Source organism: Episyrphus balteatus, chromosome 4 (assembly GCF_945859705.1).
Source record: "Episyrphus balteatus chromosome 4, idEpiBalt1.1, whole genome shotgun sequence".
Lineage (NCBI taxonomy): Eukaryota > Metazoa > Arthropoda > Insecta > Diptera > Syrphidae > Episyrphus > Episyrphus balteatus.
The window spans coordinates 25,908,945-26,053,123 of NC_079137.1; the positions used below are offsets into that span (position 1 = coordinate 25,908,945).

At 34.7% G+C, this 144,179-nt stretch overlaps 2 protein-coding genes across 5 annotated transcripts; one reads left to right on the top strand and one right to left on the bottom strand.

Annotated features, from left to right (window-relative positions):
• Window positions 1-28,157: 28,157 nt before the first annotated feature.
• LOC129918882 (microtubule-associated protein futsch) lies at window positions 28,158-110,791 on the top strand. 4 transcript variants are annotated; one of them, XM_055999628.1, is made up of 8 exons: window positions 28,158-28,871; window positions 32,599-33,507; window positions 72,652-72,750; window positions 85,713-85,885; window positions 85,945-86,167; window positions 86,233-86,391; window positions 86,470-107,298; window positions 108,378-110,791. In XM_055999628.1, exons 2-8 carry the CDS (start codon window positions 32,982-32,984, stop codon window positions 108,545-108,547), a joined length of 22,179 nt encoding a protein of 7,392 aa, XP_055855603.1. In that variant the 5' UTR covers window positions 28,158-28,871; window positions 32,599-32,981; the 3' UTR covers window positions 108,548-110,791. The 4 variants fall into 4 exon arrangements, with proteins under 4 accessions (XP_055855603.1, XP_055855606.1, XP_055855604.1 ...); XM_055999631.1 differs by lacking the exon at window positions 28,158-28,871 and adding an exon at window positions 30,865-30,961; XM_055999629.1 differs by lacking the exon at window positions 28,158-28,871 and adding an exon at window positions 30,879-31,296.
• On the bottom strand, window positions 63,922-65,688 carry LOC129918883 (uncharacterized). The gene is made up of 2 exons (XM_055999632.1): window positions 64,288-65,688; window positions 63,922-64,213 (listed from the first exon to the last, which is right to left on the bottom strand). Exons 1-2 carry the CDS (start codon window positions 65,584-65,586, stop codon window positions 64,211-64,213), a joined length of 1,302 nt encoding a protein of 433 aa, XP_055855607.1. The 5' UTR covers window positions 65,587-65,688; the 3' UTR covers window positions 63,922-64,210.
• Window positions 110,792-144,179: the final 33,388 nt, after the last annotated feature.

Consider the following 144,179-nt stretch of genomic DNA (forward strand, 5'->3'; position numbering starts at 1 on the left):
GATGATCACCGTATATATATTATTTACCTATTTAAAATTTTACATTATTGGAATGATTCTTATAACAACTAATATGTCGGGTATTTTATTTGTTTTTACATTGCTGGACTTGTTGGTAAATTAATTTAACAAACATTAATCTTTCCGCTATTATTTTTTAAACATTCAGTGTTTTATGAGGATACAATACAGTGACACAGTATTGCAACTAATACTTTTTTTTATTGATTACGCATGAAAACTGACCTGTGAATTTTTCTTACTATGTCTGGGACCACCGCCGCGGATGAATTCTAGCTGCAAGACCCTTTAACGCAATAAAGTCGCATTTTTTTAATGAAAACTATTAAAAACAAATATTAAGTAAGCCTAGAGAGAAGAAAAGGGCCTATAGAATTTTTGGAAATATAAGTAGAATAAATAGGACTTAATGCGTTTTCGTAGAATATTTAGGTTTTAAACAGGCTTTAATGAAATTTTTTTTGGTCCTAAATAACTACCCAAAATGGGATTTTTTCCGATAACCGACTATTTGGGGTCTTAAGTAGAGGCTATTTCCTTTAGAAATCTAGTGATATTTATGACCTATTAAATCTAAACAAAGAATGTTTAGTTAATATTTAGGTTTTAAATAGTGCCAAATGTTCGACTCGGGCCAGTAGGTTATGTCCCGTTAAAACACCTATAAGGGATCTTAAGGAAGGTTTACTGAGTAGTAAGATCTTATTAGATTTTTTCTCGTCGTAATTCGGCCAAAGTTTCCTGGTGTGACCGCAGGTATCTAGGAGGTTCCATCTTTCATTGGTTTTTTGAAAAATATGTTTGCTGATATTTCGTTTCATTTCACATTGTGGGATTCTGATGTTATGGTCTATGAGAGAAGGATCAAGTACTGAGCCTTCCCTTGCAAGCTCGTCCGCTTTTTCGTTGCCGAACACATCACTGTGGCCGGAAACCCAACAGAGTCTTACATTATGATGCATACCAAGAACCCTTAGCTCTTCGCGACAGCACGAAACAAGCTTTGACTTGATTAAGGTGGCAGAATTCGCTTTTATTGCCGCTTGGCTATCAATGAAAAAGGTGATGTCAGCATGGATATTTGTTTAGCAGCATTTTTCACTGCCAATATCTCGGCTTGGAAGGCACTGCTGTAATCGGGGAGCCTGAAAGAACTGGCAAGGTTGACGTTTTCTGAGTAGAAACCTGCACCAACACCAGTGTTCATTTTCGAGCCATCAGTAAAGATGGCGATAGTCGACTCAATTGAGAAAGGTATACTGTTTTCCCAATCTTGTCTGTTAGGGAAACTGGCATTAAAAGACTTGTTGAAGTCTAAGTAAGGGGTCATGTAATCTGTACTTACGTTGTTTCCAACGTTGTAAGAAAGGATCGTAGTACGGCCGTTTTGACTATAGTACTCCAAATGTTGGTTTGACTGAGTCGTAGGGCACTGTTTGCTGCTAATTCTTGTACCTACAAATAGATCTAAGGGAGTGAGATTAAGTATTGCTTCCAAACCTGCGGTTGGAGTGGACCTCATCATCCCCGTAGTGCCAATGCATGCTGTTCTTTGTACTTTGTTAAGGGTCTTCAAGTTCGTGGATTTCTCCAGAACTTGCCACCAGACTAAGCTGCTATAAGTCAGAATGGGTCTGACAATGGTGGTATACATCCACATGATTATTTTAGGATTTGGTCCCCAGTTTCTACTAAGAATCCTATTCCATGAGTAAAGTGCAAACGTGGCTTTCTTATATCTTTCTTGAATGTTTGGACCCCAGTTAAGTTTCTTATCCAAGATCACTCCGAGATATTTTGCTTTATCCGAAATCTTAAGTGGGGTGCCATCAATTTTTGGCACTACAGAACATTATTTAATGCTCCTTCTATGTCTAGAAATGCTGCGAGGGTATATTCATTAACCACAAGTGACTTTTCTATTGTTCTGACTGCACAGTGTAAAGCTGTCTCTACACTTCTACCTTTTGTGTATGCATGCTGAAAGGGTGATATAGCCTCCGGTCTTAAGTAACTGCGGATATGTATATCGATTAACCTTTCAAGTGTTTTGAGTGTAAAAGAAGTTAGACTGATAGGTTCTGTGTAACTGGATTTACCACCTTTTGGTATAAAGACAACTTTGACTTCACGCCATGTTTTAGGGACATATCCCAAATGAAGGCTATTTTGGAATATTGTGATCAGGTGTGGAATAATGAATTCACTACTTTTTTGTAGCATTAAGGGGAAGAAGCCGTCTAGGCCCGGAGATTTATGCATAAGGAGAGAAGGAGTTGATGGCCCAGATCAACTTTTCTTTCGTAATAATTTCTCTAGGAATTTCACAAAATGAGTGCAAAGAGTTTGTAGAATCATTTTCCAATTCAGAGTAACAACCTGGGAAGTGAGCTTGAACCAGGAGTTTTAAGCTGTCTTGACAAGATTCTGTCCATTGATTATCAGGCCCTTTTAGGGAGCCTATAGGAGTAATCGTTTTGGAGAGGATTTTCCTTAGTCTTGCCAAATGATTTGTACATTCGATAGTACTGCAAAAGTTTCTCCAAGAGCATCGTTTGGCTCGTTGAGTTTCTGTCTTAAATTTTCTTTGACTGGTTTTATAGGATTCCCAGTCACTTTCGGCTCTAGTGCGTTTAGCACGATTGAAAAGTTTTCTAGTTTCTTTTCTTATGTTACTGAGCTCAACAGTCCACCAGGGTGGTTTGTTGTTTTTCTTTGTCGCGGTAATGAGAGGACAGCTTTTGTCCAGTGCATCGCGTAGAATTCCTGTGAATTCCTCTGTCAATTTATCCAGGGCTAGGCTATTTGGGTCTAGATTATTATTTGTCAGTCCTCAGGTGACTGATGTTCTTAACTATTTCCCTATTGAATACATGCCAATCGGTACGTCTATTATTCCTAAAGTGCTTATTCTATTAGCCTATGGTCGGAAAAAAAAAATTTCATCTAAGACCTTCCATTTTTCTAATAGGCAAGTATCTGAATTATTCGTCAAGGTGATATCAAGAACCTCTTCAAGTGTTTTTGTAAGAAAGGTGGGGGTGTTGCCTCTGTTAGCTACCACCAAGTTGTTCTCGATAATATATTCGAAGAGGGACTTGCCCCTAGTATTTATGTCAGTGCTTCCCCATTGCACATGATGTGAATTAGAATCACAACCTAAAATAATATCAAATTTGTTCTTACTTGCAAAAGATACCAACGTTTTAGTCATATCTGCTGGTGGTCCTTCTGTACTGTCATACGGCATGTAAGTGGACGAGACGATGAGCATTGGGAGCCCAGATTGATTTGTAAGATTTTCAATTCCATTTATATAATAAAGTTTAAGTTCATCGCTTTACTAACCTGTTTTCTATCGTTGCGAATCAACCTAAGTTTGCACCTGGTGATACCAACGCGTACCTTGAAGTCAGCCTTCCTCAGGAGTGGCAAAGATTTGTGAATCAATCTCACCACCACTTCGGTGCCATCCTCTGTTCTTTCGCTCTTGACCACTTCCCATTCTTTGCTCAAGAGATCACTATTCAGAGATAGGATATATCTTTCAAGCAGTGGCGTATCCAGAAAAAAATTTGGAGGGGGCTAGAAAATTTTTCAAACATTTTTTAGAGGGGTACGAAAAATTTTTCTCTCTAATATATTCACCTTTGATCGAGAGTGAAGCTCTGTGCTGCGGTACAGAAAGTGGTATAGTAGCATTTAACTGCTCTCGACGTCGACAGCTTCCTACTACTGTCTCCTGTTTTCAAAGTTCTTGAGTGACAAACACCATTTTCGATATAAACGCCCATGTTCCGCAATTCGACCGAAATTTAATTGAAATCACGTGAAATAAAATATCATATTCTTCATTTGGATCAATTTCTAAAACTTCGAAATTGCTTCGAACTGTCATAGCTGAAGGATCATCCTTTTTAATTTTGTTTCTGACGTTAAATTATTACTGCTGGATGCCATTTTATCGGCAATTTTAATGGAAAAAAAGAAGAATTCAAAAGAAAAAATAAGGAGATACAAATAAGTTATGATAATATTTTGTCCAAAAATTATAGATTCATTGAAAAAGGCACCAAATTTACAAACCGAAATAATGTGAATTTAATTCGATCAGAAAATTTAAATGAGTGAAAAATGCAGAAAGTGAAAGTCTAGAAACTAATTTTCCATTAAATTATTTTAGATGTTTAATTCGAAATATATATTTTTTCGTAATATGTTGCTTTTTTAATAAGAATTCGAAGTCCAAACTGGCATTTGCTGAAAGAAACCATTAGTTACACATGGTGACCACTAAGATTTTGAGATATCAAATATTTCTATTTCCAATAGCTTTGAGAAGTATATAATTTTTGAAAAAAGTGTTTATTGAGATTGCATAAGAACTTTTGCAAAACTAAACGGTGATGTTATTCGACGAACGTATTATACTAAAAAGTGATCTGAAGAATTTCGAATTGGACTTAAACCCTAAAAAAACCACCCAGCCCCCAGCTACAGCTGAGGCTCTTACTCAAACAAACACAAATAGCCGTTTCAGAATTTGGAGGGGGCTCGAGCATCTGAGCTGCCTCTAAATCTATAAGATTTACGAACAAGTTTCAGTCAAGCATATATATTACAATGAAATTAGGTAAAAAATAACATGATCTGGAAGGCTTGGGGGGGGCTTGAGCCCCCCCCCTCAATACGCCACTGCTCTCAAGGCGTTCGCTGGGAAAGGTCGGGCCTTTTACCAACAGCCTACCTAGAGGTCTGTTGAGGTCTTTAACCTCCTTTACGTCGATGAGACGTAATTCGGCGCCTTGCCATGGAGCTGACGTTTTCTGTATGAACTCCCGAAGCCATTCGAGAGTCACGTCGTTCTCACAGTACATCACCTTGAAACCATGGACAGTTTTAAGGTTACCGAAGAGTGGAACCGTCCAGCTCTTGACGATAGCCTCATTGACTTCCTCCAGGATTCTTAGTTCAAGGAGCTGCCATTCATCCTCAGTCAGCTTGCGTGTGGGCTTACCATAGTCAGCTATAGCGAATTGGTGGCCTTTTACGCTAGCCCGGGAGGTCTTAAATTTCTTCTTCGTCTTGTTGGGTGAAGAGTTGGTTGGTGAATCAGCGTCACTCCTATCTCTTTTGGAGGTGCAAGGTGTGTCCGTGATTCCCTGTTCTGCCGCTGTACGCAAGCGCTCTTGGGATTTGTCCAGTGCTATTCGCTCTTTTGCCGTAAGGGATTCGGGAGTCCTTTTGGCAAAGCGACGGACAATCCTTTCAGACCCTAATACAACTTCTGACCACTATTACATTGCAAAAATGACACAGATCTCCACAGGTGTTTTGAGGTATTTCTGAAGTGTTTTAATCTAATATTGTGTGCCTTGCAATAAATGTACCGTTATGTGTGATAGAAAGTGTTGAAAAATAGAACCTATTATTTATATACAATATAAATTTCAATCATTTATCTGTTGAAAAAGAAAAAAAGATAAAAATAATAAACGGTTAAAAGCGGTCAAAAAACTTGGGACAACTTGTTTTTCCCGTTATTCGGTCCAAAATCATTTTAGAATACCAATTTTTTGCACATACATACATGCGCATGGCCATAACTTATACCTACTCTAAGCATGTCATATAAGCTTGATTTATTGAACGCTCCAAAAAATTACTAAAAATAAAAAAAACATCAAAAAATACCCCTTAAATTGTAGAATTATTTAATCAAAACCGTACACGTTTTACGGCTTCTACTGTAATAACGTACTCTATTTACTTTATATACTAATGAAAGAAATATAACTACATCAGTATTGGTCAACCAAAATCGAATGATCTTCCCCACTCTTCTAGTGGTAAATAGCGAATCCCGCTATTCTAAATTCTGAAGTACAAGAAATGTTAGTTTTAAGAATATTTATTTGACACTCAATAAAGAACCATCGAGAAAAGAAGTTGTTTGCGATTAATTTCATTTGTTAAAAGAAAATCCCCCACAAAATATAGGTGTTTATCAAAAATTCATATTTCGAAACGCAGAGACTAAAAAAAAAAATCCGTATCAGAACCATATTTTTTTTGTCATTGTATTTTGAATGTCATTACTTGATATATGATTTTTGATATAAGTATCTTAATTTGCGAGAGCAAATTATTTTTATAGATTGCGTGAAATGAAAAAAAAAAAAACAATTTTTGCATCACACAATATTAAGACACTTTTACACAACTAACGGAACAAATAAACTTTACAATCGTTATTCTCCTGTTCAGAAGTACATATATTATTTATACAGGATATCACTATATGGGACAACAATATACTTATACTTACTGCAGTCAGAGTCATCGAAAACTTCTGGCCCCACGTTTTACCCTCAAAAATACACAACAATTTATATTATATGAAGAGAAGAAAAAGGATACAGAAATCGATAATGTTAATTTCGTGGATTCTATTACGTATTCCGCAACAGAAAAAAATTGAAAAAAGGACAATTTAAACGTCACTCTATATGTCGTCGTTGGTTAGTCGTGAAAGAGAGCCCACCAGACAACAAGGCGGTAGCGGTAGCCGTTTCGTGCCATCTATAGAATAGTTGTGTACTCTAGCAACTTGTATTTTGTGTTGGGACTTTTGAGTTGCTGTGGTAAAGGAAAACTTGTGTTCTTGGTTTCTTTTTTTTTCAGTATTAGTAGGAATACTTTTGCCATTTTTATTAAGAAAATAAAATATGTAGCTGGAAACACAAATTCAGTTTATTAGTGCGAGTTGAAGAAAATAAAAAAATGCATGTGGGTAAGATCAGATTACATCACCTGTGCCTCGGTGTCACATCCGGTTTGGCTTTTAAGGATGGGAATGAGGTAGTAAAGTCCTGTTAAAATGTATTTTGACAAGGGTAATATCAAATACATATCTATATGTTCATATTTAACTTTAAAAAGAAGTCACGAATGAGACCTAGTTACAATTTTAACACAGTGCGCAGACAAATTTAGAAATTACGTAGGTAGGTAGGTAGCTAAGAGAGCAAAATACATACCTAGTGGCGAAGAAAAGGGAAAGACCTCTGTGCAAAAAAAAAAATTAAAGAGTTTATTGTAATTTAATAGTGCTTGTATTCGTAGAGTGCATTCTGAGGCATTGATGCTTATTTTAAACCGAAAAGGCATAATTTTTAAAGTGAAAACTTCTTTAGCATCATTGTGATTTGAAAAGGTGACAGTAAAATTGATGATTTATTAATAATAGATATAATAATAGATATCAAAATTGTTGATATCTTATTTGATATTAATTATTCCTAGACCTTTGACAAAGTGGTTATTATAGGTAAGGACAATTTTGTTTGACAATTTTATAGATGCCATTGGAAAGCTTATAAAAAAAACTAGGCTTATTATACGGATTTTTCTAAGGCGTTGCGTTTTGAAGTATGAATTTTTGAAAAACACCTGTAGGTGTATTTTTGAGTGTTTTTTTTTTGTACACTGAACCAAATCCTTACGTAAATACAACGAAAAAATTCGTTGAGCCAACGAAAATTTTATTAATTTTCAGCCGATGAAAAATTTAATTGGCTCAACGAAATGGCTTTCATACGTTAATGAAGAACTTCATCAATCAACGAAAACTGTAGTATTTTAATGAAATTTTTCATAAAAATTTTTGATCGAGAGTTAATGAATTTTTACATCACTTTACGAAATTTTTCATCGATTAACGTAAAATTTAATTAACCACGGTGATATTTTTCGTTAGTCAATGTATTTTTTGATTAATTTATGAAAGAACTTTCGTTAGCTAACGAATTTTTTCGTAAATTTAATGAACATTTTTATTAAATTACGAAAAAATATTTGTTAGCTAACGAAACTTTTCGTTGTATCAATTGTATTTTTTTATTGGACTTGTTAAATTATTATATTAATATAGTCCAAACCAAAAATTGGCGTTTCGACCCGGTGGAGCTCACTTAAGTCAACTGATGAGTCCGACTTATCGTGAGACACCTTGTCAATACGCAAATATTTTTTATATTCAGCTCAGCTTACATAGATTTTTAAACAAAAACCTAATGTGAACTATATAAAGCAAGATTCAATTTTTAATCATTAAAACAGAAATGCACCCAAGTCTAGGTTTTTTTTTTGTAAGGCAACGATTTTTTTCGTTAACTGATGTATTTTTTCATAAGCCAATGTAATATTTAATTAGTATATGAAGAATTTTCATAAGCTTATGAAGATTTTCGTTAGTTAATGTTGAATTTCATAAGTTAATGAATTTTTTCGTTACTTAATTAAAACTTTAATAAAGTAAGGAAAAAATTCTTATTTTTATTCTTTAAAATGAGTATGAAATTTTTCGTTAATTGATGAATCTTTTCATTGAATTGGATTTTTTGGCACTAAAAAGGGAGAAAAAGTGTATGAAACGTTTTCATTAATTGATGAAGGTTTTCATATTACGAAAAATTACAAAATAAATTTCGTTGGGCCAACGAAAATGTAGTGTATGAAACGATTTTCGTAATTTTACGAAATTTATTATTTTCAGTGTATTTTTAAGGATTTTTCTGAAAGTTTGAAAAATTTCAAACTTATACAGCATAAATTGGTTATGCGCATGCATGTACAAAAAAAATTTCTAAATTTATTTTTGACCAAATAACAGGTAAAACAAGTTTGTTCAAAATTCTTTGACGTTTTTAAGCGTTCTTATTTTAATCTCTTTTATCTTAATAGATTTAAACGAGTAAAATTTATACCGCTGATAGATAAAAAGCAGGATTATATGTGTACAAAATGTCATATTCACAATCCTGAGATATAGGTAAAAAGATTTTTTTTTTTAACACGTTCTATTTTTTGATCTAAGGCACATAAAATGTATTATAATAAATAATTATTTATTTCGCATAAAGATAATATAACCTTTCATTTAATGTATCACTTATCACACATGTACGTACATACATGTACTAAACAATCAATGTAATAAACAATCTTAAATTGAAAAACTTCAAACTTTGAAATTTCTATATGGTTGGATTCAAAAAAATTGTAACTTTTTTTGTAGACGTTGTACATTATGATTGAGGTAAATGATAAAAGCTGAATGCTGAAATGATGAGCTCTTCCAATGATAAAAATTTTATTCTAAGTTGTCATATAAAAAAATGGAGTTTAAGGTGATGAAAGAAATAAAAGTTATTTTATTGTTTTTTTTTTCAAGAAAAATAATTATTTTCATTTTTATTCTTTTATGCAACGTAAAAACTTATATTTAATTTATTTTTTAGAAGAAATCTAAAGCTTTTTAATGGTATAATTTGTTTACAAAGTTTTGAAATACAAAATTTAAATGAGAAAAAAAGCCCTTTAATCGATTTTTTGTAAAATACTTGCTTGATTTTAATGTTTTAGGTATCAATCAAAATTTTTGAAGGTTCCATTGATAAAAATTAATGAAAATTTAAGAAAACAATTACTTTGGTATACTATATACTCGTTGCTGATAAGCAAAAACAGAGTGAGTTTCAATCAGGGTTTAGATCTGGGTTACTCGACAACAGACCAAGTATTCTTACTTACTACCCAAATAACATTTTGTGGTTAGAAAGCGGAAAATAAACCGGATATTTACTCTGGTTATTTACCGGATAAGTTGCTAAACTCGTTAAAAAAACGTCTTAAAGACGTTCCAGAAACGTCTCCACAACCGAAAATGGTCAGTTACTTTTTAACTTCGTCTAAATCGGGTTTTAAAAAAACCCTCTTTTTTCTACAAATACTGGGTTTTTAAAAACCTAATTTTTATTGGAATTAAATAACTGTTTATTTTTAGTTAAAGAAGAACTTGAAATAAACCATTTACGGCTATTTTATAACCGTTTACAAACCGTTATTATACAGTTAAAAAAAAAAAACCTGTACTGAGTTATTTGACGGTTTTTTATAACCGTTTTACTACGGTTATTATAAAACCTGTAATTTACGCTATTACAGGTTTTTATGAAACCTGTAATATAACAAGTTCTTATAAAACCTATATTAAATGTATACTTATGTATACTTATACTAAAAACAACTTTTTGTGAGAAAAAAAGTTATTAAAATACTTACTTCAAACTTGGAGTCAAAATTTGGTTATTTTTTAACCCTTAAAACACAAATCTAGAAGTTATTTAAAAACTTATTTATGACTTTGTGTCAAAAACGAGTTATTAAAATACTTTTTTGAAACTTTTGAAGAAATTTGGTTATTTTAAAACCAACTTCAAACTGAGGTTATAATTTAACCAAAAAAATTGGGTTGAAAAAATTACAAGAATGTAACCTGGGTTTAATAAAAGTAAATAAATAGCCAAAATATTTCCTTAGTTTAAAAATGGAATTTTTGAAACTAATTTATGACTGTATTTATGACAAAATTAACCACAGACTTTTAACAACCCGTTTATAGCCGCTTTATGACCGTGGTTATTTGCAGTTATTTTATAACTTTGGTTATTTTGTAACCGAGGTTTGAAATTGTTACGTGGGTAATATTGCGGAATTGCATCTGCATCAAGTGAAAAAACTATACGCTTTCTTTATCGATTTTAAGGCTGCATTTGATAGTATAGATAGAGAGGCGCTTTTTTATAAACTTTCAAACATTGGTTTATCTACCAAAGTAAGGAAAATACTACGAGCTCTCTACGCCAAGGTTTGCATACACATATGTCTTGGACGGCGACAGTCTGTCAGATAACTTCAATTCCTCAATGGGGCTTAAACAAGGGTGCACTTTGAGTACTCTCCTATTCACTCTATTTATTGATGATTTGGTGGAGCATGTTGGAGAGGGGGTGAAGATTTCTGATGAAAGTATACCTGGTCTACTATACGCAAATGACATTGTGCTTTATGCAGAATCGCCTACAAGACTTCAAGAAATGTTACTGAATCTAGAAGAATATTGTGACGCATGGAACTTATCCGTTAACCTCGAGCAATCAAATATACTGATTTTTAGAAGGGGGCAAGGAAGATACTCTAGGGAGAAGAAAAGGAACTTTCAGAGACAGGAGATTAAAATAGTCAAAGAATTTAAATACTTAGGAGTGACCCTAGCTAGTAATTTTTCCATGAATAAACACCTCAAAGCTAAACTTCAAGAAGCCAAAGCTGCACTTTGTATTTCATGGAAAAACTGCGCTGCAAACAAATCTATCCATCAATTTACTAAGTAAAGACTCTTTCAAGCAGTAGCCAAATCGATTATGCTTTACTCAGCTCAGGTGTGGGGCTATAAAGAATACGAGGATATTGAAAAATCTCTTCGGTTCTTCTTGAAGCGAGTTTTCTCTCTTCCTTCAACTACCCCAAACTACATGCTTCATTAGTTTGGGATTTTGTTTTGCCGGAAAATGAGTTAAATTTATTGTTGCAATTTTATATTGCCTCCAGAGTTTTCCGAAATAAAACTCAATTGTTTTTTGTTGCGATCAATATTATTTCGGTAACAAGTGCCACCTTCAGGATCTATTAAAACAATAAAGTTATACATAATAATTACAATAAATATTAAAAATATACAATTATAATTAGTATACCTTAAAAAGAATATCACAAATTCACTTTTTTACAATTTATTTTGATTTGATCTGTCAAAGAATACTTCAAATTTAAAAACAAAAACAAATATAGCTGTCACGGAGTGCAGTGTTTACACGGTCAACAAAAACAGAAAATTCATAACACAGCAACAATCATCTTCATTGCGCACATACACAGCACTTCCACGTTCCACCACGCATTTTTGGTCAATATAAATTTCACAAGGAAGGCTTACCTCTTCGACCGATTGTTTCTACAATTAACTCAGCTTGCTACAAACTTGCAAGGTACTTAGCAACTATATTGAGAAGATCGTTTGAATCAAAATATTCTATCAAAAATTCAAAGCAATTTGTAAAATTCATCACTAAAAAAAAAAACACATTTTACCTGGATATAAATTGTTGTCATTTGATGTTTCCAATTGTTTTACCAACATTTCCACTGATTTAGCACTGGATATTGTCAATAAAAAATTTGACGATCAAAAAAAGGAAATACATCAATACCCAAAAAAGATTTCACGAATTTGCTTAAATTTTGCCTTGTTGACTGCAACAAGGGAAAATTCATACGTATGAAAAACGGACTTTTCATGGGATCTTCATTAGCTCCGGTACTAGTTGAATGGGTGCTTGAAGAAGTCATTGACAACACTTTTCTAACATAGATTTCGTACCACAATTTTGGAAGGCTTATGTAGACGACCACATCACAGCCATTCCTTCTGAGAAAATTTATATGCTTAAAAATGCACTCGAAATGTATAACAACAACATCAAATTTACATTTGAAACCGAAGATGAACAGACAAATGAGACGGCAACATCACAACAAATTGGTATGATAAACCAATTGCGTCAAATAGACTGTTGAATTTTTGTTCAGCACATCCGAAACATATGAAACATAATACGGCTAAGAATTTTATTCGGAAAGTTTTCTCATTTAGTCATAAATCACACTGGAAAACCAACATTGATCGCATAAAAAATATTTTGAAGAAAAATAACACCTGCACACAAAAAAAAAAAAGTGTCATGAACCAGAAACCAGACCTATCTTCCTATATGTTTTTGGACCCGCTGAATCCGAATTTCAAGTCCGTTTGGCCCTGTCACCCTCCAGTTTTGAGTAATATGCAAAAAACTCAAAAAAAGGTAGTTTTACAGTCAAGGTAGTCTTTTTTACACTTTTCTCAAAACTGGAGGGTGACCGGGCAAAACGGACTTCAAATTCGGATTCAGCGATCCCAAAAACATATAGAAAGATAGGTCTGGTTTCTGGTTCATACAACTTTTTTTTTGTGTGCTAGCACTGTCGCGACATGTCGCTGTCATACCCGGCACACAAAAAAAAAAATTTCATGTACCAGGAAGCAGACCTATCTTTCTATATGTTTTTGGGACCGCTGAATCCGATTTTCAAGTCCGTTTTGCCCGGTCACCCTTCAGTTTTGAGAAAAAGCAAAAAACTTCAAAAAAGTCATAAAAATTCAAACAAAATGCATTCAGAGCTCAAAACTGGAGGGTGATGGGGCCAAACGGACTTCAAATTCGGATTCAGCGTGCCCAAAAACATATAGAAAGATAGGTCTGGTTTCTGGTTCATGACACTTTTTTTTTTGTGTGCCGGTGTAATTTTCCAATTGATGTCATCAACAAACTTATTGCATCGGTACGTTACAACAACTCCAATAGAGGTTCGGAAGCGAGAAGATTTGACAGGAGTAGCTATCCTTATTTATCAATAGAGGAAACTTCAACCCAAAGAACTGCTGAACCAGCTAAAATCTATTCATCAATATCTTATGTTCCAGGTCTTACAGAATCTTTGGCTATATCCTGTGAATATTTCGTTCCAAATATTAATGTAGCTATGAAACTAGTAAAAAAAGTTTCAAATTTATTTGCCAACATGAAACAAAAACTGCCTCTGACACAAAACTCAGGTGTTGTTTACTGTGTTCCATGTGAAGACTGCCCTAAAAAATACTGTAACGATGAATTACTGAACTACTTTTAAGATAAAAGTCTGAACACACTACCTACTACTGCAAAGGTAGAAATGTGAACGGACCTTTAATAATCAAGAAACTACCTACCCTCTGAACACATCCCAAAATATCCAACTAGACTGGAAGTATGAAGCGCCCCCTCTTGGAAAGGAAGTTTCGAGAAGCAAAGACGAGAACCTTCGAAGACATTCTCGAATCTCGAAATTCCGGTATAAAAGGGCAGCGTAAACACCGACCGGATACAGTTTAATCTTGAAAGTGAAGGAGTACAGTACAAAGTGAAATAAAGTGTTGCGAATTGTTAGTAGTAAATAAAGTGATTTAAAAGTGTGTTTGTTTGAGCGAATAATAAAAGTAAATTGAGTTGAAATAAAGTGTGTTCTTATTTGAACGGAAATATAAGTGGAAATTAAATAAGTTTTATTGTGAACCCGGAATAAAACGTTACATTGGTGTCAGAAAAGTGGAATAAAACTTATTTATTTGTGCGAATCAGATAATTTCGCGAATAAAATAAAAAGTGCGCGTGTGTTTTAACAATAAACAAAGTGTAAAACATTTTGAAATAAGTAAAAGTGCTCGCGTTTTGAAAAGTTAAAATGGGTAAGACATTAAATCAGTTAAGTTTGACTGAGCTGAAGGCGGAATTAACTAAACGAGGTCTTCCTACTGCTGGATCGAAAAATGACCTCATTATTCGCCTGCAGGATTATTTAACCCAGAAAAGCGAAGATTTGGATACATTTCAATTCGAAGTTGAAATGGTAGAAGAACGAGTAAGTACTAGTTCCGATATGTCATCCATGATGGCTGTTCTCCTTGCAAAATTTGAAGAACAGAAAGATCAAATGGAACAGCAACGTAAAGAACAAAAGGATGAACAGAAGAATCTTCTCGAAAAATTAGATGAACAGAAAAACATCATCCAAGGTAAGCTTGACGCGATCGAGAACAAGTTCGTTGCTATTGATGCTTCCATCAAATGCGTTGAAAAGCAATCTCAAGAAAAGTTCGAGAAAGTTGAAGAAAAACTCGAGAAAGTAGAAGGAAAGTTCGAGAAAGTGGATGACAAATTTGAAAAAATGGAAGTTAAAATGCAAAGTATTACTGAGGAACTTGACAAGGTTCGGAAAATTAAGATCCGAGAAAGTTCTGGTGAGTACCCAAAGAAGAAGGAAATGCATCCACCAACATTTGATGGACAAAGTTCTTGGTCGATCTACAAGAAACAGTTTGAGGCAGCTGCAACAACAAATGGCTGGGATGACGAAGACAAATGTATAGCGCTGACTCTTGCTCTTAGAGGTCCTGCTGCTGAGTTGTTACAAACTTTACCACCAGAAAAGAATGGTAACTTTGACGCTCTTGTCCAGGTCATTGAAAAACGCTTTGGAGATGGCCATATGCAGGAAGTCTTCCGCGTCCAACTCAATACAAGAGTCCAGAAAAGAGGAGAAACTCTGCAACAACTCCAAGCAGATATTGAAAGGTTAGCTCATCTGGCATATCCGACAGCAGGAGACGACATTATCAATCAGTTTGCGACAGAAGCCTTTGTACGTGCTGTATCTGATATAAATCTTCAGCGAGCAATTCGAACAGCTGGAAAACGTTCCCTTCCTGAAGCATTAGCGTTTGCACTGACTATGGAAGCAGCAGAACAGGCTTCTCAAGGCGTTCATCGGGTAAGAGAAGTTGCAGTGGAAGAATGCTCTTGTCAAAAACTCGCATTCCAAAGAAACCAGAGGGACGGAGCTGCTCGATGCTGGAACTGTAACAAGACCGGACATCTCCAGCGGCAGTGCAGATTGCCACCAAGAAGAACTGCTTGCCAACACTGTGGAAACAGGAATATTGCCCAACAACAGGTAAGCGATACAACCAACGCTCATCCTCAACTTGATTCCCATTCGGGAAACGAGTAAGAACCAACTTCGAGGGGCAGAAGCTGGTTTCTGGTATCGATGGCCCCAGAACCACAATTCAAGTCTCACAGACTAAACGAGACAACAAAAGTCTGACAGTGGAGGCGACCATAAACAACAAACAACACGTGGCTACAATTGACACCGGTGCCACCGCCTCCATTGTACGAAGAGACTTGGTGAAGATGACATGGCTACATAACACCAACAGCTACCGTCTGAAGACCGCCACAGGAGAAGCAGCAAGGGTGTACGGTGAAGTTCGTCTTACGATCCGTATGGCAGAACTAGAGTTTTCGCATGTGTTTTTGGTGGCAGATATATGTGACGAGTGCATCATTGGAATCGACTTCATGAAGGAGCATGGAATCATTTTGGATATCGGTAATCAAGTCCTGAAATACAGAAATGTAGAGATTCCAATGGTCTATGGCACTGAAAACTCGACAACAATTAGAACTGTCATCAAAGAAGACATGTGCCTGCCTCCTTCTTCAGAAGTTTTTGTGTGGACCAAGTTAAAGGGGAACTTTGGAAGCCATCGATACCTCATGGTTGAACCAGAAGTTGAGCAAAGTTCCGAAAGCATCATCATCGGGAAGACTCTTGTGGCACCAAAGAACAACATGGTACCTGTACGGATACTTAACATCAAACCGTACCCAATCAAGCTTAAGAAAGGAGAAGTTGTTGGGCAATGTGAATCTGTGGCCGCAATAACTAAGATCAACGAGGTGGATACACAGATGACTATGAACTCGGAGAAACTAAAGAAACAAATTCTCAATTCAGTCAACTTGAGTCAACATCAGCTTAATGTTGCGGGAAGGCTTCTTCACGAATATGCGGATATCTTCTCTTCCCCCAGCGGGCAGTACGGCCGAACACAACTGGTGCAGCATCGAATCGATACAGGAGACGCTAGGCCGATTCGTCAACCAGCAAGACGTCTCCCCTTGGCCAAACAAGGTGAAGTTGAAGAAATGATATCGACAATGAAGAAAGACGGGCTGATCGAAAATTCCAAAAGCCCTTGGGCATCACCGGTAGTTCTCGTCAAAAAGAAGGATGGAAGCACTCGATTTTGTGTCGACTACCGCAGGCTGAATGATGTGACGAAGAAAGACAGCTACCCACTGCCAAGAATCAGCGATACTCTAGATGCAATGGAAGGAGCACAATGGTTTTCGACTTTGGATTTGAAGAGTGGCTACTGGCAGGTAGAAATCCATCCAGAAGATCGGGAAAAGACGGCTTTCTCCACAGGAAATGGTCTGTGGCAGTTCAATGTCATGCCGTTTGGGCTATGTAATGCCCCAGCTACTTTTGAGCGTTTAATGGAGTGCGTTTTAAATGGATTAACCTGGAAATCTTGCCTAGTCTATTTGGATGATGTCATCGTTTACGGGAAAACATTTGATGACCATTGTGAAAACCTAAAGGCTGTATTCCAAAGGCTACGAGAAGCACATCTTAAGTTGAATCCAAAGAAATGTGCACTTTTCAAGACCGAGGTTAAATATTTGGGGCATATCATCTCATCCCAAGGAGTGAAGACTGATCCTGAAAAAGTTGACACTGTGAAGAACTGGCCAACCCCTCAGGACAAGCATCAACTTCGGAGTTTCCTCGGTCTGGCAACGTACTATCGACGATTTGTAAAGGATTTTGCGAGAATCGCCAAAAGCTTGCACCAACTTACGGAGAAGGGTAAACCCTTTAAATGGTCAGGTGAGTGTGAGAAAAGCTTTCAGGAACTAAAGCTGCGGTTATGTGAAGCTCCTGTGCTGGCCTATCCGACTCCAGGCAAACAATTCATCATTGACGCAGATGCAAGTAATGTTGGAGTTGGTGCTGTTTTATCGCAAGTTCATGACGGAGAAGAAAAGGTCGTTGCCTATTTCAGCAAGGTACTCTCGAAACAAGAAAGAAACTATTGCGTGACCAGGAGGGAACTTCTTGCTCTGGTATTGGCAACAAAGCACTTCCATAAGTACATCTATGGACAGAAGTTCCTTCTTCGTACAGATCATGGTGCACTAAATTGGCTTTTGAACTTCAAAAATCCAGAGGGTCAAGTAGCAAGATGGATCGAGATACTTCAGACGTATCAATGTCAAATTCAACATCGAAGAGGAAAGCTGCATTCAAATGCAGACGCATTATCTCGGCGCCCGTGCAAGCAAGACTGCAAGCATTGCACACGACTAGAAGAAAAGGAAGTTGTCGCTGTTAGACGAACGAGAGCTGATCCCATTTGCGGCTGGAGTAACGAAGAACTCAGAATGGCCCAACAGGAAGATTCGGACATCGAACCCATCCTTGCATGGAAGGAACATCAAGAGAAACCAGAATGGGCCGACATCTCCGACCGAAGCCCCACTCTCAAAGCATATTGGGCGCAATGGGACTCACTTCATGTGCAAGAAGGGCTACTCAGGCGTAAGTGGGAATCCGCAGACGGTAAATCCTATGTAATGCAGCTAGTCGTACCTCAGTCAAAGGTTAATGATGTTCTCCGAGAGATGCACGAAGGAACTTCTGGAGGCCATTTAGGTATCAACAAGACGCTGGAAAAGGTACGACAGCAATTCTACTGGTTACGTATGAGAGAAGACGTTGAAAAGTGGTGCCGAAAATGTGATACTTGTGCCGCTAGCAAAGGACCAGCTAGAAAAATCCAAAGCAAGATGCAGCAGTACAATGTGGGCGCACCTTTTGAGAGAATTGCAATAGACGTAGCAGGTCCTTTTCCCGAAACCAACAACGGAAACCGGTACATCCTTGTAGTGATGGACTACTTCAGCAAGTGGCCTGAGGCATTTGCCATCCCAAACCAGGAAACCAAAACAATTGTGGATAAGATTGTCTTTCATTGGGTGAGCAGGTTCGGAGTACCCTTGGAACTTCATTCCGACCAAGGAAGGAACTTCGAATCCAAGATCTTTCAAGAGGTTTGCTCACTCCTTGGCATCAAGAAGACGAGAACAACACCGCTTCATCCACAATCTGATGGGATGGTTGAGCGATTTAACAGGACACTTAAGGAACATCTGTCAAAAGTAGTCAATGATAATCAACGAGACTGGGACCGACATATTCCATTATTCTTGATGGCTTATAGAAGTGCAACACATAGTTCTACTGGACATACACCATCGGAAGTCCTATTTGGCTCAACAATACGCCTGCCAAGTGAAATAAAATTTGGAAGTGTTCCAAACGAGCCACATGAAATGGATGAGTACGTAGATAACCTGAAAGGAACACTGGCTGACATTCACCAACGGACAAGGACAAATATAAAAGCGTCTAGTGACAGGATGAAAACAAGATATGACGCACGAGCGACAGCAACAGGGTTTCAAGAAGGAGAACTTGTGTGGTTTTACAATCCCCACCGACAAAAGGGACTATCACCGAAGCTACAACAAAACTGGGAAGGCCCTTACACAGTAATGACCAGAATTAACGATGTGGTTTACCGTATACAAAGAGGGGTAAGAGGCAAACTAAAGGTAGTTCATTGTGACCGTTTACATCGTTATAATGGTGAAAGAAGCAATGGAGTTGTTCGGGACGAACAATCCTAAGAGGGGGGCAATGTAACGATGAATTACTGAACTACTTTTAAGATAAAAGTCTGAACACACTACCTACTACTGCAAAGGTAGAAATGTGAACGGACCTTTAATAATCAAGAAACTACCTACCCTCTGAACACATCCCAAAATATCCAACTAGACTGGAAGTATGAAGCGCCCCCTCTTGGAAAGGAAGTTTCGAGAAGCAAAGACGAGAACCTTCGAAGACATTCTCGAATCTCGAAATTCCGGTATAAAAGGGCAGCGTAAACACCGACCGGATACAGTTTAATCTTGAAAGTGAAGGAGTACAGTACAAAGTGAAATAAAGTGTTGCGAATTGTTAGTAGTAAATAAAGTGATTTAAAAGTGTGTTTGTTTGAGCGAATAATAAAAGTAAATTGAGTTGAAATAAAGTGTGTTCTTATTTGAACGGAAATATAAGTGGAAATTAAATAAGTTTTATTGTGAACCCGGAATAAAACGTTACAATACATTGGTGAAACGATTCAAAAATTGTGCAAGACTCGAACAACACTCAAATGAATGTGATAAGGTTGACCGCTAATTTGAAAAGTATTGCAGCATTGGCTACCGCAAACAACAAACTGGCCTCTCTTTTAATTTCGATAAAACCAAAATATTGAGATATGAGGGCAATAAATTTAAGTTACAGGTTCATGAAGTAAACCAAACTAGCCGACCCCGCACTCAAAATTCGATTGCCAATTGTAACTTTTATTTATGCTCAAATAAGCACACTATATACATAAATCACTTTATTTACTACTAAGAATATGCAACACTTAATTTTATTCGAAATTCGAGAATGTCTTCGAAGGTTCTCGTCTTTGCTTTTAGAAGTTTCCACTTCCAGAAGGGAGAGGGCGTGGTTCAGCACATTTGTTTTTGTTTTTTTCCTCAATTTTAATTTATTGTTTTTATCTATTTCGGCAAAAAAAAAATAAATAAAGTATACATTCTGCACATCTAGATAAAATTTCCTATCGTTCGGTATAAATTCCCTTGGGTTTTTGTGGGCCACGTATTTTGTACCACAAAATAAGTGTTTGCCGTTTTATTATATGATTGTTCAAATTGGAGAAGATGCGTGTAATTACAAAACGAACAAAAAAGAGATCAATCTCATCTCATATGGAAATACTGGAAATTTACAACGAGTGACAAATGATCGTGTTAACACTACATACAGTCTAAAAATTACAGACCGTGTAAGCACTGCACACCGTGATGGGGGCTGACAGCTATATTTGTTTTTTTTTTAAATTTGAAGTATTCTTTGACAGGTCAAATCAAAATAAATTGTAAAAAAGTTAATTTGTGATATTCTTTTTATTGTAATTATTATGTAAAACTTTATTGTTTTAATAGATCCTGAAGATGGCACTTGTTGCCGAAATATATTGATTGCAACAAAAAACAATTGAGTTTTATTTCGGAAAATTTTGGAGGCAATACAAAATTGCAACAATTACATGCTTCATATTGAAACGGGCTTACCTCCGCTGTTTATTGACACCCTTAAAGCCCATTTCGATCATGTGCTCAAAAGACTAAAAATGAGCTTCTCAAGACTGATTAAGAGAGTCTTAGAATATCTGATTTCAAACCAACTCAACTTTTTCGGGGTTTGGTTTGATATTTCTAGCTCCTTGGATGAAACGCTTAAACTAAATTTGGAGGATCATTTAGTTTTAAAACAAACTTTTTATCAGTTGTTGGCCAAATTAGATGAAAAAATGCATCAAAGTTTCATCAACAAAACCAAAGCATCACAATTAGGGTTGCCAAACGTACTCTAAAAAAAGATTATTGTACTCTATTTCACGTATGTGTATGTGTACTCTATAAAACTATAACTCTGATAGAGTACGTCAAAATACTCTTTTTTTACTTAAGGCTGAGTGTACCACCACATAAACATCTTAACGTTTACAAATTGGTGGATATCATTCATATTTTTAAAGATAGAATTGAATAAAAAAAAAACGAGGCCTAAAAATATTCGACCTTATAATTTCTAAATTTGAACAATTGTAATTTAGAGAGTACAAAACACTATAATTTTGGTCGTTGTTTTAGGACGACCTATTTGTTTTGTGTTTGTTTCTTAGTCAGATTTAAAATTTTATTTTTTTTAAATTCTATTTTGGAATGAAATTGAATCAAAGAAAGGAGTAAAGCTATTTTTAAAAACTTACACTTTGTTTTTTATAAAAAAAAAATAATAATTTAATTTTTTTTAATTAAAATTTTGTTCTCTATTTTACTTTGTTTTGTTTAAGACCTCAAAATATTAGATTTTTTCTTGTAAAATATCAAGGTATTTAAACTTGAGTTAACGTTCTTATTTATTTTTATTTCGATGAATTATATTGATAACTGGAAAAATTGTAAGCCATATATGTACAATCCATTCTTGCCACTTCAGCATTCACTGAGAGAATATTTTCGGTCTTGAATATGAAGTGGCGAGAGGAGAGGAATAGGGCTTCGTTAAATTGATCAAAAATGAGCTCTTAATATATATAAATTTTGAATTTGAACGTTTAGTCATACACATATTTTAAAAGCAACACAAAATTGTTATGTACTGTGAAATCTGCAACATGCGCGCTATAAAAAAACGTGGCTCACTTTTTAGGATCTTTTCCGATTCTAAATGATACAAATTCTAAATGGAGCAAAAAGTTAGGAAAATTTGTTAAGCTATAGAAAGAGAATCGTAACAGAAAGCTTTTGATCAATCTTTTCATTTAATAAAATCTATCTTTTCGTTTATTAATTAATTCAAACATTGTAATTTAAAATTTCTTTATTATCAATAAAGTCTAATCTAATCTACTATATACTATACTATACTACTTTTACCTATGTATGTTAATAATAATTTTTCTGTTTATGCTTATGGTAGAATTCCTATTTTTAGAAGAAAATTCTACAGTAGTACATATCGCTCATTAACTTGAGGACTGTCATCTCATAACTGTTATGGGTAGAATCTTATCTTAACCAAAGATCCTATCAGGTCAAATTTAGAAACTGTCTTTCAGATATTTTCATAGCCAACTCTGGAGTCCCTCAGGGAAGTCACCTAGGCCCATTTTTATTCATTTTAGCTATAAACGACGTAATCTCTTGCATAACTTCAAGTGATGTTCTCATATTTGCTGATGATATGAAGATTTTCAAAGAAATTAAGTCTGACAATGACCGTATCCTTCTACAAAGCGATATTAACAGTTTTAATGTTTGGTGTGGTAAAAATGGCCTTTCACTTAACCCAGCTAAATGCCAAACAATCACATTCTCGAGAAAACGAGTCATTAATATTTTTGATTACTACATCTTGCAACATAAGCTATGCGAGTATTTAGATTCAAAGACTTGGATGTCCAATTTAGTTCAAATTTAGGATTTACTGAACACATCAATTTTATAGTAAATAAAGCGAGCTCATTGCTTGGTTTTATTAAACGTTGGGCAAAGGAATTTGATGATTCATTTGTTACTCTATCTTTGTACAACTGCTACGTTCGAGTCTATGCTATGCTATGGAGTCCTTTTTATGAAGTTCATAAAAACCGAATCGAATCTATTCAACACAGTTTTGTACGCTTGGCTCTAAAAGGTCTTCCTTGGACCGATCCTTTCAACTTGCCACCTTATGAACATCGCATTCAACTTCTTCAGATGCTAAGTTTAGCACAAAGACGTGTAAATAATGATTTAATCTTTCTTCATCAACTTATTAATTCCCAAATTGACGCCCCTGATCTATTAACTTGTATTGGTATAAATTATCCGGGTGGATCTCACCTCCTACGAAGATTTGAACCTTTGCATATCGACTTTCATAGAACAAACTATGGTATTAATGAGCCTCTTAGTCGCATGAGTAAACTTTTTAACTTGAACCATTCATCCTTAGACTAGACTTTAATTTGACGAAAATGGGTTAAAAAACAGTGTTTCGAACCAGTGCTCCACAATCGTAACTGTTAATCAATGTTTTAAATAAATTATTTATGTTGGATTTTTTATACTTATAATTTTATAACTTGTAAATTTGTTCGTAATTATTTTGTTTTATATTGTGCATGTGGGATTGTGGGAGTTTGTATTTTTTGTTTACTAATCACTAACATGCACTTATGATGAGCCTCTGATCAAAGAATCTGAAGTGAAAAAAAAAGAGATGACAGTCTTCAAGTTAATGAACGATAAACTTTTTTTTAGGTAATTTTTCCATATTATTTAAGTTTTTGTATTCTGAAAGGTTCTGAAAGGGTACAAAACTTGAATAATATGGAAAATTTACCTCATAAAAAAGTCGGATTTCTTAAGAAAAAAAAATTTATCTCGGTTATTTATGAAATATTCCCAACAATGTTATACCATTTTGAAAAGAGAATTGAACACACCAACTTTTAAGGCAACTTGCCGAAACATCGTAGTGCATTTTTTTTACACTACGGCTCATTGAATTAGAGTCATGTAAAATTTTTAAGTACTAAGTTGGGTAAAAAAGTAATATTTTCTTTAAAACTGATGCAGCTGAGTTAAAATTTTTAAATGCATTTGATAGCAGGGTTATTCAAGGTTCCGTAACAAAAGAAAATAAAATGCACGACTGGGGTCGCACGTACTTGCTCTTATGCTTAAACTTACTCTAATGTTAAAGCTTTTTATTCAAGAAAATTAAGAAAATTCAAAATTTGATATTTTTAAGAAATTAAAAAAAATTAATTCTGTTTTTATAATTAAATAAATACCATTTTAAATGATCTTTCACAAAAAAACAAGTATGCCGGTTTACTGCTTGTATAAAAAGGAATTTTTAGAAAAAAAATTTCGAAAATCTTTAGAGCCGTTTTTTAAAAAAATAATTTTTTATATATAAAAATTTTCTAACATTTTTCAAAAAAAAAAAAAAAAAGTTGGTACGCCATTTTGAAGAAATTATTTATTTACGCATAAGAACGAAATTTCAACATTTTTTATGATCCCGTTTTCAAAAAATTGATTTTTCAAAAAAAAAAATTTGAAATATTTTTTAAAAATCCAAAAATGAGTTTTTTGTAAATTTTCTAAAATTTTAAAATTATCTTTATCTAAACGCTTCTGTATAAAAATTTTCGTTGAAATAAGGGTGGTTTTGAACGAGATATTCATAAATCAAAAAAACCGTTCTATGACAGGTACCGTTAATAACGGTAAGAAAAATATTTTTTTTATTTCGAAAGTTGGCGCTTATGTGAAATACTACACTCAAAAATTTTAATCAAAATCGTTAGAGCCGTTTTTGAAAAAAATTAACTTTTCTATTTCCGTTATATGACAGGTACCGTTAGTTTTGGTCCTAAAAAAAAAATTTCAATTTGTCCTCTAGGGAATCACCCAAAACTGTTAACTACCAATTTTGAACAAAATCACTCTAATAGTTTAGGCTGTAGCTCGAGGTACATACAGACAGACAGACAGACAGACAGACAGACAGACAGACGGACAGACAGACAGAATTGCCGGACCCACTTTTTTGGCATTCTCCATCATCGTAATGTCATGTAAAATTGTTATCTCGAGTTCGATTTTTTTTACGAATCCTAAACTTGCCCTATAGTTACCGTGACCATATTTCTGGAAGCGAAACCCGGGACAGATAAAAAATTCGTTGGATCGTTTTGAAAATATTGATTTTTCAAAAAAAAAAAAAATTAAATTTTTTTAAATGAGTTTTCATAATTTGTCCTTATTTTTATATCAAGATTTCCTAAACCATGTTATAGGAGCGTTTTTGTTGAAATCATTTGAGTTGTTTACGAAATCGGAAATCAAGAAAATGGTTTTATAATAATGTCTGTTGAAAACTTCTAAGAAAATATTTTTTTAATCAAAATCGGGAGAGCTGTTTTTTAACATTTTAATTTTATTTTAAATGATTTGGAAATTGTATGATTTTTAACACAGCTTTCAATATGTCCTTAAAAGTTTTGAAACTAATCTGGGTTCTTTACTCTTCCATATAAGTTGTTCTTTATTCGAAAACATTTTACCTGGTGTAGCAACCTGACAAACAGAAGCTGGAACTTAATAATTGACGAAAATTTAAAAAAAACTAAAGCCTACTCTAGATGCGAAACGAAAATTCTCATACAAATCCAGCACAAAATTTTGCTTTTCGTTGCACAGTACGCAGCGAAATTCTTATCTATGCTAGAATATATGGAGATTTTTCAATTGTTTGTCACTCCCATTTATTTGTCCAGGCAATTTTTCTTGCAGCTAAAGTTTGTTCCCTTTGGAGACTTAGAAAAATGTTCGTTTTACTTTAGCAGCGTACTAGGTTTGATGCTTTATCCGAAAAATTAGAAAAATTTTAATTTCCAGCCACTCTTTTCTTGTTTTCCGTAAAAAGTATTTAAAATATTAAATACAAAAATCAGAGATTGTCCAAATACGGGACAGTCACGGGACAAATTACAAAATACGGGACACTTATACGTCCCGGGTTTCTTAAATAAAAACCCGGGACAAGCTGTAGAAATACGGGACAGTCCCTGGTAAACCGGGACGGATGGTCACCGTACCTATAGTACCTATATCGCAAGTAAAAATGAGAAAAATTAAGATTTGTAGTCACGGCACATGAAAAACCGTCACAGGCTGACCATTTTTTCGACTTTTTTTCAAATGCCTATAACTCCCAAAATATATGGCTGCGATTTTTTTATTATTTTTCTGATAACTGTCACCACCTACTCTATCTACCGTTTTCGTTTCGACGTTAACTTTTGGGACACCCTGTATAGGTACTACTATATTTTCAAGCATTTTTTTTATAAAAATATCCTTCCCTAAAACAAGTTATATGGCGAAACTGCCAAGCTTTCGGACAAAACTCTGAATTTGGAATGAAAAAACCTTTAATTTGACACCAATATCATTTTTTTATATTGATGAGATGCATAATCTATAATTCAATCATACCAAGATGCGGACGGAAAGACCTGTGATTTTCTTAACTACTATAGATACACTTCCTAACTTAACTCAATTATATTAAGAATTTATGGGTTTTCAACTCCTCAGAAACCATATATTGCTGCAAAGGTAAGCTGTCATACTTTGGATTGGAAATCGAAAACATGATGCATAATAACACTGGCCGGCAAAAAACAAAAAAAAATCGGGAGCAAGAACTTTGTTGGTTGATTTTCATTGACTTTATTGTGCAGAATTCAAAACTGTCTACAGATTTTTTCTATCTCGAAAACTAATTTTCAACTTAGTTGATGTTTTTAGTCAAAAACATATATTTTTCCGTAAATTGTTGCGTTTTAAAGTCCAAATCAGAAGCCAAAAACTGGAATTTGGTCCAAAAAACGATTCATTGCTTAGACAAAAAAAAAACAGTAAAGATTTTGAAATATGTATCATAAATTTATTTTCTCAATAGGTCTGTTTAATCAAGAAAAACTGGACAGAACAGATCAGAACTGCACAAATACGTGAAAACTGTCAGAACAAAAAACATCAGAAAAGTACAGCTTCATGTTTTACAGGTTGACAGTTTTGAAATTTCAAATAAAAAAAATTACTTGTAATGATTTCTCATTCTAACCATCATATTAAGAAGATTCTAAGGAAATTCCCATTTTTTTTATTATTTTCATATTTTTGTCTAAAAACAAATCAGCTGCTGCTTGACACTTTTCACTCATTTGCTCTACCTAAACAGTAGGAGCAGGTAAACTTAAACTAAACTGTGCTGAAAAACTTCATGGAACTCAAAGTGACAGATTGTAGAACAGCGTAGGGCAAGGTTTTTCTTCATGAAACATACAATCCTGTACTTTTCGGATATTTTCTGTTCTTTTCTGTGTGGATCAGATTCATTTAACAGACCTTATATCTTTGAGAAAAAAAAAATAATTTTGAAAAAAAAAATAAATACCTTTAGGACGCTTTAATATGGCGTTTTTAAATTGCACAAGCAAAAAACGCGTTTTTGACCTGTGAATGTTCAAATATTTCAAAAACGTGATGTGCTAATGAAATTTTGAACTCGCATTGGGATTCAGCACTCAAAAGGTAGGGTATGGTTTAAGCTCTATTTTCGTTACCGACTAGAGTAATTAATGAATTTATTTCATATATGTATACCTATATACATTTCAGGTTTCGCTTTTATATTTTCATCTTTGCTCTTGGTCTAGTATAACAATGTATTTAAACATAATTCACTCTTTCTTGAGAAGAAACTGTGCCCGGTACATCAAATGTCATTTAATTTTAATCGGATTCATCATTGATTTTTTTAGAATAAATTTTTATTTCATCATAGATTTATCATAAAATTTCAAAACTTCAACCTTCTACAAAATTATAACAACCCCAAGCGCTCTGTCTTTATGGGATTTTCAAAATAAAACAAAGTTCGCAGCATACTTACATATAGGTACGTAGATATCTACAAACTTTTTGATAAAATTTGTTGCATTAAATTAAGTCTAAGAAAAGTTGTATTCAAATACTTAGATATTCATTACACCTCCCCAAAAACACCTCTCTTACACAAGAAGTATTCCCTCTTCATTGCTTTTGTTATGATAGCAAGGCAGTGTTCATTTTATTATTAGAGTTTGATAAAATTTCATAGTCATCAGTCTAAGATTGCTGGTCTCCTGGTTCAAACAATTCTCTAGACCTTTTTTTAAAAACATTTTCTACATTATTATTGGAATGAAATCCCTCGAACCATGTGTTGGGCCAGATAAAAGCTCCATTGCTATGGCCAGAAAGCGCAGACTCAGAAGAAGCAAAAAATAAATCCAACAACTACTAATATCCCTTAATTCTAACCTATAACTTGCGTGTTCTTCCTTAACTGTCATTTTTCACATTTAGCTAGGGGAAATAAAGCAGATTTTGTGTTTCTTTTTTGTACAGGCCCCCCTGACACTCCCGAAATCATCCCCCAAATGCGGACGCATGCCAAATCTTTTCGTCGTGATTTTAGACTCAAATGGATTCGAAGAGAAAATCTACTCGAACTGCACCTAGTACCAACCAAACTGCTACCTATTTAAGAAGCAAAATAAGAAGCCGGTTAACGCAACACCAGTTTTTTTTCTATGTGAAAAACATACATATATAAATTATATATATATGAAAAAAAACTTTCCACAGTCAAAGAAATTTTGCAACAAAATTATGTACACACTAAAAATATAAAATTTTGAAAATAAAAAAGATTGCGTGTACCAAAATCCGTCTAAAGTTTATTTTGGTTTCAAAGTGGATACTAATATTGTTACCATCATCATCGCCCCATACTACTCCCGCAATTAAAAATAAAAGATTATAAAAAAAAGATAATCCTAAAATAATTCTGTACGAAAATTCTATATAAGTGCTTAATTAAGACTGCAGATTTTCAGTGTCGATTCACAAATAATATACACAACCATATAAAATTTATCCAAAAAAGCTTAATAAAAGAAATTTGCTTCTTCGCTTTAAAGTCCATTTATTCAATTAGTCCATAAGAATATATAAAACTTTAAGCAAAATCAGTTAAAAACATATATCTAAATATAAAGTTAATTAACTTTTTCGACAAGTAATTTAAGATATCTAAGCTTTTTTCTGTCCATTAATTATTCAACAAATAAAAATTGTAGCAGCAAAATAAAGGTGAGCATATCTTGTAATTTTTGTGAAAAATTTTCAAATCTTCTTCTTTATACATTTTTCTTCACATATAGTTAGTTAGTTGTGTGCCCCAGTGAGAGGAGTTAAAAAATCGAACAGTGCACCCCACTTTTAGAAGTACATATTAGAGCCCTGTCTAATAGGTGTAGTGGTATAACTACAACAACAGGCTGACAAAATTATCATGGGGAAGAAGTTCAAAATACACCAGCCAGCTGGTTTGGCTAAAAAATCAATATTGAATCAGATGGTTTTGTTTCATTTTCCTTCGTTTCGTTCCGGGTTTCGTTGGAAAACCTTTGAGTCGAACATTTTCCAAGTGCACCATGTGATTTATTCATTTTTGTTGTTTTTCATCCATCAGCTAAATCTCGTTGGTATATCGAATTTAATTTCAACTCAGAAAAATTCGAAGTGCGCTTGTGCCATGACGCGTGCTCTTCTGCCGGCAATTTCATCACAAGTTTCCTTCTTTCCTGCATATCCTGGTGGTATTTTTTGTAGTTCTTTGTTGTTGTTTTTTAGTATGCCTGTTTATGAGTGTGTTTATTGCGCATTAAAAGATATTACCTTTACCAAATTGTTTAATACAAGATATAGGCGTAAGTTCGAGTATTAAAATAGTGCAACCAATAGGTAAAAAGGTATACAGTGCAATGTACGCCGTTTCCCTTGTCGCAGGTGATTGAATTTTCGTTTGTTTATAGAAACACTAATGGACTTGCCTTTCGCAAGGCTCTACTTGAAAGTAAATTCAATCTTTTTTATGGCGAGGCACCTACCAAGATTGCACTTTTGACTCGACAACTTTGAGCATTTTTTTTATATGAGAACATCTCATTTATGAAAATGTCATAATTCCAAAATTAATTAATCCTTACTCTTGTCTGACTGCCTTACCTATTTTACTAGTTTTCCAAATAATGAGTAAAATTACGAGTTGCTGGCGAGTCAAGCGATGCCAGTGAAATAAGAAATGAATTGAACATATTTTTGAGTTTTAAATATGTAGGGGTTGAAGAACCCATCCCAAAAATTTGTTAAAGATATCTACTTGGTTTTTAAAGTCTCGAGTGAAGTCCTTGATGTAAGCAATTTCCGATTACAATAAAAGCGAGAAAGGTGATTCCTTTATGTTAAAAAAAAAACAATAGTTTTCATAAAGAACACCAACAAAAGCAATTTTTTCTGCAATACTAAGTATTTTTGGAAAGAAAGAAAGAAGGAAATTTATATTTATTTGAATCCATATTGAGGATTCAAATTAAAAAATATACATTAGTAAAAACATGATATCTTATAAACTCGTTGGATTCAACTCAAATATACCATTTTCACTCATTTTTTAGTATTTTTTTTTTGGTATTGATCCAAAATTTTGGTTGAGGCTTCTCTGTACAAAAGGACCAAACTCTCCACAGCTATCACCAGTCGAGCCGCAAATAACATCGCGAGCAAGTGTGTTTTATCTACTGAAAAGTATGTATTATTTCTTAAATTCAATACTTAAAACAAAAATATAAATATAGAGAAATAAGTGATTACGAACTTTTCCTAAAAACAAAGTAATTAAAAGTATTGGATTAATGACACATTTGTCATCTCTTACGACAGACTTAAAATATATGTTCTTGTTTTATCCAGGACATACCGCAGTCGACAATCCTGACGCCATTTCAACTTCATCGTGAACATTCAGTGCGGTTTTCGTACATCCACTTGGCAAGGTCCCAATTACAAGTCAAATATTCTCAAGTAATCATCTCCAACATAGTGTTGTTTTTTTTCGTGGTTATCAAAGTTGTTATGTTGGAATCAGCTTTCCACAATCCACATCTAAGGAAGGAATTCCCTTCCATTAGAAAAAGCTCCACGTTCAGACACCTACTAAAACCTCCCTCTTTTGTTGGCATTTTCCAGCTCAAAAATCAACCCTTCCAGATGAATTGGATTTGATATACTTCGTCGTCGTAGTCTGCAATGATGCAAAAACATCATCAGTCTTCGTCGAGCTTTCATTTCGAGCAGAAGTAGCCAATTCAAAGTTTTCTCTGATAGAACTAGCCGCGACGGTATTATACCACCCAACCATAAAAAATAATCACTTGACTTTGTTCAAGAACATAACAGAGGCGCCACATATTGCACCACCTCGTGACAAGAAAATCAATAAAATAAAAAAAAAAAAAACTTATACACACAGACACATACTCAGAATAAAAGCAAATAGTATACCAAAACCGGACACGACAACTATCACCCAAAAAGGATTGCTTTTTTTCGTTTTAAGTTTTTTTGTGGTTGTTTCCGTTACGCAGTGTTTTCGAACTAAAAGTTCACAGTTTAGTTTTGTTCATCGGCGGGTGCGGTTCTTCTCCTTATTTTTTCACTTGGCCAATACACTTTCGTAGGATTTTTCTTTTTAATTACTTCTCAAATTAAAACAAAAAAAAAATATTTTACGTTCAAAATACAAGTAAAACAGGGTGAAGCGAATGACAAAATGGTCGCCATTGCTATATATATTGCTAATATTAAAATTGTCAGCACTGATGCATTAAGTAGTATTTATTTTTGGAAAAACGCGTGGAACTCAACATTACATATTGCAGCATAAAGCCATAACTTTAGCTGGAGAAAAAAAGAGATAGTATATGCTTTTGCATTTTTGTAGCTAAATAGAAAACCTGCAGCGAGTTTTTTTTTGACGTACAAAAATAAATCAAATGCATTTTGCAGTATTTGTTCGCCCCTTGAGTGAAAAGTGTTGTCTTTCGTTTTTACATTTCTGTGTTTCTGATGACTTTAAATAAATAAAAAATAAATACCGAAAATTAAATGAAAGAAACGGTGAATCTACAAATTTGAAAATCAAAACCAAATTCTAAACAAAAATTTTTGAAAATTGATATTTGCAATAATTTGTAGACACGCACGATTAAAAAAAATTGTTAAATATTTTTCGAAATACAAAATTTGTTATTCAAGTTTTGAATTTGATTCAATTTCTTAAATATAAAACGGTTACTACTTTGAATTCAATAGAGCACATAAAATCCTGCCTTAACTTGTCTTAAATGATCAATTAATCGTTCTATGGATCTTTGTAGAACTAAGTTAACAAATATTAAAATTAAATATATGCGATAATTTAAAAAATATAACTTTGTTATTTGACTAATCTGGGCTCAATTTTTATAGCAAATAAATTGAATGCTCATTACATAGGCATGTCTTTAAAAAAAGATTGAAAATTCTTCCTATTGTTTCAGTAACGAAAAATGGAAGGTTTAGTTTTTTTTAAATATCCAAGAACCAAAAATAGTAAAAGTTACCAAACAAATTTGTATGAACTTACTGTGACTTCTCTCTCCCAGGCTGTTCGAAGAAGAAATCGTCCAAAGGCATTATCCTTTATTCGATCGATCGATTCTTTGCCAGGCAAACAGAAACAGTACACTCCCTTGTACTGAGTCATCCATTTCATAAACAAAAAGAAAGCAATAAACGGCAATGGTGTACTAACGCATTTAAATCGAAAATAAATTTTCTTCTTTCGCTTTATTTAAAATTAAGACCTAAACCTAAATGAAAAAAAAAAAAAACAAATTAATAACACAGCACCCCTGATTTATACTTTTTCTTAAGAATATTTATTTATAATTCATTTCGCTAATCTTTTTCTCTCTGTTTCTTTTCCGTAAAATAGCATTACAGAATATACATAAAAAACAACACCAACATCAGCAACAACAACAACTAAACAAAAGAGTTTAAATAAAAAATAACATTAATAAAAAAAAATACTTGAATAACTTTTTGTGTCATCCATACAAAGCCAGCACAAGGTGCAGTGTTAACATTTTTGGGTTTTTATGTGCAGAAATATAAAAAGTGAATAAATCAGAAAACAAATTTAAAAACACCAACTCTTATAGTTATTTGCTATTGTTGTTATTTAGTGTTTAAAGCGTTTAAAAAAAGTTAAAAAACACTGTCTTGTTAATTAGTTGGAATATTCAATCGATACACTCATTGCTTCCTGAAGTCAGTTTTTGAAAAAAAAAGAACAAGCCAAAGGAATAATCTGTGATGGGGGATCAAGCTATTGTTGATCCCAATGCTGGAAACGGAGCTGGAACAGCTCCAATTGCTGTAGAACAAAACGTTGCTGCAGAAGCGGCAGAGCGATCTGGGCCGGCAACGACTGGTAGTAATGGAGCGGCGAGGAATGGTAATGGCGGTGGTGATTATGGTGGAAATGGAACTGAAGGAATTAATGGTAGCGGTGGAGGTAGCAATGCCAATGGCGGTCATCCGGTTCCAGATAATTTAAATATTATCGCCAATGGAATGACCCAAGCCAACGGCAGAGCTGACAATGGGGGTGATGAGGACATCGGAGTAGGGGATGCGAACGCTGGTGATGGCGCTGCTGACGAGAAAGTTGGACGAGCTCCGATAGATACCGCTTGCTCCGAAGCTGATGGTGGACCGTCAAGTTTGGTTGGTATGGTTGGACCCCCAAGTCCGCTAACTGGCTGTTATTTATTGATTGTATTGGGTGAGCCGCACTCGGATGAACATAAGGATAACATTTTGCAGAACTTATTAAAGGGTAAGTTTGCTGTTAACTTAAAGTAATTATGTAGTTAATTTCATTGATTCATTTAATGCAACGTATCACAGTTCACAATATATAAACATAGTGTGTTCAGTGTTCACATCACAATTAAGGTGTATTTGGCTCTCGAAAATTATGCCCGATTTTTTTTATATATATATTTTTCATACAATATCTGGCTTTATTTCCTAGAAAAGAAGTGCAAACATTTCAGGGAACTTTTCCAGAATTCCAGGCTTTTTTGCCAGAATTTCTGGTATTTTTTTTTCCATTTTCCAAAAAGGAAAATATTTTCATATTTATGATTCAGAAAAAGAGTCAGAAAACTGTTTTTAGACTTTATTAATATGTATATTAATGTAACATGTATTGTTACATTTTGTTAATTTTAATATGGTAAGACACAAAGAAAAAGACCAAGTCAAGCGGGGGGAAGGGTGCGATTGCACCGGTGGTGGCACGCGGTGTGTTCCGTAAGCGCGAACGCTCGTTTTTCTTATCGTTTCAGCAGCATACTAGACTTCATTTTCAAAATTGTTTTCTGACGTTTTTTCCAATTTTAAGTACAAAAAACTTCTGGCTTTTTTATCCTGACGTAATTTCCGGGAGCCGTGTATTTATACCACTCTAAGAACTCCATTTCACTATTCTGCAAGCTCAACTAATGAATGCAGTTATTAAAATAATTAAGTTGGTTTGTTGCACCGTCAAGTTTGTCTTTTCTACGGTAATTAAATATTATGAGTCCACCAGGGTTCGGACTTCGGTTACAAAATTTCGAAGCAAATTTGAAAAAAAAGTGAAGTAGATCAAAAATTTCGGAAGTAGATTTCAAAATTAAACTTTCAGAATATTTATTTACAAAAATTTATTCTAAAAAAAATTATTTTTCTTTACTTTTTTTATTATGATCTTTTCCAAAAAACCTTTCTCATCTAGTGGTTGTAACGGTGCTTTCGGGTAAAACGGTATTCAGCATAATCTAACAAATTTTTGATCAGGAATTCTCCAAAATCAGTCAAAATTACTTTGATAAACTTTATTTATATCTTGAATTCAAAGAATAATTGAACTCCATTCATCATTTGAGATTTCAGTTGAGCTTTATTTCTCAATGTCTCGACCAGATTTAAAATTGAAGTTAAATCCCTTTCTCTAAATTTATTATTTGAAAAATATTTTTCAATCAAGAAATAGAAGTAGATCTTGAAAAAGAGAAGTAGGGAAGTAGATTTTATTTTTTTCCCAAAATCGAAGTAAATCTACTTCGATCGAAGTAAAGTCCGAACCCTGGAGTCCACTAATGACTTGAATGATTGATTCGATCAGTAGAGATTGATTGAAGTATTCACGTATACATAGGGCCTGTGCTTCTTATAATTTAACTCAATTATTATAGCAAAGTAAGTAGAAGGTTGATGATTGATATGAGCTATTCTGAATTTGATTTCTGATCAACATTCACTTGAGTGAATATAAAATAATAATTTTGTTCGAGTGTTTACTGCCAGCAAATTAATATTGAAGGAAACAGAAACTTGAAAACTTATAAATTTAATACTAAGGGCCAATTTTTCAATAGTCAGTTAAACAGTCAGTTAGTACTTATTCCTAAGGATAGAGAAAAAATCAATTTTTCAACAGGCAGATATAGCTTATTCCTAAGAATAATTCTATCTGCTTCTTTCAGAGACGAATAAAATTATTCTAAGGAATAATTTCAATAAAAATATTGTGTCAGTTGTCAAAGCTGTTTTGAAAGAATTTTGAAAAAAATACAGTGGAAAACAAGAAAACAAAAACAATCATGAATAAAAATGACGTTTAATTTTAAATATTTTTGAATTTGACAATTTTTTTTTGTTATTCTGTAGAATAAATTATTCTTGATTGAAAAATTCAATGTTTTTATCTGATTGTTTATGAGCCTAATAACTTTATTCGTCGAACAGTTAACTGACTGTTTATTAGAAGATTGAAAAATTGGCTCTAAGAGTAATAATTTCCACTCGATTGAAAGAAAATTTTTTTTAATTGTAGGTACGTACAGTCAAAAGTTTTCATCTGTTCGTCTGACGTTTAGCAATTCCTTATGGATTATAATCCATGTTTAGAATAGATAACTATCTATTCTAAACACAAATTGCCTTGTATTTATACATACATACATACATATATAATTTAATAACTTCACTTGAGTCGATACACATTCATTTAACTTTTTTTGCGCTGATTTATTATTATAATCAAAATTAAAGTGAAAATTTTAAAAATGATGAAATAATAGCTGTGTTCTATTTCATCGTGAGTTTGAGAGCTGAATGACATACAATACAAGGCCCCCAATTATTAAAAAACTCAATTCGTCAATAAAACGTTGCGTTAATAATAACAGCTAAATAAAATGAGCAAATACAATGTTTCCTTGCAAATGTTATTGATAAGTAATACGAATAGAAGCGGTCCAATTTGATTATCTTGTGGAGCTCCAGCTTTAAATGCAAATTGCTTGAAACTAATATGGTGCGGTTTCCTAAATCAGACTTGATTCAGGAAAAAATCTGTTCTTAAAATACATACCATGAGTTTCAGCAAAAGCAAATTTGATATCCATTATGCATGTTGTTATTATTACTGGCAGTAGAATTAAATCGGTTATTTAAAAAATCCATTAAGTCAAACTGTAAAAAAATTGCAAGAATCAATGTAGGATAGATTAACAGTTTCGTTCACAAATAAAATGAGTTTAAAATATTTGTTTGGGCTGAATACTTTAGGTAATCAGTTTATAAACTTTGTTGAGTATCAGATAAAATAAAATATTTGAGTATCAGATAAGATAAAATATTTTTTTTGGGCTGAATACATTAGGTAATCAGTTTATCAACAACTTTGTTGAGTATCAGATTAGGAATATTATAAAAAAGACGTACATAGATACCTATTTCTGATGATTTGGTTTATAGAAAAGCTGTCTGAAATTTTTGGGTCGGCGGACCATAGGTTGAAAACAGATGTTTTAGATACTAACTTAAAAAAAAACTAAGGGTATTCACGTAACGAGATAATTTTCTACTTTGCAGAAAAATAGAAAATTCCGCAAAAAGTTTAAATGAACACCCCAGCAGAAAATAATTGCGTAAACAAGGGAAACAAACAGCTGTTTGTTAAATGTCAAATTGAACTTGTTTAATTAAAAAAAATGAGTCAAGCTAATTTTGCAAATACTATGTAACAATTAAAAAAAATGTATTTTGCTCAAATAAAACAATTATAGTCTCTTTTCAATATTAACATATTTTATTTGTGGTTATCTGAATAATAAGACATAAATCGCGTTCAAAAAGATATTCCAGATACGGGGATCCCAGATAGCTTATCCGATAGGTGATTGAACACACCCAAAGTTTATCTGATTTTTTTCTACGGTTTCTGCTTCAAATTTGTGAGATAAAATTCTATGATTTGCGGAATATTTTTCCCATACAAATTTTGACAGCTCATTTCTACCGATAGAAAATTCTACAGTTTGTACGGTTTCTACGGGTTTTCCGCGTTTACGTGAATACCCCTACTATTTTTGGAGCGATAGTTCCATGGGTGCGTTATAAAAGAGCAAAATATACATTTGAGCGGGCATTTTTTAATTTTTTTAATTTAAATGCCCCGAGTGCTAAGGCTGTATACATAAAGCTCGACTCGAGCAGGTACCAACAAAATAAATATTAAGGAACTGTATTTTTTCGTAGAAAAAAACTTATATAATAGAATAATAGAATAATAGATACTCCTGAAGAGTTAAAAAAAAAAACTCCTTTCGCGATATGTTTTGGTCATTAGTTGGTGAATTTTCAAGCTGACTGAAAAACGTTATGGTCACCGGACCTATGTTTATTTTCTGTAGTTCTATTTATATGTATTCATAAAACATATTGATTCAAATTAATTGCATTACTTTGTTCGAATGAACAGTCAAAGCAAAAAAATACCAAATAGGTAATCGTTTGAGAATTGAGTTGGACAAGTTCGTTGGAGGGTTTAGGTTTAATTAAGACATAATACAAGTTAAATAATAGAAACAAGGAATTCACAACCCTGAGCCCATAAATATGTACAAATGTACACATACAAAGCTGTTTTTTCTAAGGGAGTGTGAAAAATGATTTGAATATTTAAGCCTACATACGTTGTATAGTTTAAGGTGAACTTAATGAAATAAGAGAATCCTTGAGTCAAAAAAGGCTGCCTATACGTAGGTACCTACATATATCTATTTTTTTTTTTTTATTTAAAAAATATATCTCCAATATTTATTTGTATATCTACCTGCAAGCATCTCAGAAAAAATATAATTAAGGCACTCACAGTGTCCCAGTAGGTACTCCGGAAACTATACATAGAGAGAGGCACACAAATACAAATACAATACAAATGGTATAAGACTATGTATATGGTATGTAATTCTAATTCCATTCACGATAAGCTTGGTTGAATAGGTAGATATAGTAGGTATATTACATATATACATTATGATAAAACTTGCAGTGAAAATGAATTAAATTTATTACTTAGATAATGGAAACCATTATTAAAAGGTTCTATTGAAAGGTTTCAAAAATCTTTTACAGTCTCTGTCGACGTCATGTTAAATGAGTTCAGTATTAGAAATGAAACATACGGTTATTTGAAAGGAAATTTGCTGAAGAGGGAGTTGAAATCTTACATTTATACAATAGAAGCTACTACCTTCTTAGTTCTCGCCGCACCGTGTTAAAACATGTAGACAAAAAAAAAACAACGCTAAATATGAATGTTGTAACAAATAGTTGTTGGTTTTTATTTTACCTCTATGCTTTATAGTCTATGCTATGTCTTAATTTATATATTCTGTCCAAAATGCTTACCTTACTAGGCCGTTTAAATTATATTTCAAAGTGTAGGTACTATTCCCATTTAAAATGCCATACTGCAGTAGAGTAGTTGAGCCAAAAACTTTCTTATAACATAGTGCTCGAGTTATGTATACGTGCAACGTGCATCCCTTGGTCAGGTTTTTTTTTTTCATTTTGTTCGACTATTTCTAGCCGTGCCTTTTGAGTGAATAATAAATTTCACTTACAACAACTGCAATGCAGATAATTTAAAGCTAGTAGCACATACGAATCACGATTTATAAACCTTCTACAAAAACTGAAAAAACACACTACACACGGTTGTGCACAGGAAGGTTTTTGAGTTGAGACGATAGTGTACGGTTAAGTGTTGGTTAGTCGGAAGACTGATTTGAAAAAGTCCCTTTCGCTGCTTCTTCTTGATGCTGCTGTTTCACTTTAGCTGCTATACTGGGGACTAAGACTTACTTGCCCGTTAAGAACATTTTGCTTTTGGCTTAAAACACAATAGTTTTGAATAAATTTACTTGAAGTTCGTTACATGAAGATAGAAGAAGATGATTTTCTTAATATGTAGTTAAGTAATTAACAGGAAGTAAATACCTGGGCACTTGGACACCGATATGAATCGCTTTTTTGAATGATTTATGATCCCAAATTCTTCATTTAAAATTCATTTAAATGAATGTATATAAGGGTCTATATATTCATCTAACCCCTTATTGCATGAATTATGAAAGCTTTGAAAAAAAAATATGAAAGTAGGTATACATTGTGTCCCAAAAGTCAACGCAGAAACGAAAACGGTAGATAAAGTAGGTGGTGACTATTATCAGAAAAATAATTTAAAAAAAATCGCAGCCATATACGTCATACGAGTATTTTCGAAGTTATGAGCTGAGCATTAAAAAAAAAATCGAAAAAATGGTCACCCTCTGACGGTCTTTCATGTGCCGTGACTACAAATCTTAAGTTTTCTCAATTTTTTCTTCTGCTACGCAACCTTGAATAAGGCCCATTTCACACGTCAGGTCGCCGAGAACCGGATAAACGGCCTGGATACACGGTTGCTAGGATACACGTTCTTATTTGCGTCTTCACACGTACAAACCGAAACCGTGTACACGGTTCGGCTGCTGGAATGAAACCAACTGCGCTTACTACAACCACAGACAGGAGAAATATATATTTCTCTTGTCTTTGCTTCAACTTAGCTGCCGTTCTGGTTTTTTTCTCATGTGCTGTAGTCAAGAAAGGGGTTGTTTTGTTTTTTTATATTTTGATGTCAGTTCGTATTGTGAGGTAAGACAGGGGTTGTTTTTTTTTTGTTTTCTGTTTAGGTATCTATATCAAGACCAAGTCGAAGTAAAACCAACAACGAAAATTCTTGTTTCATCCCTTGTTCTGCAGCTGCAGCCGACCGGCTGCTGCCGGGTGTGTGTGAAAGCATACTCATTTTTTGACAAAACCGTGTATCCGGGCCGGAAAGCCGGTCTCGGTTATGTGTGAAATGGGCCTAACCCTGCTAACAAGTGCATTCGTTTCGACGGTGACTTCTGGGACACCCTGTATAATAAATATTAGCCCGATCAATCTAGAAATTTTATCAAAGTTAATTTAAGTACAACATTTTTTGATGCAGTTAGGTTCCTTTGATGGAGGAGAACATAAAACCACAGTTTTACACCAAAATTTGATATGGCGTATCCCCGAAAATGACCCCTGACCCCTAAGTAGTACGGAAAAAGTGATTTCAGTCGAATTTAATAAAATTTTAGTATGTTGTAGGTTATGTGAAGCTCATAACAACTCTCTATGTATGTAACCCCCTTGCCCCAAGTATACCCCCTCCTTAGCCTCCTTCTTACCCCCTTTTTTACCCCATTTGTACCCTTTTAATTGGTTGAGTACGATACTTAGGCGCCCAGAATTGATAACGGTTTTTTGAAGAGGAGTTCAATACAATATTTTTTTTTTATAGAAGGGGTGATCTATCTCCCCCCCCCTACCCCGTTTAGGTGGGAGGGGCAATTTTCTAAAAAAAAATATTTAAATTAAAAAATTATTAAAAATTATTAAAAAACAACGGCAACACTTACAGCTATGAATGATACCATTTTCAAAAGCCAGAACTGTACACTTGATTTTAATTTATAAAACAAGTTATTTTAATGAATTGTTTTTGAAATAATCGATTTTTCAGTGTTCAGTGTTTTTTAAAAACATTTTTTCCAATATTTTGACTTAAAAATCTATTGTTTCAAAAACAATTCATTAAAACTTGATTTATAAATTACATTAAAGTGTGCAGTTCTGGCTTTTGAAAATGGTATCATTCATAGCTGTAAGTGTTGCCGTTGTTTTTTAATAATTTTTAATAATTTTTTAATTTAAATATTTTTTTTAGAAAATTGCCCCTCCCAGCTAAACGGGGCGGTGGCGGTGGGGGGTAAATAGATCAATCCTTGTGTAGAAAAATGATTGAATTGAACTACTCTTCAAAAAACCGTTATCAATTCTGGGCGCCTAAGTTATCGTACTCAACCCATTAAAAGGGTACATATGAGGTAAAAAAGGGGGTAAGAAGGGGGCTAAGGAGAGGGTATACTTGGGGCAAGGGGGTTGCATCCATAGAGAGTTGTAATGAGCTTCACATGAACTACAACATACTAAAATTTTATTATATTCGACTGAAATCACTTTTTTCGTACTACCTAGGGGTCAGGGGTCATTTTCGGGGATACGCCATATCAAATTTGGTGTAAAACTGTTGTTTTATATTCTCCTCTATCAAAGGAACCTAACTGCATCAAAAAATTATGTACTTAAATTAACTTTGATATATAGTGAAATTTTGTCTAGGATGATCGGGCAAAATCTAGCAAAAAAGCTTACAATTTAAGGAAACCAAATATGGCTTCGTATGCGGTGAGGGTTTAAATGATTATTTCGTTAATCATCTCTGAATCATAAATATGAGTGCATTATGACTCATTTTAATGAAAGTTTGTATTCAGTATTCTAGCATTTGCATTTACTTCGCTATCGGTTTTAGGTACTAATTTGTTATATTTTTTTTTTATTTATTTTATTTTAAGATAAATTTTAACACTTTTTTATTTCAATTTTCTTAATAATAAACCGTTATAATCAATGATCTTCATAGTTACGATAGAACCCATATCTATATTATAACTGCATCCACTTTTTTCACAATCACATACCTAAGCTTTCATCAACATATTTTTCGAACTGATAATTCTCCATACAAACTTTTAAGGCGACAGTGTCCCGTTATCATCACCCCTTTGTAAAAGAAGAAATAAGGACGAAAATTTTTATATAAAGACTCAAACATACACATTATAATAATATAATAATAATAATTTTAACTATATGCCTGTAAGACCTAAGGTCTTTTAAATGCATATCTACTGCACGGCACTGCCACCCGCAATTCAGAAAAATAAATGAAAACAGAGTTTTGGCAGGAATTTGAAGTAGGTACATTCACAATTAATTCACTTATAATCAAAATCATTTTTGATGATGAAAGTCTGAACCTTCAGAAAAATGTTTGCTGGGTTGCTTCACAAAAACTTTATTGGATGCCACCTTCAATATGTACTTAGATATGAATTACATAATTTGTCATATGAACTCGTGGTAGCTGGTAGAAACTTAAAATGTTGTGTATATTTTAATATTAATATCTAGTTACGTCAGGTTTAGCTACTGATGATAATGTACAAAACAAAGAAAAAATAAAATGCACGACTGGGTCGCACGAACTTGTTCTTAGTTAGAGTTAAAGTTGCTTAAATTTTTAAGACTTTTTATATAGAAATTAGGAAAATATAAATACCTACTATGTAGGTACAAAACAAAAAAAAAAATAAAAAAAATAAAATTCGTTTTTTTTTAAATAAAATAAAATCTGAAATCAAATTGCCCTCCAAAACAAGTATGCAGTTTTGATTGATGCATTTTTAGAAAAAAAATTTTACAAATCGTTAGAGCCGTTTTTTAAAAAACTAATTTTTTATAAATAATTTTTTGGAAAAAAAGTTTTTAAATAAAATTGGTATGCCATTTTATAGAAATCACCAGTCAACATCTAAAACCAAATTTCAAAAAAATTCAATGTCCCGTTTTCGAAAATTTTATTTTTCAAAAAAAAAATTTCAATATTTTTTTAAAAATCCAAAAACGACTTTTTTCGAAATTTTATTTTTGGCTTATATTAAAATTATATAAATTCTTCTTCACAAAAAGTTTCGTTGAAATCGAATAAGCTGTTTCAGAGATAATCTGATTTAAAAAAAAAGTTCTATGGCAGGTACCGTTAATAATGATTAAAAAAAATTTTTTTTTCATTAGAAAATAGACCTTGTTTTAAAACTTACATTTGAATTTTTTAAACAAAATCGTTGGAGCCGTTTTTGAGCAATTCCAACTTTACTAAAATCGGTATATGACATGTACCGTTATTTTTATTCCAAAAAAATTAATTCCAAAAACCCCTCTGGAGAGTCTCCAAAAAATGCTACATACCAAGTTTGAAGTCAATCGGTCTATCCGTTTAGGCTGTAGCTCCTTATACAGACTGACAGACAGACTGACAGACAGACTGACAGACAGACTGACAGACAGACGGACTTTCGGGACCCACTTTTTTGGCATTCTCTACCATCGTAATGGAAAAATGTTATCTCAACACTTTTTTTTGTAAGAATGCATAACTTGATATATAGAATATAGGGTGCAGGGAACTAAGTCCACGGGAACTAAGTCCACTGAGGGACTTCGTTCTCATTGAGTGGGAACGAAATCCACTTTAGTAAAGTGGTTTTCTTTCCCATTCAAGGTGTGATTGAATTAAACTCTCTAATGGGAACCTAGTACACACTCAAAAAAATTAAAAGAGAATTTATTTCCAACAACGATTTAATAACGAAAAACGAAAGTAATTAAATAAGCGTGATTGTTCGTAAAAGTACTTTTTAGTAAAAAAAACGCGCAAGGGCATGAGTCCCGATTTTTCGGAATTTATGTCCCACTTTACTAGAATCCAATTCAGGACTTAGGTATGTCCCTCACTACTGAGACATAAGTCCTAAAAAAACAATTTCGGCACTCATTTCCCACATGTACTTTTTTTTTATTTTTGCGTATAAGTACCTGAAGAGACAAGTTAATATGACCACTGCTGATGAAATAGTAGAACTGAAATAGTAGAACCGGTCTTGATTCATTTTTGTCGGTAGTACCTAGTCCAATGCAAAGCACAATTACAAGATGTTGAAAAACAAAAAAGAAGTTGGCAAGCTTAAAAAATTCGCGCGAATTTTTATTTTCACACCTCAAAATTGATTCTCCCCTGGTCAAAAATTTTTTCCGCTTCGCCTTTTTGGTTGTACAAATTAAATAGATTCTCATGTTAGCAAATGTTTTTCCGCTTCCCGTTTGCCAAATTATAACACTTCACTAACATACAAACATTTGCGTCTGCCTGGCGATCTAGCATTACCTAAACAGAGGAACGAACTAGCGTTAGCGGCCATTGGCTTTTTAACTAACTGAAACCTTGCCTGGGTCGCTTCATGGGTTCTCAGTATTTTCAATCCCTTTTAGGGTTCTCTGTCCCGCTCACGTAACTTCGTTGCTCCGCTAAGGGTATGTAAAGTCGCCAGCCAATAACAACACTTTTTTAACTAAACTGTGTCTTGTCCCGTGGATGTTAATTCCAAATTAAATGGAACTAACATCCAATTGGGTTAGTTCCGTGGGTGTTACACTCTTTTCAGGCTCTTGAAAACTGGATCTCGAAATGTAAAAGTCAAATTAAAAACTCGCGACTCTTTTTCTTCTTATTTAACTTCTTTTTATTGAAATGGGAATTAAGTTAACATTCAGAGGGAACGAAAACCACACGTTTTTTTCCGGAATTAGATTCCCACCTAGCACGGGAACTTACTCCACTTTACTAAAGTGGGTTTCGTTCCCACTGAGTGGGAACTAACTACCTCAGTGGACTTAGTTCCCGTGGACCTAGTTCTCCGCACCAGAATATAGTACCTATATCGCAAGTAAAAAACTCTCCATACAAAAAATTTTTGAGTTCTCCATCACCTGCTAAGCCGAAGCTCAAGCTGATGCTGCAATGATCAGAAAATTCAATTACATTTTCAATTTCATGACGGAGTTTAATGTCAGTAGTTCAGGGTCGATTAAATTTTCGGTACTCGGTGTTTACTCTTTAAATTCTTGTAGGTATGTACATATACGAATATTGATTCACATGCTCAAGCCACACCTGCTTGGCAAAAATTAAATTATGTAAATAACGTAGGTAGCCAATTCAATTTGGGTGAATAAAGAGGTTTAAAATCTACACAGCTACATAGTGTGCCGTATGCCATTGAGTTTTCCAACAACTATCGGTTTATAAATGCGTGGGTGAATTAAAACAAAAAGTGCTACCTACCTAATTTTTTATTTCGATCCAAAATACTTGAAAATAAATAAATAAATGTATGAAAATCTAGAAAACTTCGGAGGGCACTATTTAAAATGTCGTAGTGGACAGAATGTGATACCCTTTTCACACAGAATCGAAATCTAGATTTCGTACAAAAACCTCCAAACCTGATTTAATTTAATTTTTCATAATCTAGTTTGGACAACCAAAATTATAAATGCAATTGAAAAAAAAAACTATAAAATATGAAAATTATTAAAAATTTTATTCTGATTAGATATTTTCCTTGTTTGCTTGTAAGTCGTTTTACTTCCTTAAATTTGGCGACGAGACTGTCAAGCGTCAACATTAGGTCTGTTCGTTTTTCCCCGCTTTAGGGCACTCTGAGTCACAGTACACATAATAAGGTAATATATTCCAAACGTTGTCAAAATTTGTTTGTCAAAAATGGGCACCAATCTGTCAGGTCGGCCTTTAATTTTTATATTTCAATGGCAGTAAACAGGAAATTTGTTTTTGTTTTAATTTATAAAATGTCATTTAAAAATATTATAAATTGAAAAATAACAAATTTTCTTCGTGTTTCATCGCGGAAAATGATGAATAATAATTGTTTAAAAATTAGTGGTGTGCGTGGTTTATCGGTTTTTGTGCGTTTTTCGTCGGTATTTTAAACAATTAAGAATTCGGTAGCTGACATTGGTCGCCAAAGTGTCATGTTTTGACAATCTGACGACCAATGTCAGTTCGGAATATATTACCTTTTTATGTGTACTGTGACTCTGAGTCATGTCAATCAACTGTCAAAAAAATCAGAGTTTCTCGGGTTTTCATTTTACATCGAAGATCGAACACCTCAGAGCTTTATGTCGTTTTCTTTCACTCCAATGAGAGTACCCTTTTAGTACTTATTTTTGAACTTTTGAAGGTTTTGTGTTCTTTGACGCCACAAAAGTGTAAAAAAAAAATTACTCCGGAGTAATTTTAGTACTACCCCGGATTTCCTCTACATTTTTAAACAGATGTACACCGATTTGCACACACACTTATGAATTTGAAGTTTGACATTTTAAAATTTTGTTTGAAAAGAGAAAAATGCGAAAAGTGTTTCTTTAAATTTCTTTTGTTATTAACAAAAACAACCATTATGAATATATTTCCCATTATATTATATTCCGCCATATATATTTCTTCCATTATTTTTGTTAATTCTTCACTTTTTCCAAAATGAAATTGAAAACCGTATAAAAGAGTTTTCAGCCAGTGTTCTTCTTCAATAAAAAAAAAATCCTGGGCCAGATAAAAAAAAATCCCATTTTTTTCTGCGATGATGGGATATTTTTATTTTACAATTATGAAACATAAGGGTGTGTGTCAATTAGGCTGAAAAAACCGATCAGAAGTATAATGAAAAATATACCAAAAGTAAAACTAAGTCCGCTTCTACACGAAGACGCAAAGCGCGAGACGCACATATGAACAAGGGAGAAATAAAGTTCGAAAAAAAGGAAGGAAGATTTTCTAACGTGAGTCTCCGATAAAATATTTTGTGGCTCTTTTTGACGTTTCTCTTTGATCTTGTTCTTTTTTTTTGCTGTTCTGCTTTATTTTATTTCGTCGCTCGCGGAGTCTGCTTCGTCCGTCGGTTGTGTATTTTTTGCGTGTATAGTAACGTTTTTATTTTATTCAAAAGTTTTCGTTGCACATAGAACCCACTGGAGTTGTTTTTTTTTGTATATTTTGGTGTTTTTTTTTGAATTAAAATACATAGCTTGTAGTCTTATATACTTATCAACGAACGCTTATTATGCTTCATATGTTATCAATATTAATTTTTTTTTTTTCAATCCATAAAATTTTTTCATTAGGCCTATTACACTGGTTTACAAGGGTTTTGTTGCCGAAACAAAAATATACTTTTCTGAAGGTTTTCGGTGTGTTGAACTCGAATCTGAAACAACTAATCAGCTCCCGTTTTTGAGATATTACCGTTAGAAAACGCAAAAAAACGTTTTTTTGAGTTCTTCGGACCTTATTCTTTTGTATAAGGAAAATTGTTTGAGCATATTTAGTAACGGTTTCTATAAGAACTCCATTCCATTTCCATCTTTCGATACCTGTTTAAATCTTTTCAATATCTTTTGTATTGCCCGAGATACAATGAAGTAAGTGAGTTTGGCTTTATATATCATAAAGGAAATAATGACCATATAAAATTTATAATAATACCAAACAACTGAGGATATCTTGGGCAGTAAAAAAGATATCGGAAAGATTTAAACAGATTTAGAAAGGCGGAAAATAGTTCTTATAAAAATCGTTACTAAATATGCTCAAAATGTTTCCTCATATAAAAGAATAAGGCCCGAAGTACTGGATTTTCTAACGGTAATATTTCAAAAACTTGAGCTGATTTTGTTAACCAGTGTTATCACTATTTTTTTCAAGGATATTATCCATTTTTGCCTTGTCACACACACAATTACAAAAAAAAAATTACTCCCATTATGTTCTATCACTCCAGAAAAAGGAGTAAAAATTTAGAGTACTCCTTAATAGAGTGAAAGAAAACGAAATTAGTTTCATCAGCTGATTTCCGTTTTGACATTTTAAACTTTGTTTAGTTTCTTATTTCATGAATCTCGTATGGTAACAGAAGTTGTTAAAAAATACGCTGTATCGCACAATCAGAGACTGCAAAGTCATACTAATTCTGAAATGGAGTCCGTCTTGAATATAAGAAACCATGTTCGGAGATTAAGAAGAACCAAGCCTCGTGAGCTTATGGTCTAAAAAGCATGGGAAAGTATTAAAAGTTTAAACTCCCACTCCCCCCAAAGTGATTTTACAAAGTTAAGAAAGAAAAATCTGATGGTCCTGATTAAGAGGTGGTTTTAGTGGTTAAGAGTCCCACACTACTTGGTGTCGAATACTGCCAAGTGTCTTTTGAAGATTTCCTCCTGTCAAAAAAAACTGAATTTCGTGAAAAACCTCATATTTACCACACAAATTTTCTATCCACAAACGACAAATCACTTTTCACACTCCTTAAAAAATGACAACAGCTGATTTGATTTTGATAACTCTGAATTCCGCGCTCTGAAAAAATACCCAGAGTTGTTCAGGGTGCGTTCAGAGCGAACATCGAACACAGAGGAAATAACTCTGGGGTGGAATCGTGTAAGCTGATTTTTAATAGTTGACTGTCAAATTCAAGAAAATACGTCTGTGTTAGATGATAGTCAAAAGTGACTATCATATTTTTTTTTGACTTTTTCAGCTGACACCTATTTAGGTGTCAACTTGATACAATTTAACATTTGTAGCATATTTTTTTCTTGGTTTTCGTGGTGCTTTTACTGTTTTTTTTTTTTGGGGGAAAATGAATATTTTTGTGCCTGTGCAATCATTTTAAGCCTACAAAATTAAAATAAAGTAAATGAATATGAAATAGAAAATAGAATAGTCAGACTTGAGGAACAAATTAAATTATAATTTACCTCTCCGACTCAAAGTAATGTGCAATCATACCTTTGTACACAAAAAAAAATAATTTCAAAATATTTTTTTCCGTGTTTTTAATAGAATCGTACAAAATTTTCGAATAATAAAGATACTTTTTTGAGTACATTCAACATTTTGGATCTGCCATCTGAATTGAAAGTTTATACAATATTTTGTGGGATTCTTTTTAAGTGATCCTTTTCCAGTATTGTTTGCTAGGTAGATATTAAAGTTATTAATTATTATTTTAGGCATTTAAAAAAATATTAACCTAAGTTTTTAATAATTGTCTTCTCAATTATTATTGTAGCTATGGAAGTGAAAAACTGAAACTTTTCATCGGTTATTTTGAAATTTACTGACGTTTGACAAATGTCAAACCCAAGTGATACCAAGTAAACCAAAATTAAAAATGATCTCAAAACGATCACCTTACACAGATGGAAAATAGTTGACTATCAAATATGATAGTCAAATATCATTTTAGCCGATTCCACCCCTGCTGGTTGAAAAAGGAAAAGGAGCTACAAACAACACTTGACGACGAATTCGGAGCGACCCAGAGTGCTCACAACAAACAAACCTATTAGGAACAACGGAGTCAGCGTAACGCTTTGGTGGATCTTCAACTGAGTTGAGTTTTTTTTTTTTACATCCCTTCAAGCAAACGAGTCCGACCTCGGTCCGAATCCGCTCCGCCTGAGTCCGACCTCGACTACGAAACGGGTCCCACGGCGGCTCAAATTAGTATGGAAATTATAATCACCGCGGAGCCGATTTAATATGTATTGGTTCTTTCACCACAATTTCTCCTTCGACTTTGTGTTCATACACAAAAAGTTGCAAGTGTGTGAGTGCAACCTCGTTTTTCTCGTTTTGAGGTCAGAGTGTCTTTTATGAACTTAGTTTTCTTGCTTGAAGGGATATTACTTTGACTTAAAGATATAATACACTTGTTCTTAAACTAAAATTAATGCTGCCGACTTCGAAAAAGGTCGTATTTTAAAAATTTAAAAAAAAAATAATTGTTGCTGAGTAGCTACTCAGTAACAATTATTTTTTTTTTTATAATTAAAACATTTTTTTTACAAACAAAACACATTTAATAAGAGATTTTCATCTATTTTTGATCTTCAACTGATATAATCTCAAATCTGTAAGAAGTAACTACCCCAAAATCCTTAGGAGTACTTGACTGGTTTATTGTTTCCTTCATTATACTTGGAAGTGTTGCATAGCGTGGATATTGAGACACAAATCAGCGCTAAGAAAAGCTGTAATTTTTGCTTTAATTGTTTGTAATCACTGTCAATTTCACGCTTAGGGTTGAACCTGCATCATTCTTCTCCACCATATTGCCCCTTATGGCCAAAACAGCTGCTGTCATTTGACCAGTTTTGAATGCTATCATCGTCGATTGCTTGTTTGGTGAGAATTACAGGCAGTGCTTTCTCGTTTTGAACCAATTTGTTAAAAAAAAATTGAGACAAAAACTCATAATCCTTGCGAAACTTCGACATGTCACGATCAGCTCATGGCCTTTTTGTGTTGGGCCAGATAAAACAGCAACTACTTCCGATGCAATTTTTTTTCTTGAGCTTGAATGCCTTCTAAATCTCTTAATCGAAGTGTCCGATGTAACAAACAGTTGAAACGTCATTCATATTGAAATATTGGCTAAGGATAATGGATAATGCTTTAGGAGTTGGTAGCTTAATTGAGGGCTTCTTCCATTGTTGTGACTTCGTAACAGGTCCACCCAATGCACGAAGAGCTTGCCCACAGCTCTTACCAGGATCAACCAGCTACACAGAATACTTTATCCAGTAATTAATTTTATTTTCACAATTTGTGTTTAATCTTTAATTAAAAGGTAAATAGTAGGTTGTAAATTTGACATCTGAAGAAGTATTTTACTAGTTAGTAAAACGATAAAAAAAAGATTAAAATTTTCGAACAGCTAGTAAATTACTAAATTTTTAGCAAATTATTAATTAGTAATTATATGCTAAGCTCTTAAAAAGAGGCTGTTCAAAATTTTTAACCAATGAGTTTAAAGTACTGTTATCAGACCGGGCATTTCATTAGTTTAAAAAAGATGAAAACATGAAATTCGATTACCAAAATTGGATTTTTGAACCGTTCGCTTTCGGTACTATTGTGAGGAAGGATTTTTTTGAGAAAAAGGAAAAATAATGTAAAAATATCTAGTTTAGGTACAATGATGGAAAAAATCTGCACTTTTAGAGATCAAGCCAAAATTTAATTTTGAAAGGAATATGCATTTATGAATAAAACCTGTAATACAGTGTACACTGTAAAATGTTAAGAATATATGTTCAATTTACAGTCTACGGTAAAGGATTAAATTTAAAAAATACATGAACAATGTACAATGGTTTAGCTATGCATGTATAATAAATATTATTCTTTGCTATTTTTAATTAAATACTTTCTAAGCTGATATTGAATCTTATTTTTTTTTGCATGCTAATGACCACTTATCCATGAGGAACAAATATACATGGTGTCCCAAAAGTAATGGTTCAAACGAAATAAGCTGATAGACAACTTAGGGGCTCTCAGAATTTGATACCTTTTCTATCCCAAATCTTAACGGTTTTCGATAAAATGCAGTTATTGTAAAATTTCTAAAAAAAAATCCTGCTTTGAACTAGCAGCCAACAAAAAAACTGATTTATCAATTATTGAGGAGTCCAAATATTGGATCTGCTGCTGGTCTAACACACACTTATGAGTTTAAATCCTAGGATTTGAATACTAGGACTTGGATAAAGTTGATGTCATCTTTGCATGGCTGTTTTGCGATTTGAAAATCTTATCTCTTTTTATACAGATGAACCAAGCTTGACATCTCAAAGAAAAAAATATGACACAATAAAGCAATTTCTCTTAGAAAGAGGCAATGTATACAAAATACATACATAAAAATATAGAATTCGAAGGACGAATTAAAACCCTTTGTACTGCAACATACGGTATGGTCGCGTTGGCTTAGCATCATGCAGTCCTCGTCCAATGCCGAACTGAACATTAAAATATCACCAAAAAGAGTGAACCACATTTAAAATAAAAGAACAAAACAACAAAAGCCACATACATATATTTATAACATATAAAAGGATGAGAAAGGACATTTCCATTCTCAAGTGAGCAAGTGCTTGGTTGAGCTATAAAGTCTGTTCTCCCCGTTGTAGTTGAAGGCCTCGTTGATGTAGCGATGGTGAATATATGTACATATACATGATGATTTGTGCAATGAAGATACTATTCATATTTGTGACTCGCTATGAATGTCCTTAATACAAAATAATATAATATCAGTGCCGGATCTTAACTAGAATTACCTATGTTTGTGCGAAATATTATCAATATTTGTTGCAATTTTCAAAGAACTCTTTTCTCATAAGTACACCTTCTTCAATGAATGAGAAACACATTAATCAGATAATAATATGAAATAAAATGTCCTCTAAAAGCTAATGTTTCATACAATTGACAGTTATTTACACAAAAATAATGTGCACCAAATCGATAGAAAATGTTGTAACGAACAATTAATAGCTTTATTTTTTGTCGTAGGACATTCTGAAGCCGAGTTATTCCCAAAAAACGAAATTTTTGGGTGGTTTCGCACTGGTTTTTCGTGCGTTCATTTATCAATTGCTCGGTCATCTTTGGTGATAAAGAGTTGATTTTTTTTGTAAAATGCAGGAAATTAAGAGGGCTACAAAATAGAGAAATGTTAACCATAATACCTTTAAGCTTTTTTCGAAATAAAAACAAAAATGTGGTTTTTAACAACTAGAATTTGATTTTAACTCGCTGCCATTTTGTAGTAACTCAATTTAATACAATGAAATTACATACAACGATAGAAAATATTATAAGGAGGAGAATGTATGTTTATTTTTTGGTCTACGACAAACTGGAGCAAAGATATTAGCTTAGAACTAAAATATCCCAAAAAATACATTTTTGTGAATAACTCCACTAAAAAGAATGACCAGGTGGTGAGAAATTGGGTTTAAACCTTTTAAATGTACCCCTATCGATCCATGAAATAAAAACTGACAGTGCCTCTGTGCGCAAGGTCAAATGACGCTTTGACTGGATTAGTATGGATCTTTTTCTGAACAGCATGAAATACAGTTGCAGATTCTAAATTTTTTCCGAAAGGTTTTTCCCCGACCTCAGGGATTTGCTTTCCTTAATGCATTAATAATTTTTAGTTTTATTCCGAGAGGATTTGTTTAAGCCTGAAAATGCAGAGTTTCGTAAATTCTGTATTTCGCAATTCCGCCACTGTTATACATACCACGATGCTTTTGAATTCAAAGACTTGATGTTTCTTAAATTTTTATTCAAAAAGATAAACGGATTGATATTTATATGTAAATATATTATTTCGTCGAAGGCAGAGGCCTTCATTTGCTGGTTTTAATTTTAAATTAAAATTAATTCGGAGAATGTGATTGTATTTTCACTTTTTGCTGCAAATTTATTGTCATGTCATGCATTGAAACTCAGACCCGGTGTCAACTGTGCTGGAAACACATTCCTTATACTTTTAGAGACATGATAGGAAGGTACATATTTAAAATTATTTTGAGTGTTGGCTTGAGTTTTCGCACTTATGTACCTACATACATATGTATGTATGTATAGTATATGTTGGTAAACATGTAGGTATATATGATAATGGAAAACAAACATCCAATGGGTGAATAAGAAGATAATTTATTTTTTTTGTCAACACTGAAAACACTTTTAATATAAAAAGGACATAATTAAAAGCTTTTGATAAAGGAAAAAATATTTGCGGCTTCGATTTCTATTTTTCGTAGATATCTACTAAATAAAAACTTTTTTTCAACTATACCTTTTGCAAAAAAGTGATAAAAGCGCTTTTTGGAGGCAAACACCTATATGTTTGTAGTTTTAAACGACTTCTGCAGCAGTATTTTTTTTTTCTTGAAGAATAAGAAATAATCCAACACCTTTAATGCTCATCTGTCATGTCTCATGTCCTATTCTTTTCAGTAGATAGACGTAAATTATATACTTGGAAAATACTTTAAGGAGATAAATAATGTAAGGCCCATTTGCTCATACGGATCATACATTTGAATCATAGCTAGGTCGAACATAGCCTTTATGTTTTACTTAGTTTATTCTAAGTTTCTAAAAAATATTTATGTTCAAAATAGAAATGTTTTACTTTCATGCGAGAAATCGCTGCGAAATTCAAATTTAAAAGTCAAATCGATACAAAAGTCAGTTTTAATTGATTTTTTTTGAGCAAATAAGCTGAAAATTTTCATCAATTTTGGTATTTTGTGGTTGTTTACTGCAGAAAATGTTTTAATATAGTGAAAGTGGCAAAAAGCGAGTGTTTGATTTAATAAAAAAAAATTATTCATGTGAAGGATTTTTTTTTGTAAATGTGTTTGTGCGTCACAATAAGTGGCAAAAAATTGACAAACATTTGTGCGGCCAATTTTACCATGGTTAACATGTTTAAAAGTGAGTTTACCGTTCTTAAACTAATAAAAGATGTTAATTTTTTAGACAAAATTATTTTTTAAGGGATGTTATGGCTTTTTGTTCAATTAAAATTTCTTATGTAGAACATAAACCCCTTAGGTTATACTATTTCTTGCCCCCAAGTTATGTTAAACTTAGAGGAATTTATGACACAATTTTAAGTTCGTGCAAACGATTATGTAGAACTTAAGGGTTTATGTTTCACATAAAGATTTAAGTTCCGTTTCAGCAAATGGGCCTAAGTGACTTAATAAACACTGACATCTTCAACTTCCCCGCTTCATTAAAAGCTCCAACTACTTCAATCAATGAGAAAGTTCCTTGCAATATCATGGTACTCGTATCTAAGTGTGTCAATTGTTTTCCTGACAGCCATTTCTACCTTACCTAACCTAACCTCGTTTGGTAAAATAAGGTTAAAATAACTTAATATAAAGGATATACATAGATTTTCAAATGTACAGCAATATTGTATTGACCACAATGTATAAATTGTTGTTTATATATGTAACCTAAACCACTTTCAATTTTATTTATTAAAAAGGAGTTTTTCGACGAAACTTAAATAGTTAAGTAAAACCTAAAGAGCTAAGTTTCACATAACGGTTTGCTCGAATTTCAAACTATGTCCTTAACGATCCTAAGTTGAACATAACTTAGGGGGAAGAAATAGTAGAACATAAGCAGTGTATGTTCTACTTAAGCATTTTTATTAAACAAAAAAGAAAGAATGCGGTTTAAGAAATAGTTGTATGTAGTAAAAAATTACATCAATTATTATCAATTTAATAGAAATTTACTCACTTTCATTAGCATTTACCATCTACAGATGGAAAAACTTTCAACACAAATTTTTGAAACACTGTTTACTTTTTGTTATCATACTTTTCATTCTTAGTTTTGTCAAACGCACACATTTAAAAATTAAATTCTTTCAAATGAATAGGTATTTTTTTAAATTAAATTTAACATAGGTATATTTTTGGTCACTTTCACTATTGAATCTTTTTTTTACTTGCGATATAGGTACTATAGGGCAAGTTTAGGATTCGTAAAAAAAATCGAACTCGAGATAACAATTTTACATGACATTACGATGATGGAGAATGCCAAAAAAGTGGGTCCGGCAATTCTGTCTGTCTGTCTGTCTGTCTGTCTGTCTGTCTGTCCGTCTGTCTCTATCTGGAGCTGCAGCCTAAACGAGTGAAGTGATTTTCTTCAAACTTGGTAGTTAGCAGTTTTTGGTGATTCCCTAGAGGGGAAATTGAAATTTTTTTTTATGACCAAAACTAACGGTACCTGCCATATAACGGAAATAGAAAAGATAATTTTTTTCAAAAACGGCTCTAACGATTTTGATTAAAATTTTTGTGTGTAATACTACACATAAGGGCCAACTTTTAAAATAAAAAAAATATTTTTTGTACCGTTATTAACGGTACCTGTCATAGAACGGTTTTTTTCGTTTCTAAATATCTCGTACAAAATTAACCCGATTTAAATGAAAATTTTTATACAAAAGTGTGTAAGTAAATATAATATTAAAATTTTAGAAAATTTTCAAAAAACGCATTTTTGGTTTTTTTAAAAATATTTCAAATTTTTTTTTTGAAAAATCAATTTTTTGAAAACGGATCAATGAAAAATTTTGAAATTTAGTTTTTATGTGTAAATTAATTATTTCTTCAAAATGGCATACCAACTTTTTTTTTGAAAAATGTTAAAAAAATTTTATATATAAAAAATTATTTTTTTAAAAAACGGCTCCTACAATTTTCAAAATTTTTTTTCTAAAAATACCTTTTTATACGAGAAATAAAATGGCATATTTGTTTTTTTTTTTAAGATATTTTAAAACAGAGTTTTATTAATTATAAAAACAGATTTAATTTTTTTATACTACTTATGAAATTTCTTCAAAATATCGAATTTTAAATTTCTTGAATAAAAAGCTTTAACAGTATAGTTACTTTAAGCATAAGAGCAAGTACGTGCGACCCCAGTCGTGCAATTTATTTTGTAATAAAAAGACACAAACTTTTCTTTACAACAAATTTGTTGCATTCTAACTGCTTAATTTTCTCAAAAACAATTCGAATTTTTTGACTTTTCTATCGATTTGACATTTGGATTTGAAGTTCTCAGCGATTTATATCATGAAAGTAAATCATTGCTGAGTTCCATATAAATATTATTTAGCAACGTAGAATAAAATAAGAAGAACTTAAGAACTATGTTTGACCTAGTTAGGATACAAATTTATGACCAGTATGAGCAAATGGGTCTTACATACATAATTATTAACTTAATATTTTGAATAATCAAGATCAAACTCTTGTAAAACAAGTAAAAAACAATTTTTCATCGAAAACAATTCAATTGTGTACCTTGTTCTAAAATCTCTAAGGCCCATTTGCTCATACTAGTCATAAATTCTAATCTTAGCTAGGTCGAACATAACTCTTATGTTTTACTTAGTTTATCCTAAGTTGCTAAAAAATATTTATATTCAACCTAGCTATTATTTACTTTCATGATATAAATCGCTGAGAACTTCATATTCAAAAGTCAAATCAATAGAAACGTCAAATAATTAAAATTGATTTTGAGCAATTTAGCAATTAAAATACAACAATATTGTTAAATTTTCAAGTTTGTGGGTTTACCTTGCTGAATAAAAGTGTAAAAAAGTATATTTGAGCCAAAAATAAGTGTTAATTGGTTAAACGAAAATTATTCGTGTGTGTAAATGTGCTAGTGTGTCAAAATAAGTCAAAGAAATATGACAGCAAAATAGTGAACCTCATACAAAAATATGTGGTATAAATTGTACCATCTGTGGATGGTTTAAGTTAATAAATGTAAGTTTATTTTGATTAATTTGATAATTCTTGTCCTTTGTACTACCGATATCAATTTTCTAAGCGAAATTCTTGCTTTTTTTCATAAAATAAAAGTGCTTAGGTAGAACATAACAGCTTATGTTCCACTATTTCTTCCCCCTAAGTTATGTTGAACTTCCTGAGATTTAGGACGAAGTTTGAGTTTCGTGCAAACCGATATGTGAAACATAGGGTTTTATGTTATACTTAAATACTTAAGTATCGTATGAGCAAATGGGCCTAAAATATCTTTCACAAAAAAAGACAAAAAGTCGAGAGAGTAAGTATTAAAATGCATTTGGGAAAAACATTTTTGGATGATTGATTTTGGATAAATTTTTTCGTTTTTAAATTATTTTCAATAGTATTTTGAAAATAATAATTTTGAGGAAACTAGCATTTTACCCCAAAATTCATAAATTAAATTATTTATTTATATGATTTTAATTTTGAATGAGCATTATAACAAAACTAATTAATAAAAAAGTTTTTGAAATTACAAAATAATAAAACTAGTTAAGAAAAGCCCATAAAAATTTCTTCAATATTGTCTGGGATAAAATTAAGGGAGGTGGAGAGATATTAAGCTTTTAAAAATTGACTGCCTTTTGATTCGTTAATACCTTAATAGTGTAACTAACACCGAAATACGACTAATGCTAAAATTGATTTATACATAACAATAATGCATACCTACCTTTTTATTTTTAATTCTGCATTACAAAGATAGAACCTTAGGAATAAAAGCCTTCAAAATTGAGAAATTGAGCAGACATTAATCAATTTATCTACGCATTTAATTCAAATTATTTTTACTTGCTCTATAGGACAAGAACTAGTTTCGTGTCATACAAAAATCGAGGTTTTAATCAAAACCAACATTACAATGATGAACAGTTAAAAAAAGTAGGTTTCGTCATGACGTCCGTTCCTCTGATGCGTGCGTCTATCTGTGCAAGAAGCTGCAACTGCTTCCTCCATCAATTATAGTTCTGGCTTAAAGGAGTGGACGAATTTTCTTGAAATTTGGAAAAGATGTTTTTTTCGTAATTTCCAAGGTTGTTTTTTCTTTTGGAAAGTTTAACTCCCATAGAATATACAATGATATAATGTACGTTTTCGTGTAGAAGATCAATTTATGAATAAAGAATATACCTAATGTAGGTAGATATTATGAAATCATTCAGAAGGGATGTTTTTCATGCAGTAAATAATATAGGAACATAAATCTTTCTTACACCTAAACAATTTTGGTATTTAGTAAATGTTTTATAGATTTATTTTCGTGACATATCTCTATAGCCGAATTAAGTTGTCATGTTAACCATTCGCCTACAAAATTGAAGTAACTTTATTTTACGGCAAATCGATAAAACTTTCCTTCAATCTTCTGCCAATAAAAAACAACACATTCCAAGAGTGTAACTTATACTATAATGTTTATATGTATTATTATTTCAGACCATTCTGATGTCATTCATTCATTTTGATACCAATAATAATAGTTCCATTTTATTTATAGACTCAATACCGATATTCTGCGAATTTTGTGAAAATGGTTTTTAAAAATTTCACAAACAAAGTACTCGTAATTTAATTCAAAACAATGAAATGGATAAAGTTTGATATGAAATACATATACTTCTTGAAGTAGGTATAAGTTTATATTTTTTCTAGCATTGCGAACGCCTGCCGTCGTCGGTCGATGGATCGATCCTTTCCAAACATCACTTGACCCAAATCGTATAGAGAGGCATACAAAAAAATATAGCTAAGGATTATTTTCACTGATTTTTATCGAAGAAGACAAAAAATCCATACAAAGACCTTCGGCCAAGCGAATGGGTTTGAAGCAGTATCTTACACTTGAAAACATTATTGTCAGAAGTATAAAATAAAACCATTTCTATACTTAAACACGTACCATCAGAATGGAAATTATTTTAAAGGTGCAAAGTTGTCAATTTTCTTTTTATGTTTTAGCAATTATACCCCCTCTGCTGGGGGATAAGCTTTAAAGATATTTGTGATTGGAAGATCGTTCAGCAACAAATCAATGTAATGTTCAATTATTCTCTTTTAATGTTTTAGTTTATCTGTTTTGTTTTCTTAAACAACGTGAAACTTTGTGCATTGCGAATTAATTGCAGTTTTTTCTCAAATGTGAAACAGAAACGTATGCAAATCTTAAACGAATTATGGTGTTAGCTTTAATGTGATAAAATAAAGTCGTGCAAGTTACGCCATGTTTAACTCCAGAACGTCTGGTCCGAAAAAAATTAAAGAAAACTCATATCTCTTGTACATACATTTTGTATGAGCCAACTTTTTGATAACATTTCGTGGATGAACTGAGCGATTTCTATGATTTTTTGAAGAAATAACGTCTTATAAATCGATGAACACTGTCTGCATGTTTTTAATTTTATATTAAGGCCAAGTCATGTGACGCAAGTCCAACTTATAACAGCCCACACGTACCTACATAATATAGAGGCAACAAATCAGGGTTTTAAAACGTTGAACGACTTGTATTTTGCACCAGAGGAGTCTTTTTTGAAGTTTTATCATTTGAATTCCTTAATGCTTCTGTGTAAAAATTTTCTTTGAAATCGGCTAAAGCGTTTAGAAGAAATTCAGAAATAATAACGGTCCAAAATATATTTTATTTTTTATCACAAATATACTATCAAATTTGCTTCATTATACACAAAACATTTAATCAAAATCGTAAGAATAGTTTTTGAAAAATATAAACTTTTCTTTTTTCTTTATATGACACGTACCATTAGTTTGAGTCCTAATTGGCATGGCTTCTCTATTATCTCACTGTTATGTCTGATCTAGATAATTCTTTTTTTTTCAGAATCCTATAAACTTATCCCATAGTAGGTACCTACATATCGTCGCTTTCAAGGAAAAGTGTCATTTTTGAGCTTAGAGCACAGATCTGATTTTTAAAAAAACCCAATCTTTCTGTGTAATCAGTGCTTTTCTACTTTTTCTAGTTCCCACGTTATGAAAAAGTGCCGCCGTTAATTTTGACAAATATCAATGTCATTTTGTATTTGTTTTCGAAGAAAACGGCACAACTATGAAAATGTCACATAAAAAAAGAGCAACCCGGTAAGATTTTTTCATCAATTCGGCTGTTTTTTGTCGTATCAAACTGTTCGTTCTGTAACTGAGTTAGAAAGATGAATTTAAATAAGTTTTTGTTTATGTTTTTCGTATATGCTAGAAAAATCACATTTTTTGTATCTTTTCGTTATTAAATAAAATAATATAATATTTTTATATTTTTAGTTTTGTCTTTTAATAACGTGCAAAACGGCACTTTTTCCATAGAGTCAGAAAAACACAATTTCGAAAATATGTAGTTCTACTTTTTTGAAAAACGGCATAGCTCTATTATTGCGTTTTCTATAAAACTTCGTACAAAATCTCATAACAAAAAAAAAAAATGCAATTCTTCAGTGTATATAACTTTTGAGTTTTGTTTTTTTATTGACAACGAAAATCATTTATTAATGATTCAAAAAACTTTAAATGCCTCTCCTGAAAATTAGCAAACTCCGACTTATGCCACTTTGCCTTGAAAGCAAAGGTATGTCTCAACTCTTTGAAATGCATTACCCTAATCTTTCTAGTGATATATTTCTTTAGGTTAGGTAGGTTAGGTAATATGGGCTGACAGTTGATTTTGTTACCGTCACACTTAGATCAATGTAGATCCCTTGTGATACCCTGAAGTATTGTAACTTCATGAAAAAGTGTTAACCTATGAATGCTATGGTTGTTCAAGCCATTTGGAGGACTTGACAAAGTTCAGTAGGCTATTGCCTGAGAGTTCCGATAGTTCTTCTAATTCATTGAAGAAGTAGTTTCCTAAGAATTTTTTCCTAGTGCGACAGAGTGCTGGGCAGTGACAGAGGAAGTGAACAGTGTTTTCCTGTTCGTCCTCATTACCGCAGCCTCTGCATAGATCATCCGTACTAAGCCCCATTTTCTTTTTGTGGTATCCTAGTAGATTATGTCCCGTTAAGACGCCTATTAGGGATCTTAAGGAAGGTTTACTAAGTAGTAAGATCTTATTTGATTTTTTCTCGTCGAAGTTCGGCCATAGTTTCCTGGTGTGACCGCAGGTTTCTAGGAGGTTCCATCTTTCATTAGTTTTTTGTGAAATATTGTTGACGATATTTCGCTTTATTTCACATTGTGGGATTCTGATGCTATGGTCTATGAGAGAGGGATCAAGAACTGAGCCCTCCCTTGCAAGCTCATCCGCTTTTTCGTTGCCGAACACATCACTGTGGCCGGGAACCCAGCAGAGTCTTACATTATGCTGCGTACCAAGAACCCTAAGCTCTTCGCGACAGCAAGAAACAAGCTTTGACTTGATTAAGGTGGCAGAAATTGCTTTTATTGCCGCTTGGCTATCAATGAAAAAGGTGATGTCAGCAGGTGATATCGCCATCATGGATATTTGTTTAGCAGCATTTTTCACTGCCAATATCTCGGCTTGGAAGACACTGCTGTGATCGGGGAGCCTGAAAGAACTGGCAAGGTTGAGGTTTTCTGAGTAAAAACCTGCACCAACCCCAGTGTTCATTTTCGAACCATCAGTAAAGATGGCGATAGTCGACTCATTTGAGAAAGGTATACTGTTTTCCCAATCTTGTCTGTTAGGGAAACTGACATTAAAAGACTTGTTGAAGTCTAAGTAAGGGGTCATGTAATCTGTACTTACGTTGTTGCCAACGTAGTTCGAAAGGATCGTAGTATGGCCATTTTGACTAGTATTCCAAATGTTGGTTTGACTGAGTCGTAGGGCGCTGTTTGCCGCTAATTCTTTTACAAATAGATCTAAGGGAGTGAGATTAAGGATTGCTTCCAAGCCTGCGGTTGGAGTGGACCTCATCACCCCCGTAGTACTAATGCATGCTGTTCTTTGTACTTTGGTTAGGGTCTTCAAGTTCGTGGATTTCTCCAGAGCTTGCCACCAGACTAAGCTGCCATAGGTCAGAATGGGTCTGACAATGGCGGTATACATCCACATGATTATTTTGGGATTTGGTCCCCAGTTTCTGCCAAGAATTCTATTACATGAGTAAAGTGCAAACGTGGCTTTCTTGTATCTTTCTTGAATGTTTGGACCCCAGTTAAGTTTCTTATCCAAGATCACTCCAAGATATTTCGCTTTATCCGAAATCTTAAGTGGGGTGCCATCAATTTTTGGCACTGCAAAAGGAGGAATTTTCCTTCTGTTTGTGAAAAGTACCAGTTCTGTTTTTAGGGGGTTTACTTTAAGACCGCATCTCCTGGTCCAGTTACTGACCTTGGATAATGCGTTTTCTAATTGTTCGCTTACAGTGGTTAGGTATTTACCTGTCGCTAGAAGAGCTAGATCGTCTGCGTAGGCTATAACCTTAACACCGCTATAATTTAGTTTGATGAGAATCTCATTCATCACCAAAATCCAAAGAAGAGGTGATAGAATACCACCTTGTGGGGTTCCTCTAGATGCGTACATTTTTATATGTGACCCACCTAATTCACTATTGATTTGCCTGTTTTTCAACATGCATACGATCCATTTTATGATCGTGTCTTCTATTTTAAGGTCAGTGAGTGCTTTTTCAATGGCACTATTATGGACATTATTGAATGCTCCTTCGATATCTAGAAATGAAGCGAGGGTGTATTCTTTAACCGCAAGCGACTTTTCTATTGTTCTGACTGCACAGTGTAAAGCTGTCTCTACACTTCTACCTTTTGTGTATGCATGCTGAAAGGGTGATATAGTCTCCGGTATTAAATAACTGCGGATATGTATATCGATTAACCTTTCAAGTGTTTTGAGTGTAAAAGAAGTTAGACTGATAGGTCTGAAATCTTTGGGTTCTGTGTAACTGGATTTACCAGCTTTTGGTATAAAGACAACTTTGACTTCACGCCATATTTTAGGGACATACCCCAATTGTAGGCTATTTTGGAATATTGTGATCAGGTAAGGAATAATGAATTCACTACTTTTTTGCAGCATCAAAGGGAAGACGCCGTCTAGGCCTGGAGATTTATAAGGAGAGAAGGAGTTGATGGCCCAGATCAACTTTTCTTTCGTAATAATTTCTCTAGGAATTTCACATATTGAGTGCAAAGAGTTTGTGGAATCATTGTCCAATTCAGAGTTACAACCTGGGAAGTGGGCTTCCACCAGGAGTTTAAGACTGTCTTGACAGGATTCTGTCCATCGATTATCAGGCCCCTTTAGGGACCCTATAGAAGTATTCGTCTTGGAGAGAATTCTCCTTAGTCTCGCCGAATGGTTAGTACATTCGATAGTACTACAGAAGTTCCTCCAAGAGCTACGTTTGGCTCGTTGAGTTTCTGTCTTGAACTTTCTCTGACTGGTTTTATAAGATTCCCAGTCACTTTCTGTTCTAGTGCGTTTAGCAAGGTTGAACAGTTTTCTTGTTTCTTTTCTTATGGTAGTGAGCTCAACAGTCCACCAGGGTGGTTTACTGTTTTTCTTCGCAGCGGCAATGAGAGGACAGCTTCTGTCCAATGCACCGCGTAGAATTCCTGTGAATTCCTCTGTCAGTTTATCAAGACTATTTGTGTCTAGGTTATTGTCAATGTTTAAGTGACTAATGTTTTTTACTAATTCCCTATTGAAGACATGCCAATCGGTACGCCTATTATTCCTAAAAGGTTTAATGTGCCGGGCAGCATCAGGGACGTAGAATTCTATTAAGCGATGGTCGGAAAAAGAGATTTCATCTAAAACCTTCCATTGTTCTAATTGGCAAGTATCTGAATTACTCGTCAAGGTGATATCAAGAACTTCTTCCCGTGTTTTAGTAACAAAAGTTGGGGTGTTGCCTCTATTAGCTACGAGCAAGTTTTTCTCGATAATAAATTCAAAAAGGGACTCGCCCCTGGTATTAGTATCAGTGCTACCCCATTGCATATGGTGTGAGTTAGAATCACAACCTAAAATAATATCAAATTTATTCTTACTTGCAAAAGATACCAACGTTTCAGTGATATCTGCTGGTGGTCCTTCTGTACTGTCATACGGCATATAAGTAGACGAGAGGATGAGCATTGGGAGCCCATCTCGCTCCAATCTTACCGTGGTCTGGTCAGTGTTGCTGTAAGTAGTTAGAAGAAAAAGATTAAACTGTTTCTTAGCTACTATGCATGTTCTAGGGTTACTATTTTGACTGTCAAGATTAGACTTGTACAGCTGTAGTTCTTTAGATTGTAGACCCTTGATATTCCCTCTTACAACCCAGGGTTCCTGTATCAGGGCTACGTCGTATTGTCTACTCTCCATGAGGTAGACAAGGTTAGCGGTTGCGGCTTTACTATGATGAAGATTGATTTGTAAAATTTTCAATTCCATTTAAATAATAAAGTTTAAGTTCATCGCTTTACTAACCTGTTTTCTATCGTTGCGAATCAACCTAAGTTTGCACCTAGTGATTCCAACGCGTATCTTGAAGTCAGCCTTCCTCAGGAGTGGTAAAGATTTGTGGCTCAATCTTACCACCACTTCGGTGCCATCATCCGTTCTTTCATTCTTGACCACTTCCCACTCTCTGCTCAAGAGATCACTATTCAAAGATAGGATGTATCTCTCAAGTCGTTCGTTGGGAAGGGTCGGGCCTTTGACTAACAGCCTTCCAAGAGGTCTGTTGAGATCTTTTATCTCCTTTACGTCGATCAGACGCAATTCGGCGCCTTGCCATGGAGCTGACGTTTTTTGTATGAACTCCCGAAGCCATTCGAGAGTCATATCATTCTCACAATGCATCACTTTGAAACCATGGACAGTCTTAAGGTTACCGAAGAGTGGAACCGTCCAGCTCTTGACGATAGCCTCATTGACTTGCTCCAGGATCCTTAGTTCAAGGAGATGCCATTCGTCTTCAGTCAGTTTGCGTGAAGGCTTACCATAATCGGCTATGGCGACATGGTGGCCTTTTACGCTAACCTGAGAGGTTCTGCGCTTCTTCTTCGTCTTATTAGGCGAAGAGCTGGTGGGTGAATTGGCATCGTTCCTAGCTCTTTTGGAGGTGCTAGGAGTGCCCGCAGTTCTCTGTTCTGCCGCTGCACGTAAACGTTGATTTGATTTGTCCAGTGCTACTCGCTCTTTTGCCGTAAGGGACTCGGGAGACCTTTTGGCAAAGCGACGGACAATCCTCTCAGCGTTACGATTCTGACGGCGACGAATCTCATTCTCATCTAATGCTCTAGCCCTGGTCTTTTTGTGTATGACCGTAGCTAGGCTCTGGAACGTCGAATTGATCGATTGGTTTGCGGGATCGGGTTCGGTGGTAGTGTTTCGGTTATCTTGTGGGCTACGGCCCACCAAGTTAGCTTCGCACCCCACCTTACCTTTTCCCTCGACATTATTGTCTAACTCACCAACTTTACCAGTCGTACCACCAGGCGGTAGGACTGATTTGGCAGAAGAAAGGTTACGGTTTACGTTTACAGATTTGATGGTGGTGTTTTGGGTAACCTGTGGGCTACGGCCCACCAAGTTATCCTTGCACCCCATCTTACCCGTCCCCTCGGTTACAGATCTGATGGTGGTGATTTGGGTAACCTGTGGGCTACGGCCCACCAAGTTATCCATGCACCCCATTAAACCCGTCCCCTCGGTTACAGATTTGATGGTGGTGTTTTGGGTAACCTGTGGGCTAAGGCCCACCAAGTTATCCTTGCACCCCATCTTATCCGTCCCCTCACCATTTGTGCCTTTCTCATCTGCTTTAACACTCGCACCGCCAGACGATACGACTTTTTTGGCTGATGAGCTGTCAGACGCAACGACGTGTGTCCTCACGATCAGGTATTTCTTTACTTTTAAAGAAAGTAAATCAAGGAAGCATTAAAAGCACCTTTTAGCTAGATCAATTTCCAAACAGCCTACTGGAGATCTGTTGTGAAACATAATAATTGAGTTTTTTTGTTTTATTTTGATGTTGAAGGTTTTTCGTATCACTAGACTAGAGTATCAGTACTCTATATGTACGGTGACCATATTTCGGGAAGCGAAACCCAGGACAGGTTTCCAATCCATCCAACATAATTCGTTGGATCGTTTTGAAAATATTGATTTATCAAAAAAAATTTTAATTTTTTTAGATGAGTTTTCAGAATTTTTCCTTATTTTGATATCAAGATTTCCTAAACGGTTTTATGGGAGCGTTTTTGTTGAAATCAGTTAAGTCGTTTACGAAATCAAAAATCAAGAAAATTGTTTTATAAATATGTCTATTAATAACTTCTAAAAAATATTTTTTAACAAAATTTTTAAATTGTATGATCTTTAACACAACATTTAAACTGTCCTTAAAAGTCTTGAAATTTATCTGGGTTCTGTTGTTTTTTTTTCGAAAAAATTTTTCCTGGTGTAGCAACCTGACAAACAGAAGCTGGAACTAAATAAAATTGACGAACATTTAAAAAAGAAAACTAAAGCCTAGTCTAGAGGTGAAACGAAAATTTTCATACAAAACCAGCACAACGAAATCGTAAACGAAAGTTTTGTATTTCGTTGCACAACACGCAGCTTAGTGTGAAGTGTGCGGGGGCTCTTAGAGCCTCCGCACACTAAAAACTTTCTATCGGCCGACAGTTTAGTCGGTCTCTTAATCAGAATGAAAATGTATGAGAATGCGCACACTACAACGATTAAGTATCGGATGATCAAAAAGTTTGTTTGATCGAAAAAAAAGTTTTAGCCGGCTGCCTGTGCGCACACTAGGAGCCCAACCCGACTAAACTATCGGCCGATAGAAAGTCTGTAGTGTGCGGGGGCTCTTAATGTAGCTATGCTTTAATTTTTTTCACAATAAAAAATTCAATTTTGTTTAAATGTTTCTGAATGCCTACATTCTCTATATGAAAGAAAATTTAATTGCACTTTGTAATTCAACATAAACCATGGAGCATATAATTACTATTTCAATATAGATTTGCTGATGCGTTGAATCATGATTGTTGTAAAATTTAGCAGCCCAGGATATCTTTCTCCTCGTTTTTAATTAATCCTAATATTAAAAACTTCCCAACCGTAGCAAAGATGTTTTGATAAAGCCAATTGCTGACTCCTTCAAAGCGAATACGCATCAAACATTTTGGATTGGATTGCTTCTTTGAGATAAAAGATTAACAGCAAAAAGGTTGGGGTTGGCAAAATATAAAATTATTGTTAGAAGTAAGTACACTGAACCAAATCCTTACGTAAATACAACGAAAAAATTCGTTGAGCCAACGAAAATTTAATTAATTTTCAGCCGATGAAAAATTTAATTGGCTCAACGAAATGGCTTTCATACGTTAATGAAGAACTTCATCAATTAACGAAAACTTTCGTATTTTAATGAAATTTTTCATAAAAATTTTTGATCGAAAATTAATGAAGTTTTACATCAGTTTACGAAATTTTTTCATCGATTAACGTAAAATTTAATTAAAACTTTCGTAAGCTAACGAATTTTTTCGTAAATTTTATGAATATTTTAATTAAATTCAGAAAAAATATTCGTTAGCTAACGAAACTTTTCGTTGTACCTATTAATTTTTTTCTTAGTAGATTATACACTCCTGCTCAAATTTAACGCACATTCTATTTATTTTAAAGTAAAGTCCTGCTATTACTTTCTGCCACAGCATCATGGTTATTTTCTCAAATGAGACAATAGTGATCTTAAATTAAAGGTATGGAATAATATGTTTGTCGGGAAGATTTGGGGAGAGATTTGCTGAAGTCTGTCTGTTAACCCGCGAGCCTTTTAAAGAAGAGTCATAAAATTTCATGGAGTTAAATCTGCTTTACAACACCTACGGAGTTAGCGAGCCTTTCTAGACCTAAGTTAAGTACCCAAAAATACTTGACTGATGCCCTCGAACAGCATCTGGTTCCAATCACCCCTAGATTTGGTCCACAGTTTAGTCTGATGCACGATAATGCATGCTAGAGTAGTTTGAGAATATCTTCAAGATTTTAATATTCCAGCTTCGGATTAACCACACAGAAATCTGGATTTGATTGAATTCAATAGAACATGTGTAGGAAATATTGAAAAGATGCATTCGCGACCGAAATCCACCTCCAAGCAGTCTTGATCAACTGAAAACTTCAGTGAAAGAAGTGTTAAAACAAAACCTTCAAAAGTTAATTAGTGGAATGGACAAACGACTCCAGGTTGTCATATGCGCTAGAGGAGACTATACCAAGTATTGCATACAATTATGGGAAAGAACCAGTGGCGTACATTGAGTCGGCGGGGCCCCGGGGTAAGACTAAATTTTGGGGCCCCTTTGATATTTGGGGGCCCCTTAAAAAAAAAATTACGTATACGCCATACGTTTGTTTTTTGTATGGCTTATTTATTTTTAGGTATATTTTAATGTTTTAATATGTTCGTAATGCACTTTGCTATACTTAGTTAAAATTTCTCTCATAAAAGTAGTAAACACTTGTTCTGGGGGCCCCCAAAATTAAATATTTAGAGACCCCTAAAATAAAATTTTTTTAGCTAAGAATTGATAGTTCTTGGGGCCTCTGTTCTGAAGTATTAAATACATATTTTATTTTCCATCATCAGACATAATTTTTTTTATTTTGGGGCCCCTGAAAAATTATTTTTAGAGCCTCAAAATTAAGTGCTTAGAGGCCCCTAAAATATAATATAATTTTTTTGGAGCCAAGAATTAATAGGTATTGGGGCCTCTGTTCTGAATTAATATTCGGAATGCCACCAATAACGTAATGTTTTTATTTTGGGCCCTGATGTATTTATGTTATGAGGATCCTCAAATAATATTTGTTTGCTTTTTTGGGGCCCCTTATGTATTATTTGTGGTGGCAAAGATTTTTCAAGTAATATTTTTTGGGGCCCTAAGATAAAATTATAATTTTTCTTTTAAAAAAGCAGTTTATTTTTGTTGGGGCCCCTGGGGTAACCTTTTTTTAAAAATCAATATACATATATTGTGTGGCTACCAATGCATTATACATTACACTGAATGACATAATTTGTCTCCCTGGTTACTTAGCAACTCAATTTATGCTAACAGTTTCCTTCTCTGCATTGTCTCCAGTGGGGGCCCTGGGGTCGGTCGGGGGCCCCGGGGCACCGCCCCGCTTGCCCCAAGGGAGTGTACGCCCCTGGAAAGAACCGTCACCCGCTTCCATTTTTTTTTAATTTTTCTTCAAAAATAAAAATTATTTTATAATCAGTTTTCAGACCTTGAATTGTTAAATTTGGTTTATCTTTTTTTTGGTTGATAATACTGTTGCACTTTAGCATTTTTTCGACTTGCTAAACAATAACAAAACACAAAAAAATGCACCAAAGAATTTTAAAGCATTTTAAAATAAGATGCAGGGGTATAACTTCAGACGAAAAATGTGTGCGTTAATTTTGAGCAGGAGTTTAGTATATATTTATTGGACTTGTTAAATTATTAATTTAATACAGTCCAAACCAAAAATTGGCGTTTCGACCCGGTGGAGCTCACTTGGACTTATCGTGAGACACCTTGTCAAAACGCAAATATTTTTTATATTCAGCTCAACTTACATAGATTTTTAAACAAAAACCTTATGTGAACTATATCCAACAAGATTAAATTTTTAATCATTAAAACAGAAATGCACACAAGTCTACGTTTTTTTTTTTTTTGTAAGGCAACGATTTTTTTTTCGTTCACTGATGTATTTTTTCATAAGCCAATGTAATATTTCATTAGCATATGAAGAATTTTCATCAGCTTATGAAGATTTTCGTTAGTTAATGTTGAATTTCATAAGTTAATGAATTTTTTCGTTACTTAATTAAAACTTTGATAAAGTAAGGAATAAATTCTTAATTTTATTCTTTAAAATGAGTATGAAATTTTTTGTTAATTGATGAATCTTTTCATTGAATTGGATTTTTTGGCACTAAAAAGGGAGAAAAAGTGTATGAAACGTTTTCATTAATTGATGAAGGTTTTCATATTACGAAAAATTACATATTTTCGTTGAGCCAACGAAAGTTTCGTTGGGCCAACGAAAATGTAGTGTATGAAACGATTTTCGTAATTTTACGAAATTTATTATTTTCAGTGTATGTACATGTACATAATTTTATAGGTATGTAATAAATAGCCAGAAATAATAACTCCTTTTATCCTTTCAACTTTCGAAGAGCGATGCACGGTTAGGAATAATATACATATGTATAATAATATTTTCATATTGCTTGCGGAGCAAATATTTATATCCCCTTTGGACTGAATCTGGGTAAATGAAAATTGCGGGGTTATAATATCTTCACTGGAAAGTCAGAGGTATCTTTCGAACGAAGAATGCAACGGTAGGTAAATCTCTTATTATATTTTTTTCTCAACATTGAATAAGAAAAAAGATTTTAATAATTCAGTGGCAGCAAAATGACGGTATAGGGTTTTCTGGATATACCTATTTGTATGTGTTTTTTTGAACAGAGACATTTCAGACGAGCATAGTAATCCGATGCATGCTTTAAGGATTTCATATTTCCTATACATACATATTATATTATAGGTTTTTCTGAACACAAATCTAGATATTTAAGCGTTAAGTATATGTAGGTACATATTAACTGAAAATTTAAATTATTTGAATAGAATATAATATACTTCAGGTCTTTTCTTGAGTAGTTGTGATCATTTTCAAAATATAATTACAGAAAATTGTGTATTAAAAACTTCAAGTCGATTTATGACTTATTACAACATTAAAAAAAAATTTAGTGAACACTCTTAATAATAAAAACCAAAAATCGGGACAGATTTATAAAAAATCGAAAAATACTTGTGTTAAAAAATGTACAGCTTTGGAACGTAACTGAGATACATAGCGCATTTCTGCATAGTATAGGTATACATTATACAAAAGAGGAGAGAAATCTATCTTGTTCTATCAGTGGAAGTTGGAAGTAGAAGATTAGTTTAGAAGATCGAATAAAATATAAAAAAAAAATAAACTTTTAAAAGTTTTGTTATTTGAGTTTGTAAAACTGTATTTTCTAAAATCGCATTTCGAAGAATATTGTTAATTTCCCATGAACCGACTCAACTAAAGAGTTAATGTGACTGTTAACTGTGAAGTTACTGATTGTGGTATGTTTTATGTTTATAATATACCATGTACATAACAAAGTATCTCTGTTATAGATTTAAAATTATTGAGAGGTCCAAATTAATTCCATAATTCCTTGGTATTTAATATAATGAAATTCCATAATTGGGAAAAACCCTAGTGGTTTTAAATAATCCACAGACAGAAGGCTAAATTATTTCTTTTTCATAGATATATCAATAAACAAGCAAATAAGGTACCTATGAACCCTATATCATCGAAATTCTTTGAAAAAAAGTCATAAATTAAAAGAAACCTCATGTATGTATGATATAAATCCAATGTTGTATTGAATAATTGGGTACACCAGTGCGTATACGCACTTTTTGTGTGTTTCTGTTGTATGTACTTTCAGCACACTTTCCGGACTTAGTTCAAATTGGATTAGTCAAATAGTGTTGGGAAAAACTACATTTACGTAAAGCAATAACCTTGCTTTAGTTAAAACAATAAATATACAAATGGGTATGTCGGTCTTAAAATAAAATAAATATCGAAATAAAAATCCTTCAAACGAAACATAAATTTGATTTTCCATCTGGCATTATGGAATCTGGAATCTGAAAGAAAACAGAAATAGAAAAATGAAAAAATAAATTTATGTCGTATTCGATTGGTAGTCCGGAAGCGTTCGGTATCATTCAAAAGCCTTCCGAAATTGTTTTAGAGCAGAGAAATTCTCTTCTTGATTTCAAAACCAAATTCACTCAAAATCAAAAATATTTAAATAATTGAACTTCAATACATTTATGTATTTCCTAGTAGAAAATAAAAAAAAAATATATTTTTTATTTATTCACCAATACAGAGATAAAATTTCAGTATTGAGTGGCAGCGATTCAGAAGAAGTGAATCCTTGAGTGAAACGACATTAGAATATTTTAATATATATATTTTTTTTTTTTTAATATAGGAAGCAATAAATAATCGAGTGGGACTTACTTTCGTGGTGGGAGTGGGACTTACTTTTTGTGGTATCACAATGGATCCATAAGGATCTAAGTGTGTCGGGTAACTTGCCTGACAAACACTGCTACAACCTAACCTACTTTCGTTCAACCACATTCTCAACTTAAGCTTGGAGAGTTTGGTAATGGTGACGATCAATTGCTCGTGGTCGGACTTTGAACAGGTGTAGAAGGTTGTCTATTTTCAAAGTCCAATAATTGGTATTGTTCAAACGGAATTCTAATTGATTCCCTCCATTTATCCGGTGGGGATAGTGTTGAAGTACTTACAGGTGAATGTGTCTCTTTTATATATTTTTGAGACCGTTAACGTATACACCGTTTAATATTTTTGAAAAGATGAAACGAAATCAAAATTATTGGAAAAAACTTAAATTTGAATTTCCATCTGACAGCAAGAAGAATAAACAGAGAACGTGAAAAGGATGAAACATTTTAATTAGCAATCAGAACACGTCCGCTTAAATAAACAGCTTTGTTCTTCACGTGATTGTGTATAGTATATCTCTAGTGGATATTATCTGTAGCTTTCTTTTCGTCTTCATCTTGTTCAACTTTTTACCATTATACACATGCATTTATATGTATATATTTCGTGTTCTGGTACATACAATTTTTAAATGAGAAAATATTTTTTTTATTTGTTTTACAGGATTTCTCTCGTGGGACGTATCCGATTGTCATGTCGACCTAGAGGATGAACTTAATACAATTACACAACATGCCCCAGAGGGAGAGGAAGCTCGACACGGTAAGTGAAAAATGAAACAACATTTTGGTTTGGATTTTCCATTATATACACAAACAGTAAGAGCTGTGATGAAGATAGGCATTATGTGGATCCAACAAGGACGAAAACGTGTGCAAGTACCTTGTATTGAACAGTACTTTAAAATAAAAAAAGAAGCAATAACACGCACCGGGACAAGAATTTGCACACTACTGCACCATGTCTAATACACAGACAAAAACAAAACCTATTCATATATGTATTATCTATTTCTGCATCTCTAAATCCTTGTTGATGTACGACAAACCATGTCGGATTTCATTTGAGACATTAACTGTTGCCAACATAGAAATAGCACAAAACAAGGACATGTAACATCATCGTCTTTTGATGTACGCTATTGTGACGCTTCGTAAATAGCAATCAAATGTACGTTTGTCGAAATATGTATGAGTTTGTGTTCTTAGCAGTTTCTGCTTATACATCTCTATGTACGTTATTAGTTTTGTAGCTACTTATTCCCATTATCACTTTAAGCCATTTGCAAATTTAATACCTATAGAGAATCAACACCCAAATTAATATAGGTAGGTATATTTTATTTACAATAAATAATACACTACACCTAAGTATTTTTTGATACCTAAGTAGCTATTCTGCTTTTACTTTAATGATGTGTTAACAAGTGAACCAATTGAAGAAGTTTCTATATGTTTGTAAATTTTAACTTATTAAGACGTCCGAGCAAATGACTATTTCGAGGTCAATGCGAAATATAATTTTGAATGCGCTTATTTAAGGCAATATAATATACATGTGTTAAACTAGTTTAGCAAAGGTAAACCCACAATTTTTTTATTTTTACGAAGCCGAATCTACGATTTACAAGAATTATCTTGAATAATACTTTTGAAATAATAATGTCTACAAAAATTATAGTTTTTTTTTTTGTATTATAAATAAGTGTGAAACAGCTTTCTGTGTGTGACAAACATAGCCCATGTTTCTCTAATATTTTTCGGTTAATGTGAAACAAATGTTTTGTTAATCTTTGGTAAAAAAGTAAAAATGTTCTTGCTGAATAGGTACTCCCACATTTTCAAGTATGTATATAAAAGGAAGTGGCTGACGCCACGGCGCACATACCCTATTGCAAATAATTGTATTGCGAAAAAATTAAAAAAAATTGTTTTTCGTTTGTTGTTAGCTGTAGCATGGTTAATATAGTAGTCAGGACTCAGGAGTATGATAAAATATTTTATCGACACTTCTAGTTTAGATTTATGCTATAAAATTCAAGTCAATATTTAACAGGGAATTAATTCATTGCGGGAATAAAAAAAAGTTATAATAGATCTTCCTTGCGTATTATCGTGGTAAAGAAGCTTCTCATAATTTAAAAACATTTCAACAATACAATTATTCTTCGCGTTCTTGACTAATTTTAACCAATTATTATGAGGAACAGAATTTTGTAGAGTGATATTATTGAAACTTAAATAAAAAGATTCAACACTTTTTAATGTATTTTGCTGTTTTCTAATATTAACAAAAATATTAATTTCGCTAAATAAGAATCAGAATCATATAATACTTAAGTTACCAGCTACTTATAGCGTGAGGGTCTGAACTTACCGTGCTTCGCGTCGTCGTAAAAAGAACATATATGTATGTATGTTTAATGGTGAAGATGTTTTTATTTTCTCATAACCTTTTCTTTTATACTTAATATATGAATCCATTTCACGTTTAACATGTTAGGGCACTCTAGCGCAATAGTTCTTAAAGTGCTCTTGATTTTAATTTCACAGAGATTCAAGCAAGCATCAGCTGCATTTTAGCCACTGTAAATGGTTGTATGCAACGATGTAGCAGAAGGCACTTGAGGAGCCACACAAACGTATTTAAACAAAATTTATGGGAGGGGCTTTTAACTAAGCTACCTCTTTTGAAGTTTAATTATTAATACGAACGGATGTGGAAAGGAATTAAGTATAGAGCATTTATACAAACTGAAATTCAAAATTGCTTTGAATTTTTTAACTCCAACAAGGAAATATCTTAATACGTCCTTCAAAAAATTTAGGAACCCGTATATATGTATTTATTATTATGAGCTTTGTTTTAACATAGCCTTATACCCATGTAGGTAGGTACTAGTACTTAATAAACAATGAACGTAGGTATGTATGTGCCTACCTACTTCTGCAAATTAAAATGTTTTATGTATTAAAAAGGGTGGTATAAAATAACGCATAAAAACCCAGGATAAGTAGCTAAGTTTGCTTTTTCTTAACTTGCCACATAAACGTATAACTCTTGACAATGCAGTTGGACAATGATAAACTTACATTTTCTTTTTTTCAGGGCTGTGGTCTTTCTTGTTAAGAAATTGACAAAAATCTACAAGAGTATGCAAAATTCAATGTTATCTAATAATAATAACAAAAGTGAGAAAGATCCTCAAAACATTACGATATAACAACTTTACCTATTCAATGGTCATTGTTTAAAGAGTCTTATCATATTCGCATTAGCAATTTAACCAACCAAGTGAATATAGTATACCATTTCAACATACAAATGTTATGACTTATGACTATATACCTAGGTACATATGCTTGCATTCCACCAACACTACATGTGTATGTGATGTAATAATCCCCCACTAACGTTTTCGAGAAGTACTTTTTAAAATCCCTTTAAATACCATACAATAGGAGACAAAGTATGTACAGAATTTAAGTGCTCTTTGTGAAGGAATCCCACGAAATCATATTAGCTGGCAAATATTTGTACAGCAAAGCCTTCTTCAAAAGGATAAACCTCCAGCTCCAGCATGGTGCTGCAATTTCATATTTTTTGTATACCCCGCGAAAGTAATGCACAATTACAAGTGTATCACAATGGCAATTCAACTTTTTGCTCTGCGACAAATTCAATGCTTCCTTTTGTCGTCGGGTGTTATCGAAGAGACACAGTACTATAAACTCAAAGCTTTATGATATTAGCCGTATTTTATTCAACTCTCATCGGTAGGATGATATTATAAATATATTTTTTTGTGTAATGGTATGGATAGAAACTCGGTAGGAAGAGGTATTAAAAATGGGTTATTTATTTCGAAAACTGATAACAGATTCAATTGGATGTTTTGGATTATTTGAAAAAGAATAGGTATAAAAATGAAGAAGTGCAACAGTGTTCTTAAAGAATTTAAATTGAATCTTAAACAAATAATATTTAAATTTCAATTTGTTTTCGTAGGCTAGAACAGTTTGAACAATGTACATTGTACAATATGCAGGGTTCATATGTAATTATCTACACAATTTCTCAGGAAGATTCTCTTCATTCTTAATGAAAGTTAATTTTTTGTGTACCTTTAAAAAAAGTATACAAAGTTCTTTTGATTTTCTATCTTCACATCGTTGAACAACTCTTAGTTGCATAAAAAAGATCAAGGTTTAACAGAGGGACAAAAAAAAATTTAATGTAAGGTTTTTCAAAATTGTATAGGTATAAGTTGAATCAGTGGCAACAAAAACTGTTCTATGAAAAATTCTCATAATGATAGTAACGTTCAATTATTACCCAGCAAACATTTCGCTTCAGAACTGAATCATATAAATTGGTTCACATAAGTGTACAAAACTCACATTTATGAATTCAGTTCTGAACTGTTTTGAGTCCTTTTTTCCTGTGTAGCGTGGCAACGAATTCAAATCATTTATATGGTTCATAAATGATAACAGAATTTCAGTTTCAGTTTCAGTTTATTTAATTCTTCACTTTAGTGAATGAATATGGATATAGGAAGCTTATGTATTCATTTTACTCAATAATTCGAATTATAACTATCGTTATTCTTTTAACAATAGCTAGAATACTTTTAATATTAGAAACAATGATAAGTAGCTCATGTATTAAAATACTTAATTTAGTAAATAGGTTAATAAATAAGAGCAAAAAACATACAAAAATATGCCTATATTCTCTCATGGAATTACAAAGAAGTGAATATTTTTCGAATAAAAATTCTTCACATAAACTGAATCTTTCATGAACGTTCACATAAATGTTTGCTTTTAACGATTTTACCATATTTTTAGTGACCAGTGATTACAATTTGTTTAAAGCTCGTTATCTAAAAAAAATTTACATTGATTATATTTGTTATATGTTGGCACAAAAGTGGCCTAACGTTTTTACATTGCTTTTTTTAAGTTAATTTACAGTTAATTGTCATTGTGTTTGTTTTAAATATTAATTCTGTTGGCAGCTTCTTAACTCAGGTTGTTCAAGTCCGGTTGTCATTGTGAAGGTTGGATTAGGGAGGGATGAGGCTTTCAACCACGATAGTGAGCTGACTCTGGATCAGCGTAGAAGCAGATGTTCTCTTCGTCGTTGGTTGATATCAAATCCTCATCCAAAAGTTCTTTAGCTTTAAAGTACCGCTACAGCGCTGGTAAGGATGTCTTGGCTGGTTTATGACTCTTGCTATTATTGGGTTTGGGTGGTTGGTCAGGTTCTGTAGGCATCTACTTGATTAGATAAGATATTTGTCGAGTTTTATAATTTTGGCTTCTTCATACAGTCTCTTCTTTCTGACGTGTTTACTGCGTATACTGTCGTAGTGAATGTCTGTACAGCAGAGGCGTACACTCCCTTGGGGCAAGCGGGGCGGTGCCCCGGGGCCCCCGACTGACCCCAGGGCCCCCACTGGGGACAATGCAGAGAAGGAAACTGTTAGCATAAATTGAGTTACGAAGTAACAAGGGAGACAAATTATGTCATTCAGTGTAATGTATAATGCATTGGCAGCCATACAATATATGTATATTGATTTTAAAAAAAGTTACCCCAGGGGCCCCAAAAAAAAATAAACTGCTTTTTTAAAAGAAAAATTATAATTTTATCTTAGGGCCCCAAAAAATATTACTTGAAAAATCTTTGCCACCACAAATAATACATTAGGGGCCCCAAAAAAAGCAAAAAAGAAATATTTTTTGAGGATCTTCAAAAGTGGTTCAAAACAATCAAATGGAAAATTAAATATAAATTCAGGGGCCCCAACATAAATACATCAGGGCCCAAAATAAAAACATTACGTTATTGGTGGCATTCCGAATATTACTTCAGAACAGAGGCCCCAATACCTATTAATTCTTGGCTCCAACAAAATTATATTATATTTTGGGGGCCTCTAAGCACTTAATTTCAGGGGCCCCAAAATAAAAAAAATTATGTCTGATGATGGAAAATAAAATATGTATTTATTACTTCAGAACAGAGGCCCCAAGAACTATCAACTCTAAGCTAAAAAAAATTTTATTTTAACGGTCTCTAAATATTTAATTTTAGGGGCCCCTAGTACAAGTGTTTACTACTTTTATGAGAGACATTTTAAGTAAGTATAGCAAAGTGCATTACGAAAATATTAAAACATTAAAATAAACCTAAAAAATAAGCCATACAAAAAAAACGTATACGTAATTTTTTTTGTAACCAAGGGGCCCCCAAATATCAAAGGGGCCCCAAAATTTAGTCTTACCCCGGGGCCCCGGCGACTCAACGTACGCCACTGCTGTACAGATCCCTAAGGCTTAAGATCTTCCTCTCCAGGATTGCTAACTTATGTAAATGGGATATTGTCACCGTGAACCAGATAGGAAAACACTAGATGATAATAGGCCTGATGAGCTGCTTGTACAGGAGAAGCTAGTAAAGTCGTCTTATGTGGGATTCCACTTTTTTTTGCGGGTGACTAAGACTTCTAATACCTTATACGTGAGAGATTCGTCTGGAGATTCTGAGCTAATTCTAGGGCCTGTTTCAGAGCTTTCTACATTGTTTACATCAGCTACATCAATGACTTAAAACATTAATTGCGGCGGCCTGTTGGACTTCCCGAATCTTTTTTTTTGAACATTTGCACTATTTAAACCATAACAAATATTTCCCGAATTTCAACCAGACTCAACTATTGGATTTTGAGGTTGCTGATGTAGTAAATGTAGCTGATGTAGTTGATGCACTAGCTTTGAAACAGGGCCCTGGTTGTGGCTGATCGGATGTATAAATGTTGAAGAAATGAAGAGGAATGGTCCTCGCTTCGATCCTTGGGCAACTCCGGCATTGATTATCCACATTGTTGATTGGATCTTTCCTAATTGTACAAAGAACGATCTGGATTGAAGAAAACTGTAAATAATTTTGATTAGTGAAATTGGAAATCTCAGCTGAAAGAGTTTGTGAATAAGTCCTTGTATCAAGACACTGCCAAATGCTTTTTCTGTGTCGAAAAAACATCCGACAGTGACCTGGTTTTCGTTTAAGGAGGCAGCAATAGCGTGTTAGAGTTTTAGGAGTGGATGGATGTTTTTTCGGGATTCCGAAATGAACATCTGGCACTATGCAGTTCTCGCTGCAAAATGATTTTAAAAGCCTAAGTAAAAGCTCCTCGAGTATCTTGCTCATATTGCTTAGAAGTGAAATGGGCCTATATCCATAGACCTCCTTGTTGTTTTCTTTCTTTGGTATTTCCACCAATAAATGCTGGATATCATCATTTTTTTTAGTAAAGTACAATTTTGTGGTTTTAGTTGGGATAACGTTTCCATATTTCAGTAACCGTTAATTAGTGTATGTATGTATTTCAGATTCAATTGTCTTGATGTTATATTCAATAGACTAAAAAGTTGAAAAGAATGCGAAAAGGGTATCTTTTGTATTTCTCTTCTTCTCTTTGTTTTATATGTTCATACGCAAGATAAAACAATGACTTGGCAATCAAACACACAACAACGGCTAGTTTTGTTCACATCCACATACAAGTTAGTTGAAAACTTTAAGATTCTAAATAAAAATGCATTTTTTTTAAATTTTAACTGATTGAACTTTGGTTGTTTAAAAAAGGATAAATAACTTCGGGTTGCTAAATATTCCATAGGTATATGTACACATAATATACTTGTATGTTACCATTTCACAAACAAAAAAAAAATCATCATAAAAAATGTCTCCTACCGAAATTTGCATCATTATGAGTTCAAAATACTTATTTGAGCTAAATAACAAATTTTTGTATTACATTTTTTTTTTTTGAAAATTCTGAGTTTGCGTATCAGTCTGTTAAAAACACTTCATTCAATCTTCTAGATTTAAGTTTTTCATTATAGGAACAAACATCTGGCTTTTTAAAAATGTATATCTCAACATTGTAAGTGCTGCCGTTCTGTTCAAACATTTTTTTATTTTTGATACCAATTTGTGAGAAAATCGTTTCTCTCTCTCTCTCTCTCTCTCTCTCTCATACTTGTTTCCCTTTTTTCCTTAAAAATATTCAATAACCTAGAAAATTGATTTATGAAATTAAAAAAAAAATAAATAAAATTGTTTTTGTTCACAAGAATCTTAATTAAATTAAAAAAAAAGCAATACAGCAACAGCGGCAACTTTTAACCCATAGAGCATAAAAAAAATGGAGAGTTTATAACCTTTGATTGTCAATTGGACTGTGAAGATGAAGAGCATACAACTTTAAAGTTTTCGTTAGTAGGTACGTTTGGTTTTCGTTATACTGATATAATTGTATAATGGAAGGGTCCAGGGGAAAAACGGCACATGTCCACTTTTAGTCGATAATAAACAAATGACGAGGTCTTTATTGTATTTACTGAGGACTATCTGATGGAATCCTTAATCTCATAAAACAAATTTCAGTTTTGCAAAAAAAAAAAAAAATAAATGATGTGCCTTTAATATACCTTTAATTAATTGTTTGGAACAAAATTATAAATTGGATTTTTCTCGGAATGAGTTGGAGTAAACTTGTGCTGTTTTTCCCCTGGACTCTTCAATTGTTTAGATTTAGATTGTGAATAAAAATTTCCCTGGGAATGTTTCCCATGTTTTAAACATGGGAACGAAAATGATCATCAGAAGTTTCCCTCGAAATTATTTGTTATCGGCAATATATTTTCCAGGGAAATAAAGCTTTCATTTCATAGGATATTTTGTTCCCGGGAAAGGAATTCCTAGGGAGATTCACGATCGCACAAAAAATTTCGATGGAAAAAATAATGACTTTGAGGGAAACACAATTCCCTCGAGATTCACGATATGTTATTTTCCTGTAATTGCGTTCAATTCTTTTCAATATTATTCAAGAAAACCGAACAGGTATTTTTTAACGATACAAGGTTCTCGTAACAAAATAATTTTAAATGCATAAATGTAAAAAATACTACAACATTTGCGTTTAAATTAACATAGGTACGTATACAAACAATTAATGACAATACATACTTGCAATCTTGCAAAACTCACTAAATACAGCACCTACACAGCACGTAGATACAATTAAAAATATAAGCGATGAGACAAATAAACTTAGATCCTTTCTACATTTTATTGTCTGTCAGACTCGTTTTAACAAAACAAACAATAAATTCGCGACTTTTCATGCATTGCATTTCTTTTGATTAATTTTTCGTTTTATTTTGTGTTCAACTGAAGGACCTTCATTTTTTAATGAGGTGTACAAAATAAATCATTTATAAAAGAGATCTCAAAAAGTCGTAACCTACACCTAACAACGAGTATCTATGTACCTCCTGTGTCACATAGATAGGGGAAAGGTGCGAACAGTGAGACAGTGCAAACAGTGAGAGAATCCATTTTTCTCTTTCCTGAAAATAAGCACAGTAACGCTAGTTTGGGTCAAAACGTTTATTTCCCCGTCTGCGTCTTTTAATTTTGTCCCGACTAATTTAAGGCTATCCATTTTTCTACACCGTAAAATATCACACAAAATCAGGTGAAAGTAGTTTTTGGAGTGTTATAAAAATATGCCTATATTCTCTCATGGAATTACAAAGAAGTGAATATTTTTCGAATAAAAATTCTTCACATAAACTGAATCTTTCATGAACGTTCACATAAATGTTTGCTTTTAACGATTTTACCATATTTTAAGTGACCAGTGATTACAATTTGTTTAAAGCTCGTTATCTAAAAAAAATTTACATTGATTATATTTGTTATATGTTGGCACAAAAGTGGCCTAACGTTTTTTCATTGCTTTTTTTAAGCTAAATTTACAGTTAATTGTCATTGTGTTTGTTTTAAATATTAATTCTGTTGGCAGCTTCTTAACTCAGGTCGTTCAAGTCCGGTTGTCATTGTGAAGGTTGGATTAGGGAAGGATGAGGCTTTCAACCACGATAGTGAGCTGACTCTGGATCAGCGTAGAAGCAGATGTTCTCTTCGTCGTTGGTTTGATATCAAATCCTCATCCAAAAGTTCTTTAGCTTTAAAGTACCGCTACAGCGCTGGTAAGGATGTCTTGACTGGTTTATGACTCTTGCTATTATTGGGTTTGGGTGGTTGGTCAGGTTCTGTAGGCATCTACTTGATTAGATAAGATATTTGTCGAGTTTTATAATTTTGGCTTCTTCATACAGTCTCTTCTTTCTGACGTGTTTACTGCGTATACTGTCGTAGTGAATGTCTGTACAGCAGAGGCGTACACTCCCTTGGGTCAAGCGGGGCGGTGCCCCGGGGCCCCCGACTGACCCCAGGGCCCCCACTGGGGACAATGCAGAGAAGGAAACTGTTAGGGAGATTCACGATCGCACAAAAAATTTCGATGGAAAAAATAATGACTTTGAGGGAAATACAATTCTCTCGAGATTCACGATATGTTATTTTCCTGTAATTGCGTTCAATTCTTTTCAATATTATTCAAGAAAACCGAACAGGTATTTTTTAACGATACAAGGTTCTCGTAACAAAATAATTTTAAATGCATAAATGTAAAAAATACTACAACATTTGCGTTTTAATTAACATAGGTACGTATACAAACAATTAATGACAATACATACTTGCAATCTTGCAAAACTCACTAAATGCAGCACCTACACAGCACGTAGATACAATTAAAAATATAAGCGATGAGACAAATAAACTTAGATCCTTTCTACATTTTATTGTCTGTCAGACTCGTTTTAACAAAACAAACAATAAATTCGCGACTTTTCATGCATTGCATTTCTTTTGATTAATTTTTCGTTTTATTTTGTGTTCAACTGAAGGACCTTCATTTTTTAATGAGGTGCACAAAATAAATCATTTATAAAAGAGATCTCAAAAAGTCGTAACGTTTATTTCCCCGTCTGCGTCTTTTAATTTTGTCCCGACTAAATTAAAGCTATCCATTTTTCTACACAAAATCAGGTGAAAGTAATTTTTGGAGTGTTATAAAAAGAGTGTATAACACAAAAAAATCTGGTTAGTGGACAGAACTTTTTTTTACACATGTATTATATTTATATGTTCTTTCATAAAAAAATATCATGTGATTATAGAATTCCTTCTCGTTTTTTGTTATTTTACATTTTTCCGAAAAATGACAAAAAGTAAACAGTGAGACATTATTAAAAAGCAAACAGTGAGACATAGATTTTTAAAAAAGCAAACAGTGAGACACAAGATTTAAGAAAAAATCTATTATTTTAGCATGACTTCAATATGATTTCGTAGTGTTTTTTCTTTCTTTTTTTTTTTGGCCTTTTCTTACAATTTTTGAAAAAAATGGGTTAAAGTAACATAAATTAATTAATTATATACTTGTCAATTACCTAATTATTTGACGTTTTCGTTAATTTTTTTTTCACCTAAGAATGTCTCACTGATCGCACCCTTTGCAAACAGTGGGACGTTTTGACATTTTTTACATTTTAGTCGAATGTGATGCTCTCATTCATTCTTTAACTACAAGTTTCTTTGCAACATTAAGATAAAATATGTCTTAAACTGACTTCAAAGTTTCGTTAAATTATCTTGAAAACATTCTAAGATATACCAATTTAAAAAAAGGGTGTCTCACTGTCCGCACCTCTCCCCTACTTTATTGTATGGGTGTACAGATAATGTACATACTCTTAACTGAATCAACAGTGTGAACATTTTTGAGTATTCTGTTGCACTGCGAATTGTATATATTATATAGTCCAGTCATTTTATACATTTGGAAATGCAAAATGACCGAGAAAGCTAAATTTAGGTTATGTTGTAAGGGATGCTTAAAAAACTTAACTTGAAGTTTTCGACCATGGTTTCCTATGAGCTTTTTCCGCAATAACTTTTTTGACAATAACTCGGCTATCCTTCGAGATACGAAAATTTTACAAGGAGCTTTTTGTAGCTTTTACCATGTTCTACAATGCATGAATTGTATTTTTTTTGGACAAAAATTACGACCTCCAGCCGGCCACAAAGTCGTTAGGCCGCACCCACCGCCAAGCAAGCCGCTTGTTCGGTTGTGAAAAAAAACAATCATTCATGTTTTTTTTAATGCCAAAAAAAAAATAATAAAAATACGAAATTGTAGGTCTGAACAGGGTCTACAAATTTGATCTTAATATTTTTTTTGGATATTCATCACCAAAAAATAGATAATGTCAAAAAACAAATCGAATATCGTAAATTTTTGACTTTATTTTATCGATATCTCGAAAACGGTTCATGATACGCAAAAAATGTGTATGCATGAATTGTAGAACATGGTAAAAGCTACAAAAGAGATCCTTGTAAAATTTTCGTATCTCGAAGGATAGCCGAGTTATTGTCAAAAAAGTTATTGCGGAAAAAGCTCATCAGAAATCTTGGTCGAAAACTTCAAGTTAAGCTTTTTTAAGCATTCCCTAACACATATCCAAAATTTAGCTTTCTCGGTCATTCACAGTCACCATTAAAATATAAGTAAGTAATGTTAGATACTATTATCCTGATTTTAAATTAAAAATTGTGGGAAAATATTCTCCTTTTCTTAATAATTTCATTTCAATTTTTAGTATTACTTTCCTCTTAAAACAGGATACAAATAATAAGTAAAGTCTTGTTCCAAAAGCATTTCAAAAATCTGATAAAAGTACATGCATATACATACTGGTAGGTATTATAAATTGCTTTTTAGAAATATTTGAAAACTTCTAAAAACTTAGTTTAAAAATAAAAAACCGTAAAAATCATTCAAGATATTTTAGAATCCATTCATTGAATTCATAGCTTTGGCATGAATCCACAATGACCCTTAAAAATCCATTGTTCCTACTTATATTTGTCCGTTCAATATCACGTTGAACGTAGCAAGGAGACAGCTCATTATTTCACAAAGAAAAATAAGATGCACTAGGACAACACGTAGTCAATAATAATAATTAAAACAAAAAAATAGAACACGTAAAAAATGTAGAGGAAAAAGAGATTATATTTGTTTTTGCATAACTGAACATTTTTTTTGATCATACCAAATGCTTTTTTCGAATAACGAGGTACATACATTCTTGTGTATCTTTTGTCTTTTTGGATTAACAATGAACTCATTCAATGCTATAAAATTGAGAAATAATGACAATAATGGAAGAATAATGAAGAAAAAATTAAGCACGATAGAACGCATGTTCGTTCTTCAGGAATTGTTTACTGATGAAATATAATAATACAAATTTGAATGCATGCAATGAAAACCTACCTACTTTGTACATTATTTTATAATCAATAATGCATAAGGCAGAGGAATGTGCCAAAAAGCTGGAGCGTGTAGGTTGGGTTAAGACAAGACAAAATTGAATCACCTTGTTGACTGCGATTCTACTCCCTAATGTAGGTTCTAGAATTTAGTTGAATAGGACCGAACTCAGAAAAAAATCAAAGAGGGTATTAGACGTATTCATGAAATGGTGCAAACCCTGGGTAAACCCGGTAAAATGTTTAATTCGGTAAACTAACTGTCAAACTCATACAAAATATTGATTATATTATTACCACTTTGCCACGTTTACCAGGTTCACCCAGAGTTTACAAAATACCCCTACTTACCTTTTTTAGGAGTACTTAGTTTTTTGGGTACTGTCTTTAAATTCTAACGAGAGTAATTCTTATACATATCTTATACGTGTCACATACATTTTTAGGTGAACGATTAATTCAGTACGCTAGTGAGAATCTAGTCACTGAAGTACTTATTCACCCTCAGTACAATACTCTGATACAATGCATGAGAAATTTACTAAGCAGTTTTACAAGGCACAGGCATGTTATACATGCAGGCTACACATTTTCTGGCAATGGTTCCTGGATACTACAGGTAATGTTTGATTTGTTCACAATAAAAACTGATATTTTTATAGACCGAAATCTTTTCAGGACGGAACCTTTTCGGTAGCTGATTTTTCAGAAGCATTTCAGGAGCATGACGTACAGAGGGTTTTGCGTGCCTATCCTGATACAATCACTATGAATATCCATTGTGCCGACAACGGATTGTGGAATACTCTACCAGAAAAATCTTTTGCAAGGTTGTGTAGAATTCGGATAAATCCAAATGATGTCCTGAGTACAAGTAACGAGAGTATAAATGCATTTATCGGTAAGTAAAGATTTTAGAAATCATATGAATCGGAAGGAATTTTGAAGATGAATGTTTTTTTTTAGATTATCTGGCCCCACTGATAACTCCGGCATCTTTAAGGGAGCTACTGCAAACGTCGGATGTAGTGGGGAATATTCGGTTCACCCATCCAACACTTTATGTCTTCCCAGGAGGTCAGGGTGATGCTGCTCTCTTTGGCATTAACGGATTTAATATGTTAGGTAGGAATACTTGTTTATTAATTTATATGAAGTTGTTTTGATGAAAAGAGTAAACTTAAAACTATTTTGCCTTTTCAGTTGATGGAGGTTTTAACAGAAAGGCTTGTTTCTGGGATTTCGCACGTCATCTTGACCGCCTGGATGCTGTTCTATTGACGCGTATTAATAATAGCAATATAAATGGAATGGCAGCCGTTGTTGAGCGCAAACGTGAATCACTTGTCTATCCCCAAATTGGGCATTTCTTTTGTAATATTCCTGATCGCAAGAGCTTGCCTAGCCCTGATGGTGACAAAGACAAGGATCCACTTTTGGTAGACTTATTTGAACGTGGTCACAATCTAGTCAGTGGTGTAAAATCTTTAGATTTAAAACCACAGACTTGTTATCGAAATTCGGAACCAATCAACCTTTACCACAAAGTGGGTCATGGTACATTGGATATGTATGTGATAAGTCCGTCTAAGGATTCAAAAGAAGTAAAAGACTTCTTACAAAAATGGAATGCAGGCGACCAAAAGCTTTTTGCAGCAAAGGACACCAGAGATTTTCAATTCCCATTACAGAATCTTGTGTCAATTTGTTCTTTATTGGTATGGCAGCCTGCAGATCCTGATGATACAATCACAAGAATTTTGTTTCCTGGGAGCACACCTGATTATAAAATTCAAGAAGGTTTAGAAAAATTGAAGCATCTGGAATTTATGAAATACTCGACTTGCACTGCCAAATCAATTGCTCCTGTTATTCAAACGGTTACAACTCGTAGAGTATTCAAATCCGGACCATTAGAAAAAGGCATTGCCGAACCTGTTGTTCCGTCCAAAACTGGAAAACCATTACAACTAGAAAGAGACGCTAATGTCGTTGAAGCACGAATAAAATCAACTTCTGTCCAACAACAGGAAGACAATAAAATAAAAGATACTACAATTGAAGCTGTAGAAAAGAAAATCGAGAGAGTATTGGATAAAGAGGAAGACAGTCATATTTCTAAGATAATTGATCAAGTTTCTAAGGATCTGGAACAGGATGGAAAAGATGAAGAAAAGAAAGACGATGAAGACAATAAGGAAGTCACTGAAAAGAAAGTGGAGGTCATGATAGTAAAGCCACAACAACAACAAACCGAACCAGCTTCTAAAGATGATGTTCATGAACAAATCAAACCAAAACCGAAGGCAAGAACTGAAAAGCCACGTGCCGAAGTGAAACCTGTCATTCGTTCACGAATTGACACAAAGCCCCCTAAATCTATGGAGAAAAAGATATTTAAGAAAGAAGATAGAAAAGCTTCTCCAACACACACTCCACGTAAGCAAGACGGTTTAACAAAACCTGCACAACCAATTAAAGAAAAAGAAATTAAGCCCAGAGTTATTTCAAGAGTGGCAAAATCAAGTCCTAGCAGTACACCTGCAAAGAGTGCTAAGGATGCAAACAACCGTAAAGTTTTAGAGTCTAAGCAGCACATTTCCAAAATTTCTACCACTCGTAGGGAAGCAACAAGAACAAGTAGCACGATTACTGATAAAAAAGAAACTAAAAAAACAGAGAGGAAGCCGATTTCTAGACGTCCTCGGGGAACTTCACCAACTAAAAGAGCTCCAGGAAGTCCAGTGAAAGTCATGAAACCAAGAACAGAATTGAAAAAGTCTCGATTAGACAAAGGTGGTACTACTGATTCTAGCTTGGTTTCAACACCTAGTGCAGATGAAGTACCTACAGCAAAAAAAATTCAAGACATGGTTACGTCCCAGGAATTAGATGCCGCCAAGCAACGCGAGCTTGATGATCTTAAAGAAGAACAAGAAGTGGTTCGTGAAATTGAAGCCGTTTTTAGTCGAGATGAAAAGAAAAGAAAAAGTGAACTTATATCAGATCATCGTGAAATTGCCAAACAAGACAGTACAACTGAAGCAGATGAAGATGAAGAGTATCTTATAATTGAAAAAGAGGAAATAGAACAATACACTGAAGACTCAGTTGTTGAACAGGAAAGTAGTATGACCAAAGAAGAGGAAATTCAGAAACATCAACGCGACTCACAAGAATCGGAGAAAAAACGAAAAAAGAGCGCCGAAGAGGAGATAGAAGCAGAAATTGCAAAGGCAGAAGCTGAAGAACGGAGAAATAGGCAGCAAGAAGAAGAAGAAGTGGATGAGGAGGAAGAAGCTGATGATGATGCTGACATTCAACCTGATTCTATTGAAGAAAAAGTAGACTTGACAACTCCAGAAAAAACAGAATTAAAAGCTGAAGTGCAAGAGATAATTTCCTCAGCAAAAGAAATAGTCAAAGCCAGAACTGAAGAAGTAACAGTTAAGACAGAAGAGCTATCATCACCTTCGCGAGAAGAAAAAGTTAGCAGTGCAAAGAAAACGTCTGACACTAAAGATGAACAGATTGAAAATGATGCAGCGAAAGAAATTAACTTGCAAGAAAGTCTTCCGGAAGAAAAGTTTTCTGCAACAATTGAATCGGGTGCAACAACAGCTCCAACATTGCCGGAAGATGAACGAATTCCACTTGATGAAATCAAAGAGGACTTAGTGATTGAAGAGAAGCACGTCAAGGAAGAAACGAAAGAAATCGAAGCAGTTCGCCTCCAACCAAAACCCTTGTTAGGTAAAGAAGGGCCTGCAGTTGCTCCTGACAGAGTTCTTCCACTTAAAATGACTTTTGAGACCCAACAAAATCTTATGCGCGATGTTGTTAAGACTCCAGATGAAGTTGCTGATCTTCCAATGCACGAAGAAGCAGATTTTGGGGTTTACGATGAAAAAGAAGTCCAAGACACGAATAAACCTCTCTCATTAAAAGAAGAAATCGCTGAAGAAGAAAAAGAGGTAGAAGAAAAAGAAAAAGAAGATACAGCAAAAGAAGCAATGTCAAAAGAACAAGAGGAACTGAAACATGAAATGGTTGAAGTAAAACCTGAACAAAAACTAGCTGCTGAAATTAAAGAAGAAAGTGACGAACAAGAAAAAAAGAAAACAGAAACAGGAACAGTTCTGGATCAGAGCAAAGTGACTAAACCACAAATTATACATGATCATGATCAACCAGAGACAAAATCTGAAAAACCTGAAGGTAGTTTAAGAAAAACTGAATTAAGTGATAAGAAACATATTACAAGTCCAGATGAAAAAGAACAGAGTGAAATGACTTCCGAGGATGAAATACCAGCGCAACTTCCAGCTGTTCGTGGAAAGGTAACTGAGCTGAAAGAAAAAGAAGATACAACATCTCTTGAAAGTCCTGCCACCATTGAGGAAGCAATTGAGGTAGAAATAGAACAGACATTGTTTGGAAAACAGATTTTTACCAAAGAAAAAGAAGCTTCCGTTGCCAAGAGTTTGCTTGAAGAATTGCAAATTGAATCTATAAAGGCAGAACAAGAGACACAAAAACTGCGATCACAAGTTGAAATAAGTGAACAGGTATCGGAAATTGAAGCAGTAATGATAGATTCAATAAAGAAAGAGAAAAATAAATTACCAAGTACAGATGCAGTACTAACAATGCAAATCCCACAGAAAGAACCTGTTGTCAGCACAGGTGATCTAAATCGAGAAACCACATTGGATACAATTGATAAAATATCTCCAATGAAAACATCGCCCCCAGAATCTGATGTAAGTCAAATTAATGAAACAGTAGAAGCTAAATTGGAACATGCAGCTAAAACATCTCCTACTCCGAGTCAAAAGGATGATAAATCTGGACTATCATCCATAGAACCATCAAGGCCAGAATCTGTTCAAAGTCAAGCTGATGAAGCAGAAGAACCCGCATTAGAACCTGCTGACAAAACTTCTCACAAGATTGAAAAATCTGCATCACCATCTGAGGAGACATCACGTCCAGATTCTGTTGCTAGTAAAACCGATGAAAAACCAGATGTATCACCGCTAGAGAAAGAATCACGTCGAGAATCTGTTGCAAGCAAGACCGATGAAAAGATAGATCCAGAAATTAAATCTGCTGACAAAACATCTCCACTAGCAAGTCAGAAGGATGAAAAATCTGCACCACCATCAAAAGATGCATCACGGCCACAATCAGTTGTAAGCCAAGCTGATGAAACAGAAGAACCCACATTAGAATCTGCATCACCATCTGAGGAGACATCACGTCCAGATTCTGTTGCTAGTAAGACCGATGCAAAACCAGATGTATCACCGCTAGAGAAAGAATTACGTCGCGAATCTGATGCAAGCGAGACCGATGAAAAGATAGAACCAGAAATGAAACCTGCTGACAAAACATCACCTCCAGCAAGTCACAAGGATGAAAAATCTACACCACCATCAAAAGAAGCATCACGGCCACAATCAGTTGTAAGCCAAGCTGAAACAGAAGAACCCACACTAGAATCTGCTGACAAAATTTCTCACGAGATTGAAAAATCTACATCACGTCGAGAATCTGTTGCCAGCAAGACCGATGCAAAGATAGAACCAGAAAAAAAATCTGCTGACAAAACATCTCCTCCAGCAAGTCAGAAAGATGAAAAATCTTCACCACCATCAAAAGAAGCATCACGGCCGGAATCAGTTGTTATCCAAGCTGATGAAGCAGAAGACCCCGCATTAGAATCTTCTGACAAAACTTCTCACAAGATTGAAAAATCTGCATCACCATCTGAGAGAACATCACGTCGAGAATCTGTTGCCAGCAAGACCAATGAAGAGATAGAACCAGAAAAAAAATCTGCTGACAAAACATCTCCTCCAGCAAGTCAGAAGGATGAAATATCTTCACCACCATCAATAGAAGCATCACGGCCGGAATCTGTTGTTAGCCAAGCTAATGAAGCAGAAGAACCCGCATTAGTATCTGCTGACAAAACTTCTCCCAAGATTAAAAAATCGGCATCACCATCTGAGCAAACATCAGGTCCAGATTCTGTTGCTAGTAAGACCGATGAAAAACCAGATGTGCCACCGCTAGAGAAAGAATTACGTGGAGAATCTGTTGTAAGCAAGACCGATGAAAAGATAGAACCAGAAATAAAATTAGCTGACAAAACATCTCCTCCAGCAAGTCAGAAGGATGAAAAATCTTCACCACCATCAAAAGAAGCATCAAGACCGGAATCAGTTGTAAGCCAAGATGATGTAGCAGAAGAATCCACATTAGAATCTAGTGACAAAACTTCTGACAAGATTGAAAAATCTGCATCACCATCTGAGGAGACATCACGTCCAGATTCTCGTGCTAGTAAGACTGATGAAAAGCCAGATCCCGAAATGAAACCTGCTGACAAAACATCACCTCCTGCAAGTAAGAAGGATGAAAAATCTTTACCACCATCAAAAGAAGTATCACGGCCAGAATCTGTTGCCAGTAAAACCGATGAAAAAATGGAACCCGAAATGAAATCTGACGGCAAAACATCACCTGCTTCAATTCAGAAAGATGAAAAATCCACACCACCATCAAAAGAAGCATCACGGCCAGAATCAGTTGTAAGCCAAGTTGATGAATCAAAAGAACCCACACTAGAATCTGCTGACAAAATTTCTCACAAGATTGAAAAATCTGCATCACCAGCTGAGGAAGCATCACGTCGAGAATCTGTTGCCAGTAAGACCGATGAAAAGCCAGATCCTGAAATGAAACCTGCTGACAAAACATCACCTCCTGCAAGTCAAAAGGATGAAAAATCTTTACCACCATCAAAAAAAGCATCACGGCCAGAATCTGTTGCCAGTAAAACCGATGAAAAAATAGAACCTGAAATAAAATCTGACGGAAAAACATCACCTGCTTCAAGCCAGAGAGATGAAGAATCAACACCACCATCAAAGGAAGCATCAAGGCCAGAATCTGTTGTAAGTCAAACTGATGGAACAGAAGAACCCACACTAGAATCTACTGACAAAACTTCTCAAGAGATTGAAAAATCTGCATTACCATCTGAGGAAAAAGCACGCCCAGCATTTGCTGCCAGTAAGACCAATGAAAAACCAGATCACGAAATGAAACCTGCTGACAAAACATCACCTCCTGCAAGTCAGAAGGATGCAAAATCAACACCATCATCCACAGAAGCATCACGCCCAGAATCTGTTGCCAGCAGAACCGATGAAAAAGTAGAACCCGAAATGAAATCTGACGGCAAAACATCACCTGCTTCAAGTCAGAAAGATGACAAATCCACACCACCATCAAAAGAAGCATCACGACCGGAATCAGTTGTAAGCCAAGCTGATGAATCAAAAGAACCCACACTAGAATCTGCTGACGAAATTTCTCCCAAAATTGAAAAATCTGCATCGCCATCTGATGAAACATCAAGTCGAGAATCTGTAGCCAGCAGAACTGATGATAAAGTAGAACCCGAAATGATATCTGACGGCAAAACATCACCTGCTTCAAGTCAGAAGGATGAAAAATCCACACCACCATCAAAAGAAGCACCACGACCGGAATCAGTTGTAAGCCAAGCTTATGAAACAGAAGCACCCACACTAGAATCTGCTGACAAAACTTCTCACAAGATTGAAAAATCTGCATCACCATCTGAGGAGACATCACGTCCAGATTCTGTTGCTAGTAAGACCGATGAAAAACCAGATGTATCACCGCTAGAGAAAGAATTACGTCGAGAATCTGTTGCAAGCAAGACCGATGAAAAGAAAGAACCAGAAAAAAAATCTGCTGACAAAACATCTCCACTTGCAAGTCCGAAGGATGAAAAATCTACATCACCATCAAGAGAAGCATCACGGCCAGAATCAGTGGCAAGCCAAGCTGATGAATCAAAAGAACACACACTAGAATCTGCTGACAAAATTTCTCAAAAGATTGAAAAATCTGCATCGCCATCTGAGGAAGCATCACGGCGAGAATCTGTTGCTAGCAAGACCGATGAAAAAGTAGAACCTGAAATGAAATCTGACGACAAAACATCATCTGCTTCAATTCGGAAAGATGAAAAATCCACACCACCATCAAAAGAAGCATCACGGCCAGAATCAGTTGCAAGCCAAGCTGATGAATCAAAAGAACACACACTAGAATCTGCTGACAAAATTTCTCAAAAGATTGAAAAATCTGCATCACCAGCTGAGGAAGCATCACGTCGAGAATCTGTTGCCAGTAAGACCGATGAAAAGCCAGATCCCGAAATGAAACCTGCTGACAAAACATCACCTCCTGCAAGTCAAAAGGATGAAAAATCTTTACCACCATCAAAAGAAGCATCACGGCCAGAATCAGTTGCAAGCCAAGCTGATGAATCAAAAGAACACACACTAGAATCTGCTGACAAAATTTCTCAAAAGATTGAAAAATCTGCATCGCCATCTGAGGAAGCATCACGGCGAGAATCTGTTGCTAGCAAGACTGATGAAAAAGTAGAACCTGAAATAAAACCTGCTGACAAAACATCACCTCCTGCAAGTCAGAAGGATGCAAAATCAACACCATCATCCACAGAAGCATCACGCCCAGAATCTGTTGCCAGCAGAACCGATGAAAAAGTAGAACCCGAAATGAAATCTGACGGCAAAACATCACCTGCTTCAAGTCAGAAAGATGACAAATCCACACCACCATCAAAAGAAGCATCACGACCGGAATCAGTTGTAAGCCAAGCTGATGAATCAAAAGAACCCACACTAGAATCTGCAGACGAAATTTCTCCCAAAATTAAAAAATCTGCATCACCATCTGAGGAAACATCACGTCGAGAATCTGTCGCCAGCAGAACTGATGACAAAGTAGAACCCGAAATAAAATCTGACGGCAAAACATTCCCTGCTTCAAGTCAGAAGGATGAAAAATCCACACCACCATCAAAAGAAGCATCACGACCGGAATCAGTTGTAAGCCAAGCTTATGAAATAGAATCTGCTGACAAAACTTCTCACAAGATTGAAAAATCTGCATCACCATCTGAGGAAACATCAGGTCTAGATTCTGTTGCTAGTAAGACCGATGAAAAACCAGATGTATCACCGCTAGAGAAAGAATCACGTCGAGAATCTGTTGCAAGCAAGACCGATGAAAAGATAGAACCAGAAATAAAATCTGCTGACAAAACATCTCCACTTGCAAGTCCGAAGGATGAAAAATCTACACCACCATCAAGAGAAGCATCACGGCCAGAATCTGTTGTAAGCCAAGCTGAGGTAAAAGAAGCACAGACCAAAAAAACTGAAAAATCTGAGGAAGCATCACGTCCAGAATCTGTTGCCAGTAAAACTGATGAAGAAGAAGAAAACAAAATGAAATCTGCTGACAAAACATCAACTCCTGGAAGTGAGAAGGGTGAAAAATACTTACCACAATCACAAGAAGCATCACGGCAAGAATCTGTTGTAAGCCAAGCTGAGGACAAAGAAGCAACAAGCCAAATTATAAAATCTGCATCACGACCTGAGGAAATATCACGTCCACAATCTGTTGCTAGTGAGACTGCAGAAAAATTAGAACCTGAAATTGAATCTGCTGACATAACATCAACTCCTGCAAGTGAGAAGGGTGAAAAGTCTACACCACGATCAAAAGAAACATCACGTCCAGAATCTGTTGCCAGTAAAACTGATGAAGAAGTAGAACCCGAAATGAAATCTGCTGACACAACATCAACTCCTGCAAGTGAGAAGGATGAAAAGTCTACACCAACATCAAAAGAAACATCACGTCCAGAATCTGTTGCCAGTAAAACTGATGAAAATTTAGAACCTGAGAAGAAATCTACTGACTTAACATCAACTCTTTCAACTGAGAAGGATCAAAAGTCTACACCACGATCGAAAGTAACATCACGTCCAGAATCTGTGTCCAGTAAGACTGATAAAAAAGAAGAATCTGAAATGAAATCTTCTGACATAACATCAACTCCTGTAAGTGAAAAGGATGAAAAGTCTCCACCACCATCAAAAGAAGCATCCCGGCCAGAATCTGCTGTAAGCCAAGCTGAGGACGCAGAAATGCCAAGCCAAAAAGTTGTAAAATCTGCATCACAACCTGAGGAACCATCACGTCCACAATCTGTTGCTAGTAAGACTGATGAAAAAGTAGAATCTGAAATGAAAACTGCTGACATAACTTCAACTCCTGCAAGTGAGAAGGGTGAAATGTGTACACCACCATCAAGCCAAGCTGAGGACACCGAAGCAACAAGCCAAAAAATTGAAAAATCTGCATCACAACCTGAGGAGTCATCACGTCCACAATCTGTTGCTAATAAGACTGATGAAAAAGTAGAATCTGAAATGAAAACTGCTGACATAACTTCAACTCCTGCAAGTGAGAAGGGTGAAATGTCTACACCACCATCAAGCCAAGCTGAGGACACCGAAGCAACAAGCCAAAAAATTGAAAAATCTGCATCACAACCTGAGGAGTCATCACGTCCACAATCTGTTGCTAGTAAGACTGATGAAAAAGTAGAATCTGAAATGAAAACTGCTGACATAACTTCAACTCCTGCAAGTGAGAAGGGTGAAATGTCTACACCACCATCAAGCCAAGCTGAGGACACCGAAGCAACAAGCCAAAAAATTGAAAAATCTGCATCACAACCTGAGGAGTCATCACGTCCACAATCTGTTGCTAGTAAGACTGATGAAAAAGTAGAACCTGAAATGAAAACTGCTGACATAACTTCAACTCCTGCAAGTGAGAAGGGTGAAAAGTCTACACCACCATCAAAAGAACCATCACGTCCTGAATCTGTTGCCAGTAAAATTGATGAAGAAGTAGAACCTGCAATTAAATCTGCTGACACAACATTTACTCCTGCAATTGAGAAGGATGAAAAGTCTACACCACCATCAAAAGAAACATCACGTCCAGAATCTGTGTCCAGTAAGACTGATGAAAAGGTAGCACCTGAAATGAAATCTACTGACATAGCACCAACTCCTGCAAGTGAGAAGAGTGAAAAGTCTACACCACCATCAAAAGAAGCTTCAAGGCCAGAATCTGTTGTAAGCCAGGCTGAGGACACAGAAGCACCGAGTCAAAAAATTGAAAAATCGGCATCAGAACCTGAGGAACCATCACGCCCAGAATCTGTTGCTAGTAAGACTGCAGAAAAAGTAGAACCTGAAATTGAATCAGCTGACATAACATCAACTCCTGCAAGTGAGAAGGGTGAAAAGTCTCCACCGCCATCTAGAGAAGCATCACGTCCAGAATCTGTTGCAAGTAAAACTGATGAAGAAGTAAAACCGGAAATGAAATCTGCTGACATAACATTTACTCCTGCAATTGAGAAGGATGAAAAGTCTACAGCACCATCAAAAGAAACATCACGTCCAGAATCTGTGGCCAGTAAGACTGATGAAATAGTAGAACCTGAAATAAAATCTGCTGACATAACTTCAACTCCTGCAAGTGAGAAGGATGAAAAGTCATCACCACCATCAAAAGAAGCATCAAGGCCAGAATCAGTTGTAAGCCATTCTGAGGACACAGAAGCACAGAGTCAAAAAATTGAAAAATCGGCATCAGAACCTAAGGAACCTTCACGCCTAGGATCTGTTTCAAGTAAAACTGATGAAGAAGTAGAACCCGAAATGAAATCTGCTGACATCACATCAACTCCTGCAACTGAGAAGGATGAAAAGTCTACACCACCATCAAAAGAAGCATCACGTCCTGAATCTGTTGCCAGTAAAACTGATGAAGAAGTAGAACCGGAAATAAAATCTGCTGACACAACATCAACTCCTGCAAGTGAGAAGGGTGAAAAGTCTCCACCGCCATCTAGAGAAGCATCACGTACAGAATCTGTTGCTAGTAAAACTGATGAAGAAGTAAAACCTGAAATGAAATCTGCTGACATAACATCAACTCCTGCAACTGAGAAGGATGAAAAGTCTACAACACCATCAAAAGAAACATCACGTCCAGAATCTGTTGTTAGCCTGGCTGAGGACACAGAAGCACCGAGTCAAAAAATTGAAAAATCTGCATCAGAACCTGAGGAACCATCACGCCCAGAATCTGTGGCTAGTAAGACTGATGAAATAGTAGAACCTGAAATGAAATCTTCTGACATAACTGCAATTCCTGCATGTGAGAAGGGTGAAAAGTCTCCACGGCCATCTAGAGAAGCATCACGTCCAAAATCTGTTGCAAGTAAAACTGATGAAGAAGTAAAACCGGAAATGAAATCTGCTGACATAACATCAACTCCTGCAACTGAGAAGGATGAAAAGTCTACAGCACCATCAAAAGAAACATCACGTCCAGAATCTGTGGCCAGTAAGACTGATGAAATAGTAGAACCTGAAATAAAATCTGTTGACATAACTTCAACTCCTGCAAGTGAGAAGGATGAAAAGTCTTCACCACCATCAAAAGAAGCATCAAGGCCAGAATCAGTTGTAAGCCAAGCAGAGGACACAGAAGCACAGAATCAAAAAATTGAAAAATCGGCATCAGAACCTGAGGAACCATCACGCCCAGAATCTGTTGCTAGTAAGACTGCAGAAAAAGTAGAACCTGAAATTGAATCTGCTGACATAACATCAACTCCTGCAAGTGAGAAGGGTGAAAAGTCTCCACCGCCATCTAGAGAAGCATCACGTCCAGAATCTGTTGCAAGTAAAACTGATGAAGAAGTAAAACCGGAAATGAAATCTGCTGACATAACATCAACTCCTGCAACTGAGAAGGATGAAAAGTCTACACCACCATCAAAAGAAACATCACGTCCAGAATCTCTTGCCAGTAAGACTGATGAAAAAGTAGAACCTGAAATAAAATCTGCTGACATAACTTCAAATCCTGCAAGTGAGAAGGGTGAAAAGTCTACACCACCATCTAGAGAAGCATCACGTCCTGAATCTGTTGCCAGTAAAACTGATGAAGAAGAAGAACCCGAAATGAAATCTGCTGACACAACATCAACTCCTGCAACTGAGAAGGGTGAAAAGTCTACACCACCATCAAAAGAAACATCACGTCCAGAATCTGTTGAAAGTAAGACTGATGAAAAAGTAGAACCCGAAATAAAATCTGCTGACATAACTTCAACTCCTGCAAGTGAGAAGGGTGAAAAGTCTACACCACCATCTAAAGAAGCATCACGTCCTGAATCTGTTTCTAGTAAAACTGATGAAGAAGTAGAACCCGAAATGAAGTCTGCTGACACAACATCAACTCCTGCAACTGAGAAGGATGAAAAGTCTACACCACCATCAAAAGAAGCATCACGTCCTGAATCTGTTGCCAGTAAAACTGATGAAGAAGTAGAACCCGAAATGAAATCTGCTGACACAACATCAACTCCTGCAACTGAGAAGGATGAAAAGTCTACACCACCATCAAAAGAAGCATCACATCCAGAATCTGTGTCCAGTAAGACTGATGAAAAAGTAGAACCTGAAATGAAATCTGCTGACATAACTTCAACTCCTGCAAGTGAGAAGGGTGAAAAGTCTACACCACCATCAAAAGAAGCATCAATTCCAGAATCAGTTGTAAGCCAGGCTGAGGACACAGAAGCACAGAGTCAAAAAATTGAAAAATCGGCATCAGAACCTGAGAAATCATCACGCCCAGAATCTGTTGCTAGTAAGACTGCAGAAAAAGTAGAACCTGAAATTGAATCAGCTGACATAACATCAACTCCTGCAAGTGAGGAAGGTGAAAAGTCTACACCACCATCAAAAGAAGCATCACGTCCAGAATCTGTTGCAAGTAAAACTGATGAAGAAGTAAAACCGGAAATGAAATCTTCTGACATACCATCAACTCCTGCAACTGAGAAGGATGAAAAGTCTACACCACCATCAAAAGAATCATCACGTCCAGAATCTGTGGCCAGTAAGACTGGTGAAAAAGTAGAGCCTGAAATGAAATCTACTGACATAGCAACAACTCCTGCGAAAAAGAAGAGTGAAAAGTCTACACCACCATCAAAAGAACCTGAGGAACCATCACGCCCAGAATACGTTGCTAGTAAGACTGCAGAAAAAGTAGAACCTGAAATGGAATCTGCTGACATAACATCAACTCCTGTAAGTGAGAAGGGTGAAAAGTCTACACCACCGTCAAAAGAAGCATCACGTCCAGAATCTGTTTCAAGTAAAACTGATGAAGAAGTAGAACCGGAAATGAAATCTGCTGACATAACATCAACTCCTGCAACTGAGAAGGATGAAAAGTCTACACCACCATCAAAAGAAACATCACGTCCAGAATCTGTGGCCAGTAAGACTGATGAAAAAGTAAAATCTGAAATGAAATCTACTGACATAGCATCAACTCCTGCAAGTGAGAAAGGTGAAAAGTCTACACCACCATCAAAAGAAGCATCCCGGCCAGAATCTGTTGTTAGCCTGGCTGAGGACACAGAAGCACCGAGTCAAAAAATTGAAAAATCTGCATCAGAACCTGAGGAACCATCACGCCCAGAATCTGTTGCTAGTAAGACTGCTGAAAAAGGAGAAGTTGAAATGATATCTGCTGACATAGCATCAACTCCTACAAATGAGAAGGAAGAAAAATCTAAACTTCCATCAGAAGAAGCATCCAGGCCAGAATCTGTTGTAAGTCAAGCTGAAGACACAGAACCACAGAGTCAAAAAATTGAAAAATGCGCATCAGAACCTGAGGAACCATCACGACCAGAATCTGTAGCTAGCAAGACTGCTGCAAAAGGAGAAATTGAAATGATATCTGCTGACATAGCATCAACTCCTGCAAGTGAGAATAATGAACAATCTAAACCACTATCAGAAAAAGCCTCCCGGTCAGAATCTGTTGTAAGTCAACCTGAAGACACAGAAGCACCGAGTCAAAAAATTGAAAAATCTGCATCACAACCTGAGGAAGCATCACGTCCAGAATCTGTTGCCAGTAAAACCGATGAAGAAGAAGAAACTAAAATAAAATCTGCTGACAAAACATCAACTCCTGCAAGTGAGAAGGATGAAAAATCCTTACCACCATCACAAGAAGCATCACGGCCAGAATCTGTTGTAAGCCAAGCTGAGGACAAAGAAGACACAAGCCAAAAAATTATAAAATCTGCATCACAGCCTGAGGAACCATCACGTCCAGAATCTGTTGCCAGTAAAACTGATGAAGAAGTAGAAACTAAAATAAAATCTGCTGACAAAACATCAACTCCTGCAAGGGAGAAGGATGAAAAATCTACACCACCATCAAGAGAAGCATCACGGCCAGAATCTGTTGTAGGTCAACCAGAGGAAACAGAAGCACCAGGTGAAAAAATTGAAAAATCTGCATCACAGCTTGCGAAAGCATCATGTCCAGAATCTGTTGTTAGCCAAGCTGATGCAACAGACGAACCCCCACTAGAATCTGCTGAAAAAGCGTCTAACAATATTGAAAAATCTGTATCACCATCAGAGGAAGCAGACCCGGACTCTGTTGCCAGTAAAACTGATGAAAAAGTAAAACTCGAAATAAAGTCTACTGACGAAACATCTCCGCAAAGTCATCAAGAAGAAAAGTCTTTGTCACCATCAAAAGAAGAATCGCGGCCAGAATCTGTTGCCAGTAGGACCGAGGAAAAAGTAGAAGTCGAAATCAAATCATCTGGCAAGACATCACCTCCTGCAAGTCAGAGTGATGAAAAATCTTTACCACTATCAAAAGAGTCATCACGGCCAGAATCTGTTGTAAGTCAAGCTGAGGAAGCAGAAACATCAAGTGAACAAATTGAAAAATCTGCATCACAACCTGAGGAAGCACCAGTTCCAGAATATGTTGCCATTAAGACGGATGATAAATTAGAACTCGAATTGAAATCTGCTGACAAAACATCAACTCCAAGTCAGAAGGAAGAAAAATCTACAGCACCATCAACAGACGCATCACGACCGGAATCTGTTGTTAGCCAAGCTGATGCAACTGAAGATCCCACACTAGAATCCGCTGGCAAAACGTCTCAAAAGATTGATAAATCTCCATCACCATCTGAGGAAGCATCACGGCGAGAATCTGTTGCCAGCAAGACCGATGAAAAAGTAGAACCTGAAATGAAATCTGACGGCAAAACATCACCTGCTTCAAGTCAGAAAGATGAAAAATCCACATCACCATCAAAAGAAGCATCACGGCCAGAATCTGTTGTTAGCCAAGCTGATGCAACAGACGAACCCCCACTAGAATCTGCTGAAAAAGCGTCTAACAATATTGAAAAATCTGTATCACCATCAGAGGAAGCAGACCCGGACTCTGTTGCCAGTAAAACTGATGAAAAAGTAAAACTCGAAATAAAGTCTACTGACGAAACATCTCCTCAAAGTCATCAAGAAGAAAAGTCTTTGTCACCATCAAAAGAAGAATCGCGGCCAGAATCTGTTGCCAGTAGGACTAAGGAAAAAGTAGAAGTCGAAATCAAATCATCTGGCAAGACATCACCTCCTGCAAGTCAGAAGGATGAAAAATCTTTACCACTATCAAAAGAATCATCACTGCCAGAATCTGTTGTAAGTCAAGCTGAGGAAACAGAAACACCAAGTGAAAAATTTGAAAAATCTGCATCACAACCTGAGGAAGCACCAGTTCCAGAATCTGTTCCCATTAAGACGGATGATAAATTAGAACTCCAATTGAAATCTGCTGACAAAACATCAACTCCAAGTCAGAAGGATGAAAAATCTACAGCACCATCAACAGACGCATCACGACCAGAATCTGTTGTTAGCCAAGCTGATGCAACTGAAGATCCCACACTAGAATCCGCTGGCAAAACGTCTCAAAAGATTGATAAATCTCCATCACCATCTGAGGAAGCATCACATCGAGAATCTGTTGCCAGCAAGACCGATGAAAAAGTAGAACCTGAAATGAAATCTGACGGCCAAACATCACCTGCTTCAAGTCAGAAAGATGAAAAATCCACACCACCATCAAAGGAAGCATCACGACCGGAATCTGTTGTAAGCCAAGCTGATGAATCAAAAGAACCCACACTAACATCTGCTGACGAAATTTCTCACAAGATTAAAAAATCTGCATCGCCATCTGAGGAAGCATCACGTCGAGAATCTATCGCTAGTAGAACTGATGACAAAGTAGAACCCGAAATGAAATCTGACGGCAAAACATCACCTGCTTCAAGTCAGAAAGATGAAAAATCTACACCACCATCAAAAGAAGCATCACGGCCACAATCAGTTGTAAGCCAAGCTGATGAATCAAAAGAACCCACGCTAGAATATGCTGACGAAATTTCTCACAAGATTGAAAAATCTGCATCACCAGCTGAGGAAGAATCACGTCCAGAATCTGTTGCCAGTAAGACCGATGAAAAAGTTGAAACCGAAACGAAATCTGCTGACAAAACATCACCTCACGCAAGTGTTAAGGATGAACAATTTGCACCACCATCAAAAGAAACATTGCGGCCAGAATCTGTTGTTAGCCAAACCGATGAGACAATATTGCTGACTGAATCTGTTTCCAGTAAAACGGAGGAAACTGTTGAACTCGTTATGGAATCTGTCTACAAAACAGATGGAAAATCTGCACTACCGTCTAAATTGGAAGAGTTTTCAACCGCATCTTCACCCATTGATAAAGCTTTACCAACTGAATTCCATGTTCTCTCAAAAACAGACAAAGAAAGTTTTGAACTTCACCTTCAACAACAAATTAAACCAGAAATCTCGTCGCTGGATACGACATCTAGTCCAGTTGATTTTGCTCAGCAATTCAATGGAACTACAAAACTTGAGAAAAGTATGAGTTCGAGTATTTCAGTATTTGGAGAAAAAGCGGAGGTATCACTCGAAACTGTTTCGTCTCCAATCGATGTTGTTATAACATCATTGGAATCCGATAAGCAATTTGCATCAGGCGAAATTTTAGAAGAGGTTGTTGAAAGTCTAAAGTCTGACATTCAACAAGCCGTAAAAATTTCTTCATCAATTTGTGACGACCTTAAGCAAATGGCTGTAACAGTAGAGACTATTGCTGAAGATTCTGCTACCACTGTACAAAAAGACACTGCGCCAAGTGATGAGATGGATGCACAAATTACAGAAAAGATTGAAAAAGAAACTGTATCAGAAACCATAGAAGCTATGAAAGTGTCTTATGAAGTCAAAAGTTTCCATACGGAATTACGAGAAACTCATATAACTACTGTGGATTCTCCTGCTCTAGATGAAATAATATTGCATGACATCAAAGAAGAAGATGAAGAACATCGATCTTCACCACCTAGAGAATCTAGAGAAACAGTATCTGTTAAGACACCAACTGCACCTTCTGTGCAGGCAAAACGACCAATTTCACCAAGGGAAGAAGAAGTAGCCAAAATTGTCCTCAATGTGGCTGAAGTCTTAAAGTCAGAGAAATCTATTACAGAAATCATACCAGATTTCAACGAGAAGGAACTGGAGGAAAAACTTTTGAAAACTAAAGAGGAAGATGCTGCCACAGTTCAAAGAATGCTCGTCACAGCAAGTAGTGAGGATGGAGGTGAACAAATGGAAATATGTCCTACGGGATCGATTGTATTCACTCCTAGTATAACGTCTGAAATTTTTTCTGAAAAAATGTCTCCTGAGGAATCGAAGAACCTAGAAACTGACGTGAAAACTGATGAACAAATTGTAAAATCCGATTCTGAAAAATCATCTCCTGACGTTAAATCTGGCCCTATTTCACTCGAAGAAAAGGACAAAATTGAAATTTCTGAAAAGGTACAAATGGGCAAAATAATACAAGCACCTCTGGATCGAAAAGAATCAACAAGTAGTTTTAGTGAATACCAATCTGAATTGAGAAGAGAATCAGCATTCAGTAACTTAAGTGAAAAGGATTTGACGAGGGATGAGAGTACATATGATGAAAGACCTGATTCGGCTGCCAGTCATGAATTTGATAAATATTCACCTGAACAGGTTGATGAAATTGAACAAACTCCAGAAAAAACTTTAAAATACCAGAAATATTCTAGTATTCCAACAGCAATTACTGATACTCAAAAGACCGTAGAAGCGGAAAGAAAAATGGTATCACTGGATAATCAGTCTGAGTCATCAATATCTGATACATACAAGACAATTGTAACATCTACAAAAACCATATCCGCTTCTTCAAAAAGCACTTCAGTTGAAGAAGCTAAAGAACACGTTATATCATCTTCAGTAATAACAAGTATAAATAAAAGTGGAGGTGATGACCAAATTGATGAAGATTCACCTGAAAAAGTTACCATGAAAACCAAAACCATCACAATAAGTGACAAGGCTGGAGAAGAATTGACAGAATCAATTCAAAAACAAAAATCAAAACTAATCAAAACAGGTTTTAGTAGTGAACAACAACAACGGGAAATTTCATCGGCCGAACATAGCAGTCTTTTTTCAAAAGAAGAATCCACTTCCAGGTCTAAGGCTGAAGACGTACTATTAAAAACTATCATTTCAGAGAGTGTGACAATTAATGAAGATTCATCATATATATCAGAAGCATCAGAATCGAAATCTCGCACTGAGGAAATATTCACAGCAAAACAATTATCCGCTACTAAGTCTGAAGAACAAGACAAGACTTCAACTGCTTCCCATCAGTCCTCGACCACCCAAATTGACTCCACAGTTAGCGGAACTCTTTCAAAGGGAAAAGCAACATCAGCTAAGGAATCTATAATGGTAAAAAGTGAGCAAAGTTCAGGACCTCAAATTACGCTTGTTACATCAGATTCCCAAGAATCTTCAGCAAATGTTCACAAATTAGACTCATCTTCCAAGTCGGAAGTTAGTGCAAATCAGGCATCAAATCTGTCAAATTTAAGCACAATCAGTGTCACCACTCAAAAAATTGATTTATTAGATACTGAAGAAATGATTAACGAAAAACATTCAACCATAGAAAATGTGTCAGATATAACTGTGCACTCAAAGGAAATTTCACGCAGAGAATCAACTTTAAGTCACAGTAGTGAGGGCCGGCAAACCTGTTCTTTGAGTGATCAAGAAAATGAAGAAAACGATGATGATGACATTTTAAATATAAAAGAAGCACGTTCAAAATCTATTGCAACAATTATGATGACAAGTATTTATAAGCCTTCGGAAGAAAGTCAAGAATTTGATACATTAGAAGAAGAAGAATCATTTGAAGAAATAAGTCAAGAATTGTCTCATCTTTCTAAAACGAAAATAAAAAGCTACCAAACTGCTCAGAGTAAAATAGGTAAAGAATCATCTTTAAGTGAATTAAAGCATATAGACACAACAACATTCAGTACTACTCTAAAAGAAGATGCATCTCCAGAAGATACACTGGATAGGAAAACACCACCAACTGCACCCGTTAGTCCAGGTATTAAATCAACAGTCACTTCAGAACAAAAAGATACTGTTCACCTGAGTAGCCTGACTACAGTACAATATAGTGACAAAAGCGGTGTATCTATACCATCCTCTCCAAAAGATGTTTCTGGAAAATCAAGTCCAGGTGCCTTAACATCAGAAAGTCATTCTATTCCCACTCCAGCAGGTGAGGATTCACTCACAGAAACTCCCGAATCTTCACCAAAACCAACATCTCCATTTCCCAGAGTAGCCAATGAAGATATTCATACACCCGCCAACTTTGGTGTAGTTGAAGTGGCAAAAACTTCTGCTCCTGACTTGTCTGAACTAGAATCCTTAGAAAAATTATCACAGAGTGCAAGCACGGAAAAAGTCATAACAACAACAATCACAACCGTTACCAAAGTAATTTCCAGTGATGGAAAAGAAATTGTAACAGAAGAAAAGACTATTACCACAACTGACACCAGTGAACCAGCTAGTGAGAAAGTTACAGTCACAACAACAAGAACAACCAGCGAGAGTGACAAAGTACCATTGCAACCAAAAGAACTAGCAATGTTAAGATCAGAGTTTCGCAGCTCAACCCCTGGAAGCGAAGATGAACGACCTTATAGTGACGACGAAATTCCACCCTCACCTAGAAGTGTTGCATCTTCTCAAGCACACAGCTATGAACTACAAAGATCAAGCTCAGGTATAAGTAAAAAATCTGATCTAGACATCGATGAAAGCCAGGATGACATTCCGCCACAATACGGTAGTGAAGAACACTCATCCGCTCTCTCAATAACAATGGCACACAAAATTGTAGATCCAATGAGCACATCATTCTACGGAGCCCTTCCAGACTCATTTGGACCACTTACAGCAAGCACAGTAGCAACTGATAAATCAGATCCTATTCCAATCATAACACCAAGAACTATTGCAAGCAGAACCTTCACAGACTCTCCAGCTAGTCAATCTTCGGGAAGCGAAGGTGCCAGCCAAACTTGGTTATCCCGCCAAAGTGGTGACCACAAATTCCTAGACGAAGCTGACTTAGATTTTGAAAAAGCGCTAGAAGCACACCGACAAGTTCGTGGAACTGAAGTTATGTCTACTGTCACAGCCAAATACTCATACTCGCCATCGAAGTCTACAATCGAAGAGACTATTACCAAACCCAAATTTCCACTAGGTGATATTCAAAAACCAAAAGGTGCCGAGGGAGCATCTTCTCACTCAACAGATGAAGAGAAAAAAGACCAAACAGCAACTGAGTCCAAAGACCCTTTGAAAGAATGGGGTAAGCCTTTGGGCCTGCCATCACCTGCACCTATCCCAACTGAAAATGATGTTCGAACCACACCAAAGAAAGAACGTCGCATGGTGGCTGCAAAAACAAAGCTCAACAATGAGAAAAATCTGAGAAAGCGTGCAGAATCACCAAGTAAAAGCAGAAAATCCAGCCCAGTTTATGTGGACTTGACATACGTTCCACACAATGGAAATTCATATTATTCTCATGTAGAATTCTTTAAACGTGTGCGTGCTCGTTATTATGTATTTTCTGGAACTGAACCTAGCCGAGAGGTTTATAATGCACTACTCGAGGCTAAGCAAACATGGGAAGATAAAGATTTAGGTAATATGATGCTTCGTTTTACATAGATGTATTTATTTATTTATTAAAAGCTTGATAATATAATGCAAAGTATTTTTTAACTTAGGTATTATCTTTATTTGAAAACTGTAAGCACTTTATTTTGGGAATTACACCACAAGGATCTATATTATATCATTATATTATGTTATCATCTACATCCACATTATTTCAGTGGGTCTCTAGTCTGTCATGTATGTACATTTTGGCCAAAAAAAAATAAACAACATCATTTGAAAAACAATCTCATCTTATGTCACATGCGATATAAGGTATTAATGGCCTCTCAAGACTCAAATACATGTCTCATTTTAATCAATGCTGGTTTTTTTTCTTCAAATATTTTTGGGCATTCTCCTTTGCTGAGACTTTTCTGAAAAAGGCTTTGTTTTCACCAACATTCACATATCTACACAAATACATATAAAAATAAACCTCTAGCTATACACAATTGCGATGAATGATCATTGAATCATTCGATCTTTGTCATATAAAGATCCCTGTTACAAATGGAAATCACTTTTGGCAATTCTTAGAACGGTCCGGGACTGTCCGATCCGGTATTCCAAACGAACAGATTTTGATACTTTTTTTTGATTCTGAAGTTTGGGTTTCTTTGTATTTGTGGAACGGCAAATAATGCCAACGCCTGATGAAAGTTTTGTTTTGTTTATTTGTGTTTATTCCATAAAAATGTATCTATGTTTTTGTTTTCTGTGCTTTATTTTAATATAATTTAAAGTTTGGCATAGTAAAAAATCTCAATATTCAGAAATGAACAAAAAAAAAATAACATTTCATTAATTTGACGTCTTAAGTGTGAACATTCTCGTTTTGATTCTGCCTCAAAACTCGGAATCGATTTCCTCTTCTTTTCAGAAATAGAACAGTCATTGAGTGCCAAACGATCAGTTTCAGAATCGTTTCGTTTGGAGGAATTCCGGAGAGTCCCGGACTACCAAACAAAAACGCTATTAGTCTCTGTCTCTTCGCTTAGCTGGCCTACATTCCTAAATGTTGCTTGCAAATTTTTTAATTTTTAAACATTTGTTTATTTTCAGAGGTAACTATCATCCCAACTTATGACACTGACGTTCTTGGCTACTGGGTAGCTGAAAACGAAGAACTCTTAGCCAAGTATCACATTGACCTTTCGCCATCTGCATCAAGATGCACTATTAACCTTCAAGATCACGAAACATCATGCTCTGCATACCGTCTGGAATTCTAGGCCACGGGGATGTTCATAGCATTTTCCCCAAGGATCGACTCACAAGAATTTACCAATTAATTGCTTTAGTTGTTACCATACATTATTGTACTTATCTAAAAAAAAACAAAAAAAACACAAAACAAAACTAAACACCTATGTATGTAAAGCAAAAACAACCAGTGAATATATCTAAAGCAATGCAAAAATCGACTCAATATTTAGAAAGGAAGCAGCTGTACTTTTTGCGATGATGCTGAATCTGACACGAGATTTACAATGCACATGTAATGACGGTCTTTGGTGTGTTAACTTTTTTTTTCAACACTGCTGTCGTTACTGCCCTCTATCGCAATAAGGAACACAAAGTCACAAGTAAATGATAGAAGCAAAAAAAAAAAAAAACAATAAACAAACTATGGATACTAGCTTTGCGATAAAATATGAGATTATTTTACGAAAATCAAACGAACGTTACCTTATTTTTTAGTCCCAGATACATAAATATATTTTACTTACATAGAGTAATATTAAAATTAGTTATGTTGGCTCTCAGCAAATTTTATAAAGTCTAAAAGAAAACATACCAAATTTTAATCAATGTGCCTCTGTGAAGCAAAGCAATTAAAGTCCCAAGGAGCTTAAATTAAGTTATACATATTTTAATCTTTATATTTTACTGCGTAGCATAACTTTAAATAAAATTAAGTGGAATAAAAAAAAATTTACTAGCAATGTTTATTAACTTGTCATTTTATTTTATTACTCTGGTTTTTTTTTTGCCATGGAAGGTTATACCTACCTATCATGTTAAAATTATTCGCCAAGGGACATTTACTTATAAAGTACAATTCATTTAACATCTATGTTAAAATGTTTGAATTCACTACTAATTGTTTTCCAAATCTGAAGTTAGATATTATACAAACTAATTGTGGTACATTGTACATAGGTATAACATTATCATATAAATACGGCAAATTTGTCAAGAAATTTGCTCCAATCATCATAAGGATGTGTTGTGGTACTAAATAATTGTTTGCAACAAATGTGTTTTGATTGTAACATGCAAGTTAGTGCTATATTAAGTATATCCACATTTTACTACATTTATGACTCAAAATCATGCTGGCATGCATATTGTGCTATATTTAAATTTGTCTATCAATGTATTTCTCTTTTTTTCTAATTGCCGTAATTATATGATAATGTAATACCGTCTTAAATAAAGAATCCAAATAGGATCTAAATAGTTTTATTTTCATGGGAAGGTATTAATAATGTAGATCCTTGGCCTGGCCATACCAACACATAGCTAGTAAAGTTTTGTGAATTCATAATGCACACATTAAAAAAAATTTTTGACAAATCTAATTAAAAATATATTACTGAATATATAAAACGTACAATAAAACAAAAATTTTGTCAATGTATCTCTGGAATAAAACAAAATGATAATTAAAAATATATGTATTACATTGTTACATGCATATAGATAACTTTAACTCATCGTAGTTTACATACATGTTGTGTAATGTTAAGGAAAGTCAAATCTATATACCTACATAAATATGTATAAAAAAAAATAAAATTAAATCAAAAAAATAAAAAAAAGAACTTTTAACTTGTTACTAAAAAAACAAAGCACACAGAAGTCATAAAATTTTAATATTTCTGTGTAATTTTGATGTTAGAAATGAATTTACTCGCCTCATTGCTTGAAAAGTTAGAAAAAAGTTAAAGAAGTACTGATATATGGATATTGGAAAGGCAGCGGATCTGCAATGGCCACTAAAAAATGTTTATTAACGAATTTGCTTAGAGTGTGTTAAGCATATTTTATTGTTTTGCGCAATCTATGTATGTATGTACGTAGGTATCTATATTTTTAAATAAAATTTAAGAGAAAACATTAAAACAAAAGTCCGCCATTATATATGTATTTACAAAAACAACAAACATAACAATAGAAACTAAGAAAAAATAGATAAATTAAGAAAAACATTAAATTCCTTTTTAAAAAACAAAAAGCTGGATAAAAAATAACATTTTTTTCCAAATTCATAGGTACTCTTTTCAGAAAATACTTTTAAGGAAAATCATTACTCACAAAATGTACTCATAATATTGTGCACCGTCCACAATGATAAGATATTAATTTTATTTTGGTTGAGCCGGAGAATGACATTTACACTTTACTGAAGAAATCAATATCGAATTCCAGCAGACCAAAAATTCGATATGCAGTCGATTCTTTTTCCTTAATGGAAAAAATAGCTACTTTAACCCGAAGAATCGATCCTTTTTAAATCTTCAATCGTTTTATCACAAAAAAAAAAAGAAAGTTAATTATTACAAGTGAACTTCGTTATTCTTCGATTTACGCATTTAAACAAACATGTACCTACTTACTGTTAGTTTAAGAGCAAAAAGTTAACGTTTGCCAACGATTTGATTGGTGAAGTAATGAAGTTGAAACAGCGGTGCTCCGTAAGGCTTCGAAATCCAGTCAGTTAAAATCTAACAGAACAAAAATGTACTTAGAATTACTTCACCTTTTTCCTCTAGTAAAAGTGAGTTGGACGAAAAGCTTTTAAATTATTCGAGATCATAGGGTAAACATATTGGGGCATATTCATAGTCGTTTTTAGACTTAGACTGGGATTTGAATAGGATTAAATCCTGTCTGACAGTGTCTATGAATATGAATATGGACCATTAACTCTAAAATCAGATTGGTTTTGGGCCGTTTTTGTGAAGAGACATAGTTCTCTCGAAAGCACGTCTAATATCTTTTCCACATTTTTTATTACAATGGCTTTATTTAATTCTTGCTTATTTTCTGTTTAGAAATGTTAAACTTACGAGAAAATGTGATAAGATAAGTATTTCACTAAATTATTTAGGAACAAGCGAAAATGGTAAAGACAGGGATAGTTTGTAGACTACGCTACGAACATGCTACTATTTTACAATTTTTATTCGTCAAAAACTAACAAATTTATTTGTGATATAATATTGTTTCAGTTGTTGTTGTTGTTAATGTTTTACAGAACTTTCTCAGCAGCATACATATTTTAGTCAAAAGTGAGATGTTTTAAGTCTAATAAGATCAACAAAGCAACCTTTCCACAAAATGAACAAATTTTTTTTTTTCAAAACAAGCAAAATAAAGACTATTTTATACCGAATTGTTTTATACGTTTTTTGAAATAAGAAACTTAAAAAAGACAAAAACATAGTAGATAGTTTTTGATTGACAATTATTAAAAAAAAAAAAACAGATATATACATAATACATTTGAAAGTATGGTGATTTAATTATACTATATGCTTATAAGCAAGTATTTTGAAATAGTAAAAAAAGGAACGTAATGCAAAGAATATGAAATACAAGATGAATGAATTAATTAATTTTCGTTATTTAATTTAATTTGATGTTATAGAAAGACGGCACAGAGCAAAAAAAAAGGTTTTTTAAGCATTAACGAAGGTTGAACCTTATATTAAAGAGTCTTTTTGTAAAAGCAACAAAAAATAATTTACGGCAAACAGGATATATAATATTAAACAAATTCAAACGCACCCCAAAAACAAAAGGAACACCTCTTTAAACATTGTAATTGATTTATAAAACAAATAATAAGAAAAAAATGTATTAGTGGTTATTTATATTATAAAAAAATAAAAAAAAAAGTATATGAATATTTATAGAAAAAAAAACATAAGATTTGTTGTTAACATACTACATTTTGAATGAAGGAAATATATATTTATATATTTAAACAAAGTAATAAAAACAAAAAAGGTTTTGAAATTATTTTATCTATTAAAATCTTTTACGGTAGTACCATCAGAGTTTGTTTTTTATGAAATAAATTTAAACGAATTATTCAGCATTTGCCTTTTATTCAATTAACTAGTGCCCAGTAACGTTAATATGTACGTTTACAAATTTTCTGTTGCAATTAATATTTGAAGTTTATTGATGAAAAATTGTTATTTTCAAATCTTATTGCAATTACTAATCCTAAGTACATTAAATAAATTAAGTATTATGAAACAAGAAAATGTCAGAAGAAGAAAAATTTTTAAGAACTTATTCTTAAATACAAAGCTTATCTCCAAATAAAGAAAACCTATATATATATATCTATATATAATATGAAAAGTATATAAATAATTGTGTTTTTATTTGTTTCGTTTTATGTGACTGAAGGTCATCCAAAAGCCACATTATATAATGAAGGTTTGGAAAACCTTCAGTCACCCACATACGCTGACCATCACCGTGATGGTCATCACGGTTGCCACTGATGAAAAAAAATTCATATAAAAATTCCCCAGAAATCCTACCAAATTATACAAAAACCTACCAAATCTCGAATTTTTGTTTTTAACTGATAAAATGATTCAAAATTCGAAAACGGTAACTGCATTTAGAGTATTATCCCAGACATGCAGTTCGGCTTTCGGGAGAAGCACTCCACACTGCATCCGTTCATGAAGTTCCACCCAGACATCACCTCAGCTTTGAATAACCATCAAGTTACCGTCGCATGCTTTCTGGATGTCGAGAAAGCATTTGACAGCGTATGGATAGAAGCCCTTATCCATAAACTTCATTTACTAGGCTTCCCCGTAGCACTAATAAAAATCATTTTTTCTTTTCTTTCTTCTAGGAACTTCTTCGTACAAGTGGAGGATAGAAAATCAGCAATGAAGTGCATTAGAGCTGGAGTTGCCCAAGGATCAAAACTTGGTCCCTTCCTCTATAGTATCCTGACGTCAGACCAGCCGCTTGCAAGTGAGTGCGAGAACCTGCTTTACGCTGACGATTCGCTCACATACTACAAGTCCGTCTCGCCAACGATAGCTGCCAGGAAAGTTGAAGCTCACATTCGAAAACTGTATGAGTTCTACAGTAAATGGGGTATCCGGATCAACTCATCAAAATCGGAATTACTGTGCTTTAGACGAACAGGAGGACCAGTACCGGATTAGCCTCAAGGCAAACTAGGCAGCTGCCTAGCGGCCCCACTTCAGCTAGGGGCCCCTCGCCCTGACTACGAATAAACAAAATTTCTTGGAGTTGGACCTTCAATAAAAAACAGCATTACATTTGTATTTGTAAAAATAAGAAAAAAGAAGAATAAAAAAACGTTTGCAAATCATTAAACATTAGCCCCGTTCCATTTGGAGGTGATAGTTTACTCATGAGTAGATCTAGTACTTTAATTACCACATGATCTTCTACTCGAGGAGATAGGAATGTGTAGTTGTGTACTAGATTTCTACTCACGAGTAAACTATCACCTTCAATATAACAGGGCTATTGTACCTAAATATGTGTTTATAATGAATTATGACTCCCATCCCATCCTGAAGGGCTCAACCCAGCGATGCCAGATTGAGGTATTTTTTCCTGTTTTTTTTTTCGGTATTTTTGATTAGGGAAAAATGGAAAATTAACCCAGAAAGTTCTTTTTACAACATTTAAAATCAAAATTCATCATATTTATATAACAAATTAAAAAAAACTACTTCTTCCCATGTGCTTCAACCTTAATATTTAAACTGTAAATCTCTTCTTAAAAAAAAAAACATTATTATTACCTACTGGTCTATTCGAATATTATTCCAACGACATCGAACCAGAGTTTAGCAACGAGATGGTGCCATTCAAGCTCTTCATGTTGCAATCAAAGGATATGTCAGAAAAATCTGAGATTGTGCATGCAGAGAAGTTACTCAAAATAAATATTGTCCAATAAATGTCCCCAACTTATATTGTAGCTTAAAAATCTACAGAAGTTTGATGATTTCTAACGTCTGCTTCTACACGAAGATTTTGGAAAAGAAATTGGTATCGTTCCTATTGAACAGCTCTATTGTAGTTAATTTTAACAAAAAATGACAAAGGTAAGATGTATTACGAGTAAAATTATCTAAAAAATGATATAAAAACCAATTCCGTGAGTTAATTAAATAAAATTTTATAGTTGGTCAGAGTGCGGGTTTGTCTCGCAAGGTAGGAGCAAAATGGAATTTTTTCATATATCTGACGAAGTTTGTTGGGGTAGTATGAAAATTATAAAATTTTATTTTATCAACCCACGTAATTGGTTTGTATATCATATTTAAGGATAATTTTATAGTTAATAAATCTTACATTTGTCATTTTTTGTTTATTTGAACAACAATGGAGCTATTCAATAAAAACGATACCAATCTCTTTTCCAAGATGGCGGCTGCTCCCGACCTGTGAATGTGATGCCATGCCCATATTTTGAGTAATTTGCCTTGGCTATAATAATAAAATCAAAATTGAAACTTTTTCGTATGATTTCTCTTTCCAGTTTTATAATGAAATCGTAATGCCGACTTATAACAAGTCGATTTTTACCGTGCGGCGAAGCTTTTCGGCGTCAGTCGAGTCGTGTAAACGTAAGCCGCACGCGACTAAAGTGACAATCCCCATACTAGAGTCCTAGTCGACTTTAGCCGTGAGACAAATCATGTGGCTAAAATCGACTCGTGAAAAGTCGGCATAGGTATACCTACTTATACCTTTTGAATCTGAGATATTTTCTAATAACTTATCGTTAATAAAAATTATCTGTGAACCATCAAGTTGCTAAAATTTTTTTGTTGAGATATCACTGCAATATTTATTATAGTTATTTCAAAACTTTTAGTTTACATTTATAAAATGACATGATAGGACACCAGATTATATCCGATTAGTCTCTAGTAAGTTACCTTCAAAAATTTCTAACCTAACTTAAAAATAGCTCATGATATTGAAAAAGCATCGAAAAGGGGCCCAAGAATTATTTTGCCTAGGGGCCCATGATATGGTTAATCCGGCACTGAGGAGGACGAAGCATTCGGTCAGCTGCAAACTGTAGAAGCATCACACTTACACTACCTGATGGTACTAAATTGGCAGCCAAGCGCAACGCGAAGTATTTAGGGATCAACTTTAACGAGCTCCTGAGGTTCAACCTTCACTCTAGGTGTGTCCTGGAAAAAGCCAACTACGCCTTCCATCGCCTTCACCCCCTGATGAAGAGAAGAAACGGATTAAGCCAACCAACGAAACTCCTGATCTACAAGCAGCTTCTTCGACCTGTCATCGCCTATAGCTTTCCGGTATGGTATACCATTTCCAAGACAGCCATGAAGGAACTTCAAATTTTTGAGAGGAAAATCCTGAGGATCTGCACCGGACTTTACTTCGATCGACAGCGACAAAAATACTACAGCTACGAGCGACTTTACGAGGAAGCAAACATCATGACGTTGGAAAAGTATCTGCTGCAATCTGCAAAGAAACTTGTCGGAAGCATCGCCAACCACCCCAATCAGCTGATGAGAAGCATGAGAACCCAACAACGACATCCCGAACCCAGATACCTTAGTGCTTTGGATATTCTGGATGAGCACATAATCCCAACCGACAACGAGGAAGTAGTTTACTTTTACGCCGATACGCAATCGGCCTACTACCGCGGCTAAATGCCATACTACCCAACCCACCATAATCAATACCACAATTGGACAACCGGGACGGAACACCCCGAGGATAACCTAGTCAGCAGACCTGTAAAATTAAGCCTATTCATGTACTATATTTATATATATTTTATCTTTTATCCATTGTATAAGGTTAGGCCCCATATGTGCCAACAAATTTTATATCAACCAATGTATCTTATTAGAAATAAGTTAAGCTTAAGTCAATTGTATATAGTATGTTCAATAAAACAAAATTGAATTGAATTGAACTTTTGTTAGAATTGCAGAGAATAAAAATGAAGCAAAACAAAGAAAATTTTTTTTTTTAGATTCCAGAGAATACAAATGAAGCAAAACGATGGTTAATTTCTAGTTTATGATAAAAAAAAAATATTACGAAGATTTTCTGATGGTCAGAAAATTTCGTAGCTTTTGTCATTTCCAAACTTAAAATTGGTATTTCAAAGATCTGAAGTGATTGGGGAGAGTACGATAACTAAGGCGGCAAGAATTGATAACGGTATTCAAGGAGTTCAATACAATAATTTTTTACTATGGGAGGAGGAGTCTATCTCCCTCCGTTTAGGCGGGAGGGGCGATTTTCTAAAATATGACGAAAAATAAAAATAATTATTAAAAAAACAACGGCAGCACTTACAGTTATAAATAATACCTTTTTCAAAAGCCAGAATTGAACACTTAATTCTAATTTTTAAATCAAATTATTTTAATTAAATATTCTCGAAATTATAAACTTCAAAGTCAAAATTTGGGAAAAAAAAGTTTAAAAAAACACATTTAATACTATTTTTACCAAGACATTCATAGTCTTAAATATGAAATTAATCCATTAAATAAACTGCCTCAATTAATTTCCTACCAAATTCTGAAAACCATATGCTTCTACTACTAGTCTACTAGTTTTTGAGAAAATAGAAAATTAAAAAACTTCCTTTTTATCAAATTTGTATTTTTTTTAAAGTTTTTTTCGTGTTTACATAAACATAATGCTTGCAAGCAGTATGCCCCTTGCAACCCCTCTGCTTGGGCTCACTATTATAGGATTTGAGGTGGGTGCGAGTTTGGGTGTAGGCAAATTTTCTTCAGAATTTAAAAGTTTTTTCGAATTCAAAAGAAACTTTGTACATACCCAACCTTGACTCCACCCCAAATCCTATGCACACTATAGGATTTGGGGTGGTTGTTATACTTAAACAACCTCCAAAAGGAAATAATGTTTCTCCTTTGTTGATGAAAATGATAAACGATTTCGTGTCTACAAACTGTTATTACCCCTTAAGAAAAATAGTATTCAGTGCGTTTTTAAAACTTTATTTTAAAACTATTGAAATAACATAATTTGAAAAGGTATCGCTTATAGTTGTAGGTTACTTTTTCCGTTACTTTTTTTAGTAGAAGCAGAGCCCGACTCAGGACAACACGACTTTGTACACCCCGACTCACGACAGCCCTATTCAACCCATAGCCCGACCAGAGATCCAAATGAGTATGTTCGAACCTGTTCGAACAATTTCAATTTTTTTAAATGATCGTTCGTGCTCGATCGTTTTCTCTCTATACTCGTAAATCATCTTACTCATAAACAAAACCATACACATTGTTTGAACTCATGAGTATACTCGATCCTCAATATCCACGAACAAAATTACTCGTAAACAGATCGACTGTTCATAGACACTAGGCTTTAATCGAAATGATCAAAAGTGATCGAAGTGTTCGAACGTGATCGAAATATCATGAACAGTTTGAACAATGAAAACAACCACTTCCAATTTCTACGTCCTATAGGTACCTGTTGCATACAGGGGCGTACACTCCCTTGGGGCAAGCGGGGCGGCGCCCCAGGGCCCCGGACCGACAAGAGGGCCCCCACTGGAGACAATCCACAGAAGGAAACTGTTAACATAAATTAAGTTACGAAGTAAATTAAAATGTATTTGAATCACTTCGGAGACTGGGGAGACTAATTATGTCATTCAGTGTAATGTATAATGCATTGGTAGCCACACAATATATATTGATTTAAAAAAAGGTTACCCCAAGGGCCCCAAAAAAATAAACTGCTTTTTTAAAAGAAAAATTATAATTTTATCTTAGGGCCCCAAAAAATATTACTTGAAAAGTCTTTGGCACCACAAATAATATATTAGGGGCCCCAAAAAAGCAAAAAAAGTTTTGTTAATGGAATACCAAATATTACTTCAAGTCAATACATTAGGGGCCCTAAAAGCCTTTATTTCAGGGCGTCAAAAAAAATTAAGTTAAAAAAAAAAAATGTTTTTTAAATTATATTACATTTGTTGATGGATTACTAAATATTACTTAAGGAGCCCCCAAAAAAAAATTGACCTTGGGGCTCCAAAAATATTATATGAACGGTCCCAAAAAATAATTTTTAAGGAACGCCATTAGTTGAGAGGCAATCAAATATTAATTTGGGGGCCCCAAAATCTATTACTACAGAGCCCAAAAATATTCATCAAATTTTCTGATGGCATGACAAATATTATTTGAGGATCCTCAAAAGCTATTATTTCAGTGGTTCAAAACAATCAAATGGAAAATTAAATATCAATTCAGGGGTCCCAACATAAATACATCAGGGCCCAAAATTAAAACATTACGTTATTGGTGGTATTCCGAATATTACTTCAGAACAGAGGCCCCAATACCTGTTAATTCTTGGCTCCAAAAAAATTATATTATATTTGAGGCCCCAAAAATAATTTTTCAGGGGCCCCAAAAGAAATAAACTATGTTTGATGATGGAAAATCCAATGTGTTCATATTACTTCAGAACAGAGGCCCCAAAAACTATCAATTCTAAGCTAAAAAAAATTTATTTTATTTTTATTATGTCTGATGATGGAAAATCAAATATGTAATTATTACTTCAGAACACAGGCCTCAAGATCAATTCTAAGCTTCAAAAATTTTTATTTTAGGGGCCTCTAAAAATTTAATTTTGGGGGCCCCAAAATTAATTTTTCAGTGGCCCCACACTAAAAAAAATATTATGTTTGATGATGGAAAATCAAGTATGTAAACATTACTTCAGAACAGAGGCTCCAAGAACTATCAATTCAAAGCTAAAAAAAAATATTTTATTTAAGGGGTCTCTGAATACAGTGGACTCCCTCTAAGTCGAACTCCCTCTTAGTCGAATTTCCCTCTAAGTCGAACTTTTTCACCACTTTTAATGAACAATTTTGAAAAAAAAAATATTAAATAAATCCCTCTAACTCGAACCGATTTTCGAGTCCCGTAAAAGTTTGACTTAGAGGGAGTTGACTGTAGGTATTTAATTTTGGGGGCCCCTAGTACAAGTTTGTACTACTTTTATGATAGGCATTTAAAGTAAGTATAGCGTATAGCAAATAGCATTACCAACATATTAAAACATTATAATAAACCTACAAATAAATACCTGAGCCATACAAAAAAATGTATGGCGCATACATACGTTTTTTGTTTCTAAGGGGCCCCAAAATTTATTCTTGCCCTGGGGCCCCGGCAACTCAACGTACGCCACTGGTTGCATATTTTTTTTTGCGGTACAACTGCAATTAAAGCAGGGGCCAAATCGTCGCATCCGTTGACGAAACCTCAAAGGTACGAAAGATAATTTCGTGATACATTAAACGAGCACAGCGATTGGGATGACGGTATACGTTAGAAAACAGAACGAAATTTTTGGTAGAATCTACAACTGCATAGGCCAAAATATAATTGGGCGACAAATTTGACTTCGTCGACCCCTATGCGAGGATGGCCGAGCGGTCTAAGGCGCCTGACTCAAGAAGCAATGTTGCTTTCTAAAGATATGGGAGAGTAAATGACGTGGGTTCGAATTTTTTTTTTATTTTTTGTATACATTTTAAGAGTTTTATTATTTTTTTTGACTAATCGCGTCATTTTAGTTTTAAAATCTAATTTTTTTTTCAATATAATTCTAATTTGAGGAATAATTTTTTCTTAAATCATTGGGGGTTGGTGCTAGTGCTTTGAACTCTTTTGGTGAAATTTTATTTTGTTAATATATGCCCTAACGTATGTTTTCGTGATTTCAAACAGTTTAATTATTTTTAAAATAAGATATACTTATATTTTCATTACTTTTTCAACCCGTTAACAATTTGTTCGAAAGCTTCAAACCAAACGAATGACATTCCGTTCAGTCGTTTGCTGTACGTATGGCATCATGCCAAATGAACAGATTTCGTTAACGAGTTACTCGTTAACGTATGCGACGATTTGACCCCAGGTTATTTTAATTTTACAATTGTTGTTTTAGAAAGGGATTCTCAATGACGGAGTAAATAAAAAAGTAATTAGTCGTTAGGTCACAATACAAATGGGGTAGTGGGAAGTGCCCAGTAGGGTGTGTCACTTTTGTATGGCCGAAAAAAAGTAGGTACTCTAATTTTGCAATGTAATAGTGGTCAAAAGTTTTATTAGGGTCTGAGGTTTAATAATGTGTAAAAAAAAATCCATAATATCGTTCGTCTTTGGCTCGTTCAAATCGGTTGAAGTTGTTAGGATAACGATTTTATATGAAAAAATGTATTTTTTTCTTCGCATTTTATTTCTGAGCTTCTTTACAAAGTGTTCAATTCCAACATATATAAGCTTATAAGTTTTTTCTTATAAAGATATATATTTTATATATTTGTTTTTGTATTCAAACGGCCCAATTAAAAAAAAAAACATTTATTTCAAAAATCTCTAAAAATTCAAATTTCTTCGATTTCTTCCTATATTTTGAGCGAACCAAAGATATTAATTAAAATGAAAATTGTAAACGCAGCATTTATTTTTTATAAGTAATGTAACTTTTAAAAGCTATTACATTTGGAAATTCCATACTTTAGCATTTTGACAGTTGCCCAGTTAATTTGTGCAGGCAGGTGCGTAGAAGAAACATATCCCTAAAAAATATGCAATAATGCGATTTGGGATGATTGTTTTTAAAACAAATTACTATTTTTTCGGGTAGGTATATTGGGGAAATTACAAACCAGCATGAAAGGGTTAGAGGGAAAGTTATGAATGAAATATTTTAGTTCAAAAGCTGATTTCTTCCGAGAACAATATTTAAATAGTTATCCTCTGAGTTCATTTAAAAAAGTAATAGTTTTATAAAAAACAATGGAAGAACAAAGTATTAGTGTTATGCCCCATATTGCATCACTCAGAGCTGACCCGCTCTACTTAAATATAGTTATAATGAAATAATGAATTACAGCAACTTTGTGTCACACTTAATGTGACGCAACGCTCAGTGGGTCAAGCCAACTTCCAGAATGCAACTCAGCAGGTCAAAGCTGAGTAATGCATTTTGGAAGTTCATGAAGTTCCGGGTTGGTCTTTAGAACTCGAGTTGAGTTTGAAATTAACCATCAACCGCGACGGTCCTTTGTCTTTTTAATTTATTAATAACATATTGGCGCATCCGGTAGGACATTACACATATTGGCGCAGCCGGTTCGCGAACCGTATACGAAAATAAAAAAAAAAAAAAATAATATACGACCCGTAACTGAAAGAAAAAAAAAAAAAAAATTTAATATAATATCCAAATAAGAAAAAAATATCAGAAAAGAATTCAAGAAAAGTCTTCAAGTTTCATAACAAAAAAATTATAATACAAAATATAGAAAGTGCATTTAGTGATTCAAATTCAATAAAAAAAAATAGTGGAAAATATAAATTTAGTGATTCAGTGATTAAATAAAAAAAAAAGTTAAAAAAAAACCACAAGCTACAACTGACGTAGCAAATATCCACAGGTAAGTATACGTATAACTGTTTATGTAGGTACCTATTTGTTTAAAAAAAAAAAAATTTATGAAGTGCAAAGCGGAAATTTGAGCTTGTGCACTTAATTTTTTTTTTCTTTCTTCTCATTAATTGTTTTTATATTTGGTGTTATTGGTTGTTTTATGTTCATATTTATTGTTTTTATATTTGGAGTTATCTGTTGTAATTTTTTTTTTTAAACGTTTTTGTTGGCATAGGTCGATGAAAATATAATATTATATTTCAAGGTTATTTCGATCCAACAAAACGTTTTTTGTTGGTGTAGGTCGCGATAAAAATATTATTTTTTTTGCATACTTCTTTTGTTGGGAACCGTACAATAATATAAGGTTGGGTTAATTAGCTCCAGTATTTGTGATAGTTTTATGGATAGAACAGATAGGTCTAAAGATCAATTAATAGAAGAAATCCTTCAATTGGAAAAAAGATCCAAAGACCAGGCTGACGAAATTCAAAATTTCAATTACCATCTGTTAAGGGAACTTAAGGCTATCACAAGTAGGGAGACTTATTCCCTTATATACTCACAACTAAGTTTGCAGTGGGGTAAATTTACGCGGCTCGAGACTACCGACGCAATACTCGTTGAGTATTCAGAGGCAGTGCAAAGGCTCGAGGATAAAAATAAAAGGGAAATCCAGGAGCAGAAAATTCGTTTGAGTTTTAATCGGAGTCAGCTCGAGTCCGAAAGCGTAAACGAACGGGCCGAAGAAGAAATATCAAAACTAAACTTAGAAATCGATATACTTCGGTCGAACCTCACTAAAGCAAACAGTGAGTTAAAATCTGCCCAGAAGTCTGTGGTAGATAAGGAAGGGGAATTAGGAAAGTTACGTGGTTTGGTGTTACAACACTCCACGCAATTAGAGGTTTTAAAAAACAGACTAATAAATAAAAAAGAAAAAATGGTCCGGTTTCAAATTCCAGAGAATTTAAACACGGTTGAAAAAGAAGAAAAAACCGCCATGTCACACGAAAAAATTGTGAAAATAGTAGCCCAATTGGTCCCGCAGTTCTCGGGGGCAAGAACGCCAAACTTGTCTTGTCAAGTTTACGAATTTTTAAATGCGTGCGCCTTGGGGTTGAAATGTATCGACACGGCACATGAATCCATATACGTGTCTATACTTTCAACGAGATTGCTTGGGGACGCCTTTGAACTAGTTAGGTCAAAAAAACCTAGTAGTTTAAAGGAATTGGAAACCCTGATTAAAGGGACATATCTATCTGTCCGGACGCTAGATAGTGTGACTAGCGAAATCAAACAGTCTCACCAACTAGTGACAGAAGATATTCACGCGTTTGCCAGACGTTTGACGGGCCTCCAAACAAAGGCGCACGACATAATTGACGCATGTTACCAAACAGCGGATTCAGTAGCTTTAAAGAAAGAACTGAAAAACTCCATCATTATCACCTTCAAGATGGGGCTGTTGGATCCAGCTTTGCGTCAATTCATGCTGACCGTAAGCGGAGATGATATGCAGACACTGGCAGACACGGCGACAAAAACATCCCAGCTACTTCATCCTGAATATAGCGGAAACCTCTCTTTCCATAACATTCATAACACCCCTTTCCAATACAACTCCCAAACAAACTTTGACGTACGACCAAATGCGCGTACCACAGCAACATCCACAGTTTCCACAGAGCAACCCTGCATTTGGTGGAAACACTACAACTTTGGGTACAGTCCAATCGTATAAAAGTTTGGACAATGTTTCCTTAAAATGGCATATTGTGGACGGTCTGACAGACATACCCGCCGATGGTATAATAGGCCGGGATATTCTTTGGAACCATGCTATAATTGACTCTGTTACCAAAACATTAAAATTTTTGGATAACAACAGAAAGCTGGTATCAGAATTTCCATTGATAAGCCCAAGTAAACAAAAAAATGATGAAAATAGGGAAGTGAAACCTCGTTCTCAATCTATTTTGAAGCTAAAAATAAACACTGGTTTAAGAGAAGTTCTTGTACAAAGTCAAGAATTAGAACCAGGAGTTTACTTGGCTAACACTATAACCAGAGTGAAAAAAAATCATTTGTTTATTTCTATCATTAACTCTACCGAAAAAACTTATTATTTACCTGACAATTTTATACCCAAGTTTCAAAATTTTAATAAGTTTCGGGTGCAAACCCAAGACAAGATAAATCGTTCAATTTTTAGCGTTACAGAACAGGAGCCGAATAAACGAATCTCTAAGCTCCTGAATACGTTGAAAATTAGTTCAGATCTCAATAGGGAAGAAAAACGGGCAATCGAAAATATATGCATTCAGTTTAATGACATTTTAAACTAAGAAGGCGACCCATTGCCTCAGATTGCTAGAGATGAGATTAATAAACAGGTAAGCGAAATGCTCGCAAATGATATAATCTCACCAAGCAAGTCACCATGGAACTCACCTCTTTTGGTAGTCCCGAAAAAATCCGGACCCGATGGTCAAAAGAGATGGCGAGTTGTGGTCGATTTTCGCAAACTGAACGAGGCTACGATTAAAGAAGTTTTTCCACTGCCAAGAATAGAACATATTCTTGTCCAGTTAGGAAATTGCCGTTATTTCTCAACCCTTGACCTGGCAAGCGGCTACCACCAAGTTCTAATCGACAGCAAAGATAGAGAAAAAACTGCTTTTAGCACAGGTTTGGGACATTATGAGTTTAATCGGATTCCTTTTGGTCTTACTGGAGCACCAGCCAAGTTCCAACGGATAATGAACTACATCTTAACTGGTCTTCAAGGAATTCACTGTTTTGTCTACTTGGATGACATCGTGATCTTTAGCCCAAATTTGCATGATCACAATGAAAAGTTGATGCGAGTTTTCTCGAAGTTAAGAGAGTATAAACTGAAACTCAATACGGAAAAATGTAATTTTTTGTGTAAAGAAGTCGTTTATTTAGGTCATGTATGTTCAGAGAACGGTGCCACCCCTGATCCTTCTAAGACAAGTTGTGTTAAGAATTTTCCTGTGCCGAAAAACATCAAAGAAGTTCAGTCATTTCTAGGTTTTGCTAACTATTATAGAAAATTTATACCTAACTTCGCTAAAATAGCAGCTCCAATTAATTCTTTGCTAAGAACAGAAAATTACTTCAAGTGGACAAATGTGCAGCAAGATGCTTTTGAACAAGTCAAACAAGCCATTACAACACCACCTGTTTTAATTTATCCAGATTTTTCTAAAGCTTTTTTATTAACCACAGATGCAAGTAATGAGGCTCTGGGTGCAGTCTCGTCGCAGGGAAAAGTTGGTTCGGACAAACCGATAGCCTACGCAAGTCGTTCATTAAGTAAAACTGAAAAAAGGTATTCTACTATAGAAAGGGAAGCTTTAGCTGTTGTCTGGGCTGTTAATAATTTTCGTTCATACTTGTTAGGTCGTGTCTTCACTGTTTATACGGATCATCAACCTCTTAAGGGGGTTTTCCATGTGAAAGATCCCACAGCTCGGTTGTGCATGTTCCGTCATAAGCTTTCGGAGTACGTTTTTAAAATAGAATACAAACCTGGTAAGTTGAACACGAATGCGGATGCCCTTAGTCGCATACCTCATTGTCTGGCTATTTTAAGCAGTCGCATACGTCAAGCGGAGCATTGTCTGGCTATTTTAACTCGGTCCAAAGCATCTAAGACACCTTTGTTAAATTCTCCCAATCGAGATCAACAAGACGGTTCCAATGTTACCAAAAAAAACTGATTCCCCTGAATTTTTAACAGACAAAGAAGAAATTGAAACGGTGTTAAAAGATTTCCATAATTCAGCACTTGGAGGTCATCAAGGGTATAAGAAAACGCTGACTCGCATTAGACAACAATTTAAATGGAAACGTATGTCCAAGGCCGTTAAAAGTTTCGTAAAAAATTGTCCACAGTGCCAGCAGAATAAGTCTACCCCCAATAATAAAATGCCCATGGTGATAACTGACACTCCAAGTCTACCTTTCGACAAGGTTTATATGGACATTGTATGTGGTCTTCCCCTGTCTTATTCGGGAAACAGATATATTTTGACTTTTCAGGATGACTTAACAAAATTCACGGACTGTGCGGCGCTTCCTGATATGGTAGCTTCGACAGTGGCTAGAGCCTTTTACGAACAAATTGTGACAAGATACAGAATTCCAAAGGTACTCGTGACTGATAATGGTGCAAACTTCAAGTCGATTTTTTCACAGACATGCAAGTTACTAGGCGTGAAGAAACTCCACACGACAGCGTACCATCCTCAAGCCAATGGTTCATTGGAGCGAAGTCATCGACCTCTAGCCGAATATCTTAGATCTTTTGCGGCAAAAGACGAAAGAAATTGGGACCAGTGGTTAAGGCAGGCAATGCATGTTCATAATAACCACGTTCATACCGCTACACACCTGACTCCTTTAAATGCTTTATTTGGTTTTAAGTTCGAAATGCCAACTAACCTGAACAGAAAAACCACTCCACTTTATAACGCTGATGACTACCCTCTACTGCTTAAATATCAACTCGGGGAAGCCCATAGGTTGGCTAACGAGAATCTCGAGAAAGCTAAGATTAAATCGAAGGTTAACTACGATAAGGGTGCTAAAACCATTGTTTTTAAAGTAGGGCAAAATGTTTTGTTAAAAAATCCCGCAAGGAAAAATAAATTTTCTCCTATCTGGTTAGGACCTTTTCAAATAATATCAACAGGTGATGTGAATTCGAGAATTAAAATGGGCAGCAAAACTAAAAGAGTTCACAACAATCAATTAAGTTTTTTTTTCATAACATCCATTTAATGCCAACAAAAACACACCAAAAACAGATAAAAAAATATATCTTCTATTTCAAATATATATTTTTAACAATTTTTGTCTTTCTTTTCAGTATTGATCAAGTGAAAACAAAGGAAATACAAACTATTATTTTATTTATAATTATTAATTATAGTTTCTAATTATATTACAATACAATATTAAGATATTACAGTAAACAAAAAAAAAAATGTTCAATTTTTATAATTTTGAAATAATTATGTTCATGTTAATTATTAACATCTACCCCGGGCAGTCACAGAAACCCTACAAAATAACATCATTAGAAGAGAATTCACCGGTAGTTTTCGAAACGGTAGAACATGCGGTCTTCTACAGCGATTCATGGACAATTTTAACAAAGTTCACACCGATTGACTACGAGATGGTGATAAACATGGTGGAGAAGTGTGAAAGAAAACTAGAAAATATGTGCAGCAGCATTCCGGATTCCGATTTTGAGCGATATTGTCACTTGATAGTCCAAGAAACAGAAACGAATATAGTGAACCTTCAGCAAACTGCCAATCGCCTGAAAAAACTACTACACTTTTCCCGATGCTCACACGTGGCAATAGGAGAATCGACAAGAGATATAGCAGTATGCCGACACGAAAGCCCAGTACTCACATCAGGTTCAAATGATTGTCTTATTGAGCTCCTCCAACACGCAGCTACATCCAAAACAACATGTAAATACTCTGCAGTCCCCGCCAGCAGAGGAATCTTCCTGAAGATGACAGCATCGAACGAGTGGCTATTTAAAGTAAAGGATACTTTCGTTTTGAACTTGAAGTGTGCCAGTGAGCAATATACCGCCACTCTCAACGGTTCAGGAATCCTTAAAATGGAGTTGCCATGCGAAGCCAGTGCCAAAGGATTCAAACTGTTTTACGAGTATCACTCCGAGGTCTTCACCGAATACAAACAACCAATGGTGGACCACTCGGAACTTGTGCAAGCTTTACAAGCAAGCTCTGTTCCAGCTAAAGAAGCATCTACACCATAAACAAAAAATACCAAGACTGGAAACTCGGCGGTCAACTGACGTTTGCCTACAAGCTGCGAGGTGTGGTGAATGTCGTGAACCTATCGTTGTGTTCGTGTCCAATGTGTGGTGAATGTCGTGAATCTATAAATGTGTGCGTGTTAACGTCATTTGCCAACGTGGTGGCTTTCACATATATTCACAGACAGCACTGTACACAAAAGGGTTTTGGGGGGAAAGACGTACGAAAGTTTCCAGTCTTGGTATTTTTTGTTTATGATCTACACCAAAACTTCTTCCGATACGGATTGGAAACCACAAACATTTTTCCAACAATCTCAATATTGGAAGAAAGAGTATAGAAGAGCTGGAAAAAGGTTGGAACCAACTGAATGGAGAACGTAAAGCGGCAGATCAAGATTGGGAGCTAACACTACACCGTTACTCCATAATGTCGATGATCACGTTGGGAGCAGTTGCTATCATTGCCATATTTTTAGTTCGTTTTTTCCGATCCAGATCAAAATTCACAAAGTCCACCAGAACAAAAACACCATCACTAACAAGTCTACCACTCCGTGAGGTAGACTTGTTATCATTTAAAAATAATATTTTGTGGTAAAATAAATAAAAAAAAAAAATACAAGAAATATAAAAAGTATAAAAATAAAAAATAAATGTAGAAAAAATTGTATTAATTTCTTTATCTAATTATATTTTGTGAAAAAAAAAAATATAATAATAATTCATTTCTTTATTTAATATATAAATACGTAAAAAATAACATACCTAATAATATTTTGTACAAAACAAAAGAAATTTTATTATTGTATTCATTCATTTTTTTAAATTTGAATAATTGAAAAATAATTTAAATATAAAATGAAAAATTGAAAACTATTATTCAATTAGAGAAAAAAAATGTTAGATTTAAGTACTTACTTAAAGAAAAACTAACCAGTTCTGGATACCTGGCCTGAACTTCGGAAGGGGGAGGAATGTTATGCCCCATATTGCATCACTCAGAGCTGACCCGCTCTACTTAAATATAGTTATAATGAAATAATGAATTACAGCAACTTTGTGTCACACTTAATGTGACGCAACGCTCAGTGGGTCAAGCCAACTTCCGGAATGCAACTCAGCAGGTCAAAGCTGAGTAATGCATTTTGGAAGTTCATGAAGTTCCGGGTTGGTCTTTAGAACTCGAGTTGAGTTTGAAATTAACCATCAACCGCGACGGTCCTTTCCCTTCAAGCAAGAAAACTGAGTTCAACAAAGAAACTCCGACCTCAGACCGCGAAAATCGGGGTTGCACTCACAAACTTGCAACTTTTTGTGTATGAACACAAAGTCGAACGAGAATCGTGGTGAAAAGTGAGAAAAGAAAAAAAAAATAAAGACAGACATAGCCAACAAGAGCAAAAGCGTCATTTTGTTATTTTTTGTTGAAGTGTATAGTCGCGTCGTGTCTCGTGTCGTTGTTAGCATAATACATATTTGTATAATTATAAATAATTATATCAAATTATAAACAATATGGAAACAAAAAAAGGTATGTTGTATATATCGCTCAAAATGTTTGGATTAAAGTGATGTGTTTCTGCTTGTGTTGTAGATGTAATCTCTAATGATGAAGCAGTTTTTGGTGATTCCCTAGCAGTTTTTGGTGATTCCCTAGAGGGGAAATTGAAATTTTTTTTTATGACCAAAATTAACGGTACCTGCCATATAACGGAAATAGAAAAGTTAATTTTTTTCAAAAACGGCTCTAACGATTTTGATTAAAATTTTTGTGTGTAGTACTACACATAAGAGCCAACTTTTTAAATAAAAAAAAATATTTTTTGTACCGTTATTAACGGTACCTGTCATAGAACGGTTTTTTTCGTTTCTGAATATCTCGTACAACATTTACCCGATTTCAATGAAAATTTTTTTACAAAAGTGTGTAAGTAAAGATAATATTAAAATTTTAGAGAATTTTCAAAAAACGCATTTTTGGTTTTTTGAAAAATATTTCAAAATTTTTTTTTGAAAAATCAATTTTTTGAAAACGGATCAATGAAAAATTTTGGAATTTAGTTTTTATGTGTAAATTAATTATTTCTTCAAAATGGCATACCAACTTTTTTTTTGAAAAATGTTAAAAAATTTTTATACATAAAAAATTATTTTTTTAAAAAACGGCTCCTACAATTTTCGAAAAATTTTTTCTAAAAATACATTTTTATACAAGAAATAAAATGGCATATTTATTTTTTTTTTAAGATAATTTAAAACGGAGTTTTATTAATTAATAAAACAGATTTAATTTTTTTATACTACTTATGAAATTTCTTCAAAATATCAAATTTTAAATTTCTTGTATAAAAAGCTTTAACATTATAGTTACTTTAAGCATAAGAGCAAGTACGTGCGACCCCAGTCGTGCAATTTATTTTTTTTAACATTAGTGTTTTTAAAATAGCGGAACACGTCACAAAATTGCATAAACCATATATTATAGAACTGCTGGATATGTAGAACAAACTTGCATTTCAGAAGTTTGCTCAAGTTTGCACCCCGAAAATAAAGACCCCTTGAAAAAAAACTCCTCAAAAGCGACCCTTATACTTATAGATTTTTTAAATATTATTTTATTGAGAAAATTTCTCCAGGGATACCTCTAAAAATATGTAAAAAAAATAGTGTTCCAAATTTCAAAAGAATCGGTGCAGTAGTTTTGAAGTTATGAGGAGCACCGGCGTTGAAAACATTAGTTGTGGGGATAACGATTTAAAATTTTGAACTCTGGACTAAAAGACTAAAACGTTCCTAAGGGAAGTATTAAAATACTCATAACTTGGTCAATTTGGCTCCAAGAGACCTACAATTTGAACACAATATTCTTGAGGTATAAAACAATTTAACCCCTTGTAGCCCCATGTGACATTTCTGTAATAAACCGAAAAAGATTGCATAAAAGCTCTACAAACTATTTTTTTTTTTTTCTTTTGAAGCTCCTAATATTATAATCTTTAAGTATTGCTTTATCGAAATAGTACTTCAAATTTCTAATAAATAGCACCAATAGTTTTTAATTGACAGTTAATGTTGAAAGTTGGGCTTTTTTTGAAAATAAGCAAATTTGTGTAAAAACAACGAAATTCAGAAAAAAAATAGTTTTTGTTAGTAAACCCCACGGGGTTTTATTTTTGGATTTTAGGAAAGTGCCTAAAAATTAATATTAGATAGTTTTTTGCTTGAATTTTTGCATTTTTATATAAAAATAAATTATTTGAACTTTTTTTTTACTCCCAAAATATCGAAATAACTAAGTAAATAATGACTTTATTGAATTTTTAAAAAATACGTGTTTTATTAAAGATAAAGGCCAATCGATTGACTTATTAATTTTTAAATTAACGACCTTGGGTTACAAAAGGTTAATGCAAATAAAAAAAAAAAAACAAAACTGGGTTTCCCGGCAAAAAAGTATGATTCAGTTTTTTTTGTTATTCTTAGGAACTTTAATATTTATTAGAATTAAGTCTTTAGTATTTGACTAAAAACTACTAGGTCATTAACTAATGGTATAATTATGTCCATAATATTGCAAAATTTTATAAAAAATCAATTAAAAAACGTAAACATTTTTTTTTTTAAATTTCATCTTTAAAACTTAATTTCTCAAAAACTATTTGGTGAAACAACTTAAGTCAAAAAATTAAATAAAGAATAGATTACTAACTTTAATATAGCACAGAATTGTACGTGCATTTTCTGATTTTTTATATTTTTTTTCTTCCGGCTAATCCAGGAGTAAGAGGGTTAGCACTTAAGTGGCTTTTACTGTAACAAGAAAATGAAAATTTTTCCTTCCGAATAACTTTTTGGTCATTTGGTACCTATTTGATGTGGGAAATGTGCCTAAATATTTTTGGCCAGGTTTTAGACCACTGTGGGTCGTTAAAATTTTCTGCTTGTTAGTCAGTCGTATGGTACTTCACTTTATTTCTAACTGTTATTGCTGTTTTTTTTTTTTGCCAATCCGTCCCTTGTGCCCCCCCCCCAGAAAAAAATCCTGGATCCGCCCCTGCTCTGGAATGCAGGCATTTGTTAAAGAGTGTATAAAAATCGGTGCTAAATACGGAGAACATGTTAACGTGAAAGACATGCTTCCCACTAGAACAACCATAAGCAACAATGTAAAAAATATTAAAGACAAATTAGTGGAAATAGTGAATAGTGAAAAACAGAACTCGGTTTTATTAAAAACTTTTCGGCAACAACAGATTTGTGGACTGACATTTTGGAAAATTTAGAAAATTTAAGTGATTTAAAATACAAAGTAAAACATTATTTAGTGAATTTGTTTTATCCCGAAATTAAAATGTCATTCAAAAGTGCGACATTTTTATATCCCCCGTACAGTTATATGCAATTATTGTCCCCAACTGAAAATACTGAAAAATATGATTACATAAAGTCAATAGTTCCTGCTACTGCTGCGGCATCTGAAGATATTTTGGAGAACTAGTTCCAGGGCCAGTTATATTTTCTCGGATTTTATGAATGAAAATACAACAACGAGCGTGAACTCTATTGATATTGAAATAGAAAGATACATTCAGTTTAATTCGAATGGCCCTGTGGATATTCTTCAATGGTGGTGTGAAAATGCATTTTCACAGGCTGGAAATATTATTACAGAAATACGTTCGAGGTTGAACCCAGAAACTGTAAATAATTTGATGATTGCGAATTCAAACTTAAAGATAAATCCAATTTAAATATTTTTTTTTTTCATAATAAATAAATATAAATTTTTGTATCTAGCATTAAGTTTTATTTAATTTTTCTTTTTTTTCCGTATTTAATTTAATTTTTTTCTAATATGTTTTCTTTATTTCAAAGATGATTTATTGACCAATTTAGAATTTATAATCGAAAGAAGTGGAGAAGATTAAAATCTTGTATTCCTTTGGCTTTTTTGGTCGCAGTGGTTGTAGTAATGAAACAATTAAGTAAACATTAGCTTTTCCCGACGTTTCGACAGGGGTTGCTGTCTTCTTCAGGGGAACTTTATTTTATCAAAATAAAAACAAATAATTTATTAACAACTGTGCAACAAATTTAAACAATATTGTAAACTTACGTTACATAAAAATAATATAACAAAAATTGTAATCTACATTAAAAAGCAAAAATTAAAAATAATAAAAATGAGCAAAATACACTTCAAAGTGAAGTTTAGTCTTTAATTATTACAAAAAAAAAAAAAACATTTTTGACATTTACTTTGAGACAAGAGAACAATATACGGATGATATGTTTTGTGTGTCGAGCTTTCGGTTCATGTTGTTTTTGTTATTAATGATGTGCAGTGTTTCCAGTGTATATCGTTTAGACGTAGTCGTTCAGTCTGGAGAACTTTGACATCTTCGAAGTCCGGAGTGTGGCCACATTCAATTGCATGGCTGGCTAATGCAGTTTTTCCAGGGTTGTTGGATTTGATGTCCGACTTGTGGTTGGACATGGGTTTTTTTTTTTTTTTTTTTTTATTCCCATGCCTCTTTCCCCCCCAGATACCGCACGCGCTGGGGTCCATTTTCACCGAGTACGAAGTCATTTGCGGATGATTATCGTATCGGCACTTTTTAGTGTTTTTTGAAGGTAAAAACAAATTAAAAAGAACTAAATAAGTAAAGAGAATGGTGATACGAATATCAAAGGAAGGTCAAAGATTGGGACTGCTTAGTACAATAGTAATATTTATATAGTAATTATTATATCTATGCAAAATAAAAAAAAATTTAAAATGAACAAAAAAATAAATTTAATATTTCATGTTTAATTTTCAGAAAGTGTCAAACAAAAATGTTTTAATAGTCAAGAGTGTTGATAAAAAAATAATTCAATATACATATGTACATACAATTAGGTATAAAGACATTAAATGAGAAAAGAATCAGTAAACATTGAACATAAATACAAAAAAAAAGTTTATGAGCGTGGTACACTGGTTTTTTGTTTTTTATTCAGACTAGTTTTATTAATATTAAAATCAAACAGATTAGTATTCAAATTTACAAGCTTACACATGCGAGTTAAGGGCATGGTATAAAAAGACAAGGTATGATCATTAGAGCCGCCATCTTACAAAATGGGGTAATAAGGTTTTGACGTTTGGCATTTGGCAAAGTCAAAAGCAACAACAATTTCCAAGACAAATTTGTTTACAACAACAATTTCAATCTGCTGGGCTGTCAAAACCTTAAGTAGCCATAAGTTTTGACAGTTCTCGATACTGAGTTTTTTCTAATGATCATACCTTCTCTTTTTATACCATGAGTTAAGGGCACATGCATACCATAATTAGAACGGTGTTGGGGTAATTTTATTAAATCTAAGCTACGAAAATTATAAGCACCTCTCCGGTAGTTAAAATTAATAGAATTAAGCAGATCCGGGCCATCAATTACACCCGTTATAAGTTGATGAATAAATACAAGGTCGTTATTTACTCTCCTTTGAGACAAGGTTTGGATCTGCAGTAGGTTGATTCGATGCTCATAGGAAGGAAGGTTAAAAGGGTCAGTCCATGGTAAGCCTTTTAAGGCAAAACGAATAAAATTACGTTGGACTGATTCTATTCTTTCTATATGGATGCTGTAAAAAGGTGTCCAAACTTGAGATGCATATTCTAAGTGGGGGCGAACTAAGCAGTTGTAAAGAGCTAATGTAACGTAAGGGTCCCTAAACTCTTTCGACCAACGCTTGACAAAACCTAACATTGTTTACAATCAGGTTTATGTGCTCTGTGAAATCGAGGTTGGAGTTAAAGTTAACACCAAGGTCTTTAAAGCTATGCACACGGAGTAAAGTGTGATGAGATATCTTATAATCATACAGACTAGGAGTTTTTTTTCTTTGAAAAGGTCATCGTCTGACACTTAGTCGGGTTGAGATTTAAACCGTTCTTTGTACACCAAATAGCAAATCTATCAAGATCATCTTGCAAGGATATGCGGTCATTCACAGAGCTTATGCTTTTGTAAATTTTCATATCATCTGCGAAAATAAGAATTTCACTCTTACGTAAACATAACGGTACGTCATTTATAGCTAAAATAAAAAGAAGAGGTCAGAGGTGACTACCTGGCGGGACGCCTGATTTGGCAATGACCGATTTTGAGAAGGTCCCTCTGAATTTCACCTGATATGACCTATTTTTAAGGTAAGAAGAAATCCAAGTGATAAAACTTATAGGGAAACCAAACATTTTTAATTTAAACTTTATGATGTCATGAGAAAGTTGATCAAAAGCCTTAGAATAGTCTGTATAAATGCAGTCGAGTTCCTGTCCACTTTCTAAAGCGAAGGAGCAATTTTGCAAAAATGAAAGTAGATTCGTAACCGTTGACGGAGAAATTGTTTTGTTGTGCCAATGTAGCACAAATTGCATGGTTCATTCGGTTTTCCTTTGCAGTTAATCTTGTAGATCACATCTGTAGCTTTGTCTTTCTCTGGTTTGTTTTTAAGTTTTGTGAAGAGGTGGCTGAGTGTCATGTTGGGCTTATAAGCCATGAGAACATTATTGGTTTTGTTGACGACAGATTTTTTGAAATTTTCCGTTAAGCCAGGTACAAAAATAACGCTGTTATAGTAGCCAGTTGGACGATCATCTTTTTTGGTTTGGGGAATTTTATTCTTATGTTTGAAGAGAAGGCTGCGTATTAAGGTAGAAGGAATCCCATTGTCTCTCTTCGTTTGTTCTGTGGAAACTAGTGTCACTAAGCGTGAAAATCTTGCTTATTAAGTTGGAAGCTGTATTTAAAATTATGTGTTTCGGATGGTTGGAACGAAAATTGATTAATCTTCCTGATGCCGTGTCTTTTTGGTGCCAATTGAACATAAGAAAATCGTTTTGCAGTCGAATTTTTACATCAAGAAACGGTATTTCAAAATTTTTTTCCCTTTCGATGGTGAATTGTATTTTAGGATGAAAACCGTTGAGGGATCTAAGAACGTCTTCAATTTTATCTTTATTTATTACAGCAAAGATGTCGTCTACATACTTTGCAACAAATCTTGGTTTTTCAATCATTTTTTCAAAGCACTCATCAAGTAAATAATCGAGTACTAAATCAGCGATAGTAGGTGAAAGTGGATTACCCATGGGCATTCCGAAAATTTGTTTATATATATCGTCTTTGTATTGTAATGTTTTATTTCGGGTTCACAATAAAACTTATTTCGTTTATTTATTTTCCACTTTTACTTTCCGTTCAAATAAGAACACACTTTATTTCAACTCAATTTACTTTTATTATTCGCTTAAACAAACACACTTTATTTACTACTAACAATTTCCAACACTTTATTTCACTTTGTACTGTACTCTTTCACTTTCAAGATTAAACTGTGTCCGGTCGGTGTCTACGCTGCCCTTTCATATCGGAATTTCGAAATTCGAGAATGTCTTCGAAGGTTCTCGTCTTTGCTTCTCGAAACTTCCTTTACAAGAGATGGCGCTTCATATTTCCAGTCCAGTGGGATATTTTGGGATATTCAGCAGTCGAGGGAATTTCTTATGGATGTGTTCAGAGGGTAGTTTCCTAATTTATTAAAGGTGCGTTCACATTTCTACCTTTGCAATAGTAGGTAGTGTGTTCAGACATTTATCTTAAAAGTAGTTCAGTAATTCATCGTTACATTGCCCCCCTCTTAGGATTGTTCGTCCCGAACAACTCCATTTCTTCTTTCACCATTATAACGATGTAAACGGTCACAATGAACTACCTTTAGTTTGCCTCTTACCCCTCTCTGTATACGGTAAACCACGTCGTTAATTCTGGTTATTACTGTGTAAGGGCCTTCCCAGTTTTGTTGTAGCTTCGGTGATAGTCCCTTTTGTCGGTGGGGATTGTAAAACCACACAAGTTCTCCTTCTTGAAACCCTGTTGCTGTCGCTCGTGCGTCATATCTTGTTTTCATCCTGTCACTAGATGATTATATATTTGTCCTTGTCCGTTGGTGAATGTCAGCCAGTGTTTCTTTCAGGTTTTCTGCGTACTCATCCATTTCATGAGGCTCGTTTGGAACACATCCGAAATGTATCTCACTTGGCAGGCGTATTGTTGAGCCAAATAGGACTTCCGATGGTGTATGTCCAGTAGAACTATGTATTGCACTTCTATAAGCCATCAAGAATAATGGAATATGTCGATCCCAGTCTCGTTGATTATCATTGACTACTTTTGACAGGTGTTCCTTAAGTGTCCTGTTAAATCGCTCAACCATCCCATCAGATTGTGGATGAAGCGGTGTTGTTCTCGTCTTCTTGATGCCAAGGAGTGAGCAAACCTCTTGAAAGATCTTGGATTCGAAGTTCCTTCCGTGGTCGGAATGAAGTTCCAAGGGTACTCCGAACCTGCTCACCCAATGAAAGACAATCTTATCCACAACTGTTTTGGTTTTCTGGTTTGGGATGGCAAATGCCTCAGGCCACTTTCTGAAGTAGTCCATCACTACAAGGATGTACCGGTTTCCGTTGTTGGTTTCGGGAAAAGGACCTGCTACGTCTATTGCAATTCTCTCAAAAGGTGCGCCCACATTGTACTGCTGCATCTTGCTTTGGATTTTTCTAGCTGGTCCTTTGCTAGCGGCACAAGTATCACATTTTCGGCACCACTTTTCAACGTCTTCTCTCATACGTAACCAGTAAAATTGCTGTCGTACCTTTTCCAGCGTCTTGTTGATACCTAAATGGCCTCCAGAAGTTCCTTCGTGCATCTCTCGGAGAACATCATTAACCTTTGACTGAGGTACGACTAGCTGCATTACATAGGATTTACCGTCTGCGGATTCCCACTTACGCCTGAGTAGCCCTTCTTGCACATGAAGTGAGTCCCATTGCGCCCAATATGCTTTGAGAGTGGGGCTTCGGTCGGAGATGTCGGCCCATTCTGGTTTCTCTTGATGGTCCTTCCATGCGAGGATGGGTTCGATGTCCGAATCTTCCTGTTGGGCCATTCTGAGTTCTTCGTTACTCCAGTCGCAAATGGAATCAGCTCTCGTTCGTCTAACAGCGACAACTTCCTTTTCTTCTAGTCGTGTGCAATGCTTGCAGTCTTGCTTGCACGGGCGCCGAGATAATGCGTCTGCATTTGAATGCAGCTTTCCTCTTCGATGTTGAATCTGACATTGATACGTCTGAAGTATCTCGATCCATCTTGCTACTTGACCCTCTGGATTTTTGAAGTTCAAAAGCCAATTTAGTGCACCATGATCTTTACGAAGAAGGAACTTCTGTCCATAGATGTACTTATGGAAGTGCTTTGTTGCCAATACCACAGCAAGAAGTTCCCTCCTGGTCACGCAATAGTTTCTTTCTTGTTTCGAGAGTACCTTGCTGTAATAGGCAACGACCTTTTCTTCTCCGTCATGAGCTTGCGATAAAACAGCACCAACTCCAACATTACTTGCATCTGCGTCAATGATTAATTGTTTGCCTGGAGTCGGATAGACCAACACAGGAGCTTCACATAAACGCAGCTTCAGTTCCTGAAAGATTTTCTCACACTCACCTGACCATTTAAAGGGTTTACCCTTCTCCGTAAGCTGGTGTAAGCTTTTGGCGATTCTCGCAAAATCCTTCACGTCGATAGTACGTTGCCAGGCCGAGGAAACTCCGAAGTTGATGCTTGTCCTGAGGGGTTGGCCAGTTCTTCACAGTGTCAACTTTTTCAGGATCAGTCTTTACTCCTTGGGATGAGATGATATGCCCCAAATATTTAACCTCGGTCTTGAAAAGTGCACATTTCTCTGGATTCAACTTCAGATGTGCTTCTCGTAGCCTCTGGAATACAGCCTTTAGGTTTTCACAATGGTCATCAAATGTTTTTCCGTAAACGATGACATCATCCAAATAGACTAGGCAAGATTTCCAGGTTAATCCATTCAAAACGCACTCCATCAAGCGCTCAAAAGTAGCTGGGGCATTACATAGCCCAAACGGCATGACATTAAACTGCCACAGACCATTTCCTGTGGAGAAAGCCGTCTTTTCCCGATCTTCTGGATGGATTTCTACCTGCCAGTAGCCACTCTTCTAATCCAAAGTCGAAAACCATTGTGCTCCTTCCATTGCATCTAGAGTATCGCTGATTCTTGGCAGTGGGTAGCTGTCTTTCTTCGTCACATCATTCAGCCTGCGGTAGTCGACACAAAATCGAGTGCTTCCATCCTTCTTTTTGACGAGAACTACCGGTGATGCCCAAGGGCTTTTGGAATTTTCGATCAGCCAGGCTTCCTTCATTGTCGATATCATTTCTTCAACTTCACCTTGTTTGGCCAAGGGGAGACGTCTTGCTGGTTGACGAATCGGCCTAGCGTCTCCTGTATCGATTCGATGCTGCACCAGTTGTGTTCGGCCGTATTGCCCGCTGGGTGAAGAGAAGATATCAGCATATTCATGAAGAAGCCTTCCAGCAACATTAAGCTGATGTTGACTCAAGTTGTCTGATTTGAGAATTTGAGTCTTTAGTTTCTCAGAGTTCATAGTCATCTGTGTGTCCATCTCGTTGATCTTAGTTATTGCGGACACAGATTCACATTGCCCAACAACTTCTCCTTTCTTAAGCTTGATTGGGTACGGTTTGATGTTAAGTATCCGTACAGGTACCATGTTGTTCTTTGGTGCCACAAGAGTCTTCCCGATGATGATGTTTTCGGAACTCTGCTCAACTTCTGGTTCGACCATGAGGTATCGATGGTTTCCACAGTTCCCCTTTAACTTCGTCCACACAAAAACTTCTGAAGAAGGAGGCAGGCACATGTCTTCTTTGATGACAGTTCTAATTGTTGTTGAGTTTTCTCTGCCATAGACCATTGGAATCTCTACATTTCTGTATTTCAGGACTTGATTACCGATATCCAAAATGATTCCATGCTCCTTCATAAAGTCGATTCCAATGATGCACTCGTCACATATATCTGCCACCAAAAACACATGTGAAAACTTTAGTTCTGCTATACGGATCTCAAGACTAACTTCTCCGTACACTCTTGCTGCTTCTCCTGTGGCGGTCTTCAGACGATAGCTGTTGGTGTTATGTAGCCACGTCATCTTTACCAAGTCTCTTCCTACAAAAGAGGCGGTGGCACCGGTGTCAATTGTAGCCACGTGTTGTTTGTTGTTTATGATTGCCTCCACTGTCAGACTTTTGTTGTCTCGTTTAGTCTGTGAGACTTGAATTGTGGTTCTGGGGCCATCGATACCAGAAACCAGCTTCTGCCCCTCGAAGTTGGTTCTTACAAGTTGAGGATGAGTGTTGGTTGTATCGCTTACCTGTTGTTGGGCAATATTCCTGTTTCCACAGTGCTGGCAAGCATTCCTTCTTGGTGGCAATCTGCACTGCCGCTGGAGATGTCCGGTCTTGTTACAGTTCCAGCATCGAGCAGCTCCGTCTCGCTGGTTTCTTTGGAATGCGAGTTTTTGACAAGAGCATTCCTCCACTGCAACTTCTCTTACCCGATGAACGCTTTGAGAAGCCTGTTCTGCTGCTTCCATAGTTAGTGCAAATGCTAAGGCTAAGGAAGGGAACGTTTTCCAGCTGTTCGAATCGCTCGCTGAAGATTTATATCAGATACAGCACGAACAAAGGCTTCTGTCGCAAACTGATTTATAATGTCGTCTCCTGCTGTTGGATATGCCAGATGAGTTAACCTTTCAATATCTGCTTGGAGTTGTTGCAGAGTTTCTCCTTTTTTCTGGACTCTTGTATTGAGTTGGACGCGGAAAACTTCTTGCATATGGCCATCTCCAAAGCGTTTTTCAATTACGTGGACAAGAGCGTTAAAGTTACCATTCTTCTCTGGTGGTAAAGTTTGTAATAACTCAGCAGCAGGACCTCTAAGAGCAAGAGTCAGCGCTATACATTTGTCTTCGTCATCCCAGCCATTTGTTGTGGCAGCTGCCTCAAACTGTTTCTTGTAGATCGCCCAAGAACTTTGTCCATCAAAGGTTGGTGGATGCATTTCCTTCTTCTTTGAATACTAACCAGAACTTTCTCGGGCCTTAATTTTTCGAACCTTGTCCAACTCTTTAGTAATGTCTTGGAATTTCTCTTCGAACTTTGTGTCCATTGCCAACAGCTTTTCTTTGTTTTCTTCAACACGCTCGTCAAGAGCAGTGAACTTCGTCTCGAAATCACCAAGCTTTCCCTCTAAAAGATTTTTCTGTTATTCTAGAAGATTCTTTTGCTCATCGCGATGTTCTTCTAGATGTTTCTCCATTTTTTCGAGAAGATTCTGTTGTTCACTCTTTTGCTCGGTACGTTGTTTCTCTATTTGTTCGAGAAGATTCTTTTGTTCATCCTTTTGTTCTTTACGTTGCTGTTCCATTTGATCTTTCTGTTCTTCAAATTTTGCAAGAGAACAGCCATCATGGATGACATATCGGAACTAGTACTTACTCGTTCTTCTACCATTTCAACTTCGAATTGAAATGTATCCAAATTTTCGTTCTTCTGGGTTAAATAATCCTGGAGACGAATAATGAGGTCGTTTTTCGATCCAGCAGTAGGAAGACCTAGTTTGGTTAATTCCGCCTTAAGCTCAGTCAAACTTAACTGATTTAATGTTTTACCCATTTTAATCGCGAGCACTTTTACTTATTTTAAAATGTTTAACACTTTGTTTATTAAAACACACGCGCACTTTTTATTTTATTCGCGAAATTATCTGATTCGCGCAAATAAATAAGTTTTATTCCACTTTTCTGACACCAATGTAATGTTTTATTTCGGGTTCACAATAAAACTTATTTCGTTTATTTATTTTCCACTTTTACTGTCCGTTCAAATAAGAACACACTTTATTTCAACTCAATTTACTTTTATTATTCTCTTAAACAAACACACTTTATTTACTACTAACAATTTCCAACACTTTAGCTGCGTTCCTTTGGAAATATTTATCTACTTTTTAGTACTTAAAGCTGCTTTGAACTACTTTTTCAGTATAGCAAAGTAGATCAAAGTAGTTTTAAGTACTAAAAAGTAGATAAATATTTCCACAGGAACGCAGCTTTTATTTCACTTTGTACTGTACTCTTTCACTTTCAAGATTAAACTGTATCCGGTCGGTGTTTACGCTGCCCTTTTATACCGGAATTTCGAGATTCGAGAATGTCTTCGAAGGTTCTCGTCTTTGCTTCCCGAAACTTCCTTTCCAAGAGGGGGCGCTTCATACTTCCAGTCTAGTGGGATATTTTGGGATGTGTTCAGAGGGTAGGTAGTTTCTTGATTATTAAAGGTCCGTTCACATTTCTACCTTTGCAGTAGTAGGTAGTGTGTTCAGACATTTATCTTAAAAGTAGTTCAGTAATTCATCGTTACATTGCCCCCCTCTTAGGATTGTTCGTCCCAAACAACTCCATTGCTTCTTTCACCATTATAACGATGTAAACGGTCACAATGAACTACCTTTAGTTTGCCTTTTAACCCTCTTTGTATACGGTAAACCACATCGTTAATTCTGGTCATTACTGTGTAAGGGCCTTCCCAGTTTTGTTGTAGCTTCGGTGATAGTCCCTTTTGTCGGTGGGGATTGTAAAACCACACAAGTTCTCCTTCTTGAAACCCTGTTGCTGTCGCTCGTGCGTCATATCTTGTTTTCATCCTGTCACTAGACGCTTTTATATTTGTCCTTGTCCGTTGGTGAATGTCAGCCAGTGTTGCTTTCAGGTTATCTACGTACTCATCCATTTCATGTGGCTCGTTTGGGACACTTCCAAATTTTATTTCACTTGGCAGGCGTATTGTTGAACCAAATAGGACTTCCGATGGTGTATGTCCAGTAGAACTATGTATTGCACTTCTATAAGCCATCAAGAATAATGGAATATGTCGATCCCAGTCTCGTTGATTATCATTGACTACTTTTGACAGGTGTTCCTTTAGTGTCCTGTTAAATCGCTCAACCATCCCATCAGATTGTGGATGAAGAGGTGTTGTTCGCGTCTTCTTGATGCCAAGGAGTGAGCAAACCTCTTGAAAGATCTTAGATTCGAAGTTCCTTCCTTGGTCAGAATGAAGTTCCATGGGTACTCCGAACCTGCTCACCCAATGAAAGACAATCTTATCCACAACTGTTTTAGTTTCCTGGTTTGGAATGGCAAATGCCTCAGGCCATTTGCTGAAGTAGTCCATCACTACAAGGATGTATCGATTTCCGTTGTTGGTTTCGGGAAAAGGACGTGCTACGTCTATTGCAATTCTCTCAAAAGGTGCACCCACATTGTACTGCTGCATCTTGCTTTGGATTTTTCTAGCTGGTCCTTTGCTAGCGGCACAAGTATCACATTTTCGGCACCACTTTTCAACGTCTTCTCTCATACGTAACCAGTAGAATTGCTGTCGTAGCTTTTCCAGCGTCTTGTTGATGCCTAAATAGCCTCCAGAAATTCCACCGTGCATCCCTCGGAGAACATCATTTACCTTTGACTGAGGTACGACTAGCTGCATTACATAGGATTTACCATCTGCGGATTCACATGAAGTGAGTCCCATTGTGCCCAATATGCTTTTAGAGTGGGGCTTCGGTCGGAGATGTCGGCCCATTCTGGTTTCTCTTGATGTTCCTTCCATGCAAGGATGGGTTCGATGTCCGAATCTTCCTGTTGGGCCATTCTGAGTTCTTCATTACTCCAGCCGCAAATGGGATCAGCTCTCGTTCTTCTAACAGCGACAACTTCCTTTTCTTCTAGTCGTGTGCAATGCTTGCAGTCTTGCTTGCACGGGCGCCGAGATAATGCGTCTGCATTTGAATGCAGCTTTCCTCTTCGATGTTGAATCTGACATTGATACGTCTGAAGTATCTCGATCCATCTTGCTACTTGACCCTCTGGATTTTTGAAGTTCAAAAGCCAATTTAGTGCACCATGATCTGTGCGAAGAAGGAACTTCTGTCCATAGATGTACTTATGGAAGTGCTTTGTTGCCAATACTAGAGCTAGAAGTTCCCTTCTGGTCACGCAATAGTTTCTTTCTTGTTTCGAGAGTACCTTGCTGTAATAGGCAACGACCTTTTCTTCTCCGTCATGAGCTTGCGATAAAACAGCACCAACTCCAACATTACTTGCATCTGCGTCAATGATTAATTGTTTGCCTGGAGTCGGATAGGCCAGCACACGAGCTTCATATAACCGCAGCTTCAGTTCCTGAAAGCTTTTCTCACACTCACCTGACCATTTAAAGGGTTTACCCTTCTCCGTAAGTTGGTGCAAGCTTTTGGCGATTCTCGCAAAATCCTTCACAAATCGTCGATAGTACGTTGCCAGACCGAGGAAACTCCGAAGTTGATGCTTGTCCTGAGGGGTTGGCCAGTTCTTCACAGTGTCAACTTTTTCAGGATCAGTCTTCACTCCTTGGGATGAGATGATATGCCCCAAATATTTAACCTCGGTCTTGAAAAGTGCACATTTCTTTGGATTCAACTTAAGATGTGCTTCTCGTAGCCTC

Coding starts and splice junctions, on each gene's coding strand:
- LOC129918883 (XM_055999632.1), bottom strand. CDS start 65,586: ATGGGGTGCAAGGATAACTTGGTGGGCCTTAGCCCACAGGTTACCCAA.
- LOC129918882 (XM_055999628.1), top strand. CDS start 32,982: ATGGGGGATCAAGCTATTGTTGATCCCAATGCTGGAAACGGAGCTGGA. Junction 85,886..85,944: donor ATGGTTCCTGGATACTACAG/GTAATGTTTGAT, acceptor AAATCTTTTCAG/GACGGAACCTTTTCGGTAGC. Junction 86,168..86,232: donor GAGTATAAATGCATTTATCG/GTAAGTAAAGAT, acceptor GTTTTTTTTTAG/ATTATCTGGCCCCACTGATA.